This window comes from Mustela erminea, chromosome 4, assembly GCF_009829155.1.
Source record: "Mustela erminea isolate mMusErm1 chromosome 4, mMusErm1.Pri, whole genome shotgun sequence".
Taxonomy (NCBI): Eukaryota; Metazoa; Chordata; class Mammalia; order Carnivora; family Mustelidae; genus Mustela; species Mustela erminea.
In genome coordinates this window covers 77,883,114-78,027,292 of record NC_045617.1, presented here as the reverse complement: position 1 = coordinate 78,027,292, position 144,179 = coordinate 77,883,114, and the positions used below count along the sequence as shown (strand labels likewise).

The following is a 144,179-nucleotide window of genomic DNA, read 5'->3' as shown; positions in this document are numbered from 1 at the left end:
ATTTTTGTCGCTATTTCTCTACTCCTTGAGGGTCTCAGCACGACCAGACCCTCACGACGCCATGACAGTAGACATACTTGCCAGTCTCTCTGAATCCACATGTCTCCTTCAGGAAATCATTCTGCTGCAGAAGTAATGTTTTCATCACCAAGTCACATCAAAAGTAAAGCAGGTCCTTGAATAACAACAGAACACGGCTAACAGGGACTCTTATATGAATGAATTTAAAATATTTACGTTTCTATGGCAAGGGTAAGTTTTGGGTCATCATGCTTTAGGGGATATGTCTTAAATGTCTCTTATTCCTCAAAGTAAGAGATACCAGTGAATGAAATATGAGTGAATATGAGTAAGAGATATGACTGAACAACATGTTTTCCAATCATACAAATCTATTGATTACTAACAATTAAAAGAAACCCAGAGAGGTTCTGCTTCATTAGCATCTCTAAGTTTTTCATTTATTCACTGTAGGAGAGAAATTAATAAGAGGACAGCATAGAAATTTAGCAGCTAGGAGTTAACTAGAAATTCCTGGACCTCCTAAATGACTTGAAGAGTCCTGTTCCTTCCAATTCTTTATACCCTGGTCCCCTTATCTTCTCTTACTTTGGCTCATTCAAATTTACAGAAGCAAACTGAAGAGACAGTGACTCCTTAAAAGCTAATAAATGCCACAGCAATAAATATTTCCTGAATAGAACAGTAGATTCAAAACAAAAATCTGCAGCCCATGCCCTAAAGAGCTTGAGAATCAGAATCTTTGAAAGGAATCCTTCCATGCTGTGAAGACTTCGTTATCCAGTCTACCTGACTTACGGTCCTTTAGCCTCCAGTGACAGAAAATGCCTGACTGTCAAAGGAGGCCCATTCCATCGGCTGACCGCCTAGCTGGTTAGAAAAGTCTTATAGTAAACTACAATTTACAGCTTTGTAGCTTGCCTACATTCACTCTTTACCAGCCTATTATAATAATAAGCCTGTCCTCATGTCTACATAAGGATTTTAAAGTAATGCCTATTTGAAATCTTCCCTTTTTCTTCTTTGTTCCGCTATAATGTTCCCCAAAGGACATGGTTTTCGTTTTTTCTTCAAGTTTCCCATTTTTCTCCTGCATAGTATTTTGTCATTCGGAAGCAAATGTAATATTTTAGGAATAAATCACCTTGTACTATAGACTCTATAGCCTTCTATTACTGCAACCAAACATGATCAAAGTTTTTCTATAATCCAATAGTTACGCATTCAGCAAACATTTACCAAGTACCTACTAAGTGCTTGGTTTGGGCTAGGCCTTGGGGATTCAAAAATCAAGCAACCCCTGCCCTCATTTGGCTGCATTAAACTATTTGCTCATGGGAAGCATACGATCATTTAAAATCCCAGCTCTTCTGCATTTGTGTCTCTGCAAGCAGATCACTACCTCTGTCTACTGACGCGTAGAGAAACTGACCTTTAACACTGACATTCAGTGACTTCAATCACAGCATTTCCTTTAGGAATGATAGTTTTAATTCTGGTTATCAAAACTGTATACTCTACTTGTTATTCCTTTAAAGCAAAGATTAGAGGAGCAAAAAACTTAGCTCTCTCAGGTGGCTTTTATAAAAATGAGTTACGCAGTGAAGGACAGATACCTATAGTGAGCCTTCTACCTCTCTGCTCTCTGTAAATCATCATGCAGCCACCTTAGATGCAATGTTTTTAGCCAGATAAGATTTTATCACTTTTTTTTATTTATTTATGAGAGAGAAAGCGCAGGGGGAGGGTTAGGAGGAGAGGGACAAGAAGGCTCTGCACTGAGCACAGAGCCCAGATCAGGGCTTTGAAGATGGAGGATGCAGGGTTCAGTCACATGACCTTGAGATCACGACCTGAGCTGAAACCAAGAGTCAGATGCATAACTGACTGAACCACGCAGGTACTTGGAATTTGTCACTTCTACCATTCATCTTACATTGATCAATCGATTCACAAATGAAAATTAAGATATGTTGTGCACATATTCTCCTGGTTTGCCATATTAGCCACTCGGCTACAAAAGGACATAAAATTTTTTATGCCATGTTCTCAGGGAACTCATTTTGAAGCTTTGTGATGTAACGATTCTCCAAAGTACTCACAATTATTTTTACCACTCCCATTCGACACTTCTGTTAGGGACTGAGATTATCGTTTGAGGTCTATTCTTCTCAATACCCTTCTTTTCATCTTCTGAAAATTAAACAATCTACATTTTCTGTTACTTTTCATCTCCCACCCTTCTCCCTCCAAAATTCTGATTCTTCTGGAAGCAGGAGGTCAATAATGGACTTACAGTGATAGCAGCAATGACTGAGAGCAGGGTCCTCAGGCTCCCAAACAGCAATGACTTTGAAACTCCTTTCAGTTCCCTTGCAAATTCTTCAAGTGAAAACTTAGTTCTAGTCTAATAACTGAAGCAGATACAGCTGCTGCTCTAGTTGAAGGAAGGAAACAGAGCCTCTCTCCTAGAACCTTGCTTCTCCCACATGAACATGCATGTGAATCTCACAGGAGGATCTTGGTAAACTGCAAGTCCGGGATCAGCAGGTCTGTGGTAGGGCCCACAAGTCTGCTCTCTACCACGCTCCAGGTGATGCCCCCAGGAGCTGCCTTCATGTAGCAGGACCCTGGGACATCTTCACTTTATTTCTAGGGTTCCCTGCAAAGAATTACACTTATGTGGCCCTAGCATTTCCACCTGTTTGCTCATAATTACATATCATCATCTCACACTATGGTACGTACAATTATGTATGCCTCCTCCCCAAAGATGTCTGTGTCCTAATCTCTGGAGCTTGTGAAATGTTACATTATATGGCAAAGGGGAATTAACTTTGCAGATGGAGTAAGTATGTTCATCAGCTGACCTTAAAATAGGGAGATTGTCCAGGTAGATCTAACGTAATCACAAGATTTCTTAAAAATAGAAACGTAACTCAGAGTCAAAGATGTGACTCTTGCTGAGTCACTTATTATGGAGATACTGTATTGCTGGCTTTGAAGATGGAGGATGGAGCCTGGATCTAAGGATTGTGAACAGTCTTGAGAAACAAAAAAAAAAAAAGGCAAGGAAACAGATTTTGCCCTTGAGCCTCCAGAAAGGAAGATAGCCTAGATAACTATTTGATTTTAGCCCCATGACTTGTGCCAGACTTCTACCCCATAGACCTGCAAGATAATAATTTGTGTCGTTTTAAGCCCCCAAATTTGTGGTAATTTGTTATAGCAGCAATAGAAAACGAATATGCCCTTCTCACCATGGTTTTTCACCAGTTAACTGAAGAGCCGACTCTAATGGCCTATATAATGACTTTCTCTTAAAAAAAAAAAAAAAAAAAAAAGGATAATATTTGAGTGAATTTCTCCCTGAGTTGCTACTTCATTTTCACACTATGAGTTGTATAACTGCTCCAATGGGTCTCTTTATGTAGAAGTCCATGATTTCTGCATATGACAATAGAGTATACATTACTAACTCTGCATCTGGATATAAAAAGAAAACAAATTGTTAAAAAAATATGTAACTAAATAAATAAAAAGAAAGCAATATTTTGCTGGGTTTATAACAAGATTTACTACTCAAACTAATTGCCTAGGGTCTGACTTTGAAGGTTATGTTCTGTTTTTCAGTGTTCAAAAAATGTGTCACCATTACCGCTTTAGAAAAAAAATAACTGAAAACCCATAAAATGATTTTCATTGCTACTTTTCTTCCTCATGGTATTTAAAGAGAGCCTTACCACAATTACCACCAAATGAGTTTAAATGTCAGCATAGTAACTTTTCCATAATTCTAAATTAGTTAGAATTTTGGTTGAAACAAACCAGTACAAGTACTAAAATTGAAAGCATCAGGATTCAGGCCTCTTACATTAACAATCTTTAATTTCCCAGAAATTTTTGGGCAAAGGAGGGGGGAAATGTCAGTAAAATTAAAGCATTCTAGGACTGCATGTCTCTAAACAATTGAAGCTGCACCATGAAACAGTTTAACAAAGGAAATTACCTAAAAATAGATGCACGCCATTTGCATGGCAAAATCTCCCCATAGCAAGTAATGAAACTGTCACAGAATGTAAATGAAACATCACAAAACCTGTGAATAAGCTTTGTCTACTCAGATATAGTGGCTTCTGCTTCACATATCATTCAGTGACCTAAATGCAAGAAATGGTCACATCCAAGTGCCAGCAGGGCTAGTGCTCAAGGTAAAATGTATGACAGCAAAGCTTATCACACAGTCTGTTCCCATCTCCCACTAGGAGGGGAGATCAGAGAAGAGGACAAAGGGAGGTCCGGGTAAGAGAGGCATCAAAGGAGGCCTTAAAGGGAAAAAAAAAATCAGGGAAGGGCTCCAGCATAAGAACAAAGTAGAATAAATAGAGGGGCATGGGACACTCTTCAATCAGGGTTTATAATTTCAAACAAAAACTCACCATGATTCTAGAAAAAAGACAATTTGTTGAAAAATGGAAAGGTTACTCACACTTCTGTCAATTAAAAAACAGGTACAAATGAGGGCAAGGAACCATGGTCAAGACATTCTGCAAAACCAACCCAGAGAAATCACCATTGCTTCCTAATACTTACGGCTGAATACTATGGGCTTCTCTGCCACTGCTTCTCACACTGGATATTAAAAGCCTTTGTTGGCCCTAAAAATTGGGTATTACTGCCACTACTGCTGCCACCATCCATCACCAAAATGGATTTTCTCCAGCGTCTACTCTTTTGAATCAGTAACTTCTGGAGAACCTGGGTGGCTCAGTAGGTTAAACGTCTGCCTTTGGCTCAGGTCATGATCTCAGAGTCCTAGAATTAAGCCCCACTCAGGCTCCCTGCTTAGTGGGGAATCTGCTTCTCCCATTCCCTCAGCCCCTTCACCTACTTGTGCTCTCCCTCTCTCTCTCTCTCTCTCTCTCCCTCTCTCTCTCAAATAAATAAATAAATAAAATCTTTTTTAATAAATAACTTCTTATTCAAAGCTGGAGGAGGACACACTTGTCTGCTTGGTCAAATATAGGTTATGTGCTGGGATCCTAGAAGAAAGAAACCCTGGGAAGTCAAACATCAAACATTCGCAGCCTCTACCTTATGCAAGATGGGCTCTGCTTTTCTCCAAGACTAATTACAGGGAAATTCCAAAAATATAAGAAGGAACATCTTTCCAGATGTTGGTCAGTCCTCCAGTCCCTCAAAAAAATGAGGCAGATATCCATTACAAGAAACCCAAATTGAATGAAAGAGAGAGTAGAATTCATTTAGTGTTGATATCATTCAAATAAGCCTGAAACATTTTAGAAGAGCAGAAGACAGAAAACCTCTTTCTACTTTCCCACTACATCTGAGTCACTACCTGCCATTCAAGAATATCAGTTGAGGGGCGCCTGGGTGGATCACTTGGTTAAGTGTCTGACTTCGACTCAGCTCATGATTTCAGGGTCCTGGAGTGGAACCCCACGCTTTGGGGTCCCCTCAGCAGGGAGTCTGCTTGTCCCTCTCCCTCTACTCCTCCCCCAGCTGGTGCATGCCACGCTCTCTCTCAAATAAATAAATTTTTAAAATCTTCTTTAAAAAATCAGCTGATTCTGGGGTGCCTGGGTGGCTCAGTGGGTTAAAGCCTCTGCCTTCGGCTCAGGTCATGATCCCAGGGTCCTGGGATCGAGCCCCGCCATTGGGCTCTCTGCTCAGCAGGGAGCCTGCTTCCTCCTCTCTCTCTCTGCCTGCCTCTCTGCCTACTTGTGATCTCTCTCTCTGTCAAATAAATAAATAAAATCTTTTTAAAAAATCAGTTGATTCTTTGGGAAATTATAGTAATGAGTCAACCCCAAGGATGAGTCTGCATAAAATATTAAACAAACATAATAACAGATAAGGACTTATTGAAGATTAAGACCAAGCTTAATTTTTTTTTCAGGCAAAATATAAAATCAAATGTCTAGCTTTCTGGTAAGAAATAATAAAAATAGACTATTGATAAATCATACACTATCTTAAGCATTCAATCTTGCTGCATTAGCCTCTCTGTTTAATAAAAATATGCAAAAATAACCTAAGCAGAATTGAATTCTTACTCTGTGCCAAACATGATGCTAATTTTTTACAAAATTATTCTATTCTATCTTTATATACAATCTTATGAAAAGAGATCCTGTGACCATTCCATTTTAGAGATAAATTAACAAACCTGCTGCAGTGAGAGACTTGCCAAGGGTCACACAAAAGGAGCAAAATGAAGGTTCTACTCCACTTATATCTTCAAGTTCCAACCCTAACTCCAAAGCCTGACTCTGGCTAAAAAGTCCTGTAAAGGAAGCTCAGCAAAGTCGACCTTTCTCATTTTTGTTTTATTCATCAGTCTCTCTTCAGTGTTAAAATGAATTTATGAAAACTTCAGCAGCAAAGTCTGAAATTGCAGTTGAAAGTACTTATGCAAGTGGGGGCCACTCTATCAGTGTAAGGCCCTGGGAAAAATATTTTTGCAGAGTCATTATCGATATAATATGTTTGATCTTAAAATACATTACAAAATTTATGGTCCTTATGAAGATTAGTAACTTATTGATAATGATTTAGAATAACAGGTAGAAAAGATGTACTTAATTGTTTATTGTCTAATCAGTTCTTGTGAAGATTCTTCATAATGTCCAGATGCCATCTCTTCCTGTTCAGGTCTAGGAACTTTCTCTTTCTGTTCTTCACTGTCAGATATCTTTCACTGTGAGACTATGTTATCATCACAATGCCATAGTTCTTTGGAGCCCATGTGAACTGAAACAACTCATATCTTCTTCTCGCCAAGGTTCTCTAATGCTGTTTGCATCGTTACTTATGATGCTTCTATATACTGGCTTCCAGTGATTAACCCAACTGTTGCTAATCTTCTCAAACTATAAGTGCACAACACAAGTACAGTCTTACCCGGAGTATGTGGGAAATGTAACCAACATTTAATGTAGAACTACACAACTGACTATAATGCAACAATGTTGACCATACTCCTACCTTCTGTGCACTACCCTATCGAGGAGGCATAGGATCCATAGGCAAAGTGAGAATGGTCCCTCTTATTCAAGAAATGTGCATCCCTTAATTTGCATTGCTCCTTGAGAACAGCCTGACACATGACAAGGAAACTGGAAAGGAGTTAAGATGGGCACCCTGGGTACCAGCAGTAGGGATGGGGAAGTGCCAGAGGAAAGGATGCATATAATCCCACTCTAGACAAGCTTTGGGCTGCACTATGTGCAAACATGTTTGGTTTTGTAAACGTTTCGCTTTTTTTGCCTCTTTATTTCATTATCTCTTATCTTCACTTTCATCAGTTCTCTTGATTCCCACTTTAAATATCCTACTCCTCCTGTTCCATTATATAGAAAATTGAGGAATTGGTTAATATATTGCAGTGGTTCCCATTTTGATGAATGCCTATATGATGCTGCCTCAGGAGCAAATTATTAAACACATGGACCAAATACAAAAAAAATCAAGAAACACAATCTACTAAATATTTGCCTTTTGCTGAACAAATATATATGCTAGCGGACATCTGTTTGAACCTATTCTCCCTGGATATAAATCCATAGTTTTGATCTTGTATTTTTGTGTTGGCATTAACTGTGATCCAAACACTCTTTGACAAAGCACCCTGTGTACAAGGATCACTGAAAAAAATAACATTTGCTGGAGACAAGTTAGATCAAATCATGGGGGGATAAATAAAAAGTATACTTAGTATAAAATTAGCAAAAAAGTATAAAATTAGTAATGTTGAAAGGTTTTTGTGTTTCTGAGGGTATTATATCTATGGTAAAAATAGTGTTTAGAATACAGAATTTTGTTATTTTATGTTATTTTTTGTTGCCTTTTTCCTTACAGAACAATACAGTTAATGTTTTATCAAAGGTTTATCATTGTCTTTTTCAGTATGTGATTTTATTTTTTTCTTAAACAGAATTCTAACTAGCCAAGTGTCATTTCTAATCCAATAATGAAAATAATAAGAATAATATATAACAGAATTCTCTTAACAAAATTTTAGATAGCAAAGGTTTCTATTACATTAAAAGAAGGGTGGGCAAGTGGCTATGTGTAGCTCATACTGTGAGATACCTTCTCTGGTTAAATAAATGCTTAGTTTCATCAACATCTACAGAAAATTGAAACATAGGAAGAAAGAATCAGACGTACTCCCCACAGAAATTCCTTTAATTTTTGATACAAGCCAAACTCTTCATCCTTGAGAAATAGTTTGTATAGAGAAGTGTCCTAAATTCTTCCAACAGTGCACTGCTCAGCTGCTCCAAGTAATACATTTTGTCCTTGTACGTGAGAAAGTGTTTAGTAAAACCAGATGGCCAACTGTTTTCCTGTCCTGAAGCACTTAAAACTGGCAAGAAGATATTTGAGGTCAAAAACCTTACAGATCCTAATGACATGAACAGACACTTGAAAACTCTGGTTCTTCTATAATTAGATTATTTCGATTATTCTCCTCCACCCAATTCTTATTAAGTCACAGTTTGTTATCTGAAAAATATTATTCTAATACATACTGAGCTCAAATCTCCTTCATCCCCACCTTTGTGGAAATCTGTACAAACTACACTATCATTTAACGCATTAAGAAACTAATAGGAAAATAAATTAGATTTCAAACCAGCACTTACTCTACCCATCTTTATTACTGGATATCCTGAGTGTCTCCCTTCAATATTCAACTCAGAGAGATCCACTCATGCACCAGGACATAGCCACATGATAAAATCGAGGTGCAAAGAAAAGCGCACCTTGTAGGCCAGCGGTTCTTAAAGGAATCTCCCAGGGATTGTGTTAATATGAAGTTTCTGGCTCAGCAGGTCTAGAGTTGGGCCTATGGATCTACATTCCTAATAAGCTTCCAGCTGATACCAGTGCTCCTGGACTGTGGACCATCCTGAACACCAAATTTCCAAGGCTAGACAATTTCAGAATTCTCCAGCCGCCATGCCTCCCAACTTCCCAACCTCTCTCTCTCTTTTCCATGACCCACCTTTCATGACACCCCACTCCAACCCCTTCTGGTGCATGCATGAAGTTTGTAGTTTTGTCTACCTCTCTACCATCCTCATTTCTCATCTCACAGGAAGATTCTTTCTTCAGTCTCTGGCCTCTAGAATCCCTTCCTTCATTTTGACATCATCTCCAGAGCTCCTTGGAGGTAACCAGTGTTTAGACAATAACAGTGGGAAGAAGGGGTAAAAGAAAACCCTAACGTCCCAAAAGGAAGTAGAAGATAGGAAAAATACCTTTGGGCAATCTGAAATCCATTTGAAAGATATCAGATAATCAAACCTAAAAATCTTTTCAGTGCGAGCCTTCGTGTATGGACCGAGTGATCAACCAGTACTTACAAGTTCAGAGAGAAGAGTAGTTCATCACAATAACTCAAGTAGGGGAGCTTCGTGCGAAACTAGAGAGATAAACTCTACTTTCAAAGTTGTGTCGGGATTAAATGGGTGAAGTGGTGTAGGGATGACATTTCAGAAGAGAGTAACATGAGCAAAGGTGCAAGGGTAGAAAAGTTTAAGCAAAGAATGTGACAGGATCAGTGAATTCACCCACCAGAAAGACATAAAGAGTTAATATGAAGTTCCTGAATGCCAAGTTAGAAAAGATTTATTTCTTTTCATAGGTGGTGGAAGACACTGAGCTTATAGAAGGAGCAACATGACTAGAATGATCTTACTTCCCACTTTTCCTGGGACACTCCCAGTTTACACCACTGCCCAAGCTTCATTATCTTTACTGATACCACTCCCTTTAACTTTCCAAAATGCTCCAGTTTGAACAATGTATTATGTGGTCTCCCTAGACCATATATATATATATATATATATATATATATATATATATGTGAAATATACATATTTCACATATATACTAACCACATAATGGAGTTAGTATTTTACTCTAGATCATAATCTCAGAGTCCTAGGATCAAGCCTCAGTCTCCCTGCTCAACGCAAGGTGGGAGGCGGGGGGCGGGGGTAGTCTGCTTTTCCCTCTCCCTCTGCCCCTCCCCCCACTGGTCTCCTTGGCTCTCTCTTACTCGTTCTCTCTCTCTCTCTCTCATATAAATAAATAAATAAGTCTAAAAAAAAAAGGAAAAAAAGAAGGTAATGGCAGCTTGGGGGGCATGGGTAGGTTGCTGATAAGGATGGCAACAGGGGTGGGAAAAAAGTTAGATGTTATATATATCTTATAAGATATATATATGACCTATTATATCTTGCATACCTATAGATCCAGAGAAAAGAAAACTCAGTGAGAATGAATCCTTCCATTCTTGTGGAGATGTCAAATTTCTAGTTTATATTCCTTGTTTCAGCAATGTAGAGGCTCAAAACATTTATGTCATTCAAAAAACAGTACTTTTTAAAAATTAAGTGATCACCACAGGAAAAGTCACACTATGTGACCTTAGATACCAAATCATGCCTAAATTCAATGACATATATAAGAGGGTGTTTTTTATTAAAAATCATACATGAAAGAGAAAACTGATTTGATCTACATACGTAAAAGGATTATTCTTTTTATTTACCTAGATTCAGTTCACATCAGCAATATATTCCTAGTGTACTTCACTTTTCTTCAGTTCCTAAACCAGACATAATTGGACTTGAATACTGCCTGAACAGGGAGTATAAAAGGTATTGAGAGGCAAAGTGTGACCTCAACCATTGAAGTTTTCTTGTAGCTACTGCCTTGAATCTATCCTTCTATTCACTTGCCCTACAATTAATTGTTCTTGTGAGTCCTATAGGTTCAGACTTCTCGGACTTTGAAACCTCTGGCTTACCTTATCCTTGGTCCTATGTTCCCTCCTGAGTCCCATCAGGGTATCTGATTTCCACATGCAAGTACACCTTGACTCTTGCTTTCCATCCTCATTTCTAGCAGCGTTTCAAACTAAATTTTTTGGAGCCAGGGATGTTTCTGGGCTTATTTCCACCAGGTAATTTGATGATATTTGTATCAAACCCAGATCATAATGTTAAAGAGTGCAGGGGTGGGGGGAATCTTGCAAAACACACAGTAATTTTACAGATAAGGAAACTGAACTCAGAGAGGTTAAGTATGCAGAATCATATAGAAAATTGATGGCAGATTTAAGACAAGAAGCCAAAGGTCACATCTTGTAGCTCAAGGTTTCATTTATCACAAGTTTCTTTATTCCTTAGCTGTGGTCCCCGTGCTGAGATCAAATTTAACAATAGTTGTAGTCTGATCTTTAGCATACATATGTATCATCCTATCATCCATGCCTTCTTCTTATCCTCTTACTGAGCTTCATTTACAAGATACAGATAATTCATTTTCACCTGAAAAACAGAGATACTCCTAGGGTGAAATATAATAGCTACTGAAGCAATTCACTAAAAAAAAAAAAAAATTAAATTCAAACAACAGAGAAATAACATATCACCAGTTTGAAGGATATAAGGAATCTAAATTGTGCTAAGTAACTATCAAAATGAAAAAAATAGATATAGCTCAAAAACATTGTCACCTTAGTAATGTTCTTGGGGAAATCCTACTATCAAGGAGAAGTTTCCTGCTGTTCTTATAAGAAGTTGGAACTTTAAGATTTCCCAGGAGCACAGAACTAATTAGATTGTAAAGCACTGATTTATTACTATTTCAAAAGAAAAATTCTATATTTTAAGTCACCAACATTGATGCTCTAACAAGCTGAAAACTCATTTTGTGTACAAATTTCAATTCCTTTTAAAGATAAATTAAACAGACAGCACAAATACAATATCCCAACTCCGATAGTTGTTACAAAAAAAAAAAATAAAAAAAAGATAAAAATCACCGTGGAATTCCCAAGTCTCAAATGCACATCTTGTTCCAGCAACAACCCACATGAATTTTGTCCTTTCCCACTAAAAACCAAAACACTAATTTAAGCACTTCAAAGCTAGCATGGTTTTTGTGCAAAGAACTTATTGGATGCTTGACATGGAAATAAATCAAAAGATGGTGAAAAAAATGTTTAAATGTTTTGTATAGAGAATGAGGATTCAGAATCCAAGTCAATGTATTCTTGTCCTCTCCCTTTGCTATTTTCTATAGGAATCCCAAAGAAGACTAGACATAAATAATGAGACAGGAAGAATAAAAAATTAAATATCTAACCTCTCAAGCCCTCAACAGAAATATATCAAAAAAGATAAAGCTTGCTTGGTTTCTCAGTTACACTGAGTAGGTACTCTTTTTGTTTAAAATCCTTTTGTGTACACATCTTTAAATAAAATAAATAGAGGTAAAAATAACAAGGTTTTTAATAAAATTAACAAAATGAAGAGTTGTTCACTTTGCTTTGAGGAAAAGAGATACAGACCTCTGAGCTAATGAAAGTAAGATACTTCACATTTACAACCAACACTAGAAATTACTATGTCTCGGTTAGATGTTTTCACCATTAGTAAATTAGAGAAGCATAGAAGATTTTATTTCTTACAATTGTAATCTCACAAACATTCATGGTAATAGCAAAAAGCCCAGGTATAGGTCAATCCCCCTTGCTATACTTTTGAAAATCTCAGAAGGCAAAGTAACCCAATTTATTGAATAACTACTATGTTCCCATTTTGTTGCTGAGGGCATTAAATACAATATTTACAGCAATCTTAAGAAGTATGTATTATTGACTTTCTATTAGTAAAAGACTATCATGGCTCAGACAGTGGGCAAATGGGAAATAAGAATTCAAACCCAAATTTTTCTTACTCCAAAACCCATTCTCTTCCCATAGCACTTGTGTTATTAGTGCTACTCCTAATAACTCACATGATCAACCAAATACGTGAATTCTCCAGTGATGTACTGCATTTACTAAAAAGATTTTATAAGCTCATTTAATTGCACTTACTGATAGCTAGAGAGAAAATACTTCCATAATTATTTTAACAGGCTATCTTGTGAAAACATTTATTAAATACCACTGATGTACATACAACAAACAAACTCTTCTAAGTAATGTAGAAAACTCCCCAAACTATTCAGTGCTTCACTGAATATGTATTTACTTACTCTCTTATTTTCTACATTTCCCTACTACAAGCAATAGTTTAGTGATAAAATGATTTCACAGATGAAACTCCAAAGAACTATCACAAGAATCAATTTCAGGTTGATTCCCATTAATAAATGTATTTACACCAATCTTCAATTTTTGATGAGTATATAAGGAACAGCTGTTCCAGAGACCTGAATAAAGCCTGTGGCCAAGGAACAGTATGTGTTTCTATGTAACATTAACTAGTACATAGAGAGAAGTAATATTGACCTTATTGAAATCAATTTGTCAGCAAGTGAACTATCTAGTTTGAATAATCTTTGTGGTCCCTCTGAAAACCCAGAAGCTATCTATATGTATTAGGTCCAAATATAGTCATATATTTGGTCACTAAAAACCAGTCACGCGTGACAATTTTAGAAAAAGTCTTTGGACATACTTTGAATTGAAAATTACTTCCAGTGGTACCTGGGTGGCTCAGTGGGTGAAAGCCTCTGCCTTCAGCTCAGGTCATGATCCCAGAGTTCTGGGATCAAGCCCCACTTAGGGCTCTCTGCTCAGCAGGGAGACTGCTTCCCTTCCTCTCTCTCTGCCTCCTTCTCTGCCTACTTGTGAGCTCTGTCTGTCAAATAAATAAATAAAATCTTTTATTAAAAAATAAATAAATAAATAAAATTACTTCTGATTATCATAAGAGAATACAAATGTTGGTTGCTCCTTTATCATACAGGGACAGCAATAATACACATAACATTCAATAATCAGAAGCCTCTTAAAGGGAAATGTCTACTCCTTTAAGACTCTGAACTTTGCTTTACTTTAGAAAAGCGTGTTTGGCACTGGATTAATCTCCCCCAAAGCCACATTACTGCTGAGTGAAATAACAAAACTAGATTATTTAAGCATGGCAGCCTGCTAGGCAGCACATTTCTGAGTGGTTATCATAGATCATACCTCAGGTAGCTGTTGTAAGGCTCCGAAAGCAAAATGATTCACAAGAACTGCATAAATCAACAGAAATTATTTTGTTTGGCATTAATACTGCTATTATGAAGTGAAATTAATATAGATGGATAAAGAAAAATCTGCAACATGCTAACCTCTTCCTGTGCCTTCTCCTCAAGTTCACAACACCCTTTGGTTTGAATGTACCAAGGGATAGAAACCACATGTAACATTCTCCGGCTTAAAACAAATTTTACAGCTTGTACCTGGTTTCTGGCTACTCTACCAAGTACATTACATACAGACACCAGAAACATTGTCAAAGTCACCTAGGTGACAAATGAGGCAAAAAGACCATGGGTGCAGTGAGGTAAACAGAGGGAAATGTGCTTTTCATACATTCAGTAGAACAATGTCATCCTCAAAGAACTTCTAGAAAAGCTAATCAATTATCAACAGGTGATTTTGTGTCTCCTGCTTGGGAAGTTCAAGAAAGCAACTAATGAGGGTCAACTGGGTGGTTCAAATGGTTAAGCATCTTCAGCTCAGGTCATGATCTCCAGGTCCTACCTAGGGTTGGGCTTCCTGCTCAGTGGGGAGTCTGCTTCTCCCTCTCCCTCTGTCCCTCCCCTCCACTTGTGTCCTCTCTCTCTGTCAAATGAATAATGAGTAAATAAAATCTTATAAAAAAATAAGCAACTAATGAGCAGCAAACAACTGTATGTTTGTATGTTACCAAGGAACTTCAGACTGCTGGCCACTCTACCTGGAATTCAGCAAATTAAAAAAAAAAAAAATGCAAAAGCTTACTTACAGAATATTATGATAATAATAATAGGTAACATTTCTTGACTATATGTTATGCACCAGGAACTTAACATTCATTACCTCATTAAGTAACAACACCCTGATTTTAGGAAAGTTCCATTTTAGAAATGATGAAACTGGAGTTCAGAGATCAATAATATCTTCATTCACTTGAATACTATATTAATCAGGGCAGACCATATAATTCACTAATGTACCCTCAGCTCCAAAACAGTGCCAAGCACTCAGTAGGCGTTCAATAAATAACGAAGGGAAGTCGAAACAATTCCAAAGTTGAAGGCACTTCTCCCAATGCCATGATACTCCTCCAGAGATATAGGAAGACAAGAAAGAAGGAAAGAGATAGAGAAAAAAAGGAAATAAGAAAGAGAAAAGAAAAAGACTATTATTAGTGGGAAGAAGAATCTTTTATATTTTCACTGGTTTAAAACCAATGGACAATTATTTTTATATATGTCTGGCTAATGAACAAATTTATGCTTATAAATTGAAAAAGTTAGATGAAATGGATAAATTCCTTAGAAACTACCAAATCTCACTTGAAAAGAAACTGATAACCTAAACAAAGAAATAAAAATTAACTTTTCCACAAAGAAAACTGTTTTCCACTGTCACAATCTTTTCTCCCGTTGTATATAGTCAATAACCCATGCTCATCAATTTTTCTTTAAAATTTCAATCCCTGTCTTCTACGACCACCTAGTCAAAGCCTTTTTCAGCTTTTGCCTGAATTTGTATAATAGCTTCTAAGCTGTTACTCTGCTTTAATTCTTTCCTGGTAAAAATCTCTATATTTCTTAAAGCACTGCCTTTATTTACCTACTTAAAACAACTTTAGGATTTCCCCCTTTGTTTACAGAAACAGTCTCAACTCTTTTGGGAGTCAGTTTCCCACAGGCCTATCACATTTTGTTCATTGTGTGAAACAAAGCACTAACTGCCCTTTGTTTTAGATTGTTATTTTCGAGAATGTTTATAAGGAAGATAGATACAATGTCTCTCCCTCTTGAGCAAAAAAGAGTCATGCTACTTTCCAGTCTAGAATATTCTGGTCCCCTAAACTCAGGGACCCTCTCTTACAATGAAACCTACTGTGTGTAACAGATGTCTTTTTTATCACTCTATGGGAATTAGGACTCAAGGAACCAGAAAAAAAAAAAATCTGATATTCGGGCTTCTGATTTTCTACCAGTCACAAACTGTCCTTCATCTCTGACAAAAGACTCTCGTGTTTTATACCAGCATCCTTGAAGCTAACTTTTTAGCTATCAGAGTAAAATTTCAAGCCCTTCACAGTTCTTGAGAATTAGAATTTTAAAACACTCATGTCCAGTCTCCCTTACATCAGTTAATTCAGAATCCCTGACAGTGAGCCCTGAACATTGTTTGTTGTTGTTGTGTTGTTTTGTTTTGTTTTGTTTAGTTTTACTGGCTGCTTGGAGTTTATTTTCCACTCCATACAAAACATGCAGTTACAGGGTGATAGGAAGCTTTGTGTGTGGCTTGGATAGCAAAACCTGGACTTCTCTCAAGTTCCTGTTTGGTGTTTTGCTGTTTCCATATGAAAGAGCCCAACTGTTTCTGCTTGCCACAGCCTGCCAGGTCTATGGGGAGGACAGGGGGTGGAGGGGAGGAGCTCAGGCAAGCCTAGCACCTCCTGAAGCCAGGTAGTGTGGCCACTTGGGAGTAGGGCCTGGTATTGGCTTTGCCAGGCAGGCCACCAGGCTGCTTTCTCATGGCTTCCAGAGCCAACTCACAGGTGACTGACAGTGCCACTGGCGGCCTGGGAAGATTCCAAGCATTCTGGGGACTCCAACACTATAGCCACAAACAGGAGAGTGGACTTCCCCCAAAAAGAAGTTTGCCCACCAGTGACCCCAGTCAGCCTCGTGAAGACGGGGTGTTGAGGGATGGCTTCCTCAGGGTACTCCACACTTCCACAGCAGCTGTCAAAGGAAGTGGAACCCATGCTGTGCTAGTAACAGTCCTGTGGGAGGAGGGAAGAATGAGTGAACCCCTGGAGGGGATGGCTGCCGCATTGTCACTTGTGGACATTGTCACTTGTGGATCGGTGGAAACCTCGCTGGCAATCCCCTGCAGGCCTCGGACTGTGATCACAGGTGGCGGGGATAGGAACACTAGGCCACTGAGCCCACTGGCAGAGGAGACCGCCGAAAGCCCACAGGGTCTGAATATTGGATTTTTTTAAGTTCCCCAGGTAATTCTAATCAACAGTCACATGAATCTATAGGGTAGGATTTATATTCAAGGCACTCTAAAATCTGACTCAAATTTGCCTCTTCAAACTCACTTTTCTGGTGGAAAATTGGACACAAGTAAGAGAAAAGACTATCTAAACTAGAGGAAGAGAGACATCTTGACCAGCGAGAATCGAAATACAGAAAATAAGGATAGACAAATATAATGGAGAAAACAAGATTCTGAAGGCCACAGTAGAAATACAAATAGGAAAAAAAAAAAAATGCACTGAGTATCCAGGATTGTTTGCTGTTAAAGAATGCATTAGGAAAAAATTAAAAAGGAGAAGTAGAGACCGAGATCTAATGGCTACTAGGGCCCAACAACATCTGAGAGAGGAAGACAGAGGTAAAATCTCAAAAAAAAAAAAAAAAAGAAATTATCCCCCGAGGGGGACCAGGATCCTGGAAACTATCAACAGGTGGCTTCTCAAGCTGCAAATATAGAGTCCATTGTCAAAGTTGTTGGGAAACAACCCCTCAGGCTTAGGAAAGCCAAGACTAAGTTGTTAAAATAAAAACCTGCATAGATTTGAGGGGAGAAAGTCAGGATCAGCATAAAAATACATTAAGAATTATTAAGTGAGTTTCAGGGCGACAGTGTGCCCTGAAAGTATGCGCCTGAAATGGGGGTGAAATTAGGACTCTAAGGGATGGCAAACCAAAGACGGGGCACAGCACAGTGGAGCCAGACAGAACAAAAGCAGATGGAGTCTCAGTTACATGTTGGCCAGATGGGAGAACATCTCCCAGGTGGGATTATCCAACTCAAAATGTATAAAATGGACAGGATATATTTGACAAGCAGAGGTTTTGATAGTCCCAGAATCCCATTATCCCCCTATCAGCATCGACACATAATCTGGAGGAACAGGGTAGTATTACAAAGAATAAGTTAAAGGGGGGAAAAAGCATTTAGAGCAAGCAAAAGGTGTTAAGAGAAGGAAATGAAACAATTTAGAAGCTGATTAAAAATTCAGTTGAGCTTCCCTGAAGATTTAACAGAAGCGTAGAGAAAAGTGAAACTAGAGACAAATATCCTACAGCTACAGAAGAATATGTGGGAGAAAATAATTTTACTTAAGACCTGGAACATTGAAAAACATTGACTGCCTTAACCAGCAGTCCCCTAAGGACACAATTTTCAGAATTACCAAAAGGAACTTTAGTTCAGAAATCTATCGGAGCAACCCTCAGGTTAGCGCGAAGGAAAACTTCCTACAGCAACTCCTGGTATTAGGCACTTCGTAGGAAAAGGAAAGAACAGGTACAGGCTAAAAAGGCCTGTCACAAGATCCTGCATGACTATGTCTCTAGACAGCGTCCACACTCATTAAGCTCTCGACTGTCTGAAGCACAAGATTCAAATAGAAAAAGTGAATTGGAAATTGAAAGGGTATAAATAAGCAAAAGGAAAAGAAAAACATCTCAGAAGAGACCCATGGGCCAAAGTTGCCACCACCATAATTTCTAAGCTTAGAGGAAATAAATACAGAGTACATGGATAGCTTCCCTTCCCCAATTCTGTTCATGGGAGAGTGCCAAAATTAACTCTGGCTAGAAGAGAGCTCAGGCTTTCAAGTTCCCTGATCATAGATCTGAAAGAACTATACTCATAGATGGGAATCACAGCAAGTCTGAACTGAGAAAAATACCTCCACCGAACTTCTTTCTCTAAATACTACTGGGACTTTAGCAACACTAAATAGGGGGTCCTCAGAACACACTTTCATTGGGATTTCTGTTCTGTGAGATTAGACTTGGCCTGTTTTCTAAATTAGGTGGGTGTTCAGATCATCTTTTGTTCTATTAAATCCTTGGACACTTTTTTCAAAAGCAATGGTATGAAAGAGTTAAGTAATACAACTGAAGGAACTAACTGCATTTTAGTGAAAAACTGACCACACAAGCTAAAAGAACCTGACTTTCCCCAGGCACCAGAGAGAATTTGAAATTTGGGAAGACTTAAAGTCCTTTGATTTTAATTAAATTTTAGCAATATAATTTGAGACTTCAAGTCTTTGGAATCTCCCTGAAATATTATAATTAGAAGACATTTATACTCAAGTTTGGGACATCTTTGTGCCGATGGCAGTTTATTACCAAAGTGTCTTGTGTTTGCATTCAGTCTTACTGCAAACCTGACTAGGGATTTTGAACATTATGGTGAGCCTTGGTTACAAAATACTACTTTAATTAGTGAACTGGTCCAATTTATTTCAGAGCCTTCTAGGTGCTACATCTACACTGATAACTAGAAGAGGCACAGCAATTGGTAGGGAGTGGCCTCATGAAAAGGGAAGCCGTCTCAAAAGTTTCTCTGGTCCCCTAGAAAGGAGAGCCACACTCCTGACTAACCACTGAAGGCTTAATAGTTAAACCCAAGAGTTAACAGCAAAAAAAAAACAAAAAAAAAAAAAAAAAAAAAAAAAAAACAAACAAAAACCAATAACTCCATGGAATTCAGCAAATGGAGGTAACAAGAAACTCCATGTATTCTTTGATGAATTTGGGAAAAGGAACCAGAAAAGCAGAGCTGAACTTAAGCAGAGCTGAGATCCTTTCCCACCCCTCTTCCTTTATGGGAACAATTTGCCTGCACAAAGTACACATTATCCTCTATCCTTAACACAACTGAAATGTTACAACTCTGCCCCAGGGGAGGAAGCCTGCCAGAATCCAGACAGGCCTGTGAGTGGGAAAGTCTATTTATGGGATTCACTATAGATGGAGTTCAGTATCTTTGCCACATACCCCAGTGTCCTAACAATTCTGGCCATAGTAAAATGAGCATTTAGATCCTCCTCTGCTAGATTTCTTTGTCTGTCTCAACTGAATTAGAATACAAAGGAAAGAAGCAGATTGATGTTATGTACTGCTCTTCTCCAAACCCTTATCTGGCTCTCAAAGCCCAACCAACACCCTATTGCCTCACACCAGACAGCTCTGTTACCCTCCTAACCCTAGTAGATATTTGAGTGTGAGCCCTGGAACAGCATTATCACAGCTGGAGTAAAGAAAATTTTACTGAATAAGCATAGATGGAATTGGATGATAGATCAGTACCAGGTTTAGTAAAAGGAAGAAAATTTCACAGATGACACCAAAAATTTTATCTTGGGGAGTAGGGGAAGAATCTGAACAAGGATGGCATTGCTGTTAAAAAGAGAGAGAGAGGGAGAGAAAGCAGAGCTTAGCCTGATGTCACTACTCTTTCAGCTTTATAAGCACTTACTTACTACATACTATGTGCCAGGAAGTATGTTCTTAGTTAATAGTATACAAATGAAAGGGCATGGAAGAAGTTTTCTGCCAGTCACCTTACAGTCCCCTGCCTGGCAGCACTACCAGTAACATCAGTGGGACACAGCGTACAACAGAAGGTAAGTTTCTGGCGTGAACATTTTACTTTAATCCATCAAAGAACATGAAAGGAAGATCCAAATGCATGTCCACAACAATACAGTAGAATCCTTTTCTTCTCAATTCCCCTGCTCCCACCAGATTTCCAGAAACTCTCAGTCCCCAAACCCCTGGTTTCTGAACCCAAGATTTTTTTTACTGCCTCTTCTCACTCTTGGTTCTTCTCTTTCCATTTTCCTTTGCACCTGATGTTCCCAAACCTTCGCCACAGACTGACTTCCTGAGAGACATCATCTGGAATGTCCATGACTTTTCTCCCCATGGATCAGCCCACTGACTTTTTCTTTTCCATATCCGCACCTACTGTCCTCACTTGACATTACGAAAATGTAATATCCTTTCTGGAAATCTCTGAATTCCTTTGAAAGGTGGTAAAGGCAAGGAAGCTAAGTGAGCACAACCAAAATCCTCTTCAGGGGAAATTAGAGGGGGTAGGGCTAAGAACATTTACACAATCTTGTGCAATCATAATTATAATAATAAGCATACTAATTAAAATATTGAGTGTTTACTACTTGCAAGGGCTGAGGCAGAGCACTCTTTTTTTTTTTTTAATGCTTTTTTTAAAATTTCTTTTCAGCATAACAGAATTCATTGTTTTTGCACCACACCCAGTGCTCCATGCAATACCCACCACCTGGCTTCCCCAACCTCCCACCCCCCCCCACCCCCCCACCCCCCCGCCCCTTCAAAACCCTCAGGTTGTTTTTCAGAGTCAATAGTCTCTCATGGTTCACCTCCCCTTCCAATTTCCCTCAACTCCCTTCTCCTCTCCATCTCCCTTTGTCTTCCATGTTATTTGTTATGCTCCACAAATAAGTGAAACCATATGATAATTGACTCTTTCTTCTTGACTTATTTCACTCAGCATAATCTCTTCCAGTTCCATCCATGTTGCTACAAAAGTTGGGTATTCATCCTTTCTGATGGAGGCATAATACTCCATAGTGTATATGGACCATTTCTTCCTTATCCATTCGTCCATTGAAGGGCATCTTGGTTCTTTCCACAGTTTGGCGACCGTGGCCACTGCTGCTATAAACATTGGGGTACAGATGGCCCTTCTTTTCACTACATCTGTATCTTTGGGGTAAATGTAGTGCAATTGCAGGGTCATAGGGAAGCTCTATTTTTAATTTCTTAAGGAATGTCCACACTGTTCTCCAAAGTGGCTGCACCAACTTGCATTCCCACCAACAGTGTTAAGAGGGTTCCCCTTTCTCCACATTTTCTCCAACACATGTTGTTTCCTGTCTTGCTAATTTTGGCCATTCTAACTGTTGTAAGGTGGTATCTCAATGTGGTTTTAATTTGAATCTCCCTGATAGCTAGTGATGATGAACATTTTTTCATGTGTCTGATAGCCATTTGTATGTCTTCATTGGAGAAGTGTCTGTTCATATCTTCTGCCCATATTTTGATATGATGATCTGTTTTGTGTGTGTTGAGTTTGAGAAGTTCTTTATAGATCCTGGATATCAACCTTTTGTCTGTACTGTCATTTGCAAATATCTTCTCCCATTCCGTGGGTTACCTCTTTGTTTTGTTGACTGTTTCCTTTGCTGTGCGGAAGCTTTTGATCTTAGTGAAGTCCCAAAAGTTCATTTTCGCTTTTTTTTCCTTTGTCTTTGGAGACATATCTTAAAAGAAGTTAGTGTGGCTGATATCGAAGAGGTTAGAGGCAGAGCACTCTTACACAGACTGTTTCACTTGATGCATCAATTCTTCAAGATAATTACTATCACTACTATTATAGTTGACCTTTGAACAATACAGTAGTTAAGGGCTGCCACCACATGCAGACAAAAATCCATGCATAACTTTTGACTCCCTAAGTATTTGCTAATAGGCTCCTGTTGATGGGAAGCCTTACTGATATCATAAAGCATCGATTAACACGTTTTATATGTTATATGTATTATATACTGTTATTCTTAAATTAAGCTAGAGAAAAGAAAATGTTCCTAAGAAAATCATAAAGAAAATTCATTTACAGTATCATGAAAAATCCACATATAGGCAACGCAGACTGTGGGCCCAGAGATCTCTTGCTTTAACAGTGTCTGGATGACCAAACCCGAGGAGACCCCTTCCGGCAGCCTTGGACCACCTCCAACCTCTTTTCCAGTCGCAGTCTTCAGAGCCTTGGTCGCAGCATCCCCTGCCTCCAGGACCAGCCATCACTGGTGTTTTGTTTTCTTTGTTTTGTTTTGTTTTTGTGCACTTAGCTCCTCACTGCCATTGATCATGAGCCCCAGATTCACGGGAATTATTCCAGCGACAACACGCACCTGCGGGGCTCCTACACCTGCCTCTCTCTGGGCCTGTTTGGTGACGAAGTGGCTCTGGAGGTCTCCGGCCATGTCCTCTGGCATCTACTGAGGAGAAGTGGGAGGCCTCCTAGCTCTCCAAAAGCAAAACCAGCTAGGAAACCGCGCCCTCTTCCCTGGCCTGTGCATGCCGCCTGAAGACAAGGACAGGGGCGCCTGGGTGGCGCAGTGGGTTAGGCCTCTGCCTTCAGCTTGGTCATGATCCCGGGGTCCTGGGATCGAGCCCCGCCTTGGGCTCTCTGCTCATCAGGGAGCCTGCTTCCTCCTCTCTCTCTGCCTGCCTCTCTGCCTACTTGTGATCTCTCTCTGCCAAATAAATAAATAAAAACCTTTAAAAAAAAAAAAAAAAAAAACCAGGACACCTGGAGGTAGCCACGGTCCTGGATGAGAACCTGCCCAGGCACAGGGAATCTGCGGGCCCTGGGTTCCGCCCAGGCAGCCAGACCCCACCTCTGGCTCCCTGAGGAGCCGCTTCCGGGAGGAGAGGCGAAAAGCGTCAGGAAGGAGGCGAGGCGGCCACCCCACTCTCCTCTGCAGGCTGGCCTGGGCCAGTCTCTGGAAAGGCTCAAGGTCAAGCAGGAATTAGGAGCCCCCAGAGCCCAGCGGGCCTTGAAGGGTGCCTCTGGCGTTCCCCTGGTGTTGGGGCTTCTGCCTGAGCCTCTCCCTTCCACCCCTGGGCAGATTTTTAATGACCCTGGAGCCCTCTTTCAGGCCCTGGGCCAAATGGAAATAAAGCTTTTCACAGCAAAATGACAACAACAACAAAACGTTTTTTAAAAACTACGGTAAGTGGACCTGTGCAGTTCAAACCCCTGTTGTTCAAGGGTCAACTGTGTTTCTGTTTTAGAGTGAAGACAACTAAAGCTTAGTAGTTAAACACTGCCTGAGATCACAAAACTCAAAAGACGTGAAGTCAGAACTGAAACCTAGGCCTGCCTGACTTGGAAACTCTTAACTTTCTCATATCTTTTTTAATCCATGACAACCATATCTTACCCTTTTCTTCCCATCACCCTCTCCAAAATTGCAATTATTTTAGATAGAGTACAAAATACCAGTAACTTAAAGTACTTATAGCATCACCGTACGTAAAAGCATGTCTGTGGTCCCGCTGCATTGTCATCACTACAAGTAATATTTGTTTTTTTTTCACTTACAATGTCTAAAATGAAATACCTCCACCCAGTCCTTAGCATCCAAATTTTCTTTATTCTATAAAGTATATCATTTTACACACACACACACACACACACACACACACACTCTCATTAGATCACAACATCAATCTGGAGTTTACTCTCTTGCAAAATCTGTGCCATGAGTATCTCCTGTTGATTCTCCTTGAAAATGTCCCTCTGGTCAATCTTTCCAGGACTACTCTCATGCCTACCATAGACCCTCATCATTTTAGACTTTGAAGTACACAGTAATACCTTAAGTGAATTACCACTTCTAGTTTCCCAATTTTGACACACTATATACTGACTTTTCACAGACTCTTCAGTGATTCATCAGTCTTTAGACTAAATTCCACATTCTTTTGCCTACATCTCTAATCCCCAAAGACTCAGCTCCAAATAGTTTGCTCATTGTTTCCTGAATATATGTTCACATTTCTTTTTTCTAAGTGAAATACAAGCAACTAATAGTATTTTTAAAATGGGTTTATCTTTATTCACAATTAAAGGTATGTTAATTTAAACAGTGAAATACAATTTTTAATCCAGCAGCTAAGCAAAGACAAAATTTTAAAAAGTGTTAATAAACACCTTTGGGAAAATAGGCACCCTAATTCCTTAACAACAAAAAGTACTTCAGTGTTTGGAGGGCTATTTCTAACAAAAAAAATGTAAAAGGCAGGGTACCTGGGTAGGGCAGTTGGCTGAATAACTCACTCCTGATTTCGGCTCAGCTCATGATCTCTGGGTCGTGAAATTGACCCCACTCAGCCCCGGGTCAGGGTCCACACTCAGTACAGAGTCTGCTTAAGACTTTTTTCCTCAAATTGGATAGTATTGTTTCTTTTTTATAATATTTTATAATTATAATTATGAACATTGGATTGCTACATGTAATAAATGACTTTACTGAAAAAAAATATGTCTGTGCTGAAATTTTTTAAAAAAGTCTCTTTTCCCCGCTTTATGCCTCCTGCCCCTAAAATAAATAAATAAATCTTTAAGAAAAATGTAAAAGACTTCCCTTGTAACTCTAAGAACTTGTGCTACAGATACTTTAACACCAGAAAGAAAATATATATATATATATATGCACACACAAATTTATTTATTAAACATCATTGTGCTATTAAAAATAATACCTAGGAAACAACCCAAATGTCAAATAGGAAATAAGTAACCGACTAAATAAATTATGATGCATCTATACAATGACATACTGTGCTTTTGTAAATACATGTATTGTATACATACATGTGTGTAAATATATGTAATTGATCTCTATGTATTAACATAGACGCTTCTGATACAACACTAAGCACAAAAATCAATTGTTGCACTAATTTCAATGAATCTCTAGGGAATTATGATGAGTTTTAAAAAGACAATCTTAAAAGGTTACATCTATTTAATTCCATTTATATAACATTATGAAATCACAAAGGTATAGAGTTGAAGAGCAAATTAGTGATTGCCAGGAGTTAGGGATTAGGGTTGTAGCTGTAAAGAGGATAGCACAAGGGAGCCTTGCGGTAATGGAACAGTTCTAATCTTATTGTGGTAGGAACTACACACGGTCAAATTGCATGAAGTACGCACACATATTCACATGCACAAGTGCATATGCAACTGTTAAAATCGGAATTAGTTCTATGGATTGTACCATTGTCAGTTTCCTGATTGATACTGTACTATGGATGTTAATTTAGGAGAAGGGTGGGTGAAGCAGGCAGGGAACATCCCTGAACATAATACCTTTATCACTTCCCATGAATATATAATTATTTCAAAACAAAAAGATTTTTTTAAAACAGAGGTATCCTCCCTGCATTCACTGAAAAAGCAGTATTGAATATAAAGATTACGCAGCTCTTACTAGAACAGAAGGCTGAGTGATGGTAGTAGTTTAAGAAGGGTATAGATGTTGTATAAAGAGGATTAGAATTGTTATAACGTGCTGATGTCATCCTATAGTCTTATTTTTTTCCTTACTTAGGAGATGGGTTATTGCAGATAAAATTAAGGATCTCAAGAGATCCTCCTGGATTGTCCAGGTGGGCCCTAAATCCAGTGACCGTTATCCTTATAGGAAACAGAAGCACAGAAGACATAGGGGGATGAGGAGAAGGACACAGGAAAACACAGCCAGAGATTGGCATGAAGCAGCACCAAGGAACTCCAGGAGACACCAGAATCTGGAAGAGGCAAGGAAGGGTTCTCTCAGAGAGCCCCTTGCTCACTTACTAAATCTTTCAGTAAACTGCAGAAAATAAAAAGGGCAATTTGTAGAATGGACATGTGGTTATATCTTAATGGTGTAAAATATATAAATACTTATGGATTAAAATATCCATATGTCCACCCCTAACTGTTAATAATACTGCCTCTAGAGAATGTGTGAGAGCTGGAGACAGGGGGAATTTTGTTTTTTACACTATACATTTTTTAATTTTTTACTTTCTTTTATATTGGCATGTATTTCTTTTTATAATTTAAAATTGATTCAGAAGATAACGAAGAGGAAGTAACAGAAGGGGAAAGAAAGGGAAATGAATTTCTTCCTCTGAGTCTTTGTTCATCCCATTTTTCAAGGCCTGTGTTAAACCTTTCTTCTTACATGAGGTCTCAACAGAACTCTGAACTCTAGAGGTATTGTACATATTGTCTACCCTACATATTTGGGATTTAGAAAAGTGTTTCTTGAAATAGTAGATCCTGAAATCACCGTGTTCTCCAGAAATGTTTATCATTCTATTAAGAATATCTTATATTTGCTAAAAATGCACTGCATTATCTACCATGATGAAGAGAAGAAAAAAGATAATATTTTGAGGAACATGGACTTTAATTAAATACCATAGTCTTAAACTTCTGAGTTGATCAGTGATTTAGAAGAAAAAAATATAACCTTAAATAATTACTCAGTTTTAATAAAGTAAGACTTCAGGGTTTTTTAAACATGTATATTTATTTTTAAAAAGCAATCTAAGTTTTAAAGACCATTAAAACTCATATGAATGTCTAATACCAGCTGTACCAGTCCAGTGTTCCTCAATCCATTGCTGTTGACCATTTCCCACAAAAAGCCTGCCCTGCCCTCTTGTGGTGAAGTCTGTCCTATGCAACAAGCATAGGGGAAAGCTAATCCAAAATGTGTATGCCGCTACAATCAGACCTCCTATTCCTTTCATCGATGTTAGGGAAGAAACGGGAATTGTTTAATGTATATGAAGGCATGGCAGCAATACCTCCAAGAGCTAATCTTAAATAGTGACAGTTATCCTTATAGTTGGATGTAGACCTTTGTTTCTTTCTGCATTGCTAGTTGTATAGTTGATGATGGTTTTGATAGTTGGATATTTATCCTTCACGCGAAATAACTGAAAGAAATAGATATGTCAAAGTTTTCATAATTAAGAACTAAAAAATAATTTCATTCCAATACCAAGAAAAAAATCACACCTGAGTTTATTATACTTCAAACAATATTATATACATACCAATATCTCAAAAATATGAAACAATATCATCTCAATTATTAGATTATAATGCACAGATAAAAGAGATTTGGTTTTATTCCAATGCAGAATTAAATATAGAAAGGCTTTATGTATTGTCTACTGATTTTTTCAACATAACTGTGCCTTGTACACCACCTAGAGGAAATTTGTAAAATTTATCCTGAACCACTTGTACTGATTGAACAGTCTCACCATGAATTATAAAATGGAAACTATTTTCACCTGCCTGACGTGATTTTCAGTAGTCAATGATTTTCAATGATGAGGTCAGATGTCAGTTGGAATCTAACATGGATATTTATAGTTGAAATTACTTAAAATTTTTTTCATGAATGTAATATAAACTCCAATTTCTCTTAGTAAATTAGAGACCCTAAAGCTAGATCTTCTTTAACATTAAACCAACTCTATTTTTTTTAAGTTAAATGTAACACTGTGTGACCAACAGATAGTTTAAACAAGTAAAAACCTCTCTCCTTAGTTCTCCATAAAAAAGCAAAATCTGTATTACTGACAGGAAAACTGAAAGGTAGGTTAGGAAAACTTTCAAACCTAAATGTTTTATTACCAAAAGAGAAGGGAAAATAACTGAACTTCATTACCAAAAACGTTTGGCAAATATCTTTCTGGGTCTCATAGCATCATTGTGGTTAAGTGAGCTAAATTAATAGTCACCCTACCTCTTAGGAGTAAATATTTTTAATATGTAACTCTGTCTTTATAGAAGACAATTCCACTTATTTTCTAATAATAATTATTACTATGACTTACAAACACATCTTTTTAAATAGGAAGAAGCTTCTTACTCTTACTATCCTATATTGAAAGCAGTTAATCAGAACTAAAATTCTGTGCCTTCATTTCTTCTCACTTTACAATCTTTCTTCCTAATTAGTCTCATTCTATAAAAAAGTCTTTGATAAATGCCATCGACTCCAAGTTAATACCTGTAATAAAGCTCTCATATCAATATATTCAAAAGCCAACTCAGGGAAGGATGGCTCAGTTGGTTAAGTGTCTGCCTTCAGCCCAGGTCATAATCCAGGCATCCTGGTATTGAGTCCCACATCAGGCTCTTTGCTCGGCAGTGAGCCTGATTCTCCCTCTGCCTATCACTTCCCCTGCTTGTGTTCTCTCTCTCTCTCCGACAAATAAATAAATAAAATCTTTTAAATTTTTTTTTTTTTAAGCCAACTCAGAATCTCTACTTGCACCTCTCAGGGGCATTTCAACTCAGCATTGTTCAGAACCATCATTAATCTTTGCCCCAAAACTTGCTTCTTCTGCAGTTCTCCTTGGTTTGGGCTATGACGCCATGAAACTTGGAAGTTATCCTTGAAAACCCAGCCTCTCTGTCTCATTGCAAATCTAATCCATGGTCCAGATCACTGATTTAGCTTCTAAATGACTCTTAAGTCTGTTTACTCCTGTCCACCTCCACTCCTGAAGTTCTACTTCAAACAGTCAACACTTCTGGTTCGGACAATTATCATAGTTTCCAAACTCCTCTCCCTTCATGACTACACTCCCTTCATCACATCTCCCTATACTCAGTTCAACACCCAACAGCCAGACTGTTGTTTTTGTTTTGTTTTGTTTTGTTTTCACATTGTTCCCACCCCCACAAACCCTCAAAACCTTCAGTGGCTTCCCAGTGCTCCTAGGGATGGAGGTTTCAGCTCTGAAGCTACCTAAGAAGGACCCGTTTCCCCAGCCTCATCTGGCCAGTACCGGCTTACCCCTCTCATGTCACCCAACTCTTCCCTTGGTCTTCCATGCTGTAACCACCCGAATTCTCTCAGTTCTCCTAGGCACCATTCTCTTGGAACTTTCTAAGTACAGATTCTTTTTGCCAAGAACATTCTTCCTCCCACTCTGTCGTAATCTTCCTCATTCTCAGTTATCCCTTGTTTCTCAATTCAAACTCACTTTCTCAAGGAAACTGAGAAACCAAATGAAATTAGACCAGATGCCCTCTCTTACCTGCCCCCTTTGGTATCCCCATGAGCATAGAAACACTCTGTGGTCTTGCTTTTCATTCTATTTTCAGTACATGGCATAGAATTAATAAGTACTTAATAAATATTTATTGGATGAGCAAATGAAGTCATGAATGTCAATGGACCTTTATATCATTACAAGAAAAAAAAAATCAGATGGAAGACAATGTAACTGTTTATCTCCTCTCTTTCTCAAGACTCAGTGGAAATAATAGTAGAGGTATACAGAAGTGGTATAAACAACTATGAAGAAGAAAATGAAAGCAGGACAACCTGCAAATGATTTCAACAAATTTTGGGAAGGCTGAAAGGAGATAATGAACCAATGACTGATAAAGTAAAGGAAATTGCTATAAGGTATATACACAGAAAGGGCTATACAGGAAGTTAATCTTCCCAGTGGAATCCAGAGGACTGAGAACATTGAAGTGCCACCTACAGTGGAGAGTAGAAGTGAGGCACAGGCTAAAAATGTCGAGATTCATTGAAAGCGTTCAGACAAAACGTGTTTTCTCCATCCACACCCACCTCTGTCACCAAATATCTTTCTCAAAAGGTCTGTCACCTAGCATTTTCCCTCATCACGGAAAGAAAGGAAAAGAGAAAGAAATAATGGGGGGTGGTGGATGGAAGAACGGAGGAAGGGAGGGGTAAAAGCAGTCATTATCTTCTCTATAATAATTGAAAACACTGCTTGGAAGAAGTAGGGCAGCTTGTGTGGGAGTTGGAACTCTGACATTTAAGAGTCCCAATGATAATGTTCAGTTCCCCACCCACACACCTTAAAACAAAGCTTGCCAGCACATTCACTGCCTTGGGCAGTCACTCACTCAGCTTTTCTGTTACCTCTGAAAAATAAATGGACAGGCAAGGACCATCGAAAATCTGAGGGGAAGAAACCTACAATATGAATGAGAAAGATCAAAATAAACAAAAATGACCCCAGGAAAAACATAGGTAACTCATCAATAGAGGGATCTTTAAAAAAATGCTTCTTATTATATCTTCAGAGATATTCAAGAGAGATATTCAAGAAGACACCATATAATAAAGGGGGTCACCTGGGTGGCTCAGTGGGTTGAGCGTCCCAGCTCCTGATTTTGGCGCAGGGTCATGACCTCAGGGTGGTAGGATGGAACCCTGCATCATCTAACTCCCCACTCAGCAGGGAGTCTGCTTGAGCTTCTTTCCCTCTGCCGCTCCTCTGAACCAACCCCCTCCCCACCCGCTCTCTCTCTAAAATAAGTAAATAAATTTTAAAAAACAAACCAAGATTATAAAAAAAAAATTTTTTTTAAATGAGTGCTGTGAAGTGTGTAAACCTGGTGATTCACAGACCTGTACTCCTGGGGCTAATTTATAAAAAAAAATTTTTTTTTAATTTTAAAAAAAGGATTTAGATGTGGATCATGATGCGGTTCAGTTGTTAACCTGTAAAGGATTGGTAGTTTTAGCACATTTTCCTCTTTTGAGAATATTGCACATTTTCCCTGGTCACAAGGGTAGAATTTAAACTGGGCTGGACCTGTTATACGAAATCTGCCTTAGATATAAATTTGTGTCAGGAATTTAGGAAATCCAGGTCGAATAGAGATTTCCCAAATTTTCTAATAGACTTAGCAAAAAATAGTTTTTCTTCCCTCATCTATAAAATATGAAAAATAATACACCTCTTCATAACATTCTTTTGAGTAGGAATGGATGTTAAACAACTTAAAAATGTCTTGGCATAAAGTAAATTTTCAGTAAATATAGCTGAATACCAGCTATTATTACTGTTACTACTATTGGTATCACCTTTATCCAGGATTGCAAAATGGTAGGTTATGCATATGTAGCTTCAGAGACCATCTTGCTCATCACATAAGGAATGTCTGAACAAAAACATAAAGCCAAAGAAAAATAAATTCTTATGGCTGAAGAAAGAGATAGTGGCCAAAGCTTACTGACTGAGTCCATAGATCCAACCATGCCTGAATGCCAGGATATTCTACTGGAATTGTGAAATAAATGAGCCAATAAATTTCCTTAAAAAAAAAAAAACAAGAACAAGAACAGGATGGCATTAAAAATTAAAAACCAGAAATCAAATGTGTTAAATTAAAATGTTTCAAATTAAAATACAAAAGTTAAAAATTTTATAGAATAACTGAATAAGATAAGAAGTAGAAAATAACAGAAAGTGAGACGTAGATGATTACTCTAAGATGTCTAACATTAGAGGGAACAGAGATTACAGAAAAGGGGATAATAGTAATAAATAATAATCGCCATTGTAGAAGAAATCTCCTACAGCTGAAGTACTTCAGTGAAAGTCAGGTTGAAAGAACCCATGCAGTGTCTGGCTCAATAAATAAAACAAAGACATACACAGCACCATATCATTGTAAAACCTCAAAACAACACATAAAAACAATATAGTTAAATTTTCCATTGTGGAAATTTTTAAAAAGTTCCTTAAAAGGGAATAAAACACAGACTATCATCAGAATTATCACAGTGCTAGATGATAGAAAACAATGGAAGAATGCTTTCAGAATTCTAAGGGAAAATGATTTTCCCATATATATTATATAATTGATTTTCCCTTATATATTATAAAAAATCTGTACAGTAAAACCATTCATCAAATGTGAGGGCAGAAAAAAAATTTTCTTCGGACATGTAAGCCATCAGAAAGTTTAGCTACTATGGAGGTATCTGAGGAAATTCCTTTAGGATATACTCCAACAAAAAGGAAGAAAATGCCAAGAAAGAAAAAAATGGTAGGACACAGTGAATCCTACTCAGAGGAGCAGTGAATGTGAGTTCCAGGATGACCAGAACAGCAAGTAATACAAGAAGGAGGAGAGCTCCAAGCAAAAGAATTCAGTGGTAAAGAGGTCCACAGTATCGTAGACCATATAACAAGAAGTTTGAACAAAATTTAATTGTAATAATGACAAATAATGCAAGGAAAAAAAGGCACCAATTAGAAATTCCACAAGAAACAACTTAAAAGAAATATAAATACAGTGCTCAATTTGACCTTCAGAGATCAGTATTTACACAATAACAATAACATTTTCAGTGTCTACTGAATTTTGTATTGTAGAATCAACTTATGGACAATATATGAAAGTATTATGGTTACAGAGTAGAATGTAAGGGGTGTGCACTTCAACAAAAGCGAAAGTACAGTGACAGAAGGGGACAGGTGGAAAGGAAAATAGGAGAATTGAAAGAAGGAAGAGGGCCTGTGTTTTATAGAATGGAGACAAAAGCTACTCTCTGTAGTTTGAGAAGCAAGCAATAAAGGTAGTAAAAAAAATTATACTACCACACCTAGACTAAAACTATAGCATAGAAGATCAAATTTTTGATAGAAATATATTTGGAGATGGGGAAGTTTTCAAATTTGGTAAAAATAAGCTAACTCCTCAGCTATCATTGCAAGAAGTCAATAAATAATACAGTATGCTGATTGTATACTGTAAATGTATACTGAAACATTTAGGAATAAAGCACACTTTGGAGATATCTTAGAGATTTACGAGCTGTATGAGAGCTGAGTTACTTAACCCCGCAGTGCTCATTTCCTCATCTGTAAAATGAGAATAATAATAGTATTTCATGGTGTTTATCGTGAGGATTATGTGAGCTAATATATGTAAATCCCTTATAATACCTTGTGAGTGCCACATACAAATGAACAGATATGTATTTGATGCTTTTGATGACTAGTACTGGTGGAGATGAGGAAGGGAACTACAGGGCTCTTAATTTTCACTCTTTATCCTTTATTTTACTTTTTTTGACAAGGATACTGCTTTGATAACAAAAGTCACTTGTTCAAATAACTTTAAAAATCACGTTTTACCATTAAATAAGGATACTTCCAAAGCTTAGAGATGCCAAATTTAAACTTATACAATGAATTTTTAAGCTTTGCTATGAACTAGTAAAAACCTAGGTAAGGTCAAATTGAATTAAAGGATTAATTTGAGTGCTATTACCAAATTCTCATTCTTCTGTGATTTAGGGGGCAAGAATGTTTGGGAGCTCTACTCCTCTTTGCTAGGGTACGCGATTGTTCTTTTCTTTTTCTTCTTTCCTTTCTTTCATTCCCACCCCTCCCCCACCTCTTTTTCTCTTTTATTGTCTTCTCTCCTTTTGTTCTAGTTGCCCTGCCTCAGCTTTAGAATGCTAGTGACCTTACAGTGCTTGCTTATCCCCATTGGAGGTATTTAATTTTCAGTGGCTTGGTGACCATGAAAATAGATATTTCAGAAATTAAAATTTGTTGATTTCTGTAACATATTCATTATTGTAATACATGTCATAAATGCAATTTACTCAATATTATAAGTATAATGTTGAAATGATTTCCTAAGATCTCAGAAATGACCATACATTTTAAATTTAAGAAAATAATTTTTAAAAACTTTTAAATAAATGTGAACCATACTATAAGAGTATTCCAAAATTCTACTGTCCTAAATGAATCATTGAAATAACTCAGAGAAATCATGTCTTTAACATCATGTAGACATTTTTTGAAAAAAATCATACCTGCCAATAAAATCATTTATCATTAATTTAAAGAAAACTGATATAATGTTAACTGTACTTCGTTTTTATTTAAAAAAAAAGGAAAGGAAAGAAAAAAGAAAAGAAAAGAAAGAATAAAAAAAGAAAAAGAAAAGAAAAAGAAAGGAAAACTTATGCTAACCAAGGGGGGAAAAAAAATCTGATCCTCAGAAATACAACTCTGAAGTATATTCTGTGATGTAGTTTTGCTAAGAATAAGCAATTCTAGCTCTGGGAGAGTGGAAATTAGGAAATTAATCATATTAAACACCATTTGGGGGCTTCTTAAGATGAGATTCAAATTTCTTTAGTAGATTTTTGGGGGTTTCTGTATGTTTTTTAAGTGAGGTCTTTTTGTGGTTTTGTTTTTAGCTCAGCATAGTGCACACATCTGCAGGTCGCAGCAGTAACGCAGCGTGAACAGCAGAGGGGGCCGAAGGGGCAGGCCAGAAGGTTAAGGTCAGAAAGCATTTCGCCACAGCCTAACCCTGCTTGAACTTCTCAGGAGCGTGCATATGCAAAACTCGGCTCCATGAGAAAGTGCAAAGCATATACACGGAAATAACTGAGAGGTTTCTTTATTCTAGAAGTGGTATTTTTAAAAAAAGGCCAACTGTCCTTAATGGTCCCCACTATTGCCAAATATTATTTCTGAGACAAATACAATGTGGGAAACGTCTTTTATTTTTTAAATACTCTGGAAGCATCATTTTCAAATATTTCAGGACCTCTATAAGGATCCAAGGCTCCTTACCTGAAGATTTTCCACATGGGGTTGGGAGGTAAACCAAAACAAATCCCTTGACTTCTCCAAAGAAGAGCTTTTAGGGTGGCCCTGTTATAGACTTACGCCCACAAATGAAGCATGTTTAAATTCCTTTTCACTATTTCTTTTCTATTGTCTCATGTTTTTTTCACTTATTTTCTTCATATATTTCCTTTCCTTTGAATTTTACTTACTCATTTTTCTTTCATTTCCACAACTCCTTCTCCTCAAATGTCTCCCAATTATTCTTGCTTAGTTTTACTTTATTTCTTGTTCCAATCACATTTTATTTATCTCTTGTTCTATCACATTTTATACTTCTGTTTTTGTTGCTCTTTCATTTCTAATGTTTTTTTTTCTTCATCTGGTCTTTTTTCCATCAATAAAATTCCCTTCGTCTATAATCTTAGCCATCGTCTCAAGAAAATTTCTCTTTTTTCACATTTATTACAAAGCTATCTCTTTTCCACTTAAGTGTCATGGGGATAACAATATCTGTGACTTTATTCACTCAATTATTTTATAAATGCTTGATAGATGCTTACACTGTATAAGACACTTACTAGGCACCAGGGTTGGGGGCTTGATAGATGCTTACACTGTATAAGACACTTACTAGGCACCAGGGTAGCAAGAAGGAATGAATAAGAAAGATAAAAATGAACAAAACAAAATTCCTATCTTCTGTTGTCCATAACATAATAACAGACACAAATAAACATAAAAGGAGTATAATATCAGTACCATCAGAAAAATATATTTTTCTCTGGGGATATAAGATAACATGAAAACTCTTTATAAGGAGGCAATCTCTATGAGGACTCTTGAGGAATGGAAGAGTATCAATGAGTATAGCGAACAATAATATGAGGTGAAAGGGAATGATTGTGGAAGAAGAGCTGAGAATTTTGTTTGTTATTTGTCAGACAATAAAGGTGATCCTTCTGCAATATTCATAACAGGCTCCGCCTTTTGGTAAACCTCTACCACCTTTCTGTAATCTCAGTGGGAAGGACTGAATATTGCAATTACCAATTCTCATTCTTTTTAATCTTTTCTTTTTCTACTGTAAAATAGGTAAAAAGAATACTTAATTCATGAGGGTTTGGCGACAATTGAAAGAGTTAATATATGTGAAGTACTTAAAACCGTTCCTGGAACATATTAAGCACTGTAAAAGTGTTTTCTCTTGTTGGTATTTTAAGGGTTGATTGAGGACAACTCAAATGCCATATACTCCTTCCATGAAGCTTTTTCTAATCTCTCCAAACCTCTCTGATCTTTTATTTCATTGTTGTCCTTGTTCGTGTTACCTAGTTAATATTTAATTACTCTGTCATTACTTTGTGTATTTTCATTTTGTGTGATCATAAGTTCCTTTGGCAGGTACCACAAAGCATTGTATACTTGTTTGATTTGTGGAACTAATATGATTGAGGACACCTAATAAGACTCAAAGAAACATTAGCTAAATGAATCGATGCATGCCATATCTTACAAGTTAATAAGTAACTAGTATGAAATATAAGACTGCTCATTTGTTAGTGAAAATTGAAAATTATAAATATGTTTGGGCAATATCTTAAAACTGCTTTAAAAAAAACCAGTATTTTACTCTCTGGGGGTTATTTGACAGTATCAGGGGACATTTCTTAGACATTTACTATTACATAGCAATTTATCCACAACTAATTCATTAGTTAACTAAATTCTCACAACAACTTTATGAGACCTTGTAAATGAGGCTCAAAGAAATCCATGGTCACACTGTCAATAATAACGACAGAGCTAGGGTCCAAATCTGTGTCTAAAAACTCCAAGTATTGTTGACCCTTACTTAACGTGGATTTGAACTACACAGCCCCATTTACAAGCAAATTTTTTTCAATGCAGTATAATGCTGTACATATATTTTCTGTCCCTTTGATTTTCTTAATAATGTTTTCTTTTCTCTAGCTTACTTTATTGCAAGAGTACAGTATATAATACATATAACATACAAAATATGTATTAATCGACTGTTTCCATTATTGGTAAGGCTTTCAGTCAACAGTAGCCTAGTAGTAGTTAAGCTTCTATGAAGTTAAAAGTTATACATAGATTTTTGATGACTCGGGGGGTGGGGGCTCAGTGCCCCAACCCCACATTGTTCAAGAGTGAACTATATGTGCTCTACTAAGATAATTGGAGGGGAAAAAAGGTTATTTTTCAGCAAAACAGGTATATTAATAGATAAAAAATTATGGAGATATAAATAAGTGAGAATAAAAAATCAAAATGCGTAGTTCTAGAGTTATCCAAGGAAAGCTAACAAAAACTATCACATGTTGAAATTTAATTAATTTCTTTTTTTTAAGATTTTATTTATTTATTTGACAGAGAGAGAGAGAGAGTACAGCAGGGGAGCAGCAGCCAGAGGGAGAGGAAGAAGCAGGCTCACCAAGCAGGGAGCCCGATGCAGGACTCGATCCCAGGATCCCGGGATGCTGACCTGAGCTGAAGGCAGACACTTAACTGACTGAACCACCCAAGCACCCTGAAATTTAATTGATTTAAAAGGTTTGAATCATACAAGTTTATTGCAAAATCTCAAAACATATTAATATTGAAATTCTTCAACGATGAGACAAATATTTTCATCTTACAGATGGTCTGGAAAACATTGGGAACATACTTATCAAGGGAGCAAAATTCATAATAACAATAAGGTACTCTAATTTTTATTTCATGTTTTTAAGGATCAGCTTATATTTTTTCTTGACCCCATGAGTAAGCCATTTCTTTAATAACTTGGAGTAGGATTAATGCATTATTAAATAGAGTTTGCCTTTGGGTCAAGTCCTTTAGCCAGCTCTGGTTATTAACTTAGTTGATAGAGTGTTATGGAAAATTTGCTCTTCTCATGCATTCATTTATTCATTTTTCAAAAAATATTTATTGAGTATCTATAATGTGCCAGGCATTCCTCTAGGATCTTGAGATACATCAGTGAGAAAGCAAAGATCCTTGCCCTTGCAAGTAAGGAAGATAGGAAAAAAAGATCCTTGCCCTAATAAAAGGATTAGGGATGCATGAAAGGGTGGTGGTAAGAAATTGTTGCAATTTTTAAAAGGCTGGTCAGGATGGTCTTCATAGAAAAGATGGCAGTTGAGCAAACACTTGAGAGCAGGGAGTTAGCTCTGAGATACTGAGGAAAATGCATTCCAGGCAAAGAAGCTTTGTACAAAGACCCTAAAGCAATGTGTTCGTGATGTGTTTGAAGAGTTAAGGAGTCCAGTACATCTGGGAAGAAATGAGGGTAGGAAAAGATGAACTTGTTGGCTTTTTTTTTTAATTTATTTATTTGAGAGAAAGAGAGAGAGAGCAGGGAGAAGGGTAGAGGGAGAGGGAGATAAGCAGGCTCCCTGCTAGATCCCAGGTCCCTAAGGTCATGACCTAAACCAAAATCAAGTGTCAGATGCTTAACCAATCAAGCCACCCAGGTGCCCTGAACTTGTTGGCTTTTGCTTAAAGGGAAATAGAAAGACTTTGCAGAATTTTGAGCAGAGTAGTGGCATGTTTTGATGTATATTTGCAGTTAAAAATAAATAGCATAAAGCCATATAAAAACTAAAAGTAGGCTAGCAAAGGCACAAAATGATTTGACTACTTTTAAAATACTGATGGTTAATTTTTTTCTTTTTAGATATTAAAAATTGTATATTCCTTAAACCTTTTCTAGTTCATGATAAATATCATGGACTAAACCATAATTCTAACAGAGAGAAATAATTATCTTTTCACCTAGCCTTAGAATAATGCCTTCTTATATCATCATAAAGTTTTGATACTAAAATAAAATACTAATATCCTTTAAAATATATTCATCATTGTATCCAGTCATGAATCAATTAGGTTAGTAAATATTTGGATTAGCGTTGCTTTAATAAGCAGAATGGTTGGATTTTTTGAATGACCTGAGGTTTTGGTGTACCTGAAGGTCACAAACCTCAGGCAGAGAGCACATTAGCAGTCTCAGTTGCAGGACTTCCAACAATGCCAGTGTGCAAGGGAGGAGGAGGGAATAAGTAAAATCAGAGTAGGAGAGGGAACCTGGCTGCGGCCCAGATGGGAGGGGCTATCCTATCACAGTATTCAATGGGTGTGGTGAATTGCTTCCCTACTTAGGCCTGCGTGGATGCCCAGAAAAGGGAAGCCAAGGAATAGTTGGGCTGCCGCAATGCTCACCTAGGTATTAGTTTGCTAAGGCTGCCATAAGAAGATGTCACAGACTGAGTATCTTAAACAACAGAAATTTATTTTCTCATTGTTCTGGAGGCTAGAAGTATAAGAGCGAGGTTTTGGGGTTTGGTTTCTTCTGAGACCTCTCTCCTTGAGTTGCACCTGGCCACCTTCTCACTCACTGTGTCCTCAAATGCTTGCTCCTCTGTCTGTGTGTTGTCTGTGTCCTAATCCCTTGTTATAAGGACACCCGTCATACTGGATTAGGGACCATCCGTGTGACTTCATAAATTACCTCTTCCAGGACCCAATCTCCAAACAGTGCCATTCTGAAGTACTGGGAGTTAAGATTTCAACATATAAATTGCGTGGCCTGAGGTGGGAGAGGGTAGGAGACACAATCCAGACCATAACACCTAGCTTCAAGATCTAAAGGAGCTATCTGGTTGAAGCAAGACTGGGGACCAGAGCACCCAATGATGTAACTAAGCACTAGGCAAAGCAGGAGAACCAAACATGTTTTTGGTTGTGCTTGTTTTGTTTATTGCAGATATTTATGTTTTTTAAAAAGTATCAAAGCAGTAATCATAAGAAATGCAGAACTTGATTGCACTTTCTTTACTTAGTGTCATAGAGTCTTACTTTGACTGAGGACTAAGAAAGCAACAGCCCAGCCTAGAGGGTGGGCATTCCAGGCAGGGCCCTAGATCTGGCATTGGAATTGGAGTGCAAATCAGGAAAGTATAACTGAATCCCAGATATAGGATCCAGAAGAGTACAGAGAGTCAGAAGCGAAGACCGTTATTATTGACAGGGAAAGCCAAGTCCTCACGCCAGGCACACCAGCTAGGAGACTTGGGGTACTGCGTTTAGTTGGAATTCCTTTAGGGTCCTCGAAGGGTAAATCCTAAGTAAAATTGAGGAAGGACATAGCTTTAAAGTAAACAAAGTTCCAGATCAAACAGCTGAATATGTATCATACCTATTGTGAATGTATGAAAATGTGATCAAACCTCTCTAGGTCTCCGTTTCAGTAAATATCTTCATAACACTAGTTCCTTTCCTTTACCCTTTCCGCATAGCTGACAAAGACTACGGTAGATCCTTGCTGACAATGATGAGTTTAATCCATTGCAAAGTAAACTAGAACGAAGCTGGCCCAGAAGCAGCATATCTTCAGCCACCAGTGCCTGCAAAGTCATGTGTTAATGGAATGTATAGTTTTCTGGCTTTGCATCAATTTATTGTGAAAACAGCAAAGAATAAAGGTACTCCTTTAATTTCCACCTAATAGTCAAAACTCCCGGTCGCACCAAATATTAGATCCTTCTCTATCAAGCTTAAACGTCTTCTACTGCCATAGAAGCATGATGTTGATATTTCTTGTTGCTAGGAAGCGTCAGAATGCTGGATGCATACACAATAGCATTCTGTTAGCTCAAACACGGGGCTTTTTAATCAGCAGGACGTTCTTTTTATATACCAGTACAATAATAGAAAAGTGTAGATTTACCATGCAAATTCTACAAGAAAATCTGATTTCACGAATCTGGAAAATAAAAGCATGAGTATTTAAAGACATGTCTAAGGATTTTTTTTTTTTTTTTTTTGGCAGCATCTTTCAGAGTGAAATAAATAAATAAATGAAGGCCTTGAAACAAAGAGGATGCCCATCAGTAAGTAGCAAAATGGCTGAATATATTGTGCTTCACACACACCATGGAATACCATGGAGTCATTAAAAGAAGTAAATTATAGCTGTCAGTTGACTTGAAAGAATTTCCAGCATGCCTTGTCAAGCAAGAAAAGCAAAATGCATAAAATTATGTATGTGCTGTAATGTTCACTGGAGTGTTACTCACAATAGCCAAAAGGTGGAACCATTTAAAATTTAAAATGTATTAATTTTAATTTATATTTAATTTTATTTATTTTTATTTTTTTTTTAAAGATTTTATTTATTTGTCAGAGACAGAGGGAGAGAGAGTGCACGAGCACAGGCAGACAGAGAGGCAGGCAGAGGCAGAGGGAGAAGCAGGCTCCCTGCCGAGCAAGGAGCCCGATGTGGGACTCGATCCCAGGACCGGGGGATCATGACCTGAGCCAAAGGCAGCTGCTCAACCAACTGAGCCACCCAGGCGTCCCAATTTATATTTAATTTTAAATGTTATTACATAATTCTAAATAATTTATAACTTAAACATATTGATGTAACTTTAATTTGTCATTTTTTTGCAACTTATTTTAAATAATATTTATGAAATATATTCAAATTTGGATTTTAAATATAGTTGTTCACTGAAGATGATTGCATTTTTAATACTTTGATCATTACTGTCAATAGAACACTGATCATGTGAAAGTCTTGATAGCAACCTAACTAATGATTTTGCTGAAATAAAGGCAAGAAAACACAATTTTATAGAATAAATATATGATAATTTATGAATTACATATGTATTTTATTGGTCATCGAAGATGCCACTTCCCAACCAATAGAATGCCAGACAATGATAATTAAATTTGGTCTTTTTGGATATTTACCAACTTAGTGTGTTATAAAACTATAGCTTTATACATATCTTTCAAATTTATTATTATGAAGACATTTATCAAGGTAGAAAGAAAGAACATATTTTATTCAACGGTTCTGTTAAGTTGATACGTGATCTTTAAGTGTTCTAATATATGTGTGTGGGCCTCCATTTTTACCTTGACCCAGGCTACCCAAGTCTCTGGGACTGGCAGGGAAAGCCTTCTGAATACGGGACAGGACCTATGATAATCAAAGATTAGGGTACCTACAGAAGGGCATAGGCTCTGGCTCAAGATATCCTGAAGCCTAGGTTAGTCAACAGTAGAGAAAGCCTAGCCAATACACATATCCTGATTGCAGTTCACCAAGGAAAAATCATGTCCACATCCATTAGCCGAATTAACAAAATGTGTGGTGTTGATGAGAAAAATAAAATAAAATTAAGACAAAGCCTTCAAGGAGTAGGACTTTGATTGGTCTTTCAAGTGCTAACTAACCACATTTGGAGTATACATTCCTAATTAGTGTATTTCGAATGATAACTAACTACCTCAGGGTTAGATTACAATGAATTATCACACTATAGATCAGTATTTTAAAGTAAATTATAGCAAATGTAGTAATTCTCGTAAGATCTTTATAAATAAGAGCCCTGCCATTAATTAACAGTTCTTTCATGTGTTCTCGCAAGTCTTTGATTCAAACAAGGCCAGATTTTTCTCTGGAAAGTCAGAAGTCATTCAGTTCTATCTATTCTATCCACACTTTGAGCATAAAACACTGGAAAGGACTTCTCCCTTTCCAGCTGGTCCCTGGATGCTGCTCATATTACTGAGCTAAACTTTAAAGAGGTTAGATGTGTTCCAGTCATTGCCACTGCCCCCTACACACCTCTCAGATCATGACACACATACATGACAGTGGTTACCTCCTAACTGAAGCCAATTTCTCCAATTTAATCTTGTTTTCCAGGTATGAGTACATTTCTGTACTCAAGCCATGTAACCCAGCTCACTTAATTGTTGAAGGGGCTCAGATCTCCACCATCAAATGATTTGAATGCAATGATCATTGAAACCCTGTTGTCTAGAAAGATGAAGTCCAAACACCTACCTTAGCCACTACTTCTACTTGGAACAAGACCAGTCCCAGGGGAATGGAAACTGGAGCCCTAGCATGATGCTATTCTTAGAAATAATGGAAGGCTTCTTCCATCACAGACCATGTTGCTAATCTGCTACATTTTCTATTGCTTCTAGTCTTTTTAAGTTTTCTGGCCTTAAGTTTTCTTTCATGTTAATGTCCCTCTTCATGGGTCTGGGCCTCCATTGGGATATTGATTTGCAGAATATATGGAGTTCTTCTATTCATCACCTAGCTGTTGGGATACCTGTGAAAGAGTACCTCCAACCTGCTTCCAGAAAGGCCAACTAAGAACTTCATTTAAATTTTAGATCTCTCATCTGCACTAGCTGCTATATGAGTTATTTGGCTTAGCTTGATGAGTCCCTGCTTCCTGTCCAACATCAATAACTGAAAGCAGCTAGAGTTAGCGTGACCAAACATCCTGGTTTCTCTGGGGCTGAGGGAGTACCTGAGATATAGGACTTTCAGTGCTAAAGTGGAAAGTCCTGTGCAAACCTGGACTTATCACCTTTGTTGGGTGATGGGTCAGATTTAGCAAATATGGCAATATGGTGGAAGTTTCATGTAGAGCAGTCCTACCCCCAGTCCAGAACAAGTGGCACTAACACATGTTCTACTTAAAAGGCTTATTCAGCCAGGGTCTCTACACTCAAGTTGTAGCCTTCGAAAAAAGAAGTTTCTTCTTTGATCTAATCTCAATATTATGAGGTGGGCTGAAGGAAGAAGTAATTTATCTGATCCTCAAAACCACTCTGTGTATAACAGGTATTTTCACTCACATTTTATATATAAGCATCTAGGACTTGGAGGTGTCCAGTAATTTGTCTAAGGACCCTGGGTCATTCCAAAATTGAAGAAACTCAACACTTTGTCCAGATAGAATATAGATGAAAACCTCTATGCAGTTCACCTTTGGTTTCAATCAGGCTATTCTTGACAATAATCTTTAAAAGCATGTGTTCTGCTTGTCCTGCTGATTCCAACTAGTTCTGCATATTTGATTAGAGAGAATTTGTACAGTCTGAATCAGAGGCTTTGAAGCGTCAAAGTGTTCCACAGTATTGCTTTTCTGTTTCCGAAGTAAAAGCCTAGGTCACTCATTTTCTTTTTTTTAATCTTTTTTTTTTATTATTGTGTTATGTCTTCTAAATCTTAAACCCAGGCTGGAAATGAACCATGGAAATATTTTAACTTTTAAAATTTTGAGTCAATAGGAGGCAATTCACTTCAAGAAAGTGACATTATTATCCTCTAATATTGTAAAATTTTCAAAATTGTGGACACTGGGTCAAATCTGTTTTTCCTACATTAATGGGATTTGTAAGCAGCAAATAATTGTGAATTAGCTTGATTGGTTTTCCTCCCTTGTCAGTTTTATAACTGAGCACAATACAAGTACAAATGGATCAATAATAATTTTCTCTTCCCCTCAAAATGTCTCTAGTTAGTACTTTAAGTTTTAATTACAATAAATATTAAGGATTAAGTTCATGAAAAAGAAAACACAGTAGTTTAAATTATTTCTGGAACATCTGGATTTTGTTAAAAGGTGGAGGGTGAATAACAAATCTGTACATGTTTTTAAAGGAAGGTCAGTTTACTAATTTTTCTTTCCAGAATAGTGGTTCTCAGGGTCAGCAATATCTGTATCACCTGGGTACTTGTGAGAAATACGTATTCTTAGCCTGAACCCCAGACCTACTGAGTAGAGTGGGAGGAAAAGCAGCAATCTGTTTTTCCAGACGCCCTCCAGGCAACTCTGACATAGGCTAAAGTTTGAGGCACACTGGTATAAATGGAAAAAAAAAAAAAAAAACCCCGATATGTTCCAGAGTACGGAAGAACATAGTTTCAGTTCTGGGCTGCTGGGTGGCTCAGTCAGTTAAGCATCTGCCTTTAGCTTGGGTCATAATCCCAAGGTCCTGGGATCAAGTACTGCATCAGGCTCCCTGCTCAGTGGAGAGTCTGCTTCTTCCTCTCCTCCTCTCTTCTGCTTGTGTGTGCTCTCTCTCAAATAAATGAACAAAATCTTTAAAAAAAAAAAAAAACCATGTTTTCGATTCAAAAGCCATGTGATTTTAGATACACCATCTATTTCCTGGTCACGTCACGAGGTTTCCTGATTAATAACTTATCCCGTTAGCTGGCCTCATCAGTGGATAAATATTATCTATATGATACTTGTTATTTGTTGTAAATAAAGTATCCTCCCTCCAAGTGACTTGGCTGCATATTTAAGTTTGAGAACCACTTGTCTGTAAGATGCAATATATTAAGAGCAGAGCAGCTACAAAAGTTGTAATGCTCAACGCAGAATTAAAATGTAGGCTGCCTTGTTAAAAAATGAAGAATTTCAGGACAGTGACAGAAGAGCATTAAACCAAACATTTGAAGTACAGGGCCCTACAAACCCACAAGCCTACAACTACACAGGTCCAATGTCCAAAAAGCAGTTTGTTTGTATCTATACACATTTTTTTTCAGATGCAAATAGTACAATGCCATGAAAGTAGGCCATATATTCCCCTCAGATACTTTCAGTCTTACCTTCTGAACTGTCACTCTCCATAGACAGATCATGCTCATTAGCCTCCCATTTTTGTTCATTGTTGTCTTCCTTTCAGCTATCCCAATGCAACTGTATTTCAAGACCCAACTTAAGGTCACTATCGTCCATGATGTCTTCCCTTACTACCTTAATTTACTTAACCCTTTCTAAACTTTCCTAGTATTTTTAATGTTGTCAATTTAGCTTTTTCTAAAAAAATGATAATTGCTGATCATTGTGTTTATCTCGTTTCTCAAGTTAGAATATGAACATCTTAAGCACTGAGGTGGTGCCATCATCATGCAAAGGAAAGAACACGAGGTTTTTATTTTTTTTTAATATTTTATTTATTTGACAGAGATCACAAGTAGGTGGAACGACAGGCAGAGAGAGAGGAGGAAGCAGGCTCCCCGATGAGCAGAGAGCCCGATGCAGGGCTCGATTCCCGGACCCTGAGATCATGACCTGAGCCAAAGGCAGAGGCCTCAACCCACTGAGCCACCCAGGCGCCCCAGAGCACAGGGTTTTGAGCTTAATAAACCTTGGGGGCAAATTCCCTCTCTGATTTACTAGCTGCAGTACAGGTAAATTAATTCACTTTTGGGCCTCAGAATCTTCACTGTAAAAATGGGATGACAAGATCAGCTTTATTGGGTTGTTGGGAGAATTAGGAGAGATAATAAAGCCCTGGGCATATATAAGTGCTCGCAAATATTAGCTCTTTAATCCAGATATATTGGATATATCCTGCCATACACCTGATTTTGCTTCAGCAAGCAGATGAGGGCTGAACACGAAGTCACTATTCAATAAACATTTGCTCACTGGAAATTGCCTGTATTTAATTTTTTTATGTATTATTTTACATGCACCCAGGAAATAAACCAATCCTGTGGTGAATTAGTATAAAATGTTATCTCTAACTTCTTTGTAAATTCTTGTATTCACATGCTGACTTTTGCAAAAAATAAAGTTTAATTTTGTACGATATTTCACATTGCCACACCCATTAATATTCTCTTACATGGGTAAAAAGAGGGATAGTCATATCTCCAATGAGGAGATAGCTAAGTCTGGCATTGACAGAATAAGGGATTACTCTAAATTACACAGAACCAGTGTAATTTAATATTCACTTATGGGTCCTTGAAGCTGGGTTTAAATTCAGATACCCTGACTCCTTGTCCACCCCCTCCCCCACACTATATCAGACAATCTCTGGGAAACAAGAATATACTGGTTAAGTATGTGCAGGAATAATTATTTTATTACAAGAGTGCCAGTGAAACTTTTTTTTCTTTTCATGCCAGGCTTATAGTTGTTATTCAGTGTCTGTTGAATTAAAAAAACAGCGTGTTACATGCCTATTAACGTTCCTGGTTCACTGTAGTACATACTGATTAAGAGTGAGTTAATATTTAAATTCCTCTTTTTGATAAACGTATTTTAATGTAACCATTTTCTCCTAATGAAAATTTAAGGGCAAGGTTTACTATTTTTAAGAGTTTGAAGTTGAGGCCTAGCACGTCACGTTTGAAAGCTGCTTCCCTCCCCTCCCCCTAACCCCCATGTGAATTATTATACTTCCTCCTGACTGGTGCAATCCACACTTGCCCGCCAAACTGAGGTCTGAAATACCCCCGAGGTCTTTCTGTAGCCTCCCACCCACGGCTCGGAAACCCAAAGCCCTTTACACGTGAAGCAACCAAACACAGTCCACTAAGCCTAAGGTCCGCTACAGTGACGGCTCCTGCATAAAAGGCGAATGAGAAGGCAGCGCCCCCTTTGTTCCCACCCCCTCTTGTCGGCAGCATCCTATCGCTTTTCTTTGTTGTGCGATCCGCATCTGGGATTGGTCGGAAACGGGACCAGCGCGAGACCAGAGCGCACGGGCCAAACGCCGAGACTTGTCCGTCATGTGCGGCCGCCCGTCCACCCCGCCTCGCTGCGCGCCTGGCGAGGCTTGGGGGGCGGGGCCCGAGAGCTGCTGCGCCTGCGTTGTGGGCGTTCTCCCGGAGCAGCAGCTGCCGCCGCCGCCGTCGCCACTACCGCCGCCGCTACTGCTGCCGCCGTGTTCGGGTGTAGAATTTGGAATCCCTGCGTCTCGTTAACAATGAAGCAGAGTTCGAACGTGCCGGCTTTCCTCAGCAAGCTGTGGACACTTGTGGAGGAAACCCACACCAACGAGTTCATCACCTGGAGCCAGGTACGGGTGAGGGCACGGCGGCCTCCGAACCCCCTGACTAACCGCCTCCTCTCTCCCTCCTGTGGGGTTGTCTGTCGCGGCCTGCGACTCGATGCCTTCTGCGAGGCGCGGGGTGGCGGGGTAGCGCGGGCCCCGGCGCTCAGTCTCGCTAGGGACCCTTGTATTGTTCGCGCGGGGAGCCGCGGGGGTCCGGGCCAGCGCTGCTGGCTCAGGCCGCGGTGGGGGGAGGGGCAGCCCGCGCCGGGCGCCGCGGCCCGGGAGGCCCCGTAACGGTCCGGCCCCGTCCGCGTTCGGAACCGGCCCGGCAGCACGAAGGCGGCCAACGAGCCGAGGGCGCGGGAGCCACGTTATTGCACACTCATTCTCCGTCCTCCCTCCCGGCTCGCGGGCTCCGAATCGCTGAGGACACGGAGAGCCCTGGGCGCAGTGGTTTGAGAAATCTTCACCTCAGCGACCTGGTTCTCACTAAAAAATACACTTCGCTTTGCACCTGAATCGTTTTGAGAGCAGTCAGGGGTATAGAAAAATGTTCAAACGCAGTAAACGAAGGCTACTCGTTGTCAGTAGGTTTCGAGATTTTATGTAGAAAATGGTACACCATTCTTTGCGAATTTTGAGCCGTTTGTAGAAACGGATTTTTATGATTATTTTAATAAAAGTGTTCTTACACATAGGTGTTCAGTAATTTAGAAGCTAAAATGAATCACTAAATTTCACTGAACAGTTGCTGGGAAAGTGGTATATGATGCCTTGATTGTTGGTTTGATCGCAACTCTGCCACTAAACAGGGATGACCTTAGTCAAGCTCCTTATCTTGACTGGCCTAAGTTTCATCGTCCTTAAGATGAATGGGGTTGCCTGGGTGATCCAAGACTCTACAAGTTCCAAATACCAAGATTCTGAGCAGAATGATTATTAAATAAACAATGCATTTGCGTTCAAATGCACTCTCAGGCTTTTGGAATAATTTTGTAAAGGGGGGTGGATTTTTCTTATTTTAGGTGATCACCTGTTGGGGATATTTTCTTGTTTAGAGGGCTGGAGAATAGTAAGTGAAAACTACCCTCAGAGTGCCTGGCACCTGTTAAGTGCTGAGTAAATGTTGCCTTCTGTTTTTCTCCCTTTTCAATTCCCTTCCTTTTGTAGAAGCTCTCCGTTTTACTTACTTTTATCTACTTTTATCTTAAAAGGGAGCACTGTATTGAGTACATGAAGTTTTTGACCTCTGTAACACTGTATTCTTTCTCATATTACTGTCATTTGTTCATTTTTTTATACCCCTTCTAGGACTTAATTTTCTTGAAGGTCAGTATCATCAGCTGGATGGTGTGTATTAAGCATTCGATGAATCCTGTACAGTCGTACAAAGAAAGGTGAAAATAATAAAGCCAGCCGCCAGCATACACTTAAAAATAAACAGATGTGTCATGCTTTTCATCAGTCAGAAGGATTAAAAGTTGACAGGGATGGATCAGCACAGTCTGCTGTTACTCAGCCTTGTATTCATATTAGAGACTGGACTGAGAGTCTCTCTTCCACCCAAGCTGATTTTATCATACCTTTTTGGCTTGTATGGCCATTTAAAAATAACTCTTATTTATCCCATTATTAAGTCTAAACTTATGTTTTACTCATTTTCTATATATAATGGGACAGTTAAAGTATAAATTCAGTGAGGGCAGAGACTGTGTTTGTGCCGAGGACACAATAAGTATTTAATACATGTTTGATGTATCAATGAAATCCTTAGACTGTGTAATGGAAATGGTGAGAATGATAAAGATAGAATTATGACTGAAAAGACTCTTAGGGGTAATCTACTTTAGCCTCATCATTGTATAGATGAGGATTTGAGGCTTAGATTAGATTTCTTATCCATAATTACAAAGCTAGCCGTTGTTGGAGGTGGGACCTAACATAGATTTCTGACCTCCCAGATTAGTCTTCCATCAACAGCACTTCATTAATGCAGGTTGGTACAATATTTAGTGTTATATCAAAATGTTATCCTTTTGCAAGTCAGTGAACCGTTCTGGATTAAGGTTGTCTAGGGCTTAGCTTGGTTGCTTAGAAAGTCTGTCTCTCTTACTTACCCACAGATTTTTCCAAAAGCATTGTTAACAATGAAATAAAAGGTAAAGCTAAATAAACAATGACGTTAAATGGAAAAAACAAAATAAGTTACGCTCATCTTTTAAAAGTTGCTATTTATGGTTGTTTCTGGTTTCCTTCAAACATATTTTGCTGAATTTCTGTTGAGGTAATTTAGCATTTATACTATCTGAGTGAAAATCATATTAAGACCTTTCAGAAGCAGCAGATGTTTTGGAAACCAGGCAATCTTAAATGCAAGTTTTTTTTCTTCACTTGTGAAAAATAATTTACTCCTCTAGCTGGAGTATAAGGTGAGGGGGGAGAAAAACCAACTGCAGTTTGAAAAGCTTGGCTTAGTATTCCTGAAGACTTATTGATACAACTAGTTTTCCTTGAAACTTGTAGTATGACAAAAATGAAAAGTGAAATACCCCCCATTCTCATGATGAATTATCAAAATCCAGGCAATCAAAATTATACTAAATATGTTATTGATTCAAACAACGGAAATGCCTTTAGATCCTGAGTGTCTTTAAAACATCTGTACATATTTTAATTTTTTCCATATTTTCCCCTAAAAAGTTTCTTTTTTCTTTCTTTTTTGTTTTTACATTTCCTATAACTCCAAACTTCTATATAGCTATTTTGGCTCTGGTAGGCTGTCTGTTGCCAGAATCAGGGACAGAGATAGTGCTGTTGGACAACCTAAAGCTGTTTTAAGTGTAACCAAGTCCTAAACAGAAGGCACCAGTTTAACTTGGAAGCAACTGCAGAAACTTGATATTCAGGTACAAGAGGTTGGGGAAGTTGGAAGCTCTTGCCATTGATAGTGAGGAACAGCCTTTACTGTTACTGAAATTTGATAGTGTATTTTGAAGTGAAGTAGTTACAAAGGCAGGAAGGAACTGGAAGTCATTGTTTTTTAGTGTTACTACCTTTGTCTCTGTTCTTCAGATTGTTTGAGAAGACCAAGAAATAATTTCCACTAAAGACCTCATACCCTTGGTGCCTGGGTGGCTCAGTTGGTTAAGTATCCAACTCTTGATCTCAGTTCAGGTCTTCATCTTAAGGTTGTGAGTTCAAGTTGCACATTGGGCTCCATGATGGGCCTGGAACCTACTTTAAAAAAAAAAAAAAAAGATGTCATACCTATCTGGTCCACCTTTTTATGCCCTTTGACATGTGTTATTTCTCCATCCTTCTCAAATCTGCAAGACAAGTCAGGAACTAGGAAGGAAATGGAGCAAAACCAGTATTGGACTAGTGCTTTCTAGCTATTTTGGATAAATTGGAGCATCCAGAGCTTGATATTTGGGTATCATTTTGAACTTCCCAGTAGCCATTTAATTATTACACTATTCTCAAGTAAAAACAAAACCACTAAGTGGCAGAATGGGAGTAAAATCCACCTTAAATGAGTCTACCGAAAAGTTGAAAGACTGATTGATGAGTATTTTTTATTTGTATGCATAAGAGAGAATGAGAGACTCAGAAGGAATGGTTGGTGAACATTTATAAGTTATGCATTGTTTTAAAAAAATTTATAAATTAATATTCTGAAGAATTTTAAAGTAATGGGACTGAAAGATGATTAGTAAGAATATTTTGGATGTTTTTAACTGACTACCAGTTCAAGCAGTAACAGTTATTATTTGGAAGCTTGCCAGCCTTTATGGGTAAAACCTAAAAAGAAGCTACCCATCTCTCCTGCCTCACTCAGTAATGGCTTTCTGCCCCTTGTGGAATGTGTTGGGAGAGTTTTGTATTGTATTGTTTGAGCCTCACAGGTTTAAATGGCGGTAAGGTGGAATTTTTGCACTGAGAGGTCATCTTCTAATTTTAGAGTAGAGACTGAAGGAATACCATAAGCAGAGACACAGAATATGGGTGAATAAGAATTGTATGAGAAGGAGAGCACATGCAGATACAAGCAAGGGGCAGTCATCATTTCATTTGATATAATCCAAGAATTGAACTTCTAAAAAGATATTTTGGTCCACTGTCACCAAAAATTCATTTATTTGATCACTTACAAATATTTATCATGAATATGTTGTGACTAGATAGTGTCCTAGGTACTAGGGATTCATTCAGTAGTGAACAAAGTGGCTTCATAGAGCTTATATTCTAATGGAGGACACTGATACTAAAATGTAAGCAAACAAAAAACACATAAACACAGATAATGTAATTCAGTTAGTGGTAAATACCATAAAGGAAATAAAGCAGGGTAAAGAGAGAGGTCCGGGTGCAATTAGGAGACCAGTGTCACGTAGTATAAAAGAAGAAAGCTGCTTTTAAATATAAAGAGGGAAAGTTTAGTAGAATTATGGTATCAGGGGGATTGGAGTAAAAACTCTAAAGAATATAGGATTGGCAGTTATGAAAAGAGTATGACCACATCTCAATGAATGGCAAAGAAGGCACTGGTGCCACACTGATGGAACTTACGGGAAGTTCATCCTTCAAGATGTACCTTTTTTTTATTATTATTATTCTTTTAAGATTTTATTTATTTGACAGAGATCAGAAGTAGGCAGAGAGGCAGGCAGGGACAGAGAGAGGGGGAAGCAGGCTCCCCACTGACAGAGAGCCTGATGCGGGGCTCAATCATGATCCCAGGACTCTGGGATCATGACCTGAGCTGAAGGCAGAGGTTTCAACCCACTGAGCCACCCAGGTGCCCCCAAGATATGCCTTCTAAGGCAGGGTTGGCAAACCATGGTCCATGGGCCAGTCATCTGTTTTGTAAATAAAGTTTAATTGGAACATAACCGTGCACAATCTATTCATATATTGTTTATAACTGCTTTGCTGCTACAATGGCAGTATTATGACGTTATGATCTACAAACCTGAAATATTTACTATCTAATGCCTTAAGAAAAGATATGTACCAGCCCTTGTTCTAAAGCACCCTTAACAGCTGTTCATGGGGACCTGTCTTTCCAGATATACTCTGATTTGAAACCTCCAGGGAGAGAGAGAATGTTGGCCTTGTGGTGCTGACCTTCTGTACTGCAAGAGCTAGGTGCTGGAGAACCTGCTTGCACTGTAGGAACCTGCCATTGTTAAAGAACCAGGAAATAGGAAGGAGAACCCCCTTCTTTTGTAGTGTCTCTCTAGTGTCTTCTGTTGACAAAGCTTATCACCATGCCATCTAGAAAAAGATATTTAAGGGACCCACCTCTATATTTGCAAAGCAGACAATGAGGAATGAATTTGGAGCAATAAATTGATAAACTAGCACATAACATAAATGGGGTTTGTGGGTATTTTAGGTAGACTGATGAGGAAAGCTTCTCTGAGGAGATGTTTGAGCAGAGATCTGAACAGTTTGAAAAGATAGGCCAGGCAAAGGGGAATGGCAAATGTAAAGTCTTGAACGTGGCATGTTCGTGTAATTGGAGAAGGCCCATGTGGTTAGTGTATCTGGAAAATGTAAGATTGAGGTCAGAGTAGGCAGGAGCAGGTGGTATAGGGACTTAGGGCTATGGTAAGGACACTGGAAATCTAGGGAACTAGTTTGTAGATTATCACAGCTTTCCACTCTGTTAGTGAAAGTAGTGTGGCTGAGACTAGCATATTTGCAGTGGAGATGATGAGAAGTTGTTGGATTGATATTTACTTCAAAGGTAAAGCAGAACTTACTAATAAATTGTATGGAGTTGCAGGAAAGACAGAGAAGAATTAAGAATGACTGAGATTTGGCCTGAACAACAAGATAAATGATGACCCCATTTGCTCAGATGGGGGAGAATTCAGAGAAATGCAGGTGGATATTGTTTGGCCATATTAACTTTGAGATTACAGTGGACACTAGTGTTACTTGAAAATTGTTTCGTTTAGCTTAGATTTCATCAACCACACTTGGTCAAATGGCCATGCTTAATTTCAGAGGAGGTGAGGAAGTTCAGTGATAGGAAGGAAAACAGGAATATTTTTGAACAGCCTGAATGACTTCTACACTCCCAAGACATCCAAGTGGAAATGTTGAACAGGATGTTTGGATATGAGACAGTGGCATTCAGGGTGGAGTTTGGAGCTTATGAGTGGTAAAGCCATGGGACTGGATGGGATCATGTAGGGAGACAAATGAAGATAGAAGAAGCTGAAAGACATGTCATTCTGATTTTTAGAGGGCAAATGAGAATAAGAAAACCTAGGTAGAGTGAGAAGGAACAGTGCAACAGGAGAAAAAACAGGAGTGAGGTCGTAGAAGTTAATGGAAAAAAATGTTTCAAAAACTAGAAGGTGATCAACTGTGTCAACTGCTGTTATGTATATTCTTATATACTCCTGGTGTATATAAGCAGGAATTTAAGATGTATATACTTATATTAAGATTGGAATTGCTGGAAATAGAGTATGAACTGTTCAGCCTGATGATAGTTCAAATTATTTTCCAAAGAGATTGAATAATCTTATACTTCCGTTAGCCAAGCATGAGATTTTCCATTAATCCACATCTTCAAAACTTGGTAATCTCATTCTTCTTAATTCTTTATCAATCTAGTAGATGTAAAGTATTACCTCAATGAGGTGTTAATTTATATTTCCGATTAGTAATGTGTTCAAATACCTTTTCTTATGTGTTTCCTATTCTGTGAAGTATTTCACCATTTTTTCTATTGGGTGGCTTGTCTTTTAATATTTGTAGGAATTCCTTGTGTATTCTGTATGTTCATTCTGTGGGTCTGTGTATTGCATATGTCTTCTCCCAGTTTGAGGCTTATCTTTTCCTTTTGATGAGTATAGGTTTTTAATTTCAGTAGAATATATTGATCTTTTTTGTTCATGCTTTTTGTTTCTTCAGGATGTTTTTTCTTACCTCTTCTCCAGGGAGAGAAAAATACTTTTCTATTTTTCTTTTTTTTTTTTTTTCTGGAAGTTTAATAGTTTGCATTTTATGTGTAAGCATTTAATTCATCTGGAATTGATTTTTGTGTGTGGTGCGAGAAATCCATTTTCATTGTTTTCCATATATATTTTCAGTTGTCCTAGCTCCTTCATTGAATGTTTCCTCCTTTCCATGGTGATGTGTATTGCTCCCTCTGACTTACAGCAAAATTACAGGTAGATACTGTGATTTTTGCTTCTAGGTTCTCTATTCCATCTCACTGAACAGGTTTGTTTTTTTGTGTTTTTGTTTGTTGTTGTTGTTTTTTCTCTTATCACGTGTTTTAATCACTGTAGCTTTATAGTGTGTTATTTATGGGAGGGCAGCTTATCCTTCAGGAATACCTTGACTGTTGTTGGTCTTTGCTCTTCTGTATGTTTTAAAATCAAGTTCCATTAAAAAAACTTACTGGGATTTTAATTGGGATTGCATTGAAACTATAAATCAGATTAGGGAAAATGGATGTCTTTATGATTTTGAATATGCCCACAAACAAGGCATATTTTTAAGTTAATTTTGTTTAATAAAGTTTTATATTTTTTGGTAATTAGGTCTTGAACATGTTTGTTTGATTTTCTTCCTAGATGTCCTAAGATGTTTTAAGTGGTGTTCATTAGTTAAAATTACATTTCTAGGTGTTGCTGGTAGTTAAAAATATGAATAACATTCATATGTTGATAATAAATTGGTGAGCCAATCATTTTACTGATTTGGGGTCTTAAAGTGTACTTCCATACATTTGTGAATGATAGTTTTGTTCTTTCAGAACTTTATATCCTAAAAAACAGTTTTGGGTTTTTTGTTTGTTTGTTTGGTTTTTTGTGTGTGTGTGTGTGTGTGTGTATGTGTGTGTGTGTGTTTTTCCCAGTGGCTAAGACCTCAGAAGTAGTGATCATGAGATCCCTTTTTCTTAATTTTTAAAGGGAGTGTTTTTTCATATTTCCCCCTTAAGTTATTAGCCATTAAAATTAAGAATTTTTTTTAAAAGATTTTAGATCACAAGTAGGCAGAGAGAGAGGCAGGGAAGCAGACTCTGCTGAGCAGAGAGCCCGATGCAGGGCTTGATCCCAGGACCCTGGGATCATGACCTGAGCCGAAGGCACAGGCTTTAACCCACTGAGCCACCCAGGTGCCCCCAAATTAAGAATTTAATTTATCTTTTCCCTGTTGATATCCTAGAGGGGAGGGGGCATGCCAGGAGGGAGGTTACAGAAAAAAAGTTGACTTTGGTGAGTAGGAAGATGGATTTGAAATAGATAATAGGTTGAGAACATAGTGAATTAAAGAACATTATGTAAAAATGTTAACAGATCAAAAATTTAAGAGTGAAATTTGAGATGGTTGGGGCAGAGATAATAGATGTGATTATAGTTAATAAATCATCATACTTAATAAAGTCAGTAGTTAGATACACTGGAGTGGATGAGATTGCCTAAGGAGAGAGTGTATAGGGTATCATGATCAAGGATAGAAATTGGAAAAACACTACCTCTTAATAGGTGAATACAACTGAAAGAAAATATGAGATAGGAGACCCAATAGTATATAGTTTTAGAGCCAAAAGAGTAGAGTATTTAAGGAGAGGATTGTCAGTTGTGCCAAATGAAATACCACAGAGAGGTGTGGAAAAATCAGGACTGAAAGGAAGGCACTGAATTTGAGATTTTAGAGAAAAACGGTCTGAGTAGAGTAAGGGGAAACAAAACCACTTTTTAGCAAGAATATGTAGATGGTACTGCATTAGGAAAGGAGGCTTTGAAATATTGTTTGTTAAATTTTGCCGTGAAGGAAAAGACAAATGGGGCGGGTAGATTGAGAGGGAAGTAAGGTAAAAGGAAGTTTTTTAAGATAGGAAAAAACATGCATTTTAAAGAGTTATTGCCTAATAACCAACTCTGATTATCATCAAACTTTTTAAATTTTGCCAGTCTAATAATAAGTGAAAATCATTATTTTATTTATTTATTTATTTATTTTTCTGTACATTCAGTTATGAGATTGGGCCCCTTCTAAATCTTACATTGGGTTTTTCATCTTACTGTTTTGTCAGAAATTTTTAATTATACAGTTACCTGTCATAAATATTTAAAATATGTTTATGTTAATTGACTTAATTGAATTTTCACAATAACTCTATTATGACTTAGTTTTAGTTTCAGACACAAATAATAGAATTCCAAACAATAGGGGGACCCAGATGGATCAGTTTCGTGAATCATCTGCCTTCCTCTCAGGTTATGATCAGGGGACCCTGGGATCAAGACACACATGGCCTCGGGGCTCCCTGCTCAGCAGGGAGTCTGCTTCTCCCTCTGCCTGCCACCTCCCCTGCTTATTCACTCTTTTCTCTGTTAAATAAATAAATAAAATCTTAAAAAAAAAAAAATCCAAACAGTGGTTTAAACAGAATAGAGATATATTTTCTTTTTAAGTCTGAGGTTACCTTCTGGTCTTTTCAGCCAAACTTAGTTTCTCCACCTCAGTGGTTGTTGAAGCTTTCTTTAGTCATTATCTTCAAGTTCCAAGCAGGGATATGGGATATAGGGGTTTGACACTTTGGATCTTTCCCCTTTTAGAAGCTTTTCTGGTAGCCCTACTCAGTCCATTCTATTTATATCTTAATTGCCAGGTATGCATTCAGCTGCCTCTGTTTGTTAGGGGGACTGAGAAATGTAGTTGCAGCATCAAACAGAATTGTGGTTCTGTTAGTAAGAAAGTTTTTGCAAATGAATTTCTTTGATTTTAAGGCTAAATGATGTTCCAGTGTGTGTGTGTGTGTGTGTGTGTGTGTGTGTGTGTGTGTGTGTATCACAGTTTCTTTAGCCTTTCTTCCATTGAGGGACACTTAGGTTGTTTTCATATCTTGGCTATTGTGAATAATGCTGCAATGAATATGGGAGCACAGATAACTCTGTGAGATACTGATTTCATTTCCTTCGAGTGTATACCCAGGAAAGGAGTGGCTGGATCATGTGGTAGTTCTATTTTTTGTTTTTTTGAGGAAACTTCATGCTGTTTTCCATAATGGCTATACTGATTTATGCTACCACAAACAGTATATGAAATTTCCCTTTTCCCCACATCCTCACCAACACTTGTTATTTTTAATTTTTTTAATAATTGCCATCCTAACAGATATGAAGTGGTAGTACCTCACTGTGGCTTTGATTTGCATTTCCCTGATGAGTAGTGATATTGAATGCCTTTTCATACACTTCTTGGCCATTTCTTTATCCTTAGAAAAATGTCGCTTCATTTTCTTTTTTAATTGGTGTCCCTTTTTTGGCTTTTGAGTTGTATTTGTTCCTTACATACTTGGGTTATTAACCCCTTATCAGATATATTGCTTGCAAATACTCTTATTCTGTTGGGTTTTCTTTTTATTTTGTTGTTTTCTTTACTCTGCAGAAGCTTTTTAGCTTGATGGAGAAGGTACATTAATTAGCTTCACTGTAGTTGTCCTTTATGTATGTAAATATATTAAATCATGTTGTACAGCTTAAAAATATACAATTTTAGTTTTAAAATAACAAAAATAAAGTAGAAGAGTTTGGAAATAGGGTAGGCAGCTAGCAGTTTCCATGAATAAAATACAAATTTTTACATTATGATTTCTAGGTTTGCATTATAACTTGCAAGAGCACGGTTATAAAGAATGATTGAGCAGTGAGTTGGCATTGAGCTTTTGCTTTTTGGTTTCCAAATGCAGAGTTCATGAATGAATTTTTTTCTCCTGATTTTTCCCCAATTTGAATGTTACTGGTACTTATTACCTGTTAAATTCTCAAGTAGATTTGTTGCTGCTTCTGTTCTCTCTAATCTCTCCATTTATTTATTTTTTTACTATCCTTTAGTTCCAAACTCTTACAAACACTAAAATTCTGTCACTTTTTTAGGATAGGTTAACACCCCTCTTTTCATTGTTTTTTTTTTGTGTGTGTTTTCTTGCCTATTGTTACATAATTATTTTACAAGTGAATTCTAGTACCTAATATTTGGTTGTGTTAGCATCTCCTCACATACTCTCAAAAAATATTTTTGAGAATTTATTGCAAATGTATTGGTTAATTAGAATTGACAGCTCTACAGTACTGTATAGAGAAAACTATAGTTTAATATTCTCTTAAATGTTCTGTATATTTATCTTTAGCTATGTAAAATTACTGTAAAATGCACCTAACATAAAATTAACTATTTTACCCAGTTTTAGCTACATGGTTCAGTGGCATTGGGTAGATATACATTATTAAGCAGCCATTGCTACCATCTCCAGAATGGTTTTCAACTTTACATACTGAAACCTTATGCTCACTAGATAATAGTTTCCAAGTCTTCCTTTTTCCTTGTCCCTAATAACCATTCTGTTTCTGTCTCTATGAATTAGACTATTCCAGATATCTCGTATAAGTAGAATAATACAGCATTTGTCCTTTCGTAGCTAGTTTACAGAATTTCCTTCCTTTTTAAGGCTGAGTACTCATTGTGTGTATATTCCAAATTTTGTTTATCCGTTCATCTGTCAGTGGACATTTGGGTTGCTTCCGTTTTTTGACTGTTGCAGTAATGCTATTATGAATGCGGGTATACAGATACCTTTCTGAGTACCTGACCAGTTCTCTGTGAATATACACAGATAAAGAATTGCAGGATTATATAGTAATTCTGTGTTCGGTTTTTGGAGGAACTACCATACTGTTTTCCATAGCAGCTGCACTATTTTACATTTCCACCAACAATGAGAAGAGTTCTAATTTCTCCATCTCCTCCAACACTTATTTTCAGTTTATTTGGTGTTTTTAAAAATAATTGCCATCCTAATGGGTATGAAGTGGTGTTTGTGGTTTTTGTTATCATGTCCCTGATTAGTAATGTTAGGCATCTTTGCTTACATTTTGTTAGCCATTTGTATATGTTCTTTGGAAAAATATTTGCTCACGTCCTTTGCCTATCTTTTACTGGGTTGTTTCTTTTTTGTTGTTGGAATTGTAGAAGTTCTTTATTATGGATATTAACCCCTTATCAGATAAACAGTTGGCGTATATTTTATTTGATTCTGTGGGTTTCCTTTTCACTCTGTTGATAGTATTCTTTGCATAAAGGTTTTTACATTTGAGATAGCTTCATTGGTCTGTTTTTGCTTTTGTTGCATGTGCTTTTGATGTTAACCAAGAAATTATGTTAACCAAACCAAGAAATCATTACCAAATCCAGTGTCATGAAGCTTTCCCACTTAAGTTTTCTTTTCTTTTGTTTTTTTTCAAAGATTTTATTTATTTGAGAGGGAAAGAGAACACGAGCTGGTGGGGGGTGGTGGGGACAGAGGGAGAGGAAAAAGCAGACTCCCCACTGAGCAGGGAGCCTGATCTGGACTGGATCCCAGGACCCTGAGATCATGACCTGATTCGAAGGCAGACTTAACCAACTGAACCACCCAGGTGCCGCCTCTTCTACTATTTTTATAGTTCTAGCATTTACGTTGAGGCCCTTGATCCATTTTGAGTTAATTTTTGCATATGGTGTAAGATAAATTTTGTTCTTTTGCACATCAGTATCCAGCTTTCCCAGGACTGTTTGTTCAAAATTATTTTTTCTCCTTAGAATGGTATTAGTACTCTGGTCAGAAATCTTTGGACCTTATAAGTAAGGGTGTATTTGGTGGTTCTTTTTCTGTTCTACTGATCTGTCTCTCTGTGTTTATGCCAGTAACATGCTGTTTTGATACTGTATTGTAGTAAGTTTCAAATTATTTTTTTGTATGGAAGAAGACAAGTGACCTTAAATATTATTAATCTGATAGTTTACTGAATTTTTAAAATAGTTTTTCAGTTGATTGTGCAAAGATAGGTCTGTTGCAATTAATGATAAAATACGACTTCCTCTTATAATTTTGTCTGATTTTGTCTAATTGCATTGGCTTTAAAACAGTGTTAAATAGTTATGTTGCATACTTACAGTATTTCTTTTCTTCTGATTTAATGAAAATTCTAATACTTCACCTTAGTGTATGATGCAGCTTTGGTTTTAGACATACTCCTAAACTTTTGAGGTTGACATCAAAAAGCTTCATTATAGTTTGGCAGTTAATTACAGGTTGTTTCTTGTTGCTGTTAATAGTATCATGAAAGGACTGCCCAGTTTTGGGGTTCATATTGGATCACCTGGGAGGACTTCAGCAAATTAACTTTCTCTTTCTTTTTCAGAATGGCCAGAGTTTTCTGGTTTTGGATGAACAAAGATTTGCAAAAGAAATTCTTCCCAAATATTTCAAGCACAATAATATGGCAAGCTTTGTGAGGCAACTGAATATGTGTGAGTATGGGCTGTAGTTTATTTGGAGTACGTCATCAGCCACTGATTAAACCATTTTTTCCCATTAGGTTGATAAAGGAAAGGGAAATTTTTTACTTTTGGCGTAGTTGCCTAAATTTTTAATCTTTTTCAGATGGTTTCCGTAAGGTTGTGCATATTGACTCTGGAATTGTAAAGCAGGAACGAGATGGTCCTGTTGAATTTCAGCATCCTTACTTCAAACAAGGCCAGGATGACTTGTTGGAGAACATTAAAAGGAAGGTGAGCTATTTTTAATGTGATTTATTTGAGGCATTACCATATAGCATACTTGGCCAGCACAGTGTTTCACCTGTTAAAATTAAGACTGTACAGAAATACACAGGTATTCCTTGTTGGGATGACTCAGACTAATAAAGCTTTAATTATTTCCTTCTGTTTTATATTTTTTCTCTGTGGTTAGCTGTTCTGAAAGCTCTGTCTTCAAATATGTTCTAGAAGGAAGGAAAATGTTTACATTCTGACTGAGGGTGAGGAATATCCATATTGGGATGGCTCACTCCTTCTAATTTAGCTTAAAAAATATAAGCTTTTAGAATGTCAACTCCCTGGAGGGCTTTTTCTGTAGTTCACTGCTGAATATCCAATGCTGAGAACAAGTCCCTTGCATATAGTAAGCACTTAATAATACATTTTTAGATGAATGGTGTCTTTTGCTGAAACAAAATATTTTTACTAAATCCACAAAAGAGGGGAATAAAAGAGTAATGGACCATGAAAGAAAATGGCCTAGTGTGCAGCTGTTACTGCATAAATTTATTAAATGTGGAATGTGATAATAAAGAGGCTTGGGGAAATTACAGTGAGTTTGGTGAAAGGGAATGAAAAAAAGTGCCTAAATTTTTCCTGCGGGTGGAAACTTCTCCACATTAAAAAAAAAAAAAAAAAGATTTCACCCTCTGTCTTTGAGCTATGAAGTTTATTCCTTTTATAGAATCCTGTTGTGGGCTTTTTGGAACTAAATCTAAGTTCTTAAATGGGCTACAAAATACACTTACAATAGGGAAACTTTGAATTACAAACATGATGTTTAATATTTTATTTCCTTAAATTTGCTTTCAAAAGGTTTCTTCTTCAAAACCAGAAGAAAATAAGATTCGTCAGGAAGATTTAACAAAAATTATAAGTAGTGCTCAGAAGGTTCAAATAAAACAAGAAACTATTGAGTCCAGGCTTTCTGAATTAAAAAGGTAAAATATTATTTCCAAATCTTAATATAGAGGTTGGTATGTGTGTGTTGGGGATTGGAAGTTAGTGCTTTAAGTACTTAGTTCAGTGCTCGCTTTTGGCAGCACATATACTAAGTACTTAGTTCACATTGTTGAAGCCAGGATAAAAGGTCATTTTTCTGTAAGTATTTATTCCCTTTAGTTTTGATTTGTAGCCCATGATACCTCAATATTGAATTTTCTTTAAAATTCAATATTAGAATATATAATATATATTCTAAAAGAATATATAAATCTGGGCAATTAAAACAATTTGATGCACGAACCTCACTGATGAAACAGTAGATCTTTAAATCAATGTAGGAGAGAAATAAATTCTACTTAGGTTAGCTTTCATATGATGTTCACACACATGAGGGCACAGAAGCTGTAAAAAACACTGCATATATGACTTACATCTTCTTTATGGTGGTTTCATAAAACTTTTCTATGTTGGCCTATCTCTTAGGAAAAAATAGGACACAAAAACAGGGGAAAAGAAACTTGCCCTACTTGGTATTTATCTTACCTAGACACAGTGAAGTATTATTCAAAACTTTTATCTACAGAAACGTGCTTTTGTTTTATTGCAATTCTTGGCACCATTACTTGCCACAGTAACAACTTATATATAGAGTACATGTGTACTTCATCTTAGTAAGTAGTTGGCATTTTCTCTTATCCTAATGTGGCCGAGGTCTTGAGAATAGTTATTCTACGTATTCTGTCTCCTATTCCAAACGTGGGAGAGCTGTCTTAAAAGCTTAGCTGTCTTTATTTTAGCTGTCTTAAGTGTATTCATTAAAAGAGTAACCTTGAACTTCATTCCCTTTTTGAATAAGGCTTAATTTTAAGCTGTCCAATTTTGAATATTTTATTCAATATCTTATGCCAGTTTATTGTACATATCTTGTGTCTCCTGAGATGCCCTTTGACCCAATTCCTTGAATCTCAGGTTTGGCCCTTAAGGAATGTGATCCCAGATTCATCCTCTAAGTTTTAGAGGTAACCATTCAACTTATGTTTAGTAGGCAGATGATAGTATCTTTAAATATCTGAGTCAGAGGAAATACCCTAGTTACTCAGTAAGTGTATTAAAGTTTCATTTTTCGTATCTTCTATAGGTAAGATACAGAAGTTCGTTTTGTAAGAGTTTAGCTTGAGGAAGATGGATATTATAGAAATTGATAAGAGCAAAGATTAAAGTATTTAATAGATGGATTGTCTTTCATGCCTTCTCAGTGTTATTGCTGCTAACATTTAGTAACTGCAATTTCAATAAAAGTTAGTGAAGGAAAATAAACTGTTACTACCAGGCAAGTTACTGGTTTGTCTTATGTTTAGACATGCTTTGAAAAATTTTTTTTTGGTGTTTTCATATGTTTGAAACAGATCCTAAGATAGACAGTTTTAGGGCCTGATTGACTTTTAGATTGACCTCAACACTTAACTACGAATAATTTCTGGGATCTTAGGCAAGTCCTCGTAATTCTTGGGTCTCATTGTCCTCCTCTATAAAATGAAGTTAATAATTCCTTTCTTGGCTGACTTTATAGAAGTTTAAACAAGAAGTACATATAAAATGCTTAGCATAATCCCTAGAGCATAAGTAGTGCTGGGTAAATGTCACTTCCTTTAAGATTCTTTTCCAAGCACAAGTCCTCAATTCACTTGGTAACCAAAATTGAAAGGTTAGTTTATTTTAAACAAGAAGTAATGAACCACATTGTAAGGGAGGTAAATTTCCTGCTACTATGTGGATATAGGCATGAGTCTTAAGTTTTTGTGAGTAGAAATTTGCCATGAGTAGAAAGTAGTCTAGTTATGAAGGGATGATTCTGGAGTTGTAGCAATGTAGTTGCCATTTTATGTAATTAAATCAAAGTTTTTCCAGTTTCATGAAGATATATATAGCAAAGTTCACTGTTTTTTTTTTTTTTTTAATTAAAGATATTGAGATCTGGCTTTCTGACTAAATTTTGTTTTATTTTTTAATAAATGATAACATAGTGAGAATGAGTCCCTTTGGAAGGAGGTGTCAGAATTACGAGCAAAACATGCACAACAGCAACAAGTTATTCGAAAGGTAAGCTGTTCTCCTCCATGGCCATAACCATAAAGTCTCTATTGAATAGTTAGTGATTGGTCTTAGTTCTTTTTTTTTTTTTAAAGATTTTATTTATTTATTTGACAGAGATCACAAGTAGGCAGAGAGGCAGGCAGTGAGAGGAGGGGAAGCAGTCTCCCCACTGAGCAGAGCGCTCAATGCAGGCAGGACTCCAGTCCAGGACCTTGAGATCATGACCTGAGCTGAAGGCAGAGGCCTAACTCACTGAGCCTCCCAGGCACCCTTGGTCTTAGTTCTTACATATTGGGTTCACATATAGTAGTGAAACTATGAAATCAAACAAATTAGGTCAACTGTTAAATTTTCTTTTTAATAAGAAACACTTCTCATTAGCTAAATATGGTTATTCCATACTCTCAGATTAAGTCTCACTAGTTTTTAGCAAGTGACCTTTGGCCTTATAGAACAACTTTAAAGATACTTCATTTTTAGGGACATAATATACTTTACATTTTTTAGTATGAATGGCAGCCTTACTGTGTGGGTTTATTGTTATTGTTTTTACTGTTATTCTACTTGAAAGGGGATAGATATGGTCTTTGAAGACAGATGAATAAAATTTTCAAATCAGTTGATCAAATTATGAGTTCTAAAAAATTAGTCATCATTTTATGCCCTTATTAGTCTCTGTGGAAAAGCAGTTAAAGTAATCTGTTGTAAAATAAATTCTGGATTTTAGTATCTGAGCTGAAAATAACTGGGGGAACTGACAATCTCTCAGTTGCATTGTGTCCTTGTGATTTAGTCTTTTCATATCAGCTTTCATATGTTAATAAGACTTGAAACATAAAAGTAATTAAGGGAGCTATTTTTTGCTCATGAGTAAACTAGACTCTTAAATTTAAGCAACAGGTTTTTGTTGGGGGGAGGAAGGGTGGGAGTACTTCAGCTGGTTTGTGCTGAGATGCCTTTAGCTAAAAATAGGGTTATGACTGACAGGAAAGATCTGGGTCTAGTGGAGCAAGCTTAGAACATAGATGAATGGTTGCAGCCTTTGGCCTGTAGTTAGAATACTGGAGTTTTTTTCGTTTATTTTTGTTTTTTTCCAAATCAGTATGCAGGTGAAGGTTAAATATAGAATTCACTTCTAAGTATTTAGTCCAAGTGCATATATTTTCAGAACTTCCAGAGCTGAATCCAGCCTACAGTCCTGTTAAGAATACCTCATTTAAAACAATAGGTGTTGGGGCGCCTGGGTGGCTCAGTGGATTAAGCCGCTGCCTTCGGCTCAGGTCATGATCTTAGTGTCCTGGGATCGAGCCCTGCATCGGGCTCTTTGCTCAGCGGGAGCCTGCTTCTCTCTCTCTCTCTCTGCCTGACTCTCTGCCGACTTGTGATCTGTCAAATAAATAAATAAAATCTTTAAAAAAACCAAAAAAACAATAGGTGTATACAGTATTAAACCTGTACTTTATTTTTTAAAAATCTTTTAATCTTTTCCAGAAAACAACGTTTTATAGTTAAATACTGGCTTATAATGCTATTTTTTTTTTCCTAAGAGCAGAGAAAGTTGGCGAAATACTTACATAACATTTCAGTTTTTCATGAAATCTAACATTCTATCTGTCAAATTTGAATTTGAATATATGTGGTTTTGTGGAGCTAGGGAGTTCTCATAATGCATAGTGATAGCTGATAATTTTCTCTCTGTTCCTGGAATTGCTTCATACATCTGCTATATACTCCTTGGCCTTGGATTAGATGGAATAGAGTTACCTGTTACAGATACTTGTTACAGGGTAGTATAATAGTACCTGTTAAAGAACTTGTCAGGTCCAGAAGTCAGATGCTATAAAGGTTAGATGCCTTTTCTTCTCTTTCAGGGAGCAAGCTTTGTACAGCATGATGCAGAATTGTCATAAGAGAACTAATATGTAAAACAAATGTCAGGAGAAATTTAGCCAATGCTTCATATTCTTATACATTCAACCACTAATCTTAGAATTTTTCTATAATACTTAGAAATTAACAAAAGTAATTGAAGCCAAATTATTTCAGAGATACTTTTAGGCTTAAATTTTCTTTTCATCAGTCATCAGTCAACATTTTCTTTTGAATAAATAATTTAGTGGCTAATTTCCTTTTCAAGACTGTAATGCTGTTTAACTTTTATGCAAAGAGTCTAAATAGTCCTTCAGACACTTTTGGCCTTTATTTATAGCCTCTCAGTGATACACTGCTTTTCATAGTTCACCATATGATCCTCACCTTTTTCTTTAGGAAGATGACAATAAATTTAATACCTTAAGCCAGTGATTCTCACATTCACATCAGTATCACCTGGAGTACTTGCTAAACAAAGATTGCTGGACCCTGTCCTCAGAATTTCAGCTTCAGCAGTTTTCTAGAGTGGGGTTGAGAATGTCTAATGTGTGTCTAATAGGTTCTTGGGCTAATACTGCAGGTCCATGGTCTACACTGCCATAACATGAAAGATTGTTTGCATGTCTTGATATGCTTAGTAGTTTTTTCCTTTTAAATTTAATCTAGCTCTGAAGATTAAACTAGCTTCTCCTGATTGGCAGTATGGGTATCTTGGATGTTTAAGAGCAAAACCATCCAAACCAAAATCTGCTCATTGTTTATTTGAAAAAACTCTATGTATTCCAACTTCAATATTGTGAATTTATTTTTGGATAACCTCTAGTTAACTGTATTTTGGGGTTTATCTCTATTTGTATATAATTAAATACTTCATGACACTACATATTTTTTAAACATTTTATTTATTTGTCAGAGGGGGAGAGAGCACAAGCAGGGGAATTGGCAGGTAGAGGGAAAAACAGGCTCCCCGCTGAGCAAGGAACTTGATGTGGGACTCCACCCCAGGACCCTGGGGTCCAGACCTGAGCTGAAGGCAGATGCTTAACCAACTGAGCCACGCAGATGCATCCCATGACAATATTTTTTATTAAGCCATAATTTTTTAGAATTAGCCAATAAGCTTTTTCTACGTTGAAAATTTTATGCTCTCTTCTGAAAGCCAGCAGTCTCTTTTGCCCCAAATTGTATTACTTAGTTTAAGAAAAATGTTGCTTGTCACTTTTTTCCCCCCAGCATAATCTTCTTGAAAAAATTTTAAGTAAAAACTTAGGATCTGTATCCAGGCATGCATGGTTCTTAGCATCAAAGCAAATAACTGGGCTGAGTATTAGGTAGATAAATGGATGGGTGGGTGGATGGATGGATGGATGGATAGATGAAGGTCTTAGTCATCTTGGTATCCTAGGTATCTGCAACTTTAATTTTATAACAGGTTATTCTTCTGCCTGGAAACTGGTATTTCTTTAGATATCAATTGTAGGATGCACCTGAGATTTCAAATATGTTAAAATATAAGAAATTATATGACTTAGAATAGCAAATATGTAGTATTTGATCTAATTTTCTAAGACCTATAATATGTACTTAGGAATTGAGTCTATGATGGAAATTTTTTATTTATATTTTTCTTTTAGATTGTCCAGTTTATTGTTACGTTGGTTCAGAATAACCAACTTGTGAGTTTAAAACGTAAAAGGTAAGTTTTTGTTGTAAAACCGTTCATTTGACCTATTCATGAAAAACAGAACATTTATTTTAGTGTTTAACCATGAATGGCCTACATTTCCTGAGTATATGTCTGTTGTCCCAGATGAACAGTGCTTGTTAAATTATACTCTCAGCATTTCATGAGTAGTGTTACTTTTTTCTGCGGTCAGCCTGCTAATGTTTTTCAGAGACAAGGATAGCCTAAATGGTCACCTTACAGACACATACATAGTTAATAAGAAATCCATTTTTATTCACATTAGCAATTTAATGTATCATTAGTAGGCTTCAGTGAGGGAAACTCTTAAAAGGTCGTCTGTTGAAAAAAATAAAAAATTTTCTACTTGATCTCATTGGTAAGGAATTTGAAAACCTGTATATTGACTGGCTTGTGATAATGAAAAATTTAGTAATTGCCATTGTCATAATTAAAGCTTAAGAAGGGTAGTGGACAAAAGAATAGTTGGAAGGAGAAAAAATTTATCGTGTAAGACTAAAATTTTAGCAAAGATTCGTTATGGTTACACTTTATGCTGTGGCCTTAACTCTGCTTCCACAAACTAATTCTTATGATATCATCTATTTACTTTGTACTATGTAACTGTAGTTCATAAAGAGTGATGTGGTTTGGTCAGCAATGAAATATATTCAGAGAGAATAATTTATTTATTGTATTTAACAAAAATAGTACAAAAGAATGACGAAATCAAAGCCCTAGACATAGTCATCCTCTAGTTTCTCTCCCTAAGATGTGACCATTTTTAAGAGCTTATTTTGTGTCACCACCTGAAATCTTTTATTATTAAAGTGTTTATGTTCATGTGAGGGTAAAATATTACAATCAGTTTAAATTTCTTGTATGTTTGCTTCACTGAATTTAATGTATATATGCTGATTTTCAGGCCTCTACTTCTAAACACTAATGGAGCCCAAAAGAAGAATCTGTTTCAGCATATAGTCAAAGAACCAGCTGATAATCACCATCATAAAGTAATTTTTTGTTTAAATTCTGTTTTATATTTATTCTCAAACCAGATTTTATTACAACAGTATTTCATGCACTCACATTTGCAAAGTTCAGTGAATAATAATCTAAGTGCTCATCCTCCAGCTTTATCAAATCATGACATTTTTTATTATTTGGTTTAGATTATTTTAAGAAATAAAGCATTATAAATACCATTTATTATATGATGATATGGGAACAAACCTGTTCCCTGATTTGTTTTTTGCCTCCTCTTCAGTTTCTCCTAGATAAATCTTGAATTAGTATTTATCATCCCCATGGTCCTTTTATATGCATGAATTCATGAACAATATTTGGTATTACTTTGTATGTATTTAAACTTCATATGAATGATATTATTTTGCACATATCATTTTACATTTTGACTTTTTTCACTTTGGCTTTTGAGATTTATTAAACAGATTTAGTTCATCTCAACTACTACCTGATAGCAGTTGAATATTATGATAATGTAATTATGCATTTATCTATTAGTTATTTTAGGTTGTTTCCAACTTTTATTATAAATTACATAGACTAGATTTTTTAGCAATTGCAAAACATTTTTGTTTACCTTTATTTTTGTCATGGGCTGTCTGGATAATTTGTCAAACTTAAACCCACTGGCAAATCAGTTCAGTCCAGAGTATAGACTTCTTTTAATAGATGATTGTCATGGTTACATTCACATCTTAGAATTCTAAATACTGCTTCAGATTTGTTACTGAAGTACCAAGATTTTTTTTCTTAAGCAAATCAGAGTTAGCATCACGTCTTACCACTGTTTCAAAGTAAGCATACCTATTGTTTTTTTAGGATTGAAGACTCAGTGTAAATGGATGAAGATTTCTTTTTTTTTTTTTTTTTTTTTAAAGATTTTATTTATTAATTTGACAGACAGAGATCACAAGTAGGCAGAGAGGCAGGCAGAGAGAGAGAGAGAGAGAGAGAGGAGGAAGCAGGGTCCCTGCTGAGCAGAGAGCCCGATGCGGGGCTCGATCCCAGGACCCTGGGATCATGACCTGAGCCGAAGGCAGAGGCTTTAACCCACTGAGCCACCCAGGCGCCCCAAGGATGAAGATTTCTTAATCTGACTGGATTTATTTATTTTTAAGTCTTTTACATCTTCTACCTCAGATTTATCTACTGTTGAGATTTATAGATTTATTCATTACAGTAATGAGACTTTAATTTGCTTTAGAGAATTGAATGGGTTTTTTTTTAGGTACCTATGATCTGAATAGATCTGTAGCTGAATAAAAAAAAAAATATTGCTAAAAATTCAGGCTGACATTTAACTGTGGAGTAGTTGAAAAAATTTTTTTCTTATTAAAGCATTTTAATAAGAAAGAATAAGGCATATGTCAAATAGAGTAGCTTGAGTTAAAATAATCCTCATCAGCACAGTGGCCATCTAGTTATGCTTGAAATTCCTGGTGAAGTTTTAAGACTTTTTTTTTAAAACCGTTTGGATATAAAAATACTTTAAAATGTGAAGATCTTTCCATAGACTTATTCTGAGGCATGCCACCTTCATGATTCCTTACAGTAAAAGAAATAGTTAAATAGAATGAAGTAACACACCTCCTACCTTTGCAAATTGGTGCAAATACCAATTAGTGTGTAAGTCCCATTAGGGCAGAGAAGATATCTAAATTGTTTACTTAATATTTAGTAAATAATGGGTGCCCAGTTAGCACTTTTTAAATGGTATATTGTTCGGTAGTCAATATAATTACAGTTTTGTTATTTTCTCCCTGATTTTTTTAGGTTCCACACAGTAGGACTGAAGGTTTAAAGGCAAGGGAGCGGATTTCAGATGACATCATTATTTATGATGTAACTGATGATAATGCAGATGAAGAAAATATCCCAGTTATTCCAGAAACTAATGAGGATGTTATAGCTGATCCTTCCAAGTAAGGAAGTTACAAAGTAAAATTTGTGAAAATATTGGTTACTTTTGTTATCAAAGAGCTTAATTCAAAACAACTTTACTCTGATAAACTACTACCAAACTCCTATTTGGATTATTAAGCTGAAAAAGCCAAATTATTTAACCAGATGTTCTCCCCTCAGCAAAAAGACTTCCAACAAAAAGTAATGAGAGTTCGGATTTTTTTTAAATTTTGGAGTTAAACATCTTTAATTGATCCTTTGTCATCTCGCATCATATGATGAATCAATATTTGGGATTATGCTTCTCCCCAACTTTGGGGAGAAAGTTTCCATGGGAATGAATGGACAGAATGAATTTATTGAGTGCATTTGAAAATGTAATTGGTTCTTTCTCATATTGCTGATCTAGCTGTAGCCAATACCCTGATATTGTCATTGTTGAGGATGACAATGAAGATGAGTATGCACCTGTCATTCAGAGTGGAGATCAGAATGAACCAGCCAGAGAATCACTAAGTTCAGGCAGTGATGGCACCAGTCCTCTCATGTCTAGTGCTGTCCAGCTAAATGGCTCATCTAGTCTGACCACAGAAGATCCTGTCACCATGATGGATTCCATTTTAAATGATAACATCAATCTTCTGGGAAAGTGAGTGTTCATATAGATGTTATCTGAATTTATTTGCTTTCTTTGTTTACTTCACATGTTCTATTCTCTTCGAGTGATCTTCCTTTCAGATTGTGAATCCATGTAATCTTTCTTTGTTTTTTGAGTTTTGCATATGTTTTTTGAGAAGGATTTAATCATGCGGAGAGAGTCTTGAGATTTTCTTGGCAATTCCTTAGATTTCTTTAATGAGATACTTGTTTTGAATGTTCATAAATTGTGTGTGTATGCATATTTATGTTTTTATTAGGACTATGGAATAACACAATTTCTATTAAGGTACTTAATAGCATAAGAAAAGCAGAAATTAGCATTAATAAGTAATAAACATTTTATAATTTATAGTGTAGAGGAAAAAAGATACATTCAGACTATTGTTGCAGAATCTTTTCTGTAAATAATAAAGTTTTGTGTGTAAAGGCTGTGAGTTCTCAGTTAACTACATTTTCAGGAATCTCAAGTACTGAATAGGATCTCTTAAGATTAAGAATTTTATAATGTGGTTTTAAATGTAAAAACAAGGAAACCTAATATTTGCTATTTTTTTAAAATCTTTTTTCCTTAGGGTTGAGCTGTTGGATTATCTTGACAGCATTGATTGCAGCTTAGAGGACTTCCAAGCCATGCTGTCAGGAAGACAGTTTAGCATAGATCCAGATCTCCTGGTTGATGTAGGTACTTTGAATAATCTTTGCTGTACTGGCAGTTTGTGTATTCACATATATTATTTATAAATCAGAAACAGTGTATTCTCACTGTTTTTGCATTTTCTTTTTTTTAAATGAATGATTTTGTTTATCAGAAACAATGAGCAGATGGGTTCAGGACAGTGAAGGAGGGTGATCACTACCCCTTTCTGAATAGCAACTCAGTTAATCCTCCTGTAACAACATACCAGTTCTGTTCATCAGTACTTCTACTTCTTCTCTGGACTTGCCGTATTTGTTCTGCTCTAGAATAGATTGTCACTGAATAGAAATGGGTGGAAATTTAGTAAGAGAGTTACTTAGGAAACTGCATGGAGACACTTTTTAATACTTTGGGTATTAATGTTTTCCACTCACATGAATTATATTTTAATATATTTGCTATATTTTAAAAATGTTTATGTCCTGAGTCCTAAGGTTATCTTGTTCCAGTCCCCACCACCACCTACATGAGTATCACTTCAATGTTGTCTGGACTGTGAATCCTTATCTACCATTTCTGGCACTAACTACCTTTCTTGCTGTCTTCTCTCTTGCTCCTACCACTCCTCTCTCCCTTATGGCTTGGTCCCATCCAGATGAATGGTCCCATCTAGATGAATATTGTTCTCTCCCTGATTTCCATTTTCTGTTGTAAATCTGTTTCTGTATCCTGAAAAGGTTTGTTGCTCCTTTTTTTTTTTTTGCATTTCTGCCTTAAAATACAGTCTGTCACATCAAAATATTCTGTAGACTTGCCCTTTTAAGAACTTCTCAGTGAAGCTAGAGGGAATTAGTCCTTTCTTACTCTTCAGTCTTATTAATTTGCCACCTTACCAATCTGCTTCTTAGTCTTTGTCAATATCCATGATTTGATTGTTCTTTCCAAATCATCATTATGTCACAGGATAAATTTCACTTTCTTTGAAGATTTCCTTTCTGGCCTATGTTATCATCTTAAGGGAATTCAGCATCCATATTAATGACCTACTTTGTTAATAGTAATTTGTCAGCCCTTCTTGATTCTGTCAGTCTTTGTCCCCATCCTGAATACAGGGACCTTTTAGAATATCTGTCCCTTAGGTTATAAGAAGGATACAAAATTCCGTAATTCTGACCTTCTACAAAGCCTTGCAGTCTTCTAGGTTATTTTAATTTAACCTTGGAATGTTTATCATACTTGTCTGTCTTCAAGACCTCATCTCGCCAACTCGTCCCTGTTCTCACAGAGGATAATCACAATGCTCTTGTTCTCTCATAAGTTGGGAAATCTCATTTTTCTTTTCTTAGAGGAAGTGCTTGCTTTCTCTTTAAAGCTTATTTGTACACCTGCCCTGTGCCTCTCTGTTTTTCTATCTCTGTCCTTGATCTTTCCCATCTTGCTTCAGTGGGTACAGATCTCGTTCTTAAACATTTTGATGTGTGGCTCTGCTCATTTACCGTTTTGCCTCTCTAATTCTTTAACTACAAAACATTAGAAATGAGTGGCTTTATTTGTTACTTCTTTTTTACTCTATTTGAAACCCTGCATTATCTTGCTTATTCACTTGAAGCCTGTGCTGCCTTGGTTTATCTATACTGAGTAGGCTCCAGGTTTGTTTGTTTGTTTGTTTTTAATTCAGGCCATTGGGCTAGTAGGTGGGTTTCATTTGGCTCATGTCACTTACTGGCAAGCTATTTAACCTTGGAAAAGTTCACCTCTTTTGCCCAGTTTCCCCATTTGTTAATTGTGGCTGATGCCTAACTTGAAGGGCTCTTTTGGGCATTAGAAATAATTAGTGCTGTTCATATTAATACTGGTTATTTTTGACACTGAGACTTCTCTTGATTTTAGAGTCACTGGACTTCGTTTATCTGTCTTCCTAACTATTCTTTGTTTACTCTACTTTGTTTACTCTTTCTTTTTCTTATTGTTCTCTACCTGTGCGTAATCCCCAGGTACCCATTATTTTATCTTTTTATTTGTTCTAGGTCTTTTCTTTTTCTATCCTTCCTTTATGAAGGTATTTTGGCTTATAGAATTACTCTCAAATTTATATCTCTAGCTCTTAATCTTTTTTTAAAGTAAACTTTGCTTGAATTTTGATGCCATCATCAGTTAAGATCTTGCCTTAGATTTTTTGTGTTTAGTGCCAAACTTCTCTTTGTTCTCTAAATGAGCTATGTTTCTCTGCTTTCTTATTTTCTGTAGTGATATCAGACTTCTCTTTACTCACCCAGAATAGTAATCACTGAGTCATTTTGGTTTCCTTATCTTTATCTCATTGTTCAGGTCCTGTGTATTTTCAAAAATAGCACTCACAGATAATCCCTAATTTCTGATGCCTCTCTCATCTAAGATCTTCATTATTTCATCCTTGAATTATGCTGACTGTAAAAATTACCCATTGGTTGCCTTGTTCTCTGAGATGGCAAAGACGGTAAGGACATGAATAGGTGTGCTGAGTTCATGGGTTCTATGTAGAGTTCAGTTCTTAGTGACTGTGAGTCAGCAGGAGAGGCTTGGCTGTAGGATTCAACCAACTATGTCAGCTCCTCATGTACAATCTACTGTTTTCTGCTTCACACTCAGCATCTGCTGGGAATACACAAAAGTGTCCCTGATTTGGTGGGTGGTATTGAGTGGGGCAAAGAAAGAGTGAGGAGCTTATACTCTATAGATGCCACTTTCAGTAGGGACAAAATCTGGTCAGGTCTCAGAGGCAGTGACAAGCTGAACTTGGCAGAGATTGGTGGTCATGTAAAGTATCTACTCTTAAGGATCTGATTCTTTTCCTTTACATGGATCAGTAGGTAGTATAAAAGGAAGGAAAGTTAACCAAAGAAAAGAACTAGGGATATTTTTAAGGCTATCATGAAAGTGGAACTTTTTTTTTTTGAAAATGGAACTTTAAGGAAGAGGAATCAATCTCTAGAGACTGTGGAGGAGGGATCTATCTGCATTTCGTTCTGTTATGTGAACCATTTGGTGTGTTCATTCTCTTAAAATGCTTTAATCACTATAGTTCCTTGCTCGGGCCTTTTCCAAGGCTCTTAACTGCTGAAGAATGTGGCCTTATGCTCTGACGGACCTTGCTTTACTTCTTGAACTTTACACATACAACCTACTATTCAACTCAGAAAGTTTTATGTTATTTAGACTGGTCATCTTATCTACTGCTAGAATTTACCCACCCTCACTCCCAACCATTCCTTCTTTATTATTGTTAATGTTATGATTTATTTTTCTCTCCACTTTCTACAAGTCCTAACCATTCTTCAGGGCCTGATATGTGTTGGATAGCTTCATCAAGACTTTGTTTCATCTTGCACGTGCCTGTGTGCATGTGTGTGTACACACACACACACAGAGACATGCATGATTTTCTCCTTTCTCTCAGTACTTTTAATCTCCACCATCCATTAGTATTATAATATTGGATTGTATCTGATTGTATGTTGCTATTTGATTTTGTTCTTGTCTTTCAGATTGTAAGCTCCTAGAGAGCAGGAATAGTGTCTTCATCTTGTATTCTTCATGATGTCAGTTGATGTCAGTTATTTTTTAGATGCTCAGTAAATCCTTGTGGAATGAACAACTGAAGTTTATGACTTAAAAGTTATGTCTGTAAACTGGCTGGACTGAGAGGCATGCAGTAAGCAGTGGTCTTAGCATTTACGTCTTCTGTTGCTAGGTGAGGTGAAAAAAAGCAGCAAGAAGGTATACCATTTGGTCAGAGGGCTTCGTTTGAGGTGAAATTTAGGAGCCAGCATCACAGAGCAGGTTCTGTAAATTTCTCACGTATTTAGCAGGTAGTCAGTGAAGGCTTACTGTCAGGGCAAGGAACTCAGCCCTGGATGCCACTTAAAACCAAAGGCATTTAGAGAGAAAATAAGGAAATGAGAAGTTGGGCAAACCACTATTTGTCTTAAGTGATTTGCCCCACTGTTTTATGGAGAAATTCTTAAAACATCTGATGCATGGGCTAGCTTGCTCTGCTTTTGTGTTTTTCTTTCTGCTTTCCTGCTTTTCTCTTTCAAACTGTTATACTGTATGAAAACTTCCTAGTGCAGGAGCTACATCTCTTTACCCAACATGGCTGTATAAAAATTTTAAACACGCAGTTAATTCTTTTTTAATATTTTTTAAACTTATCATCTTTCTTGTTTGGTCTTTCAGCTTTTCACTAGTTCTGTGCAGATGAATCCCACAGATTACATCAATAATACAAAAGTAAGTTTTAATTCATGTTGCTCAGGACCCATAGCTGTAAGAATCTGAAAAAAAGCCCTAGTAAGTAGAGAGCAGTATCACTCCCAGTTACAAAAAACATTTTGTATTTTACCTTATATGTGTGATCAAGACAGTAAAATTCTAGCTGAAAAAAAAGCTTTTGGTTATGGGGTGAGTCATTGCCCAATTCTGTAGGTATCTGTGTGATTAACAGTATGAAGTGAGCCCTCAAATGCTGGGAAATCAACTGACTTAAACTTGGCATGTTCAGGTATATCACTGAAACAAATTATTAAAATATTTTTTCATGTTTTATGTGCTTCAGTTTACATTCATATTCTTTCTATGAACAGTGTCTCAGCATTTTTTATTGAAAATCCACTGGTACCCATATTCTTAAATAGTTCCTTCATTTTATTAGCATGCAGTAAAAGCTCAGGGATTTGAACTAAGTTTTTACTAACTGTAGGTACAGCAGGTTGAAACAATGAAATACGGATTTTGGACAGGTTTTTTTTCTTTTTTTTAAAGTAATGGTTTTGTTATTTTGTTAGTCCATTTGGGATTAGCAAATGTTGAAATTCTTTAGAACTGGTTTTTAATGAGTAATAAGGACAATTTGCAGTTGTTAAGAGCAAATGATTAGAGTCATTCTGTTAGTTTATATATTGCTTATACAATAGGCAGATTTTTAAATGTTTTTAAAATAGATTAGGTGTATACTCCATGTGTCTTGCATTTATACCATACTGTTCAGTCCCATTTTTTTATCGAATGCAAAGGTGTAAATCAAGTCCTCTGATATTTGTACAGGTTCTAGATTAGTGAACTTAAAGTTTTACTTGTTTTTTGTTCTTTGTTGTCTAAAAATGAACACTTAGATATAAGTAATTAGAGTGAGAATGTAGAATTTTTCTAATGTCATGACCAGTTCTTGTACATACTCAAAGTTACAGGCTGTGTAACTTAGAGTTGAAAGAATTTGTGAATTTTTGAACTAAAAAGTTGATTATACATTGAATATTTGGATCATTTTTATCAGGGGTTAGCATACTTTTTATAAAAAGGCCAGTTGGTAGATACTTTTTTTTGTAGGCCATATGTTCTCTGTCACAACTACTTAACACTAATTGTAGTGTGACAGCAGCCATAGACAATACATAAAAGAATGAGTGTGGCTGTGCTTCCATAAAATTTTATTTACCAAAACAGGCAGCATGCTGAATTTTGCCTGGATTTATATTTTAAGTTTCTGCGGATTACCTCAACACCCTGGGTTTTAGTAAATACGGTATTATTAAATGTTAGGTCTTAGGGTGAATGAACTCATATCGTGCATTCATTTAGTCAATGTGCTGAACTGTTTGTTTATTGCTATACATTGAGTCATTCTTTATTCTTGGATTATCCTATTTATCGCAAAACCAATATCTTAATTACAGTTCTCAGGAATAGCAGTTAAACAGCAAATTGCATATTGTTCTAAAGTGCTATAGAGAAATTAGAGAATGACTTTTCATTATAGTTCTAAAATCTAGATTAATGTTTTCAAATAACTGGCACATCAGCTGTCATTCCCTTGCTCGTGACGAGTATTGTATTAACATAGATCACAACACTCTTTTTCTAATATTATCAGGATACTTATACGCTTCAGTAGAGCCATCTAAGTGGCCATTACTAACAAATATGAATTTGCATGGGAGATGAATTCCTTTTGTCATCCTGGTTCTCACATGTTTTAGAATAACTGGCATCCTTGGAAACTACCTATTTTAAAAAGTAAAAGATAATGATGGTATTCTTTCCTTAATGTTTGTTTATTGCGATTGCTAAATCCGAAACATATTTATGTACATTTTTGGGAAGTTTTAATTTATTATATCTTGAGGTCATTATTTCTGAATCTGGAAACTTGTACTGCATCATTTTATGTTGATTATCGGCAATTTTAGGAATTAGTATATTTTCTATACCCTATATACTTAGTGAGCATGCAGGTGTCTGGGACTTAACAGCTATTTAGGGAAAATTGTGAACCTCAGTCCCTCAGTTTGAACATCATTGAAAAGAGCACCGAAGAACTAAACAACATTAAAGGTTTAGTCCCCTTTACAGTCAGATGTGAGGAGAGAAGACAGTGGTGGAAAGAAGCAATTTAAGTGACAGAAAAGAACTGAAAGAATCTCAGAAGGAGAATGAAGAAACTTCACCTCAACTTTGAGGCTTCCAAATACAGAAATAATAGTTTTAAGGATATCACCATGTCATCCTGAGCTACTCTAAATATGTTCACTTACGCTAAATATTCTGTTTGTGAGTGAAATGAGTGATAGACATTTTTAATCAAAACTGTTTTGAGTTTAATTGTCCTAAAGAATTATCTCTTAGTTTGAAACCAGCCATCTTTGATTCGTTCCCGTCTTTTACCTCTGACAAATTCTGTCTGTTCTTTTGAAATGTCCCCTCTTTTCATACTTAACTGTCATCCTAGTTCAGGTTCTTTATTTCATCCACTTGATGACAGCAATAATTTTCTTAACCGGTCTTAACCAGTCTTACCTATTCAGATCTCTTTCTCTCTCTAGTTCTTCTTTCCCGGTGTTCCCTTTTCCCCTGTATTTCAGATAATACACCAATATTCACATACCGTACCAGCTTTTTAAAATTTTTTTGCTATTTTTAGGAATATATAAAATGTGAAACAAGTATTTTTTATATTATTTTTTCTCTTTTAGTCTGAGAATAAAGGATTAGAAACTACCAAGAACAATGTAGTTCAGCCAGTTTCAGAAGAGGGAAGAAAATCTAAACCCAAAACAGGTAGGTATAAATGTGGTATTAATTTTTACAGACTTTTAAAATTAAGAGTCATACATAGAAACTAATGTGAGCCAAGGAAAGTCTTTGCCATACTTAGCAGTTGAACACAGAATGTACTGTTCTCAGTTCTATGCATAATGTATCAAGGTTTCAGCTTATAGAAAAAATTAAATTGGTGAGGTACTAGTTCTTTAAGTCATTTTTTTTTTTTTAATTTAACTGTAGGAGAACTGAAAGAACTCTCAATTGTTGAATGAAAGACTTTTCTGACTAGTACATTTTAAAATTTACTGACACAAAGTGTCATATTTCTTATTTGGGTGTATAAGGGTAGTGATTGCATATATGCACAGCTGTTTCCATTTTTTCCACCTTCAGCTTGAACTCTGTATAAGCTGGTGATAAAAGAGCATTTTTCTAATCTTTATTATAGATAAGCAGCTTATCCAGTACACTGCCTTTCCACTTCTTGCATTCCTCGATGGGAACCCTGCTTCTACTGTTGAACAGGGGAGTACAGCATCATCAGAAGTTATGTCCTCAGTAGATAAACCCATAGAAGTTGATGAGCTTCTGGATAGCAGCCTAGATCCAGAGCCAACCCAGAGTAAGCTTGTTCGCCTGGAGCCATTGACTGAAGCCGAAGCTAGTGAAGCCACACTGTTTTATTTATGTGAACTTGCTCCTGCACCTCTGGATAGTGATATGCCACTTTTAGATAGCTAAATCCCCAGGAAGTGGACTCTACATGTATATATTCATCAAAATGATGAACTATTTATTTTAAAGTATCATTTGGTACTTTTTTTTGTAAATTGCTTTGTTTTGTTTAATCAGATACTGTGGAATCAAAAGCACCTTTTGCTTTTCTCACTTACACACTCTGGCAAAGCTTTCAGATGTTACTCAGCTACATAGGTACACAAGATTTAATGCACATTGTTGGCATATCTTTAAGTTGGATTCAAATGGCCATTTTTCTCCAGTTGTAGTAACTTGGATTTCTTTTTTTACGTATATGCCCATTAACCCCAGTTAAACTTTTGTTTGTTTTACTTGTTTGATGCTGTCTGTTTGCATTGAGTGTAAGTCACTAGAACTAATGGTAGAACTCTTAAACCTTTGTCTGTTCCAGTTACTTTTATTAAATATTTTTCACTTGGCTTATTTTTAAAACTGGGAACATAAAGTGCCTGTATCTTGTAAAACTTCATTTGTCTCTCTTGTTCAGAGAAGTTCATTCATGTTCAAAGGAAAGGCAAAGTAAACATGAGTGCTTGCTGTCAGAAATGGCTCCAGCTCCATATATATAAAAAGAAGGGGGATGGGATGGCATCAACCCCATCCATCTCGTTGGACTAGTTTTAAGTAAAAGTTTTCTGATTTGTTTGTGTTTTTTCGAACCATACTATTTAGTAAAATAAATATAATGAATGTTGCGTACTAATGTCTGTTACGTGTCTTCTTTAGAGGTGACACCCACATGTAAAATTTTTTCCTTTTTATAGGAAGTAGATTTAAATTGTAAACTGTCTGTTGTCCATTTTTGATTCACACCAAGATCTTTGTGCCTCATCTCAAGAGTTAGACTGTGTATTACAACAACGAAGGAATATAAGGTCTCTAAACTTAATGTGTTTTAAAGTTCTTCTGTGTTAAAAATTATACTGGCTTGCTGCCGATATTTCTAATAAAGAACTAAGAGAAGTATGCCTCTCATTGTTCCAGATGAGGTAAGAACATGATCACTGGATGCCACCCAAAGGCCAGTAATTGTTTTTTTTTTTTTAAAGATTCTATTTATTTATTTGACAAGAGATCACATGTAGGCAGAGAGACAGGCAGAGAGAGAGGGAAGCGGGCTTTGTGCTCAGCAGAGAGCCCGATACGGGGCTGGATCCCAGGACCCTGGGATCATGGCCTGAGCTGAAGGCAGAGGCTTTAACCCACTGAGACACCCAGGCGCCCCAAGGCCTGTAATTTTTGTCCCTAGAGATAGAACAGTAACACTTTATCCCTTTGGAACAGGCTTATAGAGCTTAATACAAGGCGGGCACCACGTTTATCAAGTTGAATTCTACCTTCAGGCAGAGCCTGGAAGCAGAGCAGTTTATATCTGAATATTTTATAGGGCTGTTTAATGAAAATCACAAATATGGCCCTCCTCGTGGCCATATTCTGTCAATAACCTGGAATTTCTATTACTATAATGTAAAAATTCAAAATAAAGCCTAGCACAGAGAGATAGGAAACCCTTCCTTAGCAGATCTTTAAACATTTGGCTCTGACAATGGCATCCTGGTGAACTAATTCAAGTCCCCAGAAGTTAGTTTCTGCATAAGCTGTAGAGGTCACTGGCTTAGAGGTTGTTAAAGTGAGAACAAGAATTTAGAGCCTGAGAGACAGAACTTCAGAGAATTTTCTTTTTCCCTTCTCTTCTTCAGTGTGGAATATGATTAAGTTTCTTCTCTTGGGGACATTTTGGAGCTTTAGAAATATTCTAAAAATCTTGAAAAATATGTTCCAGTACTTTTTTGAGTTGAAATTAAAATTTTTCACCTTTAGTTGGAAGGAATTTAGGGTATTGATAATACTACCACTTAAAAATATAACTTACAGTTTAAAAAGTTACATGCTTTTTAAAATGTATCTAAAGGAATCTAAATACCGTACTGATTTGATAACCATCATCATCCATTCCACTTCTCCCAAAGAATTTTATCCTACTTTTATTATGTGTGAAAGTCCTACATTGAAGATAGTGTCATACTTCTCTGCAACTAAATTTGAAATTGTTTCCTATTACCTTAAGATTCTAAGCATTATAAAGAAATTTGTGTCCAGTTATACACAGTTCATCAAAACAGTATGATTATCCAAACCATTTTCTCTATCATGGAGTTAGATTATTTCTACTTCATAAACAGGGTGGCTGTGTAACTGAATTCTGATAAATAAATCAGAAGTGATGTACAGAACTTCCAGGTCTGGTTTGTGAAAACCTCCCCTCTGCAATCCTCCTTGCTCTTTTACTCCTCCACTAGCCTGATGCAGAGGAGTATATGGCTTCAGAGTATACATTCAAGAAGGAAGAAATCTGGCTTCCTGAATCACTGCTTAGAAGAGAGGCACCCATCAATCTTGGACACCTATTGTAGACTTCAGGTGAGTGGAGAGCAAACTATTATGTTCTGCCTTCGGGTTTTTTTTGGGGTGGGGGGGATTGATCTTAGTGTTCAGTAATAACTCATTTTGGCAAACATTAAACAGTAAAATTGTATGAGAAATAACATTTTTAGTGGCCTGAACAGGTCTTGATTGGGGGGAAGGAGTACTTCCCCAATTTTTTTGTATCTGAAGCTAAAGATTATCAGTGTAAGCATCATCAGTTTCATTCCTTTTTGTTTTTGTAAGTGTACAACTCTTAAAAACTTTGTAATACAAAAAAGTGTATGATGGAAGGAATTTGGTATAGCACTATCAGTCCTTTTAACTCCTTCATAACTATATGCTAGAACTATTGTATTTTTTAATGAGTTACCCACTGGTGACTTAATTAGATCATCTTTCAATTTCATCAACAGCAAAAAAAACCCAGAAACTACCTGAATTGCAAAAGTATTCTGCCCCCAGTGTCATTCTTTCTCACCAGTATTTAAAATTTTGTCTTTATTGGGTGTTTGAGAGTTTATCCAGTGCCTTAGTAATGCCTTAGATTCAGAATGCCTAAGAGATACATCTTTGTTAAATGTGGAAAGTGATTGTTAAGAGAGGGATGATGCCCTGATGTTCTTAAGGCATCTTTTCAGGCAGATCCAAGTTCAGGAAGGAGTAATAAGGAAATTGAAGATCTGGACACTGATCTCTAATACCTCTTGCTTACCAGAGGAAGTCTCTGTACTGTCTGGAAAACAAGTACCACAGTATGAAGACCATTAATTTCAAGAGTGCCCCCTATCTTCATCCTCATTATAACTTTCTTTCATTTAAGGGGGGTGGTTGTAAGTATCGGCATCAGAAATCACGTAGAACAGAGCTGAATGTTCTTTGAGTGTGTCACCTTGTTTTTCATAGGGATGGTATACTCAAGTGATGAGGCTTAAATTGACAATAGTCTGCAGACTGGGAAGATGATGAAATGATATTTGTTGTGATGAACATGTTACATTTAAGAATTAGAGTCTAAATGTTCATTTCAAGCACACATGAAATATTTTTTGAGAATTGGTTGCATATTAGGCCATAAAGCAAATCAGAAAATTTCATGGAATTGGTATCAAACAGACTAACTATAATACAAATAAATCAGACCATTACAGTTACAAGGAGTACTGGCATGGTATTTTGTGGAGTGACCTTCATTTGGGTTTACTGTTTTCCCATGATTATAGGAGTTAATGGGTTTGGGGTAGAAAGACCACAGGGGTGAAGTGCCGTTTTTACCATTTATCAAACTATCTTACTATTTTTTTCTCTGGAGAACCCTAATACACTTAAAAAAAAAAAAAGAAACAAAAAGCTCTCTTTATCTTACATCTTAGAACATAGAAAATCAAGGGTGTAAGAATGGAGAATCTGCCAGTAAATGGGGATGCTTTAAGAGCTGTTACACGGCAGTACTAAAGTGTGCTGGGCTGGCCAAGTAGTGACAAGTTGAAAAACATGTTAGGTCTTTTAAAAATTGGTAAATTGAAGCTAATCAAAACTAAGCACTTTTGCTCTGCAAAAGACCCTGTTCAGATGGAAGAACAAAGATACAGACGAGGAGAAAATATTTGTAAACTACGTACTATCTGATACAGGATGTGTATCTAGAATATATTAACTCAAAATTCAACAAATTTTAACAATAAACCATCCAATTACAAAATTGCCAAAAGGCATGAATAGACATTTTACTGAGGACCTACAGATGGCAAATAAGCATATGAAGAGATACTCAACACCATTAGCAATTTGGGAAAGGCAAATTAAAACTACAATGAGATAACACAATATTTCTATCAGAATGGCTAAAATTAGTGATACCAAATGTGGGCAAGGATGCAAAGAAACTGAACGGTTCATTTATCAATGGTGTGAACACGTCAGAAGATGGCAGTTTCTTGTAGAACTAATCATTTAACCTGCCCTCAAGGATTCTTCTAATTACAGGTTCCAAAGAACCACTGATCTTTATTTTCATCAATGAAAGAGTATTATAGGGGCGCCTGGGTGGCTCAGTGGGTTAAAACCTCTGCTTTCGGCTCAGGTCATTATCCCAGAGTCCTGGGATTGAGCCCCGCATCAGGCTCTCTGCTTAACGGGGAGTCTGCTTACCCCCCTCTCTCTCTGCCTGCCTCTCTGCCTACTTGTGATCTGTCAAATAAATAAATAAAATCTTAAAAAAAATATTACAAATGAAATGATACTCTATGTAATCTTTTGGGATTGGCTTTTTAATACAGTAGCATACTTCCTTGGAGATCCAGTCAAGTTGTTTTGTGTACCAAGAGTTTATTCCTCTATTTATTGTTTAGTAGGTTCATGGTATAGATGTAGGACTGTGTGTTTAAACATTTCATTTAAACACAGTTGAAGGACTTTTGGTTTGTTTCCAGTTTGGGCTACTGCAAATAAAGCAATAAACATTCCTGTATAGGTTTTGTGTGAACATTAAGATTTTTCTGTAAAATGCCCAAGGCTTCATAGATACTGTCTTGCTTATAATATTGGAGAAATCATGCCATTTTAAATGAATTACTAAATAAAATATACCAAGCCTTAGTAACATACGGAATAGAGTACTTCATTTCTGTTTGTTGTTGTTAAGGAACTTTTTTATATCCTCTTGTGTCAGAAAGCATCCATTTACAACTTGGGAAAAAATGCCTTTGGACACAGGTTAAAATTATTCTCCAAACTAAACTGGCCCATCTATTAAAGGTTCTTTAGGAGAACATGACTTGAATTACCTGAGATCCAATTTCATGGGTTATTTACAGAAGACCAAAACGGTGTAACTATCACCTTTAAAATAATACAGGTTTTCAGCAAATGCAATGGACAGTAAACCCTGTTTCGGGTTCCTTTATACAGAAGAGAAAAAGTAGGTCTGAGTATATATAGTGACCTAAATTTGAGTTGCTAAAGAATTAGTACACCACACACTTTCTCTGAATTCATTTATTTAGAGATAGAACACAGCCATTCAAAATGATGGAACACAATATCAACACACAGAATAAAGTTGGGGAATTAAGTTGAATTGTTATCTTTCATTTACATTAATAAATACCTTAAAAGAAGCAAATATAGATTTTAAGATTATGACACTAGTTAAACATACACAAGTAACTAAGTTTCTAAGTTAACTGTCATACTGCTTGATTTTCAGGTTGAAAGACTATAATAAACTATATATTTCAATTAAATGGCAGCAAATACAAAAGCATTTTAAACATCTTCTGAACCTATGGTATAGTATACTATAAGCAGTTTATATTCTATAGCATTCCATCATTCTCCTGGCCTCGGTTTATGGGTAGAAGGCAAGCTGGACACCAGCAAATCACATAACGAATTCACCACCACTAATGAGGTGTGTAATCTATTACGCATGTATTTTGAATAGAAGTTGTTTTTCAATGCCAAAGAAATGCCAGCTGTTTTTGGGAAACTTGGGATTTCCTAGCCTGGTCACTGATCAGTTATCTGAGCTTCAGTTTTCTTCATTTCTAAAACGAAGGCTTGGACTAGATTTTATCTAATTATCTCCTGAGGCTTAGTCTATACTACAGTAATGTCCTGTCAAAAGTTTACTAGCTTCGATTTTAATGAACTTTCAAAGTACACCTTCTAACCCACGATTACCTTTTTCAAAAGCTTTGTCTAAATCCTTCAGAGTTCCTAACATCTCCATTGAACCTATACTTTTGCTTATGTTATAATGACTAAAACAAAGTTGGTATGTTGATATGAAAGGCCATCCCTACCCAGGGAAGATTACAACCTAACTGGGTATTCAAATTAGTAACCCACTATCCCCAATCTTTCTATGAAGCCTCTGTCTCTTAATCTCCATCATAATTTACACTATTGTCCATCAAACACTCCCTACCTGTGTAAGTTCCTTATCTTCACATCAGGGGAAAAACCTGAAAAGATTTTTCAAACAACCGGCATTTAAGTCACTTATTTATACAATTTTACAATAGCCACCTTCTTTGCAGTCTCTTGTAGAGCAAGGCATCAAATATTTCAAAAGGCAGCCATACATTTCCTTTTATACTTTCTAAAACAGCTTAGGGACTAGCACAATTTAAAAATCAAACTGTCAAGAAGCAGTTTTGTTTTTACTCTTAATTTCACAGGCACAGAACTAAGGATAAACCTAACAATGTCCACTTTTCACCACCAGACTCCTATCTCTCTCCCTTTGTAATTCATTCTAACACACTTATCAATGTGCATGGCAAAAATACAATGATAAAATGACAAGCAATAAAATCTAGTTCATGCCAGAACACTGGAGAAGTTACATGGGAAGCACACACATACACAACTTTACAAAAGTTTGGAATACTGTTAATCTCAAACAAGCAATGACCAAAGTGGGACTTTCATGCCAGAAGTCCTGTTCAATCAAAATCACGATTTGTAAGAACAAGTGGTGCCACTAGTGTCCAAACATACAACACAATGCCAATCCAACTAGAAGAGATTTTCACCCATACCGCTGTCCACTGACTCTTCATCTCACGAGAAGGCTCATACCTAAAATTTAAGAAAAAAATAAAAGGGAAAGAGAGATTCAGCCATCACGCTACTTAACTTTACTTCGAGGTATTCTTTGTATAGTTTGTGGTAACAGATACACAATTGTTGAGCTAATCTGTTGCTCTGCTTGTCATACTACTTTAGCAACTAATGTGAAGGTAAAAATTAAGAATTTCTTTTAAAGGAGTAAAGGACATTGGCCTTCTGAAGTAGCTCTTTTACTAATACTCGGGTTCTTTATGTACAGGTCCCCACTTTCTGTACGTTTGTTAGGCCACTTTGCTTTTACAAAAAACCTGTATGAGTAGAGTAAATGGCTTTTTTCTTAAAAGCAAAATTTCTCTTTGTGTTTCTTTCAGTCAGCAAAAGCAGGTACTAGCATAAGCCTTTAATAAAAATGAAGTAGCATAATGCAAACTGTAAAAAGTAGGGGGAATCCTGTACTTATGGCTTAGCAGTCATAAGACAACAGGGAAATGGACTGTGATGCCTGGTTAAGTAAGATATTGTTATAAAAGACTTATCAATTCTAGGGCCACCTGGATGGCTCAGTCAGTTAAACATCTGCCTTCTGCTCCGGTCATGATCCTGGAGTTCTGGGATCGAGTCCCACATCAGGCTCCTTGCTCAGAGGGAAGCCAAGCCTGCCCCCTGGCTTGTGCTCTCTCTTTCCCTGATAACTAACTAACTAACGTATCAATCCTATCCTGTATAAAAAAAGTGTCATCTATTCCAAGCGTATATTGGAACCACTCTCTCACCTTCAGCCTTTTCAGATTTAAGAGATTCAGAAGGAAATACATTCCAAATTTAGCTGGTTTTTGTACAAATGAAACATACCAAAAATATTTTTTATCTAACGGTTTCTTTTTTTTTTTAAGATTTTATTTCTAAGTAATCTTTACACCCATCATGGGGCTCGAACTCATAACCCAGAGATCAAGAGTCACATGCTCCTCTAATGGAGCCAGCAGGGTGCCCCAATCTAAGGTCTTAATGTTTGTTATCTGACAGCCAAAGCTGTGAATTACTGAACACTACATGGATTCTTATCACTTAATATGCCGCAGTGTAGGACTTTTTAAAAAAATACTTATTTTTCAATAGTAAATGTCAGTAAAGTCTGCTCTTAAAATGAAGAATAATCTATTATTAGCATGGTAATTTCTGTAAAAAATGTGTAATTTCATGAAGCGTCTGATTTTAATCTCTTCAAGATTTGGAAGTATTTCAATATTAATGCCAAAGCAAGGAAGTAAAGTCTGCACTTCTTATACTGATCTCATTCATTTATATGTAAATTTTGAAATACATTGGAGGATCAAAAGTACTTCATACCACGTTTTACATACAATACAATGATGAAAAAAACATTGAAATTTCCACATGCAAAGTTTTCATGAAATATAATTACCTGTACCAGTTGGTAAGGGTCATCATGATATAAAGTGAAGCCAAGAAAAGCATGAAATGAAAGAAGGAATAACTGTAAGTAACACCATCCCTTTCATTATCTACGGCTCGGTGAACATCGTCTCCATCCTCCAGTGATCCATCACTTCTGGCTCCACCATCTTCTATTAATGTTGATTCATCACTTGTTAGAGTCAATTTATTAACCTGACTGTTGTTTGAAGTACGGATGCTGCATAAAAGACAGTTAGGAAAGAAGGAAAAAGGGTATTTAAAAAACTTATTTTTAAATGAATGGCTAGATTTCTTGTTAAAAAATAATCCACAGTTTTTCTTACCTTGAATAAAACACACATAATAAAAAGAGGATCAGTCCTATAATTCCTTGAGCATGCCACCACTGGACAGACTGCCCCTCCTTTGGGACAGTGTTTGTTGTATTGTACCCAATTATGCTTAGTAGACTTGGATTGCAGTTTGTTTCTGTAATGTAAATTAAGGTCAAATTAAAATGCCAGACAGTATAAGAAGTAATTTATTTTGGGGGACCTAGTTAAAAGTATTTTTCTTTTCTTTTTTTTTTTTTTAATTTTATGCCCTTGCATATTCAAAAAATTCTCCTGGAAGAAGGCACAAATACAAGAAAAATGTAATCTGAAAAACTTGTATTTATTGATAATGATACCTTTTAAATATTACAGCGCTAACTTTACAGAAGTGCCCAGAAAAATGTCCAGAACGGAGATGATATTAAGCTCTAAACTGATCAAGAAAAAGGTGAAATTGAGATGAGCTCTCATAAGTATAATAAAACCCTAGTACAGTTAGGAATAAAATTCAGGTGTTCTAAATGAAGATACAGTGGCTTTTCCTAGTATATATTGTAGGAGAACAATAGTGACTTTATGAAATTTATAAACTTTGGTCAAAGTACATTGCTATGTAGGCAAGGGAGCTTACACATAAAATTACCAGTTAATTAGAATTTTAACAAGTGCTTTGTGGAAATGTCCAAACAAGTCATAATGACCTAATCCATACTGTTAACTTTTGTAAGAAAAAGTCTGTATTCACTAAAGTATCCAAAATGTTTCTCTCTTCCACAAAGTCAGGTATATCAACTATCATCTTATGATGAAAACAATCATTAATTGGGGGAAAAATAAGACAAAATTGATTCTTATCTTAGAGCCATTCAGATAAGAGTAAGCTCTAAAGCAAATTAATAAAAAAAATTTCTAACTACTTAACACCTGAACAAAAATAATTCTTTTCTGTAATACTAAAAACAGCCTTCATCGGGACACCTGGGTGACTCAGTGGGTTAAAGCCTCTGCCTTCGGTTCGGGTCGTGATCCCAGGGTCCTGGGATCGAGGACCTGCTCCCTGCCCAGCAGGGAGCCTGCTTCCTCCTCTCTCTCTCTCTGCTTGCCTCTCTGCCTACTTGTGATCTCTGTCAAATAAATAAATAAAATCTTTAATTTAAAAAAAAAACAGCCTTCATCCCACTATTGATAAAGCATCTACTGAGTTTATAAACTTGAAATCAGATTCAGATAACATTTTGTAATTTTAAGTAAAAGGCACCATTTCTTCCTTTTCAAAATCAGTAACTAATTTCTTGCTCATCTGCTTCACCCCAAATGATTTATATTGGCTTTTTAATCTCATGGAATGCAATATAACTGGCCTATAAAGAGATTCATTAGAAAGCCTAATTATATTCACTTGCAAGGTACTCACAGACAAAAACAGTATCTTAATTAGTTAAAAGCAAAACTATACTGCTTAGCAATGAATCAAGGAGCATTTTAATAGCTTTTCTAATACACACACACACACACCCCCCCTCTCTCTGTCTCTATATATATATACACACACACACACACACACACACTCCGATAAATATGACTGTTCAAATTAGGTATATTTGTTATAATTTTCATATGATTATAATTTGTTAGTAAAAGAAGCAAAGTGAAAAAAATACATAGCAGTACATCAAATATGAAAATGCTATTATTTCCATACTGTTTTCTTCTAGAGGCTTATTTTTCTTTTTTAAAGATTTATTTACTTATTTTAGAATGAGAGAAAGAGCAAGAGAGCGTTGGGTGGCGGGGGGGTCTGAGGGAGAGAAAAGACTCTCAAGAAGACACTCTCCTGAGTGACCCAGAGATCCATCTCAGGATGCATGAGATCAAGGACCTGGGCCAAAAATCAAGAGTCAGATGCTTAACCCACTAAGCCACCTAGGCACCCCAGAGGCTTATTTTTTAAATAGCTTACTTTCACAAAATAATCATCTATGAAAAAAAAAAGTTGCAGAATTCATTAAAAAGAAATAAGGGGCGCCTGGGTGGCACAGTCGGTTAAGTGGCTGTTTGACTCAGGTCATGATCCCACGTTCCTGGGATCGAGCCCCACATCGGGCTTCCTGCTCAGTGGAGAGCCTGTTTCTCCCTCTCCCTCTGCCTGACGCTCTGCCTACTCACACTCACTCTCCCTCTCTGTCAAATAAATACAATCTTTAAAAAAAAAAAAGACACTTCTCTTGGGGCGCCTCCGTGGCTCAGTGGGTCAAAGCCTCTGCCTTCAGCTCAGGTCATGATCCCAGGGTCCTGGGATCAAGTTCCGCATTGGGCTCTCTGCTCAGCAGGGAGCCTACTACCCCGCCACACCCCTGTGTCTGCCTCTCTGACTACCTGTAATCTCTAGCAAATAAATATATAAAATCTTAAAAGAAAGAAAGAAAGAAAGAAACCCAAGCAAACAAAACATACCCGGTTCATTGGTCATAGCAGACCATGTCAAATACATTGTGTAGACTGTGATTACTGAAGACTGTAACAAACCAGATCTTGGTTGTGATTCCTACAAAGAAAAATTAAGACAAATATTCTGACATCATTCAAGATTTAGGGGAAACTTAGAAAAATGGAAGCTTCATTAAAAACTAATGATATAAAGATCATACTTGGATTTTTGGCAGAATAGACATTACAGAAGCACCAAGGCAGAGGAGCATGTTGACACTGATGAATGCTTTATTTTCTGAACAACTGGCTGGATGAGTATAATAAACAAAGAATAGGACGATAGCAACTAAAGACAGCAGATAATTCAGAGCTGTAGCTGATAACAATGCTGTGAAAGAAATATAATTGGACAATTAGAATGTATCACGAATATTAGGAGTTAGGCATAGGGTTCATTTTAAAAACAATCATTCAAAATGTATTTTAAGCAACTAACATGGTCTGCATTATGCAGGCTATAAAAGCAGAGAAGAATATTTCTGAACTTTATCACAGTGATTTTACACTCCTTACACATAGCTCACTATAGTATTTTTAAGGACAGTAAGGTAACATAAAAAATTTCATTAACAGTAATAGCTCCATTACAAACACTTTCACACACAGTGGCCTTAATTTTCAAAATACAGAAAAACAGAAAATTACTTAATGTTAAGTCCATAAAACAATGCTTTCCTGTATTAACTAATTATTTTTTATTTAAAAAAATTTTTTTTAAGTAGTCTTCATGCCTAATGTGGATCCCAATGCAGAACTTGAACTCACAACCCCGAGATCAAGACCTGAGATGAGATCAAGTCTAATGCATAAGTGAATGAGCCACTCAGGCACCCCTTAACTAATTATCTCTTTAAAAATTTTTTATACATAACAATAAGTCATTATTATTTAATAAGACAACCCAAGTTTCTTGTATGTAAATTAAAACACACAGTGTGTTTTTGTGCTAATGCATCCTTAATATACAGGTGTTTATGCAGATATGCCTGCCGGGATCCACCCAACAAATATTTAATGAATGCCTGCAAAGTTCTAAGCACTGGGGATACAAGAGGAAACAAAACAAACTCTTGCATTAGATTTGCATTAAAGAATGACCTGTTCTATAAAAGTGAATTTTCCAAATGACTGAAGCTTATTTCTTTGGATACTAAACTCTATTTTAACCACTGAGATCAAATAAGACAAACTAGCTGTGAGAGAAGTATCAGGCTAGCAGATAAGAATGAATATAGCTTTCAATCTGATTTAAAATATTTAGTGGAAACTCTTATCATTTCACATAAAAATTTGTATTTATGGCTGCTTTTGAAAGGAATCAGAAAAAATTCAAGCAATACTGAGCCCACATTTCCACAAGGCAACTACTGTATGAAACTGAGCAGCAGCTATGCACCTTAAATAAAATACAGTCATCACAGTTCTGGTTTGCACAAGGATTGCCTATGCACTTTAACGTGAGTCTCTTCCCTCCTTTTCATCACCTGGGGCAAGCAAATGAATTCTGATCCCTGTTCTGCAGTATAACCACTGGACTCAAGCTCATCATTACAAATAAAACAGTCACAGTACTTTAAGAACCCCATTACGTGTTATTGACACAAAAAGGCCTTTCCACTTATATAAAAAGAAATGTTCTAGAGTTGCTTTTTATATTTTTTCTGCATGCTGATGTTTATGAATTATGCCACTGTTTATTTCTAGCAGTCCTCGTCCCTTTAGTATTTTTAACCTGCTGTAAAATAGGAAATTATGCTGTAAAAACTACATACTGTCAACCATAGAACACAGCCTTTGCAACATCTATTTTAGCCATTTAAGGTACAATGTCTGGATTATTTTCTGGCTCTTAGGTATGTTCTAATCGATTACCTAAAAACTATTTCAACAAGTAAAGCTGTTCACACAATGTGGTAAGATGGCACTCACAAACCTTTGAAGTAAACACCACTTCACAAAAACATCATAAAAATCTTTATTTCCCTAGTCTACATATATGCTCTTACCTTCCAAGTTCACCTATCTTGAAGATGCTCCAAGAAAAAAGCTTACCTGCATACCAACATCTTGAGTTCCCTTCTTCCATTTTTTCAACCCATGATTCATTCCATGAATGGGCAAAATCAATAAGTAAGACTAGCTGTATGAGGATGAAGCAAAAGGCACCTGCCATGCCTACATAAAACCACACTGAAAGAAAAAAAAAGATACAAATCAGTGGCTGGTTCACTTTTTATTATTTCACCTTCGTAATCACAATACACAAAAGGAAATATTTTATACAAATGTCTTGATTTTGCCAACAAGAGGAAAAAAGAAAACAAAACAAAACAAGTAGTGTTACAGTTCCAAGAAGCAGTTATCTCAGTTTCTTTATAAAATATAAACATCACACAATTATGAAAAGATGTATTACCAGTTGTAAAAGTTCCTTCGGGAATGAAGAAAGCCCCAATAATAATCGCAATTGCTGCAGCAAATTTAAAGAACCAAAATCTGAAAGAAATAGAAATATAGTTTACTAATACAGATTCACTCAATAAATAGTTTCATATATGAAATCTTTTAAGAGCATGTGAAAAAAGTTTATGTGACTGTTTAGGACCATTTTAAAAAAGAAAGATAATTAATTCACTATGAGAAAATGAGAATATTCTATATTCACAGGTTCATTTTAAATAATGAATGGGTAAGTGAAATTTAAGGAAGAAAACAAATGAACAAAATAAAAAAGACCCAAAAAACCCAGACTTTACATACAGAGAACAAACGAGTGGATGCCAGAGGGAAGGTGGGTGAAATAGATAAAGGGATTAAGAGTACACTTATTCTGATGAATGCTGAGAAATATATAGAACTGTTGAATTATTATATTGTATACCTGAAACTAACGTTAACACTGTATGTTAACTTTACATGAATAAGAAATTAAAAATAATAATATGTGAAAGTATAAGGTGCACTATACAAATGAACAGGTTTTATAAACACATGATAAATGCTCCATCCAAAACTCTGGTAATAAAAAAAAACACTAGCTTTTAGGACATCAGCATCTTGATGGCAAAGAGCCTATTTTTTGGTTCCCCTGTTCTTAACAACTAATTAGGCTTCCAACCATTAACAGAAGGGTCTCTGTGCAGCAGGATGTGAGATCAAGAAACATTTAAGAGGAAAATCGTCTCCAGCACCTGTGTATTTGGTAATAGGCAGACAGACTCTGGTATGGGCTGCAGAACTAATAAACATCCCTAACCCCTCCTACCTTTTCCCAGTTGGGGAAAACCTAGACTGCTGATGTATGCAAATACCCATGAATGAGAGACAATTTATAAAAGTCTAGCTCTCCTGAGGGAAGATTCCTGCATGGCCTGTATGTGTGTCAGGGAGATGAGTTTCAGTGCAACAGAGAGGGGAAGAGAAACTTTGTCAGTACCACCCCTACACGATGGCAAGAGAGTATGGACACTACCTGGCAGCAACCTCTCCCCTGGGGCAAAACGAGAACTGTTGAGTGACAGCTACTCCAACCCTGTGGGACAATTCTAAAGAAACCCATTTCTCTCCAGAAGCACCCAGATTATGGAGGCAGGACCTCCATGACTAAGGGGGAACAGGAAATGGGGAAAGCAGCAGCAAAGAACATCAAAAAGCATTAAAGGAACACAGTTTCTGCCAATTACATTCAGGATTTAAGCAGGAAATATGTTCACAAGTCTCTGGGAGATCCTCAGCCAAGGATATTTCTGCTGGCTGTGTGGGACTCCAAACACCTGGAGTACTAAACCCACTCTGCAGCCAGCTCTCTGTGTGTGCTCCCAAGTGTGGCAGAAAGAGCCAATCCAGAAATGAGAGTGCTCTGAGAAAAACACCACCATCTGTAGGGAAGGGAGAAACCACAAACTTCAGCCGTAGTGCCACCTTCTGGAAAACAAACAAAAAAAGACTTCCAGTAGCCAGTGAGGTGAGTTTTTTTAAGAACCCGAGAAGTCATAAAAGCTTAAGACTTCTTCCACAAAAGGGAGCAAGAAGTATTCAGCCAGTGTATAAATACAAGGTCACAGAGAACTCTTGGGATCAAGAGTACACCGCATCTTCTGCTACCTCAAGCAACAACACAAAACTACAGGGAACAAGAAAACACTCCCATCAACAGAAGATAATAATCCAACAACTGAGCTCAAAGGCACAGTATCTTGTAATCTAGTGAATAAAGAATAACAGCTGCTTTAAGGAAACTCTATGAGCTACCAGAAAACACAAAAAGACAAAATCAGGAAAAAAAAATAAATGAACAAAACGAGAAATTTAGCAAAGTCAGAAACCGTAAAAAAAGAACCAACATCTGGAGCCGAAGAATATGATGAAAGAAATGAAAAATGCAAGAGAGCACTTGCAGCAGGGTACATCAAATGTCCAACAGAATCAGCGACCCAAAGAACACAAATTTTGAAATACCCCCATAAGAATGAACAGAGGAAAAAAGAATGAAAAAGAGTGAAGCCAGCCATTTGATCTATGGTATTTAAATATTAGAATAATTAGTGTTCCAGAGGAGAGGAAGAAAGAGGGGGGAAAGGTTATTTAAAGAAGTAATGGAAAATTTCCCAAGCTTGGGAAGTATTATACACCTGAGTTCACAAATCTAATAAATTTATTACTGCTATTATCTCAATGCAAAAGACCCTCTCTAAAACACAAACTGTCAAAAGATGGAAGAAAAAGAATCCTAAAACCAGCCAGAGAAAAAAGGATCTTAATCTACAAATGATCTCCCACTAAGCTAGCAGCCGACTTCTCAGCAGAAATTATCCAGGCCAGGAAGGAGGGCAACGACACATTCTAAGTTTTGAAAGAAAAAACTGCCAGCCAAGAATATTCCTTCTACCAGTCATCCTTCAGATATGAAAGAGAAATACTTTCCCAGATAAATAAAAGCTGAGTGCTGAGTTCTTGAAAAAAAAAGATTGGTGACAGTCCAAGCTTAAATGAAAAAATGCTAATTAGTGATATGAAAGTGTATGAACATATATAACAGACTGGTGAAGATAAACAGTAAGATTTAGGAAAATAATTCTATAATATGAAATGTTAATATCTAACTATAAAGGCTAGTAAGAACTATTAAAAAACTACACTATGTTAATACATAATATAAAAATTATTAAACTGACATCAAAACTCAAAAAGGGGAGGATTAACTGGATAGAGCTTTTGTATACAATTGGAGTTACGCTGCTATGCTAACAGCTTAAAATGGCCTGTTTTATCTAAAAGATGTTTTAGATAAGCCCCACAGTAACCAGAAAGCGAAAACCTACAGTAGGTTCACAAAAGATAAAGGCAAACAAGAAGCAAAGAACACCAATTTACAAAAGCAAGCAGAAATGGAGGAAAAAGAACGGAAATACAAAACAATCAAAAAGCAGTAAGTAAGGTAACATTACTAAGGCCTTACATACCAATAATTATTACCAGTAATTATTACCCTAAATGTGTATATGACTAAATTTACCAATCAAAAGGCATGGTGTGGTTAGATGGATAAAAAACCAAGACCCAACTATATGCTGCATAGAAAACTCACTTCAGATCTAAGAAGTCTCCCAGGCTCAAAGTGAAGGGATAGTAAAGGATATTCCATGCAATTGGAAAGCAAAAGAAGTAGGGCTAGCATACCTATATCAAACAAGAAAACTTTAAGACAAAAAAGGTAACAGGAGGGATGCTTGGGTGGCTCAAGTCAGTTAAGCGTCTGTCTACCTTTGGCTCGGGTATTCCTGGGATCAAGCCCCGCATGGGGTGGGCTCCCTGCTCAGCCAGGAGCCTGCTTCTCCCTCCACCTGCTCTGCCTGCCGCTCTCCCTGCTTGTGCTCTGACAAATAAATAAAATCTTAAAAAAAAAAAAAAAAGGTAATAAGACAAAGAAGGCTGTTAAATAATAGTAAAAGGGCCAACTCAATTCTCCATGAAGATACAATCATAAATATATATATACCCAACATTAGAACACTTGAGTATATTAAGCAAACACTAACAAAATTTAAGGGAGAAATGGGTAACAGTAACAGGAAGAGACCTCAATACCCCAAACTTTCAGCAATGGATAAATCCTCCAGACAGAAAATCAACAAGGAAATGCTGGATTTGAACAATATGTTTAGGCCAAATGGACTGAACACATTTAAAGAACAATCCATCCAACAGCAACAGAATACACATGCTTCTCAAGTGCATACGGAGCATTCTCCAGCATGAACAGATCACATGATAGAACCCCAGAAAGTCTTTTTAAATTTAAAAAGACTGAAATCATACCAACTTTTTTTTTTTTCCCCCAATGACAACAGAATGAAACTAGAACGGAAACCTGGAAAATTTCCAAGCACATGGAAACTAAACAACACACTCCTGCAAAATCAAGAGATCAAAGAAGAAATCAAAAGAGAAATTATCTCTAAACAAATGAAAATAGAAACAACATAATAAATAAAACATACAGGACACTGCAAAAGCAGTTCTGAATGGGTGAAGATATTCGCAAATGACTTATCAGATAAGGGCTAGTATCCAAAACCTATAAGGAGCTTTTCAAACTCAACACCCAAAGAACAAGTAATCCAATCAAGAAAGGGGTAGAGGAGATGAACAGACATTTCTGCAAAGAAGGCATCCAGATGGCCAACAGACACATGAAAAAGTGCTCAATATCACCCGACACCAGGGAAATACTAATCAAAACCACAATGAGATGCCACCTCACACCAGTCAAAATGGCTAAAATTAACAAGTCAGGAAATCATAGATACTGGAGAGGATGCAGAAAAAGGGGAACGATCCTACACTGTTGGTGGGAATGCAAGCTGGAGCAGCCACTCCGGAAGACAGCATGAAGGTTCCTCAACAAGTTGAAAATAGAGCTACCCTATGACCCAGCAATCGCACCACTGGGTATTTACCCTAAAGATGCAAACACTGCACCTGAATATTTAGAGCAGCAGTGTTCACAATAGCCAAACTATGGAAAGAACCTAGATGTCCATCAACAGATGAATGGATAAAAAACATGTGTATATATACATCATCTTAATATATATTATATATATATAATAATAATTATTTGAGACACAGGGTGGGGGTCTGGGGGGAAAATGAAACAAGATGGGATCAGGAGGGAGACAAACCATAACAGACTCTTAATCTCATAAAACAAACTAAGGGTTGCTGGGAGGAGGGGGGTTATGGAGAGGGTGGCTGGGTTATGGACATTAGGAAGGGTATGGGATATGGTGAGTGCTGTGAAATGTGTAAACCGGACAATTCACATACCTGTACCCCTGGGGCAAATAATACACATTATAGGTCAATAAAAATAATTAGTAAAAAGATAAAAAAATAAAGAAAATAAAACCTGTGTTAAAAAAAAAAGTTCTGAGAGGAAGTATATAGTGAAAAATGCATATATAAAGAACACAGATCTCTAATAACCTTAACTATATACCTCAAGGACTAGAAAAAGCGAGGCCAAAGTTAGCAGAAGCAGGGAAATAACAAAGATCAGAGTGGAAATAAACGTGATACAGAACAGAAAAAAAAATAAAAAAGATCAATGAAACCAGAGCTGGTATTTCAAAAAGATAAAAGTGACAAACCTTTAGCTAGACTAAGAAAAAGAGTACTCAAAATCAAAAACAGGAGACATTACAACCGATACTACGGAAATACATTCATAAGAAACTGCTTGAAGAATTTTATGTCAACAAATTGCATAACCAGAAGACATGGATAAACTCTTAAAAACATACAACCTATCAAGATTAAATCAAGAAAAAGAAAATCCATTAAAAGATGGGCAGAGGAACTCAGCTATTTTTCCAAAGACATACAAATGGCCAAAAGGTATTTAAAAAGGTGCTTAGTATCACTAATCATCTGGGAAATGTAAATCAAAGCCATTATGAAATATCATCTCACACTTGTTAAACTGAAATGGCTATCATTAAGAAGACAAGAAGTAACAAGTGTTGACAAGGATGTGGTGAAAAGGAAACCCTTGCGCACTGCTGGTAGGAATATAAACTAGGTCAGCCACGATGAAAAACAGTATAAAGTTTCCTCAAAAAAAATTAATATAAACTACCATATGATCTAGCAATTCCACTTCTAGTCACATATCCAAAGGAAGTACAAACAAGATACCAGAAAGATACCTGCTCTCCCATGTTTATGGCAGCATTATTCACAATAGGCAAGATATGAAAACAACCCAAGTGTCTGTCAATGAATAAAGAAAGAAACTGTGGTATAGACAGATACACAATGGAATGTTATACAGCCACAAAGAAGAAGCAAACCCTCCCATTTGCAAGGACATATATTAACTGTAGACATTGTGCTGAGATAAGCTGAAGAAAAACAAATACCACATGATATCACTCATAGGTGGAACCTAGAAAAGCCAAGCTTGTTCATTGAGAAAAGAATTCTCTATTGAGAATAGAATGGTTACCAGAGTATGGGGTATGTGGGGGGCGAAACTGGGACAGGTCATTAAGGGGAACAAACTTGCAATGAGTACATAAATGAGTACATAAATGGAGATCTAATGCACAGCATAGTGACTGTAAGCAGCAAAACTGTATTAGAGACCTCAAAGCTGCTAACTGTTCTTACCCCAAGAAATAAGTAATCACTAAGTGACATGACTGAGGTGTTAGCTAACCCTACAATGGTAATAACACTGCAATATACAAATCTATGAAATCAACATTTTGTAGGTGCTAAATCTACAATGTTATATGTTAATTATATCTCAATTAAAATGAAAACACATGTAAGGAAAATGGTTAAGTGTGCTACAAGCATGCTACTTTGAGTAGAGTGTTATCTCAGCGAATAGCTGTCATAGCCATTCTGTGATGCACGCTGAAAAGTGTTTAAAAACACATTTAATAATTAGAGTTGTAAAAGTGCAAATAAACAAATACCAGTGACTACAAGAACAAAATAAACAAAATAAATTCAACCTGGCACAATGTATTTTTCACTAACATTTGTATTTCTCACTTGCTCATTCTTCCTGTCTTAGTAATAAATAAGCAACAGCAAATATTCAAAAAAAAAATTTTTTTTAATTTATGGGAAGAAAAGAACAGATAAAATTCAAAACATTCAAATTAAGTACCAGACTGATGCTCTTCATTAAGGAAGATTAGTAAAAAGGACCCTAAAGTTTTTTTCTAGATTGTCTACTACAACCAACCATTTAGAAAATCACCCTGCTGAGGATTAAAATTTTTCATTTTGGTCGCACTGTAGTTCTAAGTAACCAAGTTCAGTTTCATGTAGTAGTAACACTGATCTACCAAGAACTACAAGGAAAAGGAAGAATGAATTCCCTGTTATTAGTAACAGATATGGCAGTTCCCTGCCACCTTTTAAAATTTATTTAGAGGGAAAGAATGCACAAGCAGGATGGACAGTGAGAGAGGGAGAATTGCCAGTAGACTCCACACTGAGTGTGGAGCCCGAGGCGGGCTAAATCTCATGACCCTCAGATCATGACCTGAGCCAAAACCCAGAGTCGGGTGCTCACTGACTGCCGCACCCAGGTGCCCCAGTAAATCCTCTTTTTATCATGAACTATAAAACATCATGCATCAGAGATTATACCAATAAATGACCCAAGGTTACTATTTAATATTTATATTTCTAAAATCTGATATTCTCAGTAAAGACAAAAAGATATTTTTACCTGGTCATTCATGAATAACAAATCTGAAAATTGCATAACTTATTTTATAGTTTCTTTAGACAAACTAAAATAACTGAGAAAACACTACCTAGACTTTTGTATTATTCAAAGACATACCCATTATGCACTGCAGCTCTTGGATCACTGCTACTCTTCACTTTGATCATTAGGAGAGAGAGGAGAAGATAGAACATAGCCAAGCCAAAGCACAAACGGTACACAGCTTTATAGCCAACCAAAATATTACAAGGAACAATGCCTTTTTCATTTTCACAAAATCCAGGAATCTAGAAAAAACAAAGAGTTTACGATGTCGAATTTTTTCAAATAAAGACAAGTTCTAGGTAATCAGATAGTTTTCAGGTTTAGAAAACAGAAATATGTTTTACAGTTTCTGCTGAATATGTAAGCAAGGTAAGTCTGGACATTTTCATCAGCTAGATAATTAACTTTCTTTTCACTTTTTTGAACCCATGATAAACTATAAACTGATCCAAAACTGGATGTTTATTTTGACTTGCAGACTTAGTCCAAATGTCCTAAAACTTGCATTCTCCCTTGCATTCTCCTGTGATATCTCAAATATCTGTATAAGAAAGAAATACAATCAAAAAAAGCTCAAGGAATTATAAAGTTAAGTCAGCTTCTAAATACCAAGGAAAACAACGATAGCTTCTTGAAGCCAATGTGACCTAAATACATTTTGAGTTTTGGTCTCTTATTCTACAAGTGTTATTTTTGATAATGAATTGATCTGGATTAAAAAATAGCTGCCACTGATTTATTTTAACTTAGAAATCTGAAAAAAACTGGATGGCCATTACTGAAAGTCACACTGGAATCTGAACACACACATACAAAAAACAAAACAAAAGGACCTTAAATGAAATAAATGGGAGCAATCCTCAGAACCACATACACTACTACTACATATGAGAACAAATTTCCTCTAGAAAATGTTAAAGCAAATGGATATGCCAAATATGACTGTTAATTTGTGCCTTTAAAACCAAGAACTTATAATTGTGTTTAAGCTAATGGACAGGCACTACTTCCTTTTGCTAGCTCCTGCACAGTCTATAAACCCTTTCCTGGTCTCACTTAAATCTCACCCTTCCAACCCAGTGTAAGCCCTAGGGCAGTATATACTTACCCATACTCACTTGCAACACGTCACAACTAGACATCCTTAATTATCCCACTCCCTTGTGTGGTAGCAGGACACTACCTGGCAAATTCCCATCACTAATTAGTCAGGTTAAGATTAGGTTAAGCTAGTTCAGTAACAATCCCCAAGTATCAGTGGCTTAAAACAGCAAATATATAGTTCTTGCTCTTGTGCATGTACGTAACTGGTTTTGATAATCACTTCAGGAGTCCAGGCTGTTGGAGAAGCCACCATTTCAAATGATGTACATGTTGTGACAAATTGAAAAAAGGAAATCTTCTATCAGTAAGTAGAAGCTGATATGTATTTCTTCAACTCACAACTCACTGATGAATAAGTATTAAAGACATGGCACTCTAGGAAATGCAAATCATTGATGACCTTCAGAAAGCAGAGAAGCAGAAACATTTGGTGATGAGAATTAACATCTACCATCTAAACTATTTAAAACCACAGTCAACTGGATCCATGACAAAACCGTATGTCTTTTGCTTATAGCCAAGGACTTGAGTAACATTAGCTGGTCATCCACATTTACTATGTACAATGCTAGTTCTTCTAAAATCGTAAAAATCTCATTTTCCAAACTTTCACCATCTTTCCTTACCCTAAAGCCAACATCAAGCAGATACTGTGCTTTAAAACGGAGGTCAACTGCCATACTATCCTTCTCAACCTCAAATTTTCTGTTATCATTCGTCTTGTCTTGGTGGAAAGCCAACTTCTGTAACTTCTCTTGATCACCTCCTCCCTCTCTCCCGCATACAGATTAAAGCTCATATCAAAATATAAATGATTAAATCTCATCCTTAACTCAGCTGCCCTCTGAGACCATCATCTTTGTTACAAAACTCCTCGAATCAGCAGTTTATAACTACTAGATACATTTCCTCACAGCTATTTGGGTCTCCTTCCACTTCTAATCCCAGCACTCTAAAGAAATCACTTTCTCAAAAAACTAATGATATACTGGCTGTCAAATACTTTCTTCCTAAGGTATGCACAACAGGGCATTCACTTGTTTCACCCCATTTCATTGTTCCTTCTAAAGCTCCCTTTTCTCTACCAACCCCTTTCAATAACAGCTTTTGTAAAAGTTACAGTCTGCTCACTTTGAATGGTCTTCTTCAGCATATGCTGCCATGGTTTCAACTTTCATTTCCATTCCCAAAACACCTCCAGCTAAGATTTCTTTTTTGTTACATACTGTGTTTTCTACTTCCTGTTAGATACACACACACACTTTCTTGAACACCTATGTGGTGCAATATTCCTAAGTCAACGTTTTATAAACTAAATGAGTATTTTCCTCATTTCCTTTTATAACCTGACTCCCTGAAAATAAATTTTTTTTTTTAAATAAAACACATCACCCCCATTCCCCACCATGGTTAACAGTAAGTTTCCTGCTAGTTGTCCAGAATCAGAATCTGGGTATTATGTATGCCTCTATCACTGCCAGTTTTCAAATCCAGATTCAGTTAATTCTACATTCAGAAAAGCTACTGCTGGCCCCCTATACAATTCTTGATTACACGACTAAAAGAGCTTCCACATTTAACTACCTGACTTCTAATTATTAGGCCAGTCTTCCTAAAGCATACATATTCTGCTCAACAAGCTCTTTATCCTCATTTTGCTTCCTATTTTCAATCTCTGCATATAAAAGTTCTCATTCTTAGAATGTTGCTTTTTCCATGAGACCCACTGAGTTCTGATATTTAACTGGTTAGAATTACTTATTTCTCCTTATTACCACAGCACATTTTCTGTACAACCATCACAGAAGTTAAGCTTATATTAGTCTTACATTGCCTTTCTTTCCTAAAAGACTATTAGGATTACTAAAACTGGAATTATAAGTTATCTTACTTTGTACATTACAATTTCCAAAACCCAACAACTGGTTTTAAGCATACTCATTACAGGTTCAGTTAATCAATTAAAACAAAAGAAAACAAAAACAAAACAAAAAACTAACCTTATTCAGTTGTTCTTCCATTCCTGGTATCAGCATTACACAAGCTACACACACTCCAACAAGAAGGAAAAGTGCATAGATCAATCTAGTTACAGTAGAGTTGTTTCCACTAGGACAGCATCGACACAGCAAACATGGGGCACTGCCACATAAACATGGTATCTAGGGAAAAGAGTATTAAAAATTAGTATGTTTTAAAATGATACACTGAGAATTTGTTTCACCTACTCAAAAAAAAAAAAAAAGTGATGTTAAAGTAATTACCAAGGAACAAAATGTATTCGGTTCACATGTAATTATCCACAAACTTTCTATGTACTTTCTGTGTAAAGATGGACCAAAGTTAAAAATAAAAGTGTTTGACCGCTAAATCAATTAAAATAAATCAAATCAGCTAAAACAATGGAAAAAAAAAAAAAACCAACAGCAGCAATTTCAGCAAAAACAAACAAAAAACCCTGGAATAATAACAAGCCCATCTCTGGCTCCTGTCCTCTAGCCCCCAGGTATCATACTGGTGAATTCACAAAATTCTGAGAATTCTCAAATACCCCAGAAGAGAAAAAAAAGGGAATTGGTATCCTTATCTTTTCCTCTTCTGAGATGGTAGTAGTGAAAACAGTGAAAACTGAGGCTAGCTTACTTTCTCCCCTGGAACTCCGCAGTAAACTACTAGAATATACCAGGGAAACCGGGTAATTCCCTCATCAGGAGAGATGAACACTGATTAGTGAATCTGCCAATATTTCAGAAAGGTTAAGCATTAAGTGTTCTCACAAGGACTCACCATAACCCTGGTTGAGCTCCCCATACTATCAGACTTCAGACAGTTGGACAGACTAGGATATTCCAAACTTAGAGCTGCAGCTCTGGGGGAAAAGTCTCAGAAACCAAGGGAAGGGAGTATGGCAGCAGTCCTACACACTACAGCAACCCATATAATGCAGAGACAAAGCTGTTTATAGCAAGCTTAAGAAAGAAAGAAATAAAAGTCATAGCAACTATGCACACATACTCTAGCAAAAGAAATAAATAAATAAGCACAACCCTCGGGGAAGTGGAAAAAAGGATGAGGGAGAGACATTCGAAGAATCCTGCCTGAAACAAAACAAAACTTAGTAAAAGGAAATTCTGTACAAGCGTTTTACCTAAACTACAGAAAAATAACAAAAAGCAAATGTAAGAGTTCAAAACTGGAATGGGAAAAGAGTAAAATAAGATAATGAAAAAAGAAAGTCTAACTTAAAGAATACTATCAAGGAACAAAACAGACACAGCTGAAAATAAAATTACAAACAGAAAAAAGGTTGAGATAATTACTATAAACTTAGGTCAAGATGGGAGTTAATAGTGACCAGACATACTCTACTGCCTTAATCAATGGAAAAAGTTAAACAAAAAAAATGGTTTTTCAGACAATTAATAATAGGCAATACACGACAGTAATTTCTGAGAAAGGAAACAATGTGAACTCCATGACTGAACTGATCCATCTTTCTGCTTGGGGAAAGCTTCCAGAACAGGGAGGAGAATCTAAGTAGGGGCCAGCAGTCCACCTGAATTAAGGAGACAACTAACTGGGAGCTGGAACAGAAGAGGTCACTGAGAAAAGTAAAGGCAGCTAGAGTTTACAGGGCACAATCCTGGAGAAAAGAAAGCTACAAAGTGAGCTCTGGAAATCTGCAGAGGCTTCAACTTAAATCTTCAGCAAAGCACTTATCACTGCAACCATCTGAATAAAATACCCAAGGAGGGGAAGAGATGGTATTCCCACCAGCCAGTGGAAAAACCTTGTAATCCAAGAGGCAATGAGTTATAGGCTATTACTCAGAATAAAAGTAAGGCATAAGATTAAAGGCTACTCCAGTCTCACTTAACAAAGCATAAAGGAAACATCAAAAACATCAAATTTTCTTTAAGTAACTCACCTATGCCCAAGAACAAAGCCTCCAATATTTTCTTTTTAAAATACAAGTACATCCAATATCCATGAAAATAAAATTTACAATACCTGACATCTAATAAAAATTTGACAGTTATGCAAGAAAATAGGAAAATACAACTTTTTTTTTAAAGGTTTTATTTATTTGACAGAGAGAGATCACAAGTAGGCAGAGAGGCAGGCAGGCAGACAGAGAAGGGGAAAGCAGGCTCCCTGCTGAGCAGAGAGCCTGATGTGGGGCCTGATCCCAGGACCCTGGGATCATGACCTGAGCCGAAGGCAGAGGCTTTAACCCCCTGAGCCACCCAGGCGCCCTAGGAAAACACAACTTTTAATAAGAATCAATCAGTCAAAATAAATCTGATTAAACACAGATGACTGAATTATAGACAATGGCATAACACTACTATTTTAACTGTACTTTATACTCTCAAGGAATATGAAGGAGATTTTAAAAACCCCATCAATATGTTAAGGAGAGCCATAGAAGATAATATAAAAGATCTACACAGAACCTGTAGAAATGAAAAATAAAATAAACCAAAAAATACTAACATACTGCAAAAAAAGATCAGTGAACCCCAAAACACAGCAAAACAAGTGAGACAAAAATGCTAGGATAAAAATGAAAAGAGCAACGTTGACAACTTCAAGCTGCCTAATATAAGTGAAACTGGAGTTCTCAAAACGGGAGATGACCAGAAGAGTGCTACTGAGGAAATAATTGTCAAAATATCCCCCAATTTAATCAAGATTATAAATTCCCAGATCCAAGCTCAATGAAATTCTAGAAAAATAAACATGAGGAAAACCATAACAACTTATACCACAAACAGCTTAAAAACAACCTTAAATAGAGATATATTTAAAAAGAAGGCAAAAAAATTAAGGCTTATTATATATATAAAAACAAAGGAATAAGTCAAATATAATTTAAAAATGGCTAACGCATTAAAAAAACCACAAACAGGGCGCCTGAGTGGCTCAGTGGGTTAAGCCTCTGCCTTCAGCTCAGGTCATGATCTCAAGGTCCTGGGATCGAGTCCCGCATCGGGCTCTCTGCTTGGCAGGGAGCCTTCCTCCTCCTCTCTCTCTCTCTGCCTGCCTCTCTGCCTACTTGTGATGTCTCTCTGTCAAAGAAATAAATAAAATCTTTTTAAAATAAATAAATAAATAAATAAATAAATAAATAAATAAAACCCCACAAACATTAAAATTTTAGGCTCAGGGAAAGTCTTTCAAAAATGAATGTAATATAAAACCACTTTCAGACAAAGGACAAAAGAATCCAAAACTAGCAGACCTGAACTACCAGAAATGTTGAAGGAAATCCTTCAAGCAGAAGAAAGATCAGACCAGACAGCAGATCTATATAAAAGGAATTAAGAACAATGCAAATGGCAAAATATAAGGAAATCCTTTAAAGGATAATTATCCTTTTATTATGTTCAGTTAGCCACTTACGTACCTATCCTTAGTTTCTGATGTAGTGTCCAATGATTCATTAGTTGTGTTTAAAACTATTAAAACGATTAAAACTAAAGCAAAAATACTGTGGGCAGTTATAACAAAGGTGGAAGAAAAATAATATGATGACTACAAACAGCATGCAAGAGGAGACATTCAAGACATTCAACTTTATACTACTGCACGATTATTAAACTGTAAGTGGCATGACTGAATGAATGAATGAAAACAGATTGTAGAAAGTTAAAAATGAATAATATACACCCTAGAGTGACTTCTGAGAAACTCAAGGCAAAGAAGTATACTAGTAAAGTTATGCAAATAAAACAATACTAAAAATGGCTAATTAACGTAAAGTAAGGCAAAAAACAAAACAAAACAAAAAACCCTACAGAAAACAAATACACAAACAGAAAATAAAAAATAGAAAAATGGTTGATTTAAGCCCAACCATAATCACACTAAATGTAAATGGCATAAAGACTCCCAACAAAAAGGCAGAGACTATGTTAGATAAAATCTTGAGATCCAATTCTCTCTTCTATAGGAATCTTACTTAAATATAAAAATGCATATAGGTTAAGAGTGAAAGAAAGAAAAAATAAATACCATGCTATAGTAGTACCAGACTAAATTGATTTCAGAGCAAAGAACCTACCAACGTTAAGGAGGGACACTTCATAATGAAAAGGAGACATACATGGGTATATTCATGGAGGAGACCACTAATCCTACATATTTCTACATTTAATAAGAGAACTTCAAAATACGCTAGGGAAAAACAATAAAACTGAAAAGAATAACAAATTCACATTTATACTCACTCATTAAGAAGCCAAACAAAAATCAGTAAGGATAAAGAAAATTTGTACATTATCAATTAATTGTGCCTGACATTTAGGGAATACTCAATACAACCAAAGTAGGGCACAAATTGTTTTCCAGAATGCACCAAAACAGACCACATTTTTGGCCATAAAACAAATCTCAAATTTCAATAAAGATGCAAAATGTCTCAAATCAAACCACCACCATGTATTCTTGACCAACAATAGAATTAAGTTAGAAATCAGTAAAAGAAAAAATATATGGAAACTAAGTAACACACTTCTATATAACCCACAGGGGGAAAAAAATACCTAAAAGAAGTTACAACAAATGAAAATAACACATTACATTTGTGAAACTTACAGTACTAAATAACTACATTAGACAAAATGAAGATTTCAATGGAACAATCTGCGCTTCTACCTTAAAAAAAAAAAATCAAACAGAGGAGGGAGCAAGATGGAGAAGTAAGAGACAGAAATATCATCAGGTCCAAGGAGTTCAGCTAGATAGTTATCAAACCATTCTGAACACCTACAAGCCCAACAGCTAGAGCTAGACGAGAATAGCAATTCTAGGAACAGAAAAAATCAACCACTTTCTGGAAGGTAGGACTTGGGGAGAAGTGAATCTGAAGCCATAGGAAGATATAACACAGCAGGAAGGGCCAGCTCCCTGCAAGCAGTGGAGCACCAGAGCAAAAATCAGAACTTTTAGAGGACTGCTCCACTGAGTGATGTTGTTCCACAGGCTACCTGGGGGGTGGGGTGGATGGAACCCTCATGGGGACAGTGTGGTCTCAGGAACCATGGGGTCACAGAAAGACCAGGGGTGCCTGAGTGTGGCAGAGCTCCCAGGTATTGAAGCAGGGAAGCTTGCTGCAGAGATGGAGCTAAGAAGGGGGTTCTCAACTCAGGGTTATTTTAAACTGTGATCTGAGGCACAGTCGGACCACTACTCTTTGAGCAGAGACCACACAAGAGGCGGATCTGGGGAGACTCTCTCCTTCCTCCTCTGGGAGAGGCAGTGCAGTAGCGCTGCAGGAATCTGCTGGGTTTGGAGACTCCAAATGGTGCTGTGCACCAGAGATAAAAATGCTCGGTCACAGGCCAGGAGTGCACAGAGCACAGCCGGAAACCAGGGAGATGGGAGTGATTGACTGTTTTTCACTGGAAGTGCACTGAGGAGTGGGGCCCCGAGCTCTTGCCTCCTCCAGGGCCACAGATTGGAGGTTGCCATTTTCATTCTCCTCCTCCAAAGCTGTACAGAAAGTGTTCAGGGAACAAAAGCTATCAAAAGCTCGCCTAAGCACATTACTTAGCTGGTCCCTGACAAGGGCGGTGCAATTTTGCCTCAGGCAAAGATATTTGAGAATCCCTGCAACAGGCCCATCCCCCAGAAGATCCCCCAAAACATCCAGCCAAAACCAAGTTCACTGATCTATGAGAACTGCAGAACTCCAGAGCTAGGAAAAGCAACAAATAAGAGTTCACAGCTTCTCTCCCATGATCCTTTCTTTAGTCTTTCAAAGTAAAATTTTTAAAATTCTTTTTCATATTCAATTTTTTAAAATTTTCCTCTTTACTTTTTTAAGGCTTTTTAACTATTTTATCTTACCAATATCTTTTTAAAAATCTTTTTTTACTTTTCTTTGTTATAATCATATTTTACCCCTTCATTGTATTTAACCTTATTTTTTGTTTACATATAGATTTTTCTTTAAAATTTTGGGATACAATTTCTTCTAATCAAAATATACCCTAAATCTGGTACATGGCTATGTTCTAATCTCCAGCCTGATCACATTTTTTCCCTTTTTTTTTTCCCCCAACCAACTTATCAATTCCTTGTTTAGAATCTTTTAAAAATTTCATCTTTACAGTCATTTTCATCCCTTCACATTGTTTACCCTTATTTTTGTATATATATGTTTTCTTTCTTTAAAATTTTGGGAGGTAGTCTCTTCTAACAGACCAAAATACACCCAAAATCAAGCGTGTGGCTCTGTTCTCTTCACCAATCTAATTAGTGTATGTATATGTATATGTACATGTATTTGTATATGTGTATATATATGTGTGTGCGTGTATGTATATCCCCCTCCTTTCCCCCCCCCCCCAATCTTCTCCCCCTGGTTTCAGGTCTCTTCTGATTCGTTAGTGTATATTTTTCTGAGGTTGTTGCTACTCTTTTGGTATTTTGTTCCTATTCATCTATTCTTATCTGATAAAATGACAAGGCAGAAAAACTCACCACAAAGAAAAGAACAAAAGGCACTACCAATGGCTAGGGACCTAATCAATACAAACATCTGTAATATGTCAGAACTAGAGTTCAGAATGACAATTATTAAGGAGCCAGCTGAGCTTGAAAATGCAAGCCACAAATACTGTATATAGTTAGGCTGTCATTGAAAATAGAAGGAGATAAAACGCTTCCAGGGCAAACAAAAATTAAGAGAATTTGCATATACCAAACCAGCCCTACAGGAAATACTGAAAGGAGTCTTCTAAGAGAGGACCTTAAAGAGATGAGAAAGGAACAGACACAATATACAGTAATAGTCACCTTACAAGCAAAAGAATGGCACTCGATTCAGATCTTCATTCTTTCATTTTTCATTCATCTCTTTCAATAGTTACCCTAAATGTGAATAGAATAAATGCCCCCAATCAAAAGACACAGGTTATAAGAATGGATAAAAAAACAAGACCCATCACTACGCTGTGTATAAGAAGCTCATTTTAGACCCAAAGACAGCTCCAGATTTAAAGTGAGGAGGTGGAAAACAATTTACCATGCTAATGGACATCAAAAGAAAGCTGGGGCGACAATCCTTTTAACATATAATTAGATTTTAAGCCGAAGGCTATTAGTAAGGGATGAGGAAGGACACTTTATCATACTTAAAGGGTCTATCCAACAAGAAGAAATAACAATTTTAAATATCTATGCCCCTAACATGGGAGCAGGCAACTACATAAGCCAATTAATAACAAAATCAAAGAAGCACATTGACAATAATACAGTAATAGTATGGAACTTTAACACCCCCCTTACTGAAATGGACAGAGCATCTAAAGCAAAAGATCAACAAGGAAATAAAGGTTTTAAATGACACACTGGACCAGATGGACCTCACAGATATATTTAGAACCTTTCATCCCAAAGCAACAGAATATGCATTCTTCTCTAGTGCACATGGAACATTCTCCAGAACAAATCACACCCTGGGTCACAAATCAGGTCTCAACCGGTACCAAAAGAGTGGGATCATCCCTGCATATTTTCAGACCACAATGCTCTGAAGCTAGAACTCAATCAAAAGAGAAAAGTTGGAAAGAACTCAAATACATGGAGGCTAAAGAGCATCCTACTAAAGAATGAATGGGTTAACCAGGAAATTAAAGAAAAATTTAAAAACTTCTGAGAAACAAATGAAAATGAAAACATAACAGTTTAGAATCTTTGGGAAACAGCAAAGGTGGTCTTAAGAGGAAAGTATATAGGGGAGCCTGGGTGGCTCAGTGGGTTAAGCCTCTGCCTTCGGCTCAGGTCATGATTCCAGGGTCTTGGGATAGAGCCCCGTATCAGGCTCTCTGCTCAGCGGGGAGCCTGCTTCTTCCCCTCTTTCTACCTGCATCTCTGCCTACTTGTGATCTCTGTCAAATAAATAAAATCTTAAAAAAAAAAAAAAGAGGAAAGTATATAGCAATACAAGCCTTTCTCAAGAAACAAGAACAGTCTCAAGTACACTATCTAACCCTATACCTAAAGGAGCTGAAAAGAACCCAGCAGAAGAGAAATATTAAGAGCAAAAATCAATGAACCAGAAACCAAAAGAACAGTAGAACAGTAGAACAAAACTCGGACCTGGCTCCTTGAAGAATTAGTAAGACTGATAAACTCTTTGCCAGATTTATCAAAAAAAAAAAAAGAGAAAGGATCCAAATTAATAAAATCATGAATGAGAGAGAAAAGATCACAACCAACACCAAAAAAAAAAAATACAAACAATTATAAGAACATATTATGAGCAAACTATACGCCAGCAAATTTGACAATCTGGAAGAAATGGTTCCATTCCTAGTGACATAAAAACTACTAAAACTGAACCAGGAAGAAACAGAAAACCTGAACAGACCCATAACCAGTGAGGAGACTGAAGGTGCCATAAAAAATCTCCCAACAAGAGCCCAGAGCCAGACGGCTTGCCAGGGGAATTCTACCAAACATTTAAAGAATTAATATGTATTCTCTTGAAACTGTTCCAAAAAACAGAAAAGGAAGGAAACTTCAAACTCATTTTGAGGCCAGCATTATCTTGGTCCCAAAACCAAAGACCCAATCAAAAGGGAGAATTACAGACCAATATCCTTGAATAACACGGATGTGAAAATTCTCACCAAAATACTAGCCAACAGGCTCCAACAGTACATTAAAAGAATTATTCACCACAACCAAGTGGGCTTTATTCCTGGGCTGCAAGTTTGGTTCAACATCCATACATCAATCAATGTGATACAATGTATTAATAAAAGAAAGAACAAGAACCATATGATACTCTCAATAGATGCTGAGAAAGTATGTGACAATACATAGCATCCTTTCTTGATCAAAACTTCACAATGTAAGCACAGACGGTACATACCTCAATATTATCAAAGCCATCTCTGAAAAACCCGCAGCAAATATCATTCACTATGGGGAAAAACAGCTCTTCCCTTAAGGTCAGGAACACATCAGGGATGTCCACTATCACCACTGCTATTCAACACAGTACTAGAAGTCCTAGCCTCAGCAATCAGACAACAGAAAGAAATTAAAGGCATCCAAATCGGCAAAAAAGGAGTCAAACGCTCACTCTTTGCAAATGATATACTTTATGTGGAAAACCCAAAAGAATCCACTCCAAAACTGCTAGAACTCATCCAAGAACTGAGTAATGTGTCAAGATATAAAATCAATGCACAGAAATCAGTTTTATTTCTATACCCCAACAGCAAGAACAGAAAAAAGAGAAATTAAGGAGTCACTCCCATTTACAACTGTACCCAAAACCTTAAGGTATCTAGGAATAAACTTACCAAAGAGGCAAAGAATCTGTACTAAGAAAACTATGAAGTACTCGTGAAATAAACTGAGGAAGACACAAAGAAATGGAAAAATGTTCCATGCTCATGGATTAGATGAACAAATATTGTGAAAATGTCTATGCTACCTAAAGCAATCTACACATTTAATGCAATCCCTATCAAAATACCAGCAACTTTTTTCAAAGACATGGAACAAATCAAATAATCCTAAAATATATATGGACCCTAAATAGCCAGAGGAATGTTGAAAAGGAAAGTCAAAGTTGGTGGCATCACAAGTCCAAACTTCAAGCTCTTTTACAAAGTTGCAATCATCAAGACAGTATAGTAGTGCACAAAAACAGACACATAGACCAACGGAACAGAATAGAGAGCCCAGAAATAGACCCTCAACTCAATGTTCAACTAATCTTCAACAAAGCAAGAAAGAATGTCCAATGGAAAAAAGACAGTCTCTTCAACAAATGGTGTTGGGAAAATTGGACAGCTACATGCAGAGGATTGAAACTAGACCATTTCCTTACACCACACACAAAAATAGACTCAAAATAGATGAAAGACCTCAATGTGAGACAGGAATCCATCAAAACCCTTGAGGAGAACACAGGCAGCTACCCCTTCAATCTCAGCCACACCAACTTCTTCCTAGAAACATCGCTAAAGGCAAGGGAAGCTAGGGCAAAAATGAACTACTGGGACTTCATCAAGATCAAAAGCTTTTCCACAGATACTTGCAAATGACTTACCAAATAAAGGGCTGGTTTTGGATACCCCCTATAAGAACTAATCAAACTCAATGCCCAAAGAACAAATAATCCAATTAAGAAATGGGCAAGAGACATGAATAGACATTTCTGCAAAGACATCCAAATGGCCATCAGACAGAGGAAAAACTGCTCAACATCACTTGGCACCAGGGAAATACAAATCGATACCACCTCACACCAGTCAGAATGGCTAAAATTAACCAGTCAGGAAACAACAGATGTTGGAGAGGATGCAGAGAAAGGAGAACCCTCCTACACTGTTGATGGGAATGCAAGCTGGGGCAGCCACTCTGGGAAACAGTATGGAGCTTCCTCAGAAAGTTGAAAACAGAAGTACCCTATGACCCAGCAATCACACTACTGAGTATTTATCCTAAAGATACAAACAAGGAGTATGTGCACCTGAATATTTATAGCAGCAATGTCCACAATAGCCAAACTATGGAAAGAACCTAGATGTCATCAACAGATGAATGGATGAAGAAAAAGTGGTGTGTGTGTGTGGGGGGGGGGGGGTATACAATGGAATATTATGCAGCTCATCAAAAAAACACAAAATCTTGCCATTTGCAATGATGTGGATGGAACTAGAGGATATTAGGCTAAGCGAAATAAGTCAATCAGAGAAAAAGAATTGTCATATGATCTCTCTGATGAGGAATTTTAGAGGCAGGGCAGGGGTTGCGGGGGAAAGGAGGGAAAAATGAAACAAGATGGAACTGGGGAGGGAGCTAAACCATAAAAGACTCTTAATCTCAGAAAACAAACTGAGGGCTGCTGGGGTTGGTGGGCGTGGGGGCGGGCAGATAGGTAGGCTGGGTTATGGACATTGGAGAGGATATGTGCTATGGTGAGTGCTATGAATGGTGTAAGACGTATGATTCACAGACCTGTACCCCTGAAACAAGTAATACATTATTACATGTTAATAAAAAAAAAAAGAAGAAAAGAAAAAGGGTCACTGGACACCTCACCAAATTATAGATGGCAAATAAGCATATAAAAGGACCTTCTACATATTTCATATGCATATGGGAAATGCATATTAAAACTCATGTACATACAAAAGCCTGTAAATGGATATTTATAGTAGCTTTATTCCTAAATGCCCAAACTTGGAAGCAATCAAAATGTCCTTTCGTAGGTGAATGAACTAATCAACTATGGTATCTCTAAAAAATTGTACATTATGCAGTGCTGAAAACAAAGGAGCTCTCAAGCCATGAAAAGACATGAAGAAACCTTAGATGGGTATTACTAACTAAAAGAAGGCAATGTGAAAAGACTACAACTTGTATGACTTCGACTGTATGAAATTCTGGAAAAGGCAAAACTGTGGAGACAGTAAGATCAGTGACTGGAGTAGGTACAGGAATGAATAGGCAAGGCATAGAGGATTTTAAGGGGAGTAAAAATATTCTGTATACTACTATAATGGTGGCTACATGTCATTATACATTTGCCCAAACTCCCAGAGTGTCCAACACCAAGAGGGAACCATACTGTAACTACAGACTTTGGGTGATTATGTGTCACTGTAGGTTCATAGGTTCATTAATTTTAATAAATGTATCACTCTGATGGGGGATGTAGGTTCAGGGGATATATGGGAAATCTTTGTTATCTTTCTCTCAATTATTCTATGAACCTAAGACTACTCTAAAGAACCCCCCACTTTTTTAAAGTAAGAAGGACAGCATGAGTGTAAAAGTGGGTGGGGGGAGGGACGGGGGAAAGGGCGAGAGAGAATCTTAAGCAGACTCCATGCTCACTGCAGAGACCAAAACAGGTTTCAATCTTACGACACTGAGATCATGACCTGAACAGAATTAAGAGTCAGACACAAAACTGAGCCACCCAGGTGCCCCTAGAGAAACCTTTAAAAATAAAGGCTGTATGGGATGCCTGGGTGACTCAGTTGGTTAAGCATCTGCTTCTGGCTCAGATCATTGTTCTAGGGTCCTGGGGATGGAGCCCCCCCACGGCGGGGATGGGGGAGGTGTCCCTGCTCAGCAGGGAGCCTGCTTCTCCCTCTGCCTGCAGCTCCCCCTGCTTGTATGCTTGCTCTCTCACTCTCTCTCTCCCTGCTAAATAAAATTCAATAAATAAATAAATAAATAAAATAATAAAGAAAGGATAATACATTGTAACCAGGTAGGGTTTAGTGAGAAAAATTAAGGCTGACTGAATTTCTGAAAATCAACCAATGCAATTCATCATATTCACATAATAAGGAAAAACCATTTATGGTCATCTCAACTGATGGAGGAAAATTACTTGACAAAATTCAATAGCCACACATGACAGATCGAACAAAACTTTCTGCAAAGAAAACACCATATCCTCAACTTGATAAAGTGTATTTACAAGAAATCTATAGCTGCCATCATGGTGAAAGTCTATTTCCCCTAAGGTCAAAACGAGGCAAGGGTATCTGCTCTCATCACAGATATTTAACTTCACACTAGAGGGTCAAGTCCATACAAGAAGACAATTAAAAAAAAAAAAAAGGAATATACAGGGACGCCTGGGTGGCTCAGTTGGTTAAGCAGCTGCCTTCGGCTCAGGTCATGATCCCAGCGTCCTGGGATGGAGTCCCACATCGGGCTCCTTGCTCGGCAGGGAGCCTGCTTCTCCCTCTGCCTCTGCCTGCCATTCTGTCTGCCTGTGCTCGCTCTCTCCCCCTCTCTCTCTCTGATAAATAAATAAAAATCTTAAAAAAAAAAAGCTTTAAAAAAAAAGGAATATACACAGGAAAGGGAAAACTAAAACTCTTCCATTCACAAATAACTGTTTACATGGAAATCCAAAAAAACTTAAAAATGCTACTAGAAGTACAAGGAAGTTTAACAAGGTCCCAAGATACAAGGTCATTATACACACATTAATCATAATCCAACATACCAACAGAAAACAACTGAAAACTGAAATTAAACAAAAATACTAAAGTATAAATCTAATGAAATATATACTAGATCCCAAATGATGAATATTAGAAAACAATGATGAAACAAAGACTTAAATAAACGGCAAGATACTCTGGGCTCATGAATTGAAAACTCAGTATTTTAAGATGTCAATTCTTTCCAAACTTGCCTATAGACAACCAAATTCCAATCACAATCCCAGCAGGAGGCTGGTAGAAATAAATCAGTTGCTTTAAAAATTTATGTGGAAAGTTAAGGGAACCACACAGCCCAAATTCAATTCCAGAAGAATTAGATTTAATGCTTTGTTTAAAAATACATGTTTAGCATGCCATGATCCATCTATGTACATATACACAGAGAGAAGGAATATTATTGGTAGTGGCATTTTTTGTGTGTGTGTGTGACACTTTAACTTTGTGTACTCTGCTATGCTTGACTATTCAGTGACTATGAATCATTTCTGCAAAAACAAGTCATCGTACTAAAAAATAAAAATCTAGCAAAAGCTGACACAAAATATGTAGGCAGTAATCACTAGCTCTTTCTTCTTAAGTAATACTAAGTATCTTGGACAAAAAAAATGAAGTCCAATCATTCAAAAAATCAATTCTAGTCCTTAGTATCATTGTTGATATTGGGGTGGAGAAAAGCACTTAAGTAGGCAAAAATTGCTGGTAATGTAGTTCCAGGATTAGGTGAAAGATCCAGATATTTAAGTGGTTAATGTAGTCACCGATCCAAAAGACAGCCACATGAACCAAGATTTATGATCAATCTAATTCTAGGACACTTACCAAAGAAGCTCAAAATAATAATTAAAGCTCCAATCAATACACAATAGTAGAACATGTATTTTTTCTTTTATGTGCTTTTTTTATAGCTCAGAAATTTTCTACAGCTGTCTTATAAATAAATCAGAAAAAAAAACATACAAAAAACAGATTAAGCCTCAAAAAATCTGAGTAAAAAGTAAGCCTTGTTTAGATACAGTTTAACTGTTCTAATTTAATGACTTGAGTACTTTTGAAAATTTGATTAAGTTTTGGATTTGTCAAAACCTTTAAGTAAATAAGCATATTGACTATTAAGACTGTTGAAAAATCGGACTTAATGCAAGACAAAATCCCCTCCAGTTGCTAACAAACTACACTAAAACTGAACAGTTCATGAACAGAGACAAAAGCACCAAGAATGAAAGGAGGTAGTATCATATACTACATAGAATTACATACTACAGAGTCAATTCCTAGGCTGGCCACCATAATCTAGCACATTTAAGATCAACCTTGGCCACCCAGCCTACCTGCCAGAGATAGTGACTTATTAACAGTGACTAAAATGCAGTGTCAATTTTATCAGTTTCCTAGTCAATAAAGGTGAAGAAATAGTTGTAAAAATTTTAATAGGAATATAATTTTCCATATTGTTCACTAAAGTGATTTTCTGATTTAAAACACATAAACATAAAAAATATATATTAAAAAATCCTTTACACCCCTCCCCCAACCATAATTGTTTTTTAAGGGAAAAAAAAGGTGTTCATCATGGTTCTGGAGAGGAGAACAAAACTGGAAACATGAATCCCTCCTTTTAAGTCTTTACTATACACAAAGAACATGCCTACTTGGTAAATGGCCAAAATCTGACTTTACAAATCACACATTCTTCCTACCCCCCAAAAATAAAAGTAATGTTTTAAAATTTATTATTCTGTAATACATTTATTACCCTATGCCTCTTTTGTATTAAACAGACTCAAGTAGATATTCCAGTTTATTACTGAGATTAAAAATACCTGTTTTCCATGCCCAACTACAAGAAATATAATCAAGAGAATGATCTCAGTTGAATTAACAACCTCCAGGTATTATTTTATTAAAATTTAACACAGTTCAAGCAATATCAGAACTTTATGAAAAAATAGTGATTTATGTAAAATTTATGTAAAATTCGGACTCGTGTATATAATGGGAATCATTTGGGAAATCCGACAAGCATTAGAAGTGGAATTTAGAAATCATGGATTAATGAAATATGATTTTAACGCAAATACCTCGCCCAAAATTAAAAATAACTTTAGTAACTCTAATGTTAATATGCAGTCCGGGGGAGGGGGTGGAATGATTATCTTAAACTGAAGTTTATTTGCACCACCTGAATAAAGAAACTGTACCACTATAATGAAAAATTGTATCACTCTAACGATGCTATCTAATTAAAATGCAACCTACACCGAATTAAACATGAAATTTCAGATTACAGAAGTATGCTTTACGTCAAGATACAAGATTTGTAACACCACTGAACTGACCAGCTTTTACAGATACATACATTTATTACTTGAGAAATACAGTAATTTCTTCCTAGCATGAAGGTCGAGGACCCAGCCACAGAGCTAAGACTAAACAGTATTAGTAAATATTACCACCAAGCTGTCCCAAATAGCGGGCGTTTAACTGCAGAGTCCGCCCGACAGAACAAAGAGGCCGACATGCCTCCAGGGATGACAGTGCTGCAGTCTGAGGTCGCTGGGAACAGGACGAGAAAAGACAGGGTACTCCACGGAATGGGCCTAAAACCTACGTACAGACGGCCTACGCAGACACAGGAAAAAGAGCAACAAAAAGGGACCTAGAAGAATGGGGAGTAGCTTTCATGAAAGCTACTCATGAAAGACGGTTAGGGGTGGGAAACTACAGCTGTCTTGTCTTTGCTTCTCCCATCGGGGTTTACCTTTCCATCTCACTGCTCCTCACGGCCACTGCTGACAGCTCTACCCAAGACTCAGGGCCCTAAAGCTGAACTGGCGTGACCACGGGATACAGGGAGAAAATGGGGACGGAAGGCACTCCCTGTTGGGTGGGGTACCACGTTACCTCTGCAACCCATCCAGCCCGGCTCGGGTTCCTGTCGCCTTCGCCTCTAACGCTTAGCACCATGAAGGTCACTAAAAACCTCCTTACCCAGCTCGCCATGGAGCACAGTCCCAAGACGTTCCCCATCTCCGCAACGTCGCAGGAGCACCGACAGGCAACAAGATGGAGACAGTACCTCTCCACCCTTTCGGGCCTTATTTACTATTTGCGAGCCACTTCCGGCGCATAGCTCACCCCGCCCCTCAGCTTTGCGTCACTTCCTTTGAGGCCTGACTTGGGTGGGGTGGAGGAGGGCGTCGTGATGAGATTGCGCGTGCGCATTCTTGGAGTTTGGGGCTGCTTTCGGAGCAGGATTCTTTTAACACCGCCGGCGGAAGTTTTTGGCCAATGCAGTGATCGTAGTTTGCTACATTAAGGAAACGATGTGAGAAAAACTCACCTTTGCTTAATGTTTGAGTTTGGGTTCAGTAGAGGCTGAGGTGGTGCTTGATGATTTTGTCCTCTAACCGCTTTTGAAGGATTGCCTTCTCGGTGCTCATACGTTCGTCCACTTATTTCTCGTTTTTACACTTTAGCGTCTTTTTGCCCCACTTACATTCTCAGATATTCCTGCAGGCCACTGCCTAGGACAAGTTCTACTGGGGTATTTCCATTCGTTTGGGTACTAACAGTTCTTTGTATCACTTTTTTGTTGTTGACACGCATTTTAATTTCTCGTCCAATTAAGATGTTACAGGAAGTTTGCCCGTTCAAAAATTATAATTAGGTGAAAAGACATACTGATTATAAAGACTTAAATATGACATTGACTTTATTGAACGTCATGAGCTGTTCAGGGGACATTTGGAATCCTTGCAAATTAAGTGGTAGTGATCATCTCTAGTGAGTACACAAAGTTCTAATTCTTTTTATAGTGATATAAAAAGATAATCTGGGAGAACAGTTTGGTGCACAGAAATAAAATAGAAATAGTCTTTGTCATTAATAATGACAGTTTTATAAAGATTACAAAAATTAGATGGGTGAAGGTGAAGTAACACCTAGGACTCTAGAACTGTGACCATTAAATAAGTAGTAAAAAGGAAGTAATGGAATTTGGTAAACGACAATGGGTTTAGTTTGGGCATGTTGAACTTGAAGTCTCAGAAATGGTACCCCTCAGCACGTGAAAATGCAAGCTTAAAAACCAAGAGTAATGAGATGCAAAATTTAAAGTAACTTAAATTGCCCTTAGAGTTGAAGATGTCAGCCTGAAAACAAGAAGCCAGATCGAGAAGCAGAGCATTTAATTGGAATCAAAGAATTGCAATTAAGGTACAAAGATTTATGTAGAATCCCAAATAGTGTCCAGATTTCAGGAGGTTGACAGGATTTTCATGAAGAAAAAAAGGAGGAAGATTGGGTAAATAGTTTTAAAGAAGAGTTCATTGGTGCTGACAGGTAGGGCTGGATTTGCACTCATTGATTGGTCAGGTGAAGTGATCCCTAGGCAAAAGTTCACTTTTATTAGTCGTTTCAAAAGGGATATTCTCCTGCTTGTTGACTTCTTGAATGTTGACCGTTTGGCCAAGTTCAAGGTTCAAGAAACAGGATGTGAAAACCAGTTGTCCTGAAATGGCTGTTCTGGCTCCCTTTTAAAATGGCTCTACTTAAGTCATTTTTAAAAAGATAGAGGATTGAGGTAGATATCCAAAGAGAAATGTTGTAGAGTTACAGGAGTCCTTAATATGAATCCAAAAAATTTACCACTGGAAAAATTACCAAGTGGGGAGAAGCTATTGACTTAGTTTTTAACTTCTCACTGTGGTTAATGTCATTTACACACCCCTCCTTTCAATATTCTTTCTCCTTTCAAGTTCTTTTCTTTCTCCTTTCTCCTTTCAAGTTCTTCTGAGTTTTAAATTCTGCTTTCAATATACATTGTGAAAATAGTGTTAGTAAGGTACTTGACTTCTCAGAATCTCAGAATTTTTGTTAGTAATATATCAGCCTTAAAGAGTTGAGGGGATTAAATAATAATCACGTGGTCTTATAAATTATAGCACAGTGTAAGCCTATTGTAGACCATAAATACAAGCCAGTTTCCCTCAAAATAAATTGTCTTAAAGGATGAATAAAATTTATGCATAGTTTATATTGTACAATACAAGGAGAGAAAGGATCTATGAAAAATATGTTATGACTTTAATCCTAAAATAAATTCTAAATGTAAACATGTTTAAATATTTTAACATATGTTCAATAAGAATAAACTAGGAGTAGATTAGGACAAAATAACCTATAGGGGTCAGTATAAACTTAGAATTGCAAGAGGCTGTATCCTGATTAAAGACATGCTTTTGTCAGTGAAGACATATTTTGATTTTTTAATTAAAAATCAAGACATAATAAAGGTAAAACACCCTCCTAATTTATTACCTTAATATTAAGATAGCCTATGAACAATTTTATTTCCACACAGGTTTTTTTTCCCTCCCCCAGCCCAATGTAAGCCAGTAATTCCCATGACAACCAGATATGTCTATACGTAGATGAGGACAAAAGTATAATATTTATTTCAGGTAGAACATATATAAATTTAGGGAAAAAGGCAAATATTCACAATGTAAATAATGAAGTGATAGAGAATTCAAATGTTTCTAGGGTTTAAATACTATTTTATAATCATTTAGAATGACTACTTGAAGAAATGCTAATGGCATTTATAAAACATTTTGCTTCTCAAGGGCATTTAGCTAAAATATGTTAAGGATTTATTGTCCTCACATAGGAGCTGATAAAATTTTGTTATCATATTTTGAAGAACTATTAAAATCAAGCATTAATTCACCAAAAAAAATGTTATTAGGCTGTAGAAAGGAGCCAACTATTTCTATTTATGCATTTATCAGATTTTTGAATTCTTACTAAATACGTTATTAGGGCAATGTTTAAATCATCACTTTCCAGTAGAAATATAATATGAGCCACTTTTATAATTCAAAATTTTCTAGTAGCCACATTAAAAAGAAAAAGGAACAGATTAAATTAATTTTAATAAAATTTTAATGATACATCTAATTTAACCCAATATAATTTCAACATGACATTAATATAAAAATTACTAATGAGATGTTTTACATTATTTTTCATGTTTTCCTTTTTTTTTAAAGTTTTATTTATTTGAGAGAGAATGAACAAGAGAGCAGAGCAGGGGTAGGGGCAGGGGCAGAGGGAGAGGAAACAGAGTCCCCCTAAGCAGGGAGCCCAATGCCCAATGCAGTACTGGATCCCAGGGTCCTGGGATCATGACCTGAGCAGAAGGCAGCCACTTAACAGACTGAGCCACCCAGGAATGCCTCTTGTTAAGTTTTCTAAATCTAGTTTATATTATACATTTATAGCACATCTCAGTTCAGACCCGCCACATTACAAGAGTTTGATAGACCCCACATTGTACAATGTATATCTAAGTAGGGGGAACGAAGCAATTATCTATTAGCAATTATCCAAAGAACCCAGTACAAACTAAATAAATAAACACAATTTTCTTTGTATAAATCATAGATATTTCAGAGTAAAGTGGTTTTGAGCCTGCTAATTTACTTCAGACATTGAGTTGGTTTCATCTAATTTATTTTTGCATAAAAATCAAATCTGAGAGACTGTAGGAAGAGTAAATGTTAAGTTCTTATAATTTAGGCTAATACTTTGATTCAGACATGGTTAGACACTGCACCATAGTTCAGCAATACCAAATGTTAGTCTTCAGTAAGAGAGAAAAACAAAAGAGTTGGCTAATATAGTAATATATGAGAATTGTGCTTTAAAAAAGGAGTTCTCTCATGCAAACAGAGTCCAGAAGATGGACTTTTCCCATTGAATCTCCATATAGACACAACCTTGGATTAAATGTCAGTTGAGGAAGTGTTTAGAGACATGCTTAAATCTGGAGTAAGGATGCCTGTGCTTAAATGCTATCCCCACCTCAAATTAGCTGTGTAATCTTGGGCAAATTTCATTTTTTTTTGCTTCAGATTCGTCAACTTTAAGATGGGAGAGTAACAGTACCTTCTTCACAATGTTGCTGTGTGGATTAAATGAAACAAGCAAAGTGCACAGAAGGGTGTTAGGCTTCAGTAGGTACTCAATAAATATTAGCTACTCCTAGATAACAGGGACTTTTCTTCTGTTTTCTTTTTCTTTAGTATCTCCCCCCACCCCCATAGTTCTTAATGTTTGAAACCCTGTGTCTGGCTCTAAGTCAAATGTTTCCATCTAATTTTCTCCGCAATAAAACTGAAGGGAGAATATGGTATGGGCTTCAGGTCCTGCTAAGTAAATAACTACAAGACAAAACAGGCCTTTTCCTTAATTTGTATTAACTGTTAACCTTGAAAATAAAACTGCCAGTTATTTTGTCAGCCAAAGAAGGGTTTATTCAGGAATAGCCGAGAACTGCCATCCAGGACAAGTAAGCTGCAGCAAAATCATAAGCAGGTATGGGAAACAAAGGAGAGGAGTGTTCTGTAAAGAGGTAGCTGGGAGGGACTATTATAAGGCTAAAGTCAATTGGAGTAAATTGGGAGGTTGAAGTATAGCAGCTTTTCATTGGCTAGGCTGTTGCCAGGCCAAGAAGAAATCTTCCTTTCTCTGATAGGGACTTGTAAGGTCCCTTTCTTCTGTTGGGTGTGCAATTGGTAACTGGTGCTAGATGTAAGAGCTCCCCCTGCTGGCTTCTGGTCTTCATCTAAATGAGGTTTTTTCTTGTTGCTGTTTTTTTTTTTTTTTTAAAGATTTTATTTATTTATTTGACAGACAGAGATCAGAAGTAGGCAGAGACACAGGCAGAGAGGAGGAAGCAGGCCCCCCGCTGAGCAGAGAGCCGGATGTGGGACTCGATCCCAGGACCCTGAGATCATGACCTGAGCCGAAGGCAGAGGATCAACCCACTGAGCCACCCAGGCGCCCCTCTTGTTGCTGTTTTTAAATTTTCACACAATTTATCAAAGTACAATTGCCATACATTGTTTTGTTAAGAGAATTTTTTCTTTTTAAAATCTTACTAAAAACCCCATTTCAGGAGGAGGTGAGAATGGAGCCATTTAGAATCTATCCTGGAGGCAGAACAGTTCTAGGATTGGCTAAATTACACACTTAAGCCTGATAATTTTGAAAAAGAGAGAAATTCTTTGTACCCTCCTTACACCTTACCAAACATCTCTTTTCCTCAAGGAAGGAAAGTATTTTCCAGAAGCCCTGACCACCTGTTATCAGATTCTTCTTCAGTCTCAAAATCAGAACTGTGTTATATGTATCTGCTTTAAACAATTCTTGAGAAAAGGAGTTGAGATACCATGATAGATTTACTCATCAGTATTCCCACCATAAAGCCCTGAAGAACGCAGTCTTGGATCAAACCTGAACAAAACTGAAGTTCAATTACCAAGCCACCTCCAGTCTAGAAGCTGCTTCATTCTCAAGCAAAGTTTTAAAATTCAGTATATAACTTCTCAATAATAAAAATTAGAATTAAAATACCGTCTTCATAAGTAAATAGAAAATGTAAATTTTTATTCACAATAATTAGGAACTTAAATCAGTAGGATACTAAATTTCTTTTAAAAAAAAGGATTTTTTCATATATTTATTTATTATTTAGAGAGAGCAGTGGGGAGGGAGGGAGAAAGAGAATCTCACACAGATTGTGCTGAGCATGAGCCCAGTGCAGGGCTTGATCCTAGGACCCTGAGATCATGACCTGAGATTGTTAGGGTACGGAGTCGACCACCCCTCAATTATACAGAGAACACTCTCAATAATGCAAATCACACAGCGAGGTTTATTTCCAGCTAGCTAGGGTCCAAGTATCCGCCCGGCGCAGCGGGTTTCAACAGGGACCCCGAACACTCAAAGCCAAGGATTTTATATAGCATTTTCAAGGCACTTTTTCATGGCTACATACATACCTTGTGCCCCACTTTGACAGTTTAACTTTGTTTAACTTTTTGCCACCACAGCATCACCCTGGCATCATCCTGGCAATTAAGTGAGATTTAGGTTTAGAAGAAATTTAATTTTATTTACATTTCCTTCTGCCTCAGTCTCCTTCAGTTTTACGGTGGGGAGCTCGACCTTAGGCCTTGAGGAACTGAGCCATTTGTCTCTGGAAATTGGGCCATTGAAGAGATGGCCTTTTTGTTGTAAATCACCAGGACATTTGCAAACCAAGGGAGACTCCTGTCTTGCAGGATTGTGATCTCTGCAAGTTAACTATTTGTTTTTCTTTAATATCTGGTCCCTGTGGTGCCACCGCCTAACCACCCTGGTGGTATATGATTAAGTTGTTTCTTAGGTTTTAGCTACTTTCTCTTATCTCAAGTTATGTGCGCCTGTCGGCTGGTTAGGGACGCTCAGTAAAATGGCTTCCCGGCCTTCAGGATGGCCATTCTTAACGCTAACCCACTCTTACAGTGCAAGGTGCCGGGCTTTTGCTTTGCCAAGATGGCTGTACTTAAGTCAGGGCTAGACTCGAGGTGGGTACAGCCTTGTTTTTCTTGGCCTTCACACCTGGAGCTGGTTTTCTGGAACTTGTTTTTAAGTCCCCTGGGGGAAGGGGAGCAGGGACAGTTTAAGGGTTAAACAATAAGGTTATTGTTTAACCTCAATGGAAGCCTCTGGCTAAAATAAAAATATAAAATAGGTCCTTACAAGTTGAAATCAAGAGTTGGATGCTTAACTGACTGAGCCACCTAGGTGCCCCAGAACACTAATTTTCTATAAAATAACTACCCATCTTCTTTTCTAGGAAATAAATTTCTTTTTTAAAAAATAGATTTTATTTATTTATTTGAGAGAGTGAGAGAAAGAGCGAGCGAGCGCAGAAGCAGGGAGAAGCAGGCTCCCCTCTGACAGGGAGTTCAATGTGGGACTCAATCCCAGGACTCTTGGATCATAACCTGAGCCAAACGCAGATGCTTAATCAACTGAGCTACCTAGGGGTCCGGGAAATAAAATTCTTTTGAAAGCCAAATCTTGTGTGCTTCAATCTCATTTTCTATAGAAATGATTGCTAGATCTGAAAGTCTTTCCTGTGACATTGTACACCTCAACTAGTCGTTAATAATTTTTAATTTTGAGAAGCCTCCACTGGCAAATAATATTGCATAAATATATTTGTATATTTGCATAAATAAAAATATATACAGAATATAAAAATTCTGAAAGCTGTAAAAGTATTTGGAATTAGTGCTAAATATAATATAATATTTTAAGAGCAGTCACACCAAGGATGTTCAATTACTGGCATATTTCTCTTGCATAAATTCAAGTAGCATAATATGTATCAACCCTGTTAAGATAGACATTTATTTTCATCAATTTGAAATTAGTTTTAACAGAGTTAATAGATAAGATACTTCATTAGAATATAGTGGAAAATAATTGTACAAATTACTCATCACTAGAGTCAGTAATATTTATACTACAATTAAATGTGTTCCTATTAATAAAAATTTGTATGCTGTAAATCATGCTTACTTAGATGAGGAACCCCCCTGTATGGTACCTGTCCTGAACAGTTAGACCTGGCAGCTCTACTCTATAGTCAAGAGCAATGGAGACAATGGTGTTGGGATGGATCTAATACTTAAACAATTGCAAAATGATTAGAAAAAAATAATTAAATATCTTCGGGTGAGGTAAAGATATTTAATTTCCCCTCGGTGGTTCACAATGTCTTAGGTGTTGCATTTTCTTCAAGCATATATATTATTCTGAAGTCATGTGCATTTTTATTCCTGGTCTGAAGAATAAAGTTGAAGGTGCCATGTAGCTTATCTGCCTATGTCTCCAGTCTCCTCTCCATTTCTTCATTTTTCAATTATTTATTCTTTCTACAAATATTTTACATTTCTCAGTATGAATGCATTATTACTCATAATTCTATTTTAATAGTGAAGACATTTAAAGCAATAGATTTTTCCCCTGAATAATATTTTCCATTTCTTATAGTATGAAAAGTTCTCCCTTTCATTGCATTATATAAAGGTTATGATTTCCTTTAAAATTCTCTTTTTGATATGAATGTTATCAGCAGTAATGATATTTCTCAATTTCCAAATAGAAAAGACTTTTCTTTTTCTTTTTCTTTTTTTTTAAAGATTTTATTTATTTATTTGACAGACAGAGATCACAAGTAGGCAGAGAGGCAGGCAGAGAGAGAGGAGGAAGCAGGCTCCCCGCTGAGCAGAGAGCCCGATGCGGGACTCGATCCCAGGACCCTGAGATCATGACCTGAGCCGAAGGCAGCGGCTTAACCCACTGAGCCACCCAGGCGCCCAGAAAAGACTTTTCTAAATGTTACTGGCTTACAACTTTTCTAATGTTATTGGCTTATGTTATTGGTTTAGTTTTTCAGTGTGTGACCAAGCATCTGATTAGTTTTTCTAAACATCACACTGACATAAAAAGGAAAAAGTACATTGTCTATTAAAGGAATTTAAAGATCCACAAGTCTATTAAATTAGGGTTATTACATCTATTATTTAGTTCCTTTGTCTTTATTTTTTATTTGCTAGATAAATCCAGTTGTAAGTGGGGTCTGCTGAATTTCCCACTGTTATTAAGTTTTTAAATCACTTTTTTCTTGTAATTTCTCATAGTATTTACTTGGTGGTTAGTTGTTTCTTTGATATGTTCAAGTTTATGGTTATATGAACTTGTTCAATTATAACTTTTTTATTACACTGAATCCTTCTTCATTCTTCTGTGTCATACCTTACTGTTCACTTTCTCTGATGTTTATATGAGTATTCCTACTTTCTTTTTATTTGCTCTAAATGATATCATTTGCTGTTTTAACTGAAGCAATCAGCATTCTTACACTTCTTCCCTCATCCTCTTGCCTCAGTTTTTGTTATTTTGTTATTTCTAAGGCATGAGGGCCTATAACATTTAGGTTCTCTTCTGACCACCTCAGCTCTATGTTTATTTTAATATTTGTTCTATAGTAAAATATAGTCAGTGTTCACTTCCAGTATTTTACTGTAGTTTCTTAAGTCATCTTTTGAATAGTGAAGTTCTTCTCTGTGGATTCTCCAAGAAAGGACTGATGAAAACAAGATTCCTTGAGTTCTTCCTTGTTTTATATTGTTTTTGCTTTTGTATTTGTATAGTAGTTAGCCTAGAAATAAAATTACTGGATCACCTTCTCTTTTTGTAAGTTTTTTTTTTTGGGGGGGGTGTATATCAATTGTCTTTTTTATTTAAATTAAATGTTTCTGAGGAGAAGTCTGAGCTCAGTCTAATTTTTTTCCCGTTTATATGCAATCTAATTTTTTTAACCTTCATCTCCAAAGTGTTATTTTATTAATTCCAAGTCCAGTAACTTCATTAGGATATATCTTGGTATTGAACATTCTGAGTCCGGTTTCTCTGGAGTATGGGGAAACCATTTAAAGGAAAGTACAGATTTATTTATTTTTTTTTAAAGAAAGTTATCTTGAATTATAAATGTAAGTTATTTGCTTATTTCCATTATTTTATCTTTCTTCTATAAGAACCAACTGTTTAATGTTGGCTCTCTTACCTGCCTCCCATACAAACTCTTCTCCCTAACCATTTTAAACTCTTTATTTGTTTTATGTTGTTCACCTTCTACCACTTAGTGCCTCACATCTGCTATTAACATTTCTCTCTTCCTGTTATTTCTTCATTTCTTCACTGAGTTCTTTTAGTCTTTGCTTTGATCTATTGCTTCATAGAAGTCAGTTTGCTTCTTTAAGGTTATGGTTCCTCTGGTTTATGAGCATCATCTGCTATTTGTTTTTCTTCTTCCTCTTTTCATCATTCCTGATAATATTTTTATATAGGTCCTGTGCTTATAATATTTAAATTTCTCATCTTAAATGATGAATTTGGTCCTGGACTTAGTAATTAAAGTAAATTTGTATGGAGAAATGGCCAGCACCACTTTCCACCCTATCTGAAATTTTTTGACCTGGTTTTTTTTTGTTTTTGTTTTTGTTTTTTGGTGGGGGAGATTATGAGGGGTGTTATTTATATTTTATTTCTCTTTAGTCAGGGCAAATTGTTTCTATCCCCTACCACCCCCCAAAAGTTTCTCTTTTATTTTTCTTCTGTTTTTTTTTCTTTTACTATAACAGCTTCCTATCTACATATATGAGCTTATTTTCATGATCCTCAGATAACCCTGCCTCTGCTTTTCATACCCAAATTGGGTCCAGAGAAACATTATAACCATTGTCTACAATTGATTTTCATTATTGCAAATAAAGAATGTATTTTTTCACGTCAAAGTGTGCCCTCTTCCATTGAGAAGTGGATTTTGCTGGTTCTTTCAGGGATCTATAGCCAAGGCATCCTCCCTTTGCTTCCTCTTGAATGTATCCCCTTCTCTTCTCCAGTAATTTTTGTCATCCTTTTCTTCAATTTCACTGGGAATTTAGCTACCCCTTGATTTTACTTTGAAAATGAGATCATATTTTTGTTTTTCTTTCTCCTCATTCAATTTGGATGACTTCCAGAAATAGACTAAGCAAAATGCCAACTCTCACTTCCACCTTGAAACTGGAAATCTACTCTTGTGACTTGCATTTTATTTTATGCTTAAGTCACTCCACATTGCTTGGAGTTTACCCTACATGCCATGAACTTTTTAATCTTCCTGTCTTTGCTTCTGTATGTATTTCTACCAGCACCATTTCTCATAAATGCTTTTTTATAGCTGATACCAATTCATCAGCTAATACTCAGTTGCAGCTCCTGCACGAAATCTCCTGACAGCTTCTCCTTTTTTTGGCTAATCTCAAACATTAAGTATGATGATTTATCTACTCTCGATGAGGCCTGAGCAGTTTTGCATGCCCACATTTATTATATTGTTACTGGCATCTCTTGTTGTTATTCGTTGTGCTTTTATCTCCCAACCATACTAGGATTCTTGAGAATAGTGACTGTCTTAGGCATTTTTGTATTCTCAGGTTAAAAAAAAAAAGTAAGGCCTGTGATAAACAATCAAGCTAGTTGAATGAATAAATACATTATTTACAGAGACAACTCTCAAAATATGTGACCAGTAACATCCCTGAGCATAAAAGAATGCATTCATTTAGAATTTAGTTTTTAAAACATTTATAAATAATAACATGTGTAGATATAACTTAAAAAAATTAGCAACTCAGCTGCAGCAACATCGGTTTGTGTGATTAAGATTACAGTGAGTGAACCTATTCATTTCTCAGAGATTTCCATAGCAAGTTTGCGATTCAACTGGAAATGTAATTTTTATTGCTTCTGGTAACCCACAATCCACCTACAATCTGTCAGCAAGTAGTGCTATTTCTGTTTTCTGTATCCTCCTCAGTAATAATTATTGCGATTGGATTGTAGCTGACAGTTCTCATTCTGCAGTGTAAGAGAAACATGGTATTATTCTTTTTGTAATATATAATGGGAAAAGTTAGCCTTTTAGTAATATAAAAAGTAATACTTTCATGTAATCTAACATCATATATATATATTAATTTAATTTTATTTTTTTCATTGTTCCAAAATTCATTGTTTATGCACCACACCCAGTGCTCCATGCAATACGTGCCCTCCATAATACCCACCACCAGACTCACCCCACCCCACTATCCCCCTCCAAAAACCTCAGTTTGTTTCTCAGAGTCCACAGTCTCTCATAGTTCTTCTCCCCATCTGATTTCCCCCAACTCACTTCTCTTCTCCATCTCCCAATGTCTTCTTATTCTTTATGCTCCACAAGTAAGTGAAACCATATGATAATTGACTCTCTCTGCTTGATGTATTTCACTCAGTATAATCTCTTCCAGTCCCATCCATGTTGATACAAAAGTTAGGTATTCATCCTTTCTGACGGAGGCATAATACGCCATTGTATATCTGGGCCATATCTTCCTTGTCAATTTGTCTGTTGAAGGTTATCTTGGTTCTTTCCACAGTTTGGAGACTGTGGCCATTGCTGCTATGAACATTATGGTAAAGATGGCCCCTCTTTTCACTACATCTGTATCTTTGGGTTAAATATCCAGTAGTGCAATTGCAGGGTCATAGGGTAGCTCTATTTTTAATTTTTTGAGGAATCTCCACACTGTTTTCCAAAGTGGCTGCACCAACTTGCATTCCCACCAACAGTGTAAAAGTTTTCCCCTTTCTCCACATCCTCTCCAACACTTGTTGTGTACTTTCTTGTTAATTTTGGCCATTCTAACTGGTGTAAGGTGGTATCTCAATGTGGTTTTGATTTGAATCTCTCTGATGGCTAAAGATGATGAACATTTTTTTCATGTGTCTGTTAGCCAACTGTTTTATGGAGAAGTGTCTGTTTATGTCTTCTGCCCATTTTTTGGCGTGATTATCTGTTTTGTGTGTGTTGAGTTTGAGGAGTTCTTTATAGATCTTGGATATCAGCCCTTTGTCTGCAGTGTCATTTGCAAATATCTTCTCCCATTCCGTGGGTTGCCTCCTTATTTTGCTGACTGTTTCCTTTGCTGTGCAGAAGCTTTTGATCTTGATGAAGTCCCAAAAGTTCATTTTCACTTTTGTTTCCTTTGCCTTTGGAGACATATCTTGAAAGAAGTTGCTGTGGTCGATGTTGAAGAGGTTACTGTCTATGTTCTCCTCTAGGATTTTGATAGATTACTGTCTCATGTTGAGGTCTTTTATCCATTTCAAGTTTATCTTTATGCATGATATAAGAGAACGGTCAAGTTTCATTCTTCTACACATAGCTGTCCAATTTTCCCAGCAGCATTTATTGAAGAGACTATCTTTTTCCCTCTGTATATTTTTTCCTGCTTTGTCAAAGATTATTTGACCATAGAGTTGAGGGTCCATATCTGGGCTCTCTACTCTGTTCCCCTGGTCTATGTGTCTGTTTTTGTGCCAGAACCATGCTGTCTTGGGTGATCACAGCTTTGTAGTAAAGTTGGAAATCAGGCAATGTGATGCCCCCAGTTTTGGTTTTCTTTTTCAACATTTCCTTAGCAATTTGGGATCTCTTTTGATTCCAGGCACATTTTAGGATTGTTTGTTCCTGCTCTTTGAACAATGCCAGTGGAATTTTGATTGGGATAGCATTGAAAGTATAGATGACACTAGGCAGTATAGACATATTGACAGTGTTTATTTTTCTGATCCATGAGCATGGAGTGCTCTTCCATCTTTTTGTGCCTTCTTCAATTTCTTTCATGAGTGTTCCGTAGTTCTTCGAGTACAGATCCTTTACCTCTTTAGTTAGGTTTATTCTTAGGTATCTTATGGTTCTTGGTGCTATAGTAAATGGAATCAATTCTCTAATTTCTGTTTCTATTTTTTCATTGTTAGTAGTCAGAGATAAAGTGGGACACTACACCACTCTTAAAGGGTCTATCCACCAAGAAGATCTGACAATTGTAAATATTTATGCCCCCAATATGGGAGCAGCCAACTACATAAGACAACTGTTAATAAAGATGAAGAGTCATACTGCTATGAATACATTAGTACTAGGGGATCTTAAAACACCACTCTCAGTAACAGACAGATCATCCAAGCAGAAAATCAATAAAGAAACAAGAGCATTGAATGACACATTGGACCAGATGGACCTCATAGACATACACAGAACATTCCACCCTAAAACAACAGAATACTCATTCTTCTCGAGTTCACGTGGAACTTTCTCCAGAATAGACCACATACTGGGTCACAAATCAGGGCTAAACTGATACAAAAAGATTGAGATTACTTCCTCCATATTCTCAGACTACAATGCTTTGAAACTGGAACTTAATCACAAGAAAAAGTTTGGAAGGAATTCAAACACTTGGAAGCTAAAGACCACCCTGCTTAAAAATGTTTGGATTAACCAGGAAATCAAAGAAGAACTTAAGCAATTCATGGAAACCAATGAGAATGAAGACACTTTGGTCCAAAACCTATGGGTTCTGGTTACGGCAAAGGTGGTCCTAAGAGGGAAATACATAGCCATCCAAGCCTCCCTCAAAAAAATTGAAAAATCCAGAATACACACCTTAAAGAACTGGAGAATCAACAACAAATTAAGCCAATCCCACCCACAAGAAGGGAAATAATCAAGATTAGAGCAGATATCAATGAGATAGAAACTAGGGATAAAGTAGAACACGTCAACAAAACTAGAAGTTGGTTTTTTGAAAGAATCAATAAGATCAATAAACCATTGGCCAAACTAATCCAAAAGAAGAGAGAGAACCCAAATTAATAAAATTATGAATGAAAAGGGAGAGATCATGACTAACACCAAGGAAATAGAAATAATCATCAGAAATTATTATCAACAGTTATATACCAATAAGTTAAGCAACCTAGGTGAAATGGAAGCATTCTTGGAAACCTATAAACTTCCACAACTGAATCAGGAAGAAATTGACAACCCGAACAGACCAATATCTAGTCATGAGATTGAAGTAGTGATCAAATGCCTCCCAAAAAACAAGAGCCCAGGAACTGACAGATTCCCTGGAGAATTCTATCAAACATCCAAAGAAGAAATAATACCTATTCTCCTAAAGCTGTTTCAAAAGATAGAAACATAAGGAAAACTTCCAGACACTTTTTATGAAGCCAGCATTACCCTGATTCCCCAAACCAGGCAAAGACCCAACCAAAAAGAATTTCAGACCAATATCCCTGCTGAATACAGATGCCAAGATTCTCAACAAGATCCTAGCTGATAGGATCCAACAGTACATTAAAAAGATTATCCACAATGACCAGATGGGGTTAATCCATGGGATGCAAAAGTGGTTCAACATTCACTGATCAATCAATGTGAAAGAATAAATCAATAAAAGAATAGAGAAGAACCACATGGTCCTCTCAACTAATGCAGAAAAAGCATTTGACAAGATACAGCATCTGTTCCTGATTAAAACGATTCAAAGTATAGGGATAGAGGGAGCATTCCTCAACTTCATAAAATCTATCTATGAAAAACCCATGGTGAGTATCTTCCTCAATGGGGAAAAGCTGACAGCCTTCGTTTTGAGATCAGGAACACGACAAGGATGTCCACTGTCACCATCATTGTTCAACATAGTACTAGAAGTCCTAGCAACAGCAATCAGACAACAAAAAGAAATAAAAGGTAATCAGATTGGCAAAGAAGAAGTCAAACTCTCTCTCTTCACAGATGACATGATACTTTATGTGGAAAACCCAAAAAACTCCACCCCTAAACTACTAGAACTCATACAGCAATTCAGTAATGTGGCAGGATACAAAATCAATGTACAGAAATCAGTTGCTTTCTCATATATAGTAACACCAGATACCTTAATGTCAAGTTTAAGGGTTTAGTATTCACTTTTAACTCCTTGAGAAATATATCTCTGACATTTAGCAATATAAAACTAACATATGTCTTCCTCATTTTTGCAAAAGCAAAACTGCATTGAACTTGGTTTTTTAATTACTCTATAAACCTTTTGGAAATAAAGACAGACCCATGAAAAAGAGCATCATATAATATTTTTTTCTTTTTTGTTTTGAAGAGAAGGTAGTACTATTAGACCATTTACTATAAAGAGTAAATATGAAGAAGCACATTTTATTGTTCAACCAAACAAAAGATATAATAAAATAAGTTATATACATTCTTATTGTTAGGGATAATCAAAATTACATTGTCTGATAAGTATTTATAAAAGGCAATTTCTAATATGTTGACAGATACTTTCTCTATTTTCATATGGCTGAATAGAAGGTATATCTGTGGGTGTTTCATATTATGTTTGATTAAATATACCTGGTATCTAAACAGGAATACCTATATATATGCTAAAGAATAATTTTCTTTCATTTCTAGAAAAAGTTTGCAATGAAGAAATGAGTTAAAGCTTAAACTGGAACATAAAATCGATACCTTTATTAAACTGCTTCAACAATTTCTTGTTATTTTTAAACAATGACAGCTCTACTATCCCTCAAGCAGCCTTGGTTAAATAAACTTCTTATCCTCAAGTTGTTCAAATATCTTTTATGTATGGTGTGGGTTGGTAGTCTTGGTACAAGACTGAGAGGGGACAGAAACAGTGGCAGATAGCGCACCAAATTTCCAGAAGTGAAACAAATGGAAAATGTTGGAAGTGGTTTACAGTCATCAAGAATAAACAAACGTCACTACATTTATCATGAAATTCAAGTACTCATTCAAATCTGTTATATTGTAAACTTAGAAAATTCTCATCAAAGTATAAAACAAAATTTAAGGAAACTATGAACACTTTGGTAGAACACTTCGATAGTACAATTGCTAGTACTTTGGTATCCATGTGTATGTATCATCTTGCTTAGTCAGGAGGAAATCTAGTGATGATTAAGAGTTCAGCATCTTTGGCAAATTCCTTAAACAGTTTGTCTTAGTTCTCTCATCTGGGAAACTGGGATAATTATAATACTTACTTTTTTCTAGTTTTATTGAGAAATAATTGACATATGTCACTATACAAGTTTAAGGCCTACAGCGTGATGGTTTGTTTTACACGTATTGTGAAAAGGTTACCTTAATAGATTCAGCTAACACTCATCATCTCATATAGGTACAATATAAAGAAAAGAAAGAAGCAAAAGAAAGAAAAAATTCTCCTTTTGATGAGAATTCTTTGGACTTACTCTCTTAACAACTTTCCTGTATATTATACCATGGTGTTAGCTACAGTCATCGTGTTGTACATTATATCCCTAGTACTGATTTATTTTATAACTAGAAGTCCATACCTTTTGACCAACTTCTTCCAGTTCTTCATCCCCAACCCTTTGCCTCTGGTAACTGCAAGTCTGATCTCACAGAAACTCATATGAGTTTGGGGCAGTGGGTTTTTTGTTTTGTTTTGTTTAGGTTCTATGTAAGTAAGAATGTATAATAAGTAAAAATCTATAGTATTTGTTTTTTCTCTGCCTGATTTATGTCTTTTAGCATAATGCCTTCAAGGTCCATACATGTTGTTATAAATGGTAGGGTTTTCTCATTTTTTTATGGCTCAGTAATATGCCTCTGTGTGTGTGTGTGTGTGTGTGTGTGTGTGTGTGTGTGTGTGTGTACATACACCATAACTTCTTTATCCATTCACCACCAGCAGACACTTGGTTTATTCCCATGTCTTGGTGATTGTAAATAATGCTGTAGCCAACATGGGCATATAGATATCTTTTGAGTTTGTGTTTTCATTTCCTTTTGCTATGTTCCCAGAAGTAGAATTGCTGGATCATAGTTCTGTTTTTTAAATTCTTTTTTAAAGATTTTATTTATTTATTTGACACACACACAGAGAGGGAAAGAGAGAGAGAGATAGAGAGAGAGAAGACAAGCAGAAGGAGCAGCAGGCAGAGGGAGAATTGGGCTCCCTGATGCGGAACTTGATCCCAAGACCCTGGGATCATGACCTGAGCCGAAGGCAGATGCTTAACCAATGGAGCCACCCAGGCATCCCCATTTTTAAAATTTTTTGAGGATCCTCCATGCTATTTACATAGTGGCTATTTACATAGTACCAATTTTCAATCCCAGCAACATTGGACAAGGGTTCCCGTTTCTTCACCTCCACACCAGCATTTGCTATCCCTTGTTCTTTTGATGATATCAGGCCATTTACTAGGCATGAGGTAATATCACATTGTGGTTTTAGTTGCATTTTCTTTATGATTAGTGATATTGATGATTTTTAATGTATCTGCTAGCCTTTCATATGTCTTATTTGAATAAATGTTTGCTCAGTTCCTTTGCCCATGTTTTAACTGGATTATTTTTTGTTGTTTTTTTGTTTGTTACTGAGTTATATGAGTTGTTTATATATTTTGGATATATGGTTTGCAAATATTTTTTCCCATTCTATAGGCTGCCTTTACACTTTGTTGATGGTTTTATTTTGGTGTATAATATAAGCTTTTTAGTTTGATGTAGTTAATTTTTTTGCTTTGTTGCTTGTGTTATGGATGTCGTATCCAAAATATTATTACCAAGACCTATGTCAAGAAGCTTTATTCCTATGTTTTCTTCTAGTAGTTTCATGGTTTTAGGTTTTACATTTAAGTCTTTAATCCATTTAAAGTTAATTTTTGTGAGTGGTGTAAGATGAGATCCAGTTTTATTGTTTTACATGGAATATCCAGTTATCCTGGCACAGTTTATTGAAGAGACTGTCTTTTCTCCGAATATTCTTGGCTTCCTTGTCAAATATTAGTTGACCGCATATACTTGGGTTTTATTTCTGAGTTCTCAGTTCTGTTCCACTGACATATTTGTCTGTTTTTACAATTTAACTATACTGTTCTAATTTCTATAGCTTTTTTTTTTTTTAAGATTTTATTTATTTATTTGACAGAGAGAGAGAGTAATCACAAGTAGGCAGAGAGGCAGGTGGGGGAGGGGATAGCAGGCTACCCACTGAGTGGAGAGCCTGATGTGGCCTCCATCCCAGGACCCTGGGATCATGACCTGAGCCGAAGGCAGAGGCTTAACCCACTGAGCCACCCAGGCACCCCTAATTTCTATAGCTTTATAGGATAGCTTGAAATTAGGAAGTGTGATGCCTTCTGTTTTGTTCTTTCTCAGGATTTCTTTGGCTATTCAGGATCTTTTGTGGTTCCATAGAAATTGAAAGAGTGTTCTTTTCTAATTCTGTAAATTGTAATTCTAAATGCCATTGGAATCTTAATAGTTACTACATTGAATCTATAGATGGCTTTTGGTAGAATTGACATTTTAACAATATTAATGAACTTGGAATAGCTTTCCATTTATTTGTGTCTTCTTCAATTTCTTGCATGCCCCTTGTAGTTTTCAGAGTGGTATCTTTTACTTCCCTGGGTAAATTTATTTCTAAGTATTTTATTGTTTTTGATGTAAGTGGGATTCATTTCTTAACTTCTTTTTCATAAAATTTGTTGTCAGAATTTAGAACTTCTACTGAATTTTGTATGCTGATTTTGTATCTTGTAACATTACTTAATTCATTGATTAGATCTAACAGGTTTTTGGTTGAGCCTTCAGGTTTTCCATATGTAAAATCATGTCATCTGCAAATACAATTTGATACATTTTCAATTTTGATTACATTTTCTTTTCCATGCCTGATTGTTCTAGCTAGGACTTCTAATACTATGTTGAGAGGAGTGGTGAGATTGGTCACCTTTGTCTTATTTCTGATCTTAGAAGAGGAGTTTTCAACCTTTCACTATTGAGTATGAGTTTAGCTATGGGCTTGTCATATATAGTCATTATTGAGATATGTTCCTTCTATTCCTGTTTGTGAAGAGTTCTTTCTTCTTTCTTTCTTTCTTTCTTTCTTTCTTTCTTTCTTTTTTAATCATGAATGGATGTTAAATTTTGTCAAATGTTTTTTTGGTACCAATTGTGATTATTATATCATTCTTTTCTTTCTATCAATTCTTTCTTTTGTTCTTTCTTTCATTCTATCACATTGATATATCACATTGATAGATTTTTATATGGTGAACCATCCTTGTGTCCCAGAGTTAAATTCCACCTGATCATGGTGAATGATCTTTTCAATGTGCTACTGTATTCAGTTTGCTAGCATTTTTTTTTTTTTGAGAATTTTTGAATCTATATCTCTCAGGTATCTTGGCCTATAATTTTCTAGTAGTATCCTTTCCTGGTTTTAGAATCGTTATAATGCTGACCTCATAAAATGAGGTTGTTTTGGAGAGTTTGAAAAAGATTGGTGTTAATTTCTTATTAAATGATACAATTGGTCTATTCAGATTTTCTATTTCTTCCTGATTCAGTCTTGGTAAGTTATATGTGTTTCTAAGCATTTTTCCATTTTTTTTCTCTTTTCTATTAATGCAAGAAATTGCAGGAACTAAAGGAAGGAAGCTAGACTTCCTTCCTTCCTTTCTTTCTTCCATCCATCCATCCACCCATCCATCCTTCTTTTTTAGAGAGAGGTGAGAGAGTGGGGTAGGGCAGAGGTAAAGAGAGGGGGAGTAAATATTAAGCAGGTTCCTCGCCCAGCATGGAGCGCATGCTGGGGCTCAGTCTCCTGACCTTGAGATCAAGACCTAAATAGAAATCAAGAGTCAGATGCTTAACTGACTGAGCCACCCAGGCACCCTTCCATTTCTTTTAGACTTCTAGTTTATTGGTATATAGTTGTTCACAGTAGCCTCTAATGATCCTTTGTATTTCTGTGATATCAGTTGTAATGTCTTCTTTTTCATTTATAGGTTTACTGATTTAGGTGCCTTCTTTTCTTCCCCCTCGGTTAGTCTAGCTAAGGGTTTGTCAATTTTGTTTATCTCTTTAAAGAAATAACCCTTAGTTTGGTTAATCTTTTCTGTTGTTTTTCTGTTCTTTATTTAATTTATTTTCATTCTAATATTTATTATTTCCTTTCTTTTGCTAACTTGGGACTCAGATTGTTCTTTTTCTAGCTCCTTAAAGCATAGAGTTAAGTGCCTTATTTCCGACCTTTTTTACTTCTGTTGTAGGCACTTATTTCTATGAACTTCCCTCCTAGAACTGCTTTTGCTGCATCCCCTAAGTTCTGAAATATTAGTTTTCCATTTTTATTTGTCTCAACCTTTTTTTATAACCCCTTTAATTTCTTCTTTGATCCATTAGTTATTCATAATATCTATATTCATGAATTTTCTGGTTTTTCTCTTGCTGTTAATTTCTAGTTTCATGCCATTGTGGTCAGATAGGATACTTGGTATGATTCCGGTCATCTTGAATTTGACTGTTTTGTGGCCCAGCATATGGTCTTTCCTAGAAAATGTTCCATGTGCTCTTGAAAAAAATATGTATTCTGTTGTTGTTGGATAGACTGTTCTGTATATGTCTGTTAGCTCCATTTGGTCTATAGTGTTTTCTGATCTTCTATTTCCTTATTAATTCTCTGTCTGGATGACCTATCTACTGTTGAGAGTTGGTTATTGAAATCCTCAACTATTATTGTATTACCATTCATTTTTCCTTTTAGATCTGTTAGTTTCGCTTTACATATTTAGGTGCTCCAATACTGGGAACATATATTTTTACAGTTGTTATGTCTTATTATTGACCCCTTTATCGTAATATAATGACCTTCTTTGTCTCTTTATACCATATTTTAGTTTAAAGTCTATTTTTCTGATATAAGTATAGCTAACCCTGTTTTGTTGTTGTTACCATTTGCTTGGAATGACCTTCTATCCCCAACTTTCAATCTGTGTGCTTTTTTTCCTTTTTAAGACTTTTACTTATTTTTACTTATTCTACTTATTTATTTGACAGAGAGAGAGAGAGAGATGTTTGAGGATCCAAACCAGGCATATATGCACTGTACTGAGTTCCCTGATTCGAGTGTATATCCGACTTGGTTCTATAGATGAGCAAAACTACCTTTTAGATTAGTACTTGTGCACTGCAGGTAAGAACTCAGTCTGCCAACATCCCTATGCTAGTTGTTACAGGCCCATCCTCCCTGCTCTGTCATTCAAATTCACAGTGATTGAGTCTGGCAAATTACCCTGCAATCCCCCTGGGGCAAGATCAGAGTAGAGGCTCCCACAAAGCAACACACAGCGTTTGGGGAAAGCTGGTTATCCCCTGTGTGTTCTCTTTTCCCACTGGAAGAACTGGAAGCTCAAAAGAGACGTTTTCATTTTCTTGTGGTGCTGCACTGGCCTAGTGTAGGGGCAGTGTGATCAACATGTAACTGCTTCCCTTAACCCTTGTAAAGCGGTCTGTCTTGGTCTCTGTGGTGCAAGGGGTGCTTGAGTCTCACTTTCCTGTTCTGGGATTGTCTCATCGGTATCTTGTTTTTGAATAGTTATTATTCTTTTGAGGAAATTGACCTATGACACCACCTTGTTGATGTCACTCCAGTATCTACTTTATAGGGCTCTTAGGATGATTAAATACATTAAATGTGTAGTTGCACAGAGCAAATGCTCTAAAGGTGCTACAATTATTTTTCTGTTGCTGCTATAGCAGATTAGCACAAACCAGTGGCCTAAAACAACATGAATTTATTATCTTCTGGTTTTGTGGGTCAAAAGTCCAAAATAGGTCTCTTTGAGCTAAAATTAAGGTGCATTCTTTTTGGACGTTCTGGGGAGAATCCATTTCCTTGCTTTTTCTAGCTTTAGAGGCTACTGACATTCTTTGGCCTACAGCTGCTTATCACGTTGATCTCTGCTTGTGTTGTCATATCTCTTTCTTATTTTTCTACCTACCTCTTTATTTTATAAGGGCCCTTTCAATTACATTGAGCCCAGCTGGATAATCCAGGCTAATTTCCCACCTCCATATCTTTATCTTAATTATCCTGCAAAGTCCCCTTTGCCTTACAAGGTGACATATTCACAGATTCTAGAAATTAGGATGTGCCCTTCTTCAGAGGAGCTATTATTTGGCCTAGGACAGGTGCTCTGATTTTGGCAATAACTGTAGAGTTTGTCATTTTTTGATTAATGAATTTTTATTTTCCTTAATTTTTTGTGATTGTTGTCTGTGGAAAATAACCTAATCTTTTAAGAAAATATTTTAATATTATTGAAAAATAAATAACAAATTCGCAAAGTAGTTACATGAAAATTATAATGAATAATCTGGTTTGTATCCTTAAGGTCACCTTACTGCTACCGCATTTAAATATATGTGGTCTTTATCATCCCTCAAACACTATACTCAAAATTTAATCACATGATACCCCTACAATTTGCTATATTTGTAAAATGAGAACATGCCTTTTACATAGGATGTATTTTTAAATGAATGTAATTTTGCCGGTGTGAAATGAATTTGATAGTTCCCTTTGGTTTTCTTTCCATGAATCATCCCTCCTTGAATGTCCCATATAGTGTAAATTCCATAAGGCCATAGATTATTTTATATGCTTTGAAGGTACTGGGCATGTCTTTGTACATAGCCTACATTCAGTAAATATTAATTAATTAATTAATTAAAATTAATTAAATATTAAATATAAATGAATGAGCTTAAGGGTAAATTTCATAGCAGGAGGAAATAAATGAAGAAAAGATTTGGATGACAGTGAGTAGTTACTTAAGGTCCCTTCTCACCTTTTCTTTTCTTTTTTTTAGATTTTATTTATTTATTTGTCAGAGAAAGAGAGAGACACCAAAGCAGAGGGAGTGGCAGACAGAGGGAGAAACAGACTCCTGGCTGAGCAGGAAGCCTGATGCAGGATTCGATCCCAGGATCCCGTGGGTCATGACCTGAGCTGAAGGCAGATGCTTCATTGACTGAGTCACGCAGGCATACCTCACCTGTTTTTGATTCTGCTGTGAAAGTATTTCTTTAGGAGACTCAAATTTTCTGAGACTTTTCATAATTATTTTCTTGAAAATAATCCAAGATATCATAATCTGGTAATCGTATTTATTTTTCCCAGATGGATTATTATTTTCTATGAAAGAAGACAAGCAAGCATGTTTATAGTCCTAAATGAATAATAATTACTAAATCTTAGAACATTAGCAAATCTAGAGAAAAGCAATCTATGATACTATCAAGAAAATCTCTTTGAGTTTGCTTCTTATCTCTTATCCCCGCCTCCAAATTCCAGTAAATAGAAGATTTTTAATGTAAAACAATATTAAACTGACCTCTAGCTCACAAAGCAAAATTTTGTTTTTGACTTTGCTCTTCCTCAGTTACAGAAATAAGGGTGGTATATTATAATGAAATATCTCAAATTTCCTTGTCTAATGAATGAGATTGAAAACATTTGACCTCTTTTGTACATGAGTGCATAGATAAGTGACTATCCTGGAAACAAAACTTGAATCGATGGCTTGGGTTAGAATTTAATTTAGAAAGCCAGAAATAAAAGTTGCTACAAATTGTAAGATTTAGAAAGCCAGAAATATGATATGCTATGAATTTTAGTTCAGGAATACCTTGCCAAAAAAAAAAAAAAAAAAAAAGAAAGAAAGAAAGAAAGGAAGAAAGACCTTGAAATCTTGAAGAATTTAAAAACTTTTCCTCTTAGTTTTTAGAAATATCATGCTAATTTAAAGGTTCACGGCATTCAATTCATCCTCTTTTCCAGATGGTATCAGTCCTGACATGGAGAATTGGAATTAAAAAGATGCAGGGAAGGAAGCAAGTCTTACAGAAAATATGATTGCTTTTAACAACAAAATCCATGAAATGTTTTCAGTCACTGAGGAAAGAAATAGAAAACAAATTAAACTGAAAGGATAGGGATGCCTGGGTGGCTCAGTTGGTTAGGTCGCTGCCTTTGGCTCAGCTTATGATCCCAGGATCCCGGGATGGAGTTCTGCATTG

At 36.5% G+C, this 144,179-nt stretch overlaps 2 protein-coding genes across 4 annotated transcripts; one reads left to right on the top strand and one right to left on the bottom strand.

Annotated features, from left to right (window-relative positions):
- Positions 1-47,374: 47,374 nt before the first annotated feature.
- On the top strand, positions 47,375-84,236 carry HSF2 (heat shock transcription factor 2). 3 transcript variants are annotated; one of them, XM_032339665.1, is made up of 13 exons: positions 47,375-47,568; positions 60,762-60,870; positions 61,004-61,131; positions 61,975-62,099; positions 64,128-64,203; positions 67,704-67,765; positions 68,679-68,766; positions 70,553-70,701; positions 71,091-71,330; positions 71,914-72,019; positions 76,194-76,247; positions 78,986-79,070; positions 82,115-84,236. In XM_032339665.1, exons 1-13 carry the CDS (start codon positions 47,476-47,478, stop codon positions 82,117-82,119), a joined length of 1,320 nt encoding a protein of 439 aa, XP_032195556.1. In that variant the 5' UTR covers positions 47,375-47,475; the 3' UTR covers positions 82,120-84,236. The 3 variants fall into 3 exon arrangements, with proteins under 3 accessions (XP_032195556.1, XP_032195554.1, XP_032195555.1); XM_032339663.1 differs by lacking the exon at positions 82,115-84,236 and adding an exon at positions 79,504-80,885 and having other exon boundaries at positions 47,377-47,568; XM_032339664.1 differs by lacking the exons at positions 76,194-76,247; positions 82,115-84,236 and adding an exon at positions 79,504-80,886 and having other exon boundaries at positions 47,377-47,568.
- A 984-nt stretch (positions 84,237-85,220) lies between these two features.
- On the bottom strand, positions 85,221-120,108 carry SERINC1 (serine incorporator 1). The gene is made up of 10 exons (XM_032339666.1): positions 119,957-120,108; positions 103,964-104,125; positions 100,932-101,101; positions 93,477-93,556; positions 93,113-93,250; positions 91,219-91,388; positions 91,025-91,115; positions 88,580-88,724; positions 88,243-88,473; positions 85,221-86,825 (listed from the first exon to the last, which is right to left on the bottom strand). Exons 1-10 carry the CDS (start codon positions 119,993-119,995, stop codon positions 86,690-86,692), a joined length of 1,362 nt encoding a protein of 453 aa, XP_032195557.1. The 5' UTR covers positions 119,996-120,108; the 3' UTR covers positions 85,221-86,689.
- Positions 120,109-144,179: the final 24,071 nt, after the last annotated feature.

Bases quoted from the DNA above. Each gene is read 5' to 3' on its own strand.
- HSF2 (XM_032339663.1), top strand. From the start codon at position 47,476: ATGAAGCAGAGTTCGAACGTGCCGGCTTTCCTCAGCAAGCTGTGGACA. The intron at 70,702-71,090 runs GTAAGGAAGTTA...TTGCTGATCTAG, and splicing joins GTTATAGCTGATCCTTCCAA to CTGTAGCCAATACCCTGATA. The intron at 76,248-78,985 runs GTAAGTTTTAAT...TTTCTCTTTTAG, and splicing joins ATTACATCAATAATACAAAA to TCTGAGAATAAAGGATTAGA.
- SERINC1 (XM_032339666.1), bottom strand. From the start codon at position 119,995: ATGGGGAACGTCTTGGGACTGTGCTCCATGGCGAGCTGG. The intron at 101,102-103,963 runs GTTAGTTTTTTG...TGTTTTTTCTAG, and splicing joins TGGAAGAACAACTGAATAAG to ATTCCTGGATTTTGTGAAAA. The intron at 86,826-88,242 runs GTAATTATATTT...CTTAAATTTTAG, and splicing joins ACCCTTACCAACTGGTACAG to GTATGAGCCTTCTCGTGAGA.